This window comes from Fistularia commersonii, chromosome 2, assembly GCF_037954325.1.
Source record: "Fistularia commersonii isolate RoL2024-O1a breed Wild chromosome 2, RoL_Fcom_v1.0, whole genome shotgun sequence".
NCBI classification, from domain to species: Eukaryota; Metazoa; Chordata; class Actinopteri; order Syngnathiformes; family Fistulariidae; genus Fistularia; species Fistularia commersonii.
Window position 1 is genome coordinate 1,472,746 of NC_141285.1, and position 129,035 is coordinate 1,601,780.

The following is a 129,035-nucleotide window of genomic DNA, read 5'->3' on the forward strand; positions in this document are numbered from 1 at the left end:
ACGGTTTTTGTAAATGACTTCTCGCTGTAGTTTATCCATAGCGTTCAACTTAAAAGCTGCATCACATGAGTTTTTCCACCAAAAACTAGCGTTATTTTCTGTTTTATTGACCTCTTGCACCCTTGTCTCGTTTTTTGCGCCCCCTGATGGCCGTTAGCGAAGAAAAATCCATAGTTGAGCCGCAGGGATCGCCGCGTGGGGGAAAAATAGCGACTTACATTCCGGAAAATACAACGTATCGTGAACAATTGGGGAAAAATCAATTGAACGTGACTCAAAAAAAAAACAACTAAAAATCGAGTCAACAAAGATCAATACCCGGCTTGAAACCTCAAGAAATTACCCAGAGGTTAATATTGTTCTAAAAACTATGGAAATCAAACCAGGACCAAAAATAATGAATCATCCTGGCGAGACACTTTTATTAGGTTTACCTTTCTGACAATCTTCTCTTCTCAACCAGAAATAAAAAAACAGGGGTTTTTGAATGTCAGGATACTCAATATTTGACAAAGTTGCCCATTCCGAGCTCTGCACGCACACAGACATACTAAAAAAAACAAAGAAAAATTCAAAAATAACCTTTTGTAAAATCTCACTGCTGTTGATTTCACCTTCACATGGAGCCAACTTCTCCTAAAAGTCGAGGCTTTTCAAAAGCAGATTTCATTGGTCGTCATGGTGACTCACGGCGCAGATCTTCTCGAAGATCACCGATGCCAGTCGGGTAGATTTTTGAGAAACCAAAATGGATCCACGTCGGTCACTTTCGAAGCAAAACAGACGGTTCGCGGAGACGAAGCAGAAACGGCAGGCGATTCACAACCGGCACGATTAGCATGAGGACCGGGAAGCTTTTCCTGTTGTCAAGGATTCACAGTTCCAACTCCAACTCCACCCCCGATCGATGAATGCAACATGATTTTTGAAGGTTGGGTGAATATTAATGTTTGCAGTCACGCGTGAAGAGCATGAATATTATGGAAATGTGACAAACAGGAGCTCGAAAGTCGAATCCGAACGAATGCTAACGGTTTCCGGATCGGGAAGGGGATGTGTCCGGGTCGCCGAGACGGCGGACGGTTTCCGAAAAAACAAAACCGTGATGATATTTTCAAGGAAATGTAGCATTAGCCGTTAGCACGGGACTGGAAGAGTGTCTTCACTGAATGACGGGGGGACACAAATATTCAAAATGTCCAAACATTTTATGGGTTTTCATCTTACAGTCTCTCGGCTGATTTTTAGAAACATTTTTCGGAGTCCTTTTTTGGTTTCTGTTCATTCGCTTGTAGATTTTTGGGGCGTCACTGTGAGCGGGCGCGCAGCTCGGCGCTCAGCTCCTGCAGCTCGCCGACCAGCCGCTCCAGGGCTTCCACGCCGTCCTGCAGCTCGGCGTGGACGTCACCCGTGGCCACGTCGGTGTGCATTTGCTGGGGAGACGGAAATCCGCCGACAGATGGTTTAGAAGCCGAACCTTTAGCATTTGTTGACAGATCATTAGCATACAACTCTGGAATTCATGTTATTGTGACTACAAACGGCGGCAGCTTTAACCTAGCTATGCTAAAGTTTACTAAAAAGAGGAGATAGAAGAAACAATAACATCATATCCATATATAATGCTCAAAAAAATAAAGGGAACACTTGAACAACACAATGTAACTCCAAGTCAATCCCACTTGTGTGAAATCATAGTGTCCACTCAGGAAGCAACACAGATTCATTTGGACTTGTTTTAAGGACATTACATTAAAAGTTGGATCAGCCTGGAGTTTGTTTTTACACTTTCATTTTGAGTGTGATTCCTAATCCAGACCTCCATGGGTTGATACAATTGATTTCCATTGATCATTTTGGTGTGATTTTGTTGTCAGCACATTCAACTGTGTAAAGAGCAAAGTATTTCAGCAGAATATTTCATTCATTTAGATCTAGGATGTGTTTTTTAAGTGTTCCCTTTATTTTTTGGAGCAGTGTATAAAGATATCAAGAACAAGTAAATAGACACTGTGTACTTAAATATATGAAAATATGACCAATATAACTGTATCGCGCCTCATGCAAAACAGTTTTGCCCCGATTGATCATTTAGATGCAAATAATTAAAAATCGCGCATTCAAGCTAACTAACAGATTTTTAATCCAGAATGATGGACACGAAACCACCAGGTAGGTAATCCACTCAGAGGATTATCTTCATGCGGGATCGCAAATAATAACTCAATGAAAATTTAAAAAGGGAGGAACGGGCCCGACGTCGCCGCTATCGGCCGCGAGGTCCCACCTTGGCTTTGGCGGCCAAAGCCCTGAGGCTGAGGCGGCTGGACGAGAGCAGCTGCAGGGCCTCGCTGGCGTTGCTCTTCTTGCGGCTGCAGCCGACGCTCACTGGGAAACGAGAGTCACAACAATCAACGAAGGGGAGCCGTCGATTTCCGGCTCACCTTCAAACCACCTTGGAAACGTATGGATTACAAGCCGGTCGGCCGGCGCGGGTGTGCGTTGACTTCACTTCGGACTACGACTCCGCCCAACCCCCGATCAATAAATCCACCGTGATTTTTAAAAAGGTGTTTCTGAAGGTTGCGTGAATATTAAGTTTCGCAGTCACGCGTGAAGAGAATTAATATGACGCGGATGTGACAAAGAACGATTGTCCGTCAGTGGGACCAACGCACAGGAACGACGACATGGCGGTGAAGTTTTCAAAGAAATGTCGCGCGAGCTGGACGGTAAGAAACTGGTACGAGTGACCAGAACACTTTACATTGTTTCTGAATTGACCGACGGTGAAGCAAACGTTCGAAATGGCCAAATATTTTACGGCTCAGCTCGGCAATTGTATTTCAGCGTGACTTTTAGAAACAGGATGAAGAGTCTTTTTGTAGAGACGGACAACCGTTCCGTTGGGCAAAAGAACCGAAGAACCCACTGCATTTTGTTGTTTTGCAGAACCAGAGAACCCGAAGGAAACCTGTGCTAACTCCAGAGAGAAAGGCCGACATCTTCTCCCATGACTGGACGAGTCTAGATCATGGAAGGGGTGATCGGGTTGGTTTTCTTAACTTTGGTTTTCTTAAACGGAAGATGTCTTTTGAAAGAATCCCGTTTTTTGGACACGGACACAAAGTTCGTTAGCTTCCCGGCGCTAAATGATCCGTAAATGGAAAGGAAGGGTCGGGGCTCCAGAGGAGATCGATTCGGATGTGATCGGTGCCCTCTGGGGCTCCCGATCCCTTCCGCCGTCAGCGACTGGAAAGGTCAACCGGCAGTGATTTATGAAGCCGCGTCCTGCTTGGATTTCTCTGTCATTTGCTTTCCTTTCTGGCCTCTGCGTGGAGGTGAGGGTGTCAGGAGAACGTGCTCTTCTTCTTCTTCTTCTGCTTCTTCTTCTTTGCAGCTGCCGCCTTCATTGGTCGCCACGGGAAATCACCTTCCTCCGTCGAACACCGTTTTCCGCACCCTCTTCTCTCCAAACCAACTACCTTCATGTCCACCTTTCACTCCATCCAGAAACCTTCTCTCTGGTCTTCCTCTAGTCCTCCTGGTAGAACGTCCACCTCTGTCCACGTCCAAACCGTCTCAGTCTGAGCTTCCCCTGATTGCCCCTCGGGGACAAATAGTTTTTTTCTGATCCTGACTAGAACATGTAACAAGTGCTGTGCCTCTTTTGATTCCCAAAGAGGACATCAATATCTTCTTCTCTGACCACTTTTCCAAGGCCAGATCCTAATTGTACGGTAGTTTTACGCAACGGCTTTTGACGATCAGACCCTTAATTTTTGCAGTGTCCTATCATCACTGCAACGCTTCCCGCAGAAGACGCACTCATCGCGCTCAACACAGGAGTCCAAGTACTTCCCAGGCAAACTGTAGCTGCTTTTGGATGGACATGTACCCTATTCCTGTGTACCGGGGATAATAACCTCGGACCAGAAAAAGGGTCGAAATGTTTTTATTTGAAATGAAAAACCCCAGTGTTAGCAAAATCCGTAAGGCCTCTTCATCGGCCCGTTTCTCGCCGGTCGTGTCCATTTAGTTGCGAGCAAACAAACGAGTGACCGTGCTGCTTTTTTTTTTCCCAAAAACGGCCCATCGCGGTATGCAAGATATATCCGGTAATGGCCGTGGCTTATGAGTTCCACCAATCACAAAGCACCTGGGTATGATGGAACTGTAAAAAGACCACGATTCTAAGAGCTCAAGTCGCTGTTCCCTGCTTCCTGAAAAGGTTCAGGGATCTGCAAAAAGTTCCTACGATCCGAAAGGGGCTTACAAGACTTGGAGTCTTGTCTTGGAAGGGTTTAGTCCACTCTGGCCGGTGGCTTTGGAAAACTGTAATAAAGAGGTGTAGGATGGGAAAGCGTCTCAAGGAGACAAAAAAAAAAAAAAAGCGGATGCAGACCAAGAAAGCAGGTCCCTTTTTTTTTCCGCTAATGTCACTGAAACTGTTTAACTAATTTGGTCATGAAATATGACGTGGACCTTTGTGGAAAAAGATAAGTGTGTCTCTATTTCCAGACATGCTAATGGTCTTTACGGAGGCTGCGCTCGGTGCCAGATGTGCACAAGCGCTTGAAAACTCCATCCTTTTCAAAGCTAATCTCTGTGCGTGTCTTTTCTTTCGAGCTATCTTTGGTATACGAAGACAACCGTGCTTTGAAAGGGAGCATAAATAGTAAATACTCCCCCCGACTTCAGGATATTTAGATTCTGCTTCGTGATGTTCCGGCACACTAGACGGTTGACTAGCATAAATCTTGCAAAGACAGGCGTTCCTTGGATTCTTTGGGGTTACTCAGATTGACCTTTCTGGAGAAAATGTGATCCACGTAGTCAATGAGCGCATGTTGAGGATGTGCTTCTGGCTTCCGCCGCCTCCTGCTTATGTAACCAGGCTTTCACTTCAAGTTAAAGGGCCTTTCACAATTACAAGCATGGCTTTTGAGGACATCGACTAGACTTTTAACTAAGGACGTCACGTTTAAGGATTCACAAGAACGCCGCCGTGGACGCATACAGTTCCCTCAGTACTCGAGAGCACTCGGCGCACACATTATGAGAAGGAGAAGGTGAAGGTCCAGCACATTAGCAACAAACGGCATTGCTATTCACTCCATGTTAGCTCTCTAATGTTTAATTCAGGGGCGGTTTTGTTACTGGAGACCGGCTGCACCCAGCTGGCGTGGCTGATTCTTTATTAATATGGGCTTCCTCGGCTCCGTCTCAAAATAGCTTCGTCGATCTCGACACGTATGAAATCCCGGTTGGGAACTTTCTACCTGATCAATGATGCTTGATTAAACGCATCTTTGTCAAGACACAGTGGACCGTGACCTCCTGTGTCCACAACCTTTATGTGCGTGAGCGGTTTTAAAGCAGCAACGGGTCGCGTTTTATCACCCGAGCTGAAATTAAAGATAGACGCAAGGTCGAGCTGAGGCTCCAATCGCCGATCACCTCTTCAAAACCACTTCGAAAAAAACCCTTGGGCAGAAACAGCTGGTGTGTCTGTTTGTGTGCATATATTAGCAAGATTGAATTGTTCTCATTTGAGCTCATTCAATTGTTCTGCTTTTAGATAATAAATAAAAGCCATAAAAATTGGCTTTTCATAACAAACACGAGGAGAACATCCCGGACTCTATTGTTATCCCCATCTGGATCGGATGACCCCCGAATCATACAATTCGTTAGATACTCTGAGTCTGTCTGAATCGGATGCTGCCAAACTACCCGGCCAAAACCAATGGAAGAATCGTAAAAATCAATAAGCTCTGGGTTTGTTTTTTTTTTTTTGACTCCATTGGCTGCTGGACGCCCTGGGCTCCCCGTGACACTTGCAGGGCTACAACTCCACCCAGAAATACCAGAAAATCAGCACGAAAAAAAACCCCAATATGCACCGCGGACGAGGAGAGCGCGCCAAGCGAGCCGTCCGTCATCTGTTTGCGATCAACAGATCCCGTTTTGACACTGTTATCACATTCTGGAACGCCGGCGGGAGTCGGTGTCGTGCAGGGGCTCCGATGGAACAACCGAAGTCCGAGCAACTGGAGCGGCATTTAGAAACTTTCTGGAGCAAAACAAGAAAAAAGGTAAACTCCGTAAAAGCCTTCGAGTCCTTTGAAAAAGGCCAACGGGAGGGAGTTGGGGGTCGGTGCCTTCCTGAGGACGCTTCGGCATGCAGGCAGGAGGAGTCCGGAATTGTACCAACAAGCTTCCGATTTGGGGGAACCACTGGAGGATCTACCAACGGAGCTACAGTCGCCCCAAGTACTGAAGACGCTCTTACAATTATGTCCTTCCAATGGGGACAAACTGTGAGCATCAGGCTGCCGTCCACCAGTCTTGCTCAACAACCCTTGGACACACCAACTGTAAACTGCTACTTATGTCCACATACTTTGAACGCCGCGGCTTAAATAATGATTTATGCATTTTTGGGGGGGCTAACGAGCTTCACGCCTCCAAATCATTTAGCATCGTCACATCCGACCAATGAAATTCTGAGAAATCCCGACACCGAAGAAAACGACGATAGTGGTTTTAGCGTGCGGGAGGAAGACCAAGATAGCGGTTAGCTAGCGAAGCAGGGATAGAAAATGAATGGAAAAAAAGCATTTGTTGTTACAGAACTAAATATGCTCAAAACGGCAACCAATCTGGGCCCGTTTGTCCAATGAAATTTAAAATGAATTAACAAGGCATATTTTTTTTTTGTGCCTTAATGCGACGTATAAACAAAATGGGTCACTTTTTTTTTTTTTTTAAATCAAATCGGAGAAAACAAAAATGATATTTCTGCACGCAACAAAATATTTTGAACTCTGGGAAAAAAAACAAAAACACTGGGTTGAAGGTTAGTTTTAAGCAAAATATTCAACTTCTAATGGAATTTCAATGGAAAAAAAAAGCCGAACTTAAATCATCTAATGCCAGTGAACCAAAAATGGCGCCTTCTCTGCGTGCAGTCGTTACAAGATCGCCATCATCTTCAACTTTTGAATTACATTTTCAAAATGAACAGACTAAAATTAAATACACCAATTAAATATTCGTCGATTATTTTCGAACGCCGCATCAGAAGGATCAAAACGCCGCGGGTTGTTGAGCCGCATTTTGTAATAACAGTGCATTTTGTGATAAACGTCCAAAATGTAATAACTTTCTCATTTCATTTTGTAATAAAGCCGCATTTTTTAATAAACTGGCGCATTTTGTAATAAACTGACGCATTTTGTAATAAATTTTGCCGCATTATGTAATAAGTTATTACATTTTGAGAAGATTATTACAAAATGCACTTGCAACTTTTTTAGTCTACGAGAAATGTAATAACATGGTGCATTATGTAATCACAATTCTAAAGCATAGTTTATTTATTTTTTTAATTGTATTTTATTTTACTTTAAAGTATTTGTAAAAGCTAGGCCTATTATTAGCATCACTGTATTAGCCTAGTAGCAGTACTTAGCAATTACTATCAGTACACTATTCAAAGGTTGCATTGACAGAGAATATTCTATAAATTCCATGTTATTACATTTCCTAGAGAATAAAAAAGTTGCAAGTGCATTTTGTAATAATCCTCTCAAAATGTAATAACTATGACGGCAAAATTTATTACAAAATGCGTTGGGGCAGTTTATTACAAAATGAAATGAAAAAGTTATTACATTTTGGACGTTTATTACAAAATGCGTCTGAACAGAGTTGCCGACCCCTGAGAGAGAATTTAGCAGAAAAATCCAGAAAAATTCAGCGGCACAACGCCTGAAATTAGCATTTTCGAAATAATCAACGGGGACTGTGTCGTCTTTGTCCAAAAAGACGACGTTAGAAAATATCATTGTAAAGGTCTGTTGAGCCGCATTTTGCAATAACGGTGCATTTTGTAATAAACGCCCAAAATGTTATGACTTTTTCATTTCATTTTGTAATAAACTGCCGCATTTTGTAATAAACTGCCCCAACGCATTTTGTAATAAATTTTGCCGCATTATGTAATAAATTATTACATTTTGAAAAGATTATTACAAAATGCACTTGCAACTTTTTTATTCTCTAGGAAATGTAATAACATGGAATTTATAGAACCTTTGAATAGTGTACTGATAGTAATTGCTAAGTACTGCTACTAGGCTAATACAGTGATGCTAATAATAGGCCTAGCTTTTACAAATACTTTAAAGTAAAATAAAATACAATTAACAAACTTATGCTTTCGAATTGTTATTACATAATGCACCATGTTATTACATTTCCTAGAAAATAAAAAAATTGCAAGTGCATTTTGTAATAATCTTCTCAATATGTAATAACTTGTTACATAATGCGGCAACATTTATTACAAAATGCGTCGGGGCAGTTTATTACAAAATGCGGCTTTATTACGCAATGAAATGAAAAAGTGATTACATTTTGGACGTTTATTACAAAATGCACCGTTATTACAAAATGCGTCTCAACAAGGTCCGACAATTCTCCGAGCGCTTCGGAGCGGCGGCGCTCTGACCTTCAGCCATGTGAAGAGCTCTGCTGATCACCTCCCTGAAGAGGCCCGGTTCCTTCTCCCAGCCTCCGGCCTGGACCTCGCAGCGGTGCGCCTTGGACAGGAACTGCAGGGCCTGAAAACACCGGCGGCCCGTCGGACGGAGGTCGGGAGTCACTTAATCGTCGGGAAAGCGATAGGGGTTCAAATCTGCTTTCATTTAAAGGGATTAAGAGGATTAACAGCCGACGCCTGCCAATGTTTCGAGTCAATTTACCGGGAGTCGACACCGGTGATCAGTCTATTCAAGAAGGAGGGGGAAGCGAGCCAGAAGAACATCCGTCCACGTAGGAGTGGACGCTAAGAGTGGGTTTGGAGACGCACCTTGTCGTTGTCCTCTGCGCTGTCGGCGCGCCCCGAGCCGTAAAGCAGGGCGTACTGGCGCCAGATTTCGGCGTCGGCGCTGTGGCGTGAGCTGACCCGACCCAGGAGCTCCTTCAGCTTGGAGCGCAGAGCCTCCGCCTGCTGACCCCGGGCGTCGGACAGGTTCTCGGTGACGGCTCGGACCAGGATCTGGATGATCTGGGAAAGCGAAAGGCGCGGATTTTTAGTTAAATGGTGACAACTGGACTGTCGACGGAGGTCATGCGAGCATCAACTCGACTTAAAATCCACGACGAACAGACTCGATTCGATAGAAATACAGGGAAAAATAAGGATTCATTTGTTGGGTTTTTCAAGTGTGGGCCGATGCCGGTACCTTCACCAGTGTCTACGGAGGTTCTCAGTCATCAGGTCATGGTTAAACTCGAATTTAGGTCCTGTTGCCGCGAAACGATGGACAAGAATGACTTTTCCCGATGCATTTCTGATGCCGCAGGAAAAATCCCCGACGTGTAACAAGAGAAAGTCTTACGGCCGGTCTCATGTTGAACGAGGCAGAGAAAATAAAGGCTTTGGCAAAGGAATGCGGATCTGTCACTCGACAGCTTCCAATGTTACCTGGAGCGGCAGGGAAAATAAGACGTTTGATTGATTGTATTGAAAAGCGAAACCTCGGCCTGATCGTGTGGCGAGGGCTTTGGAGTGAAGCGGCAACCGGCACGTTGGCGGATTCCATGTTTTAATTGCATTCGCCGCAATGTTTTTTTTTCTTCAAAGAAGCCCGGCCGGAGGGGTCAAGTGTCTTGGGTCGCCTCGCTGAGATGAATACGGCTCTCCTGGAATCTCTTGCCTTTCTTTTTCTTCTTTTCTCTGGTTTGTGCAGTGGATTTCCAGACACAACCATATGTAAATAAATGAATTACAAAAAATCCCACATTTATACCAATTTGGGTTTGTAGCCTGTCTACCGAATGCCGGAAAGGATCGGATAAAGTTGCCGTTTGGACTCGGCAAATCTACCCACGTGATCGGGGCTTTAAGGCAAAATCAATTAGATCAATAAAACAAAAAATCATGGCTTGTGGTGAAATTTAAGGAACAAGGTATGTTTTGTTTCCTACATCACAATAAATGGGTAATTTAGCAAAAAAGGTTTGGGGAATGTCTTTTCAAGCTCGTTCATGGGATTCAATCCGAAACCCTGGCGAGTCCAGCACTTCCATTCTATCAATAACATCTTCTCTTCATCCTACGTACCGCAAGAAGCAACGACAAACCCTTCTCTTTGGCATAAACTGGACTGGTCACACAACACCGATGCAATCTACAAGAAGGGTCAGAGCAGCATGTTCTTCCTGAGGAGGTCATTTGGCATCTGTAGCTCCTCAACACCTTCTACCAGTCTATGGTGGTCTACATAGTAGTCTACATAGTAGTTTACCATAGTAGTCTACATAGTAGTCTACATGGTAGTCTACCATAGCAGTTTACATAGTAGTGTACATAGTAGTCTACCATAGTAGTCTACATAGTAGTCTACCATAGTAGTCTACATAGTAGTCTACCATAGTAGTCTACCATAGTAATCTACATAGTAGTCTACATGGTAGTCTACATGGTAGTCTACCATAGTAGTCTACATAGTAGTCTACATAGTAGTCTACCATAGTAGTCTACATAGTAGTCTACATAGTAGTCTACCATAGTAATCTACATGGTAGTCTACATGGTAGTCTACCATAGTAGTCTACATAGTAGTCTACATAGTAGTCTACCATAGTAGTCTACATAGTAGTCTTCCATAGTAGTCTATATAGTAGTCTACCATAGTAGTATACATAGTAGTCTACCAGTCTAGTCTATCTTCTTGGGTACGGTGTGCTGGTGGGGTGGCACCGGGACCGCTGAGGTCGACATGCTCAACAAGATGGTGAGGAAAGCCCGCTCACTATGGTGGTGGGACTGAACCCAGTCCATCTCCAATGGCTGGCAATGTGGAGGGTGAAAGACAAACCGGGAGCAACCCTGGACAATCCTTCTAAGCCGTGGCCGACGGGCAACTCCTTCATCCCACCTCGGTACCGAACCCGCCGTTTCGGACATTGCTTTGTGCCCACGGCCGTCAGGCTGTAGAACACACAACTCTGACCGTCCGGAGATGCAACCGGGCTTCCACAACCTCAACCATTCACACGTCATGCTCTAACTCTGCTGACTATCTTGTCCTTGTTGGTCCCAGCATGCACAATGCAAAGCAATTTGGTAGCATCAATGTGCACAATATATATAGTATTATTTATTTTTTTCGCTTTCTTTTTTTAAAACTTTACTCTTGATGTTCACATTTTTACAACTTTGATGCTGCTACCCCCAAAAACGTTTTTCTGTCTGTCCGTCTGTCCTGCCTTTTTTTGTTTATTTTATTCTTGTCAGTCACTATTTATATTGTCGTTTAGTTCTGGTTGTGTATTTTTCACCCTTACTGTTCCTTTAAGTTGACCATTATTATCCCCGATGTTGCTGCTGTTGTTCTCCGAGCTATTTATTCGTGGGTGTCTTGCTATCTTCTGTCTTCTAATATATTTATATTCATATTTATTTAATTTTTTCTAATTTTTTGACATTATAACTGCTACACTGCTGTGACAAAGGAAAATCTCCTTTGGGGATCAATAAAGTTCACCTTATCTTCTATCCGTCTGAAACGACCTCACTTTAAACAACTACGATCACAATGAGACCCGATTAAATACCTCGATCCTTAATTTGGAAATTCAGCTCCGATCACAAACATCTAGAAAGCTCCTACGTAAAAAGCAAATCCTCATTTGACGTTCCCCGACGGCGGCCAGCATTGCACCCTGAAGCATCTGGAGGATCATTTGGTCTGCTGCCGCCGTAAACAACCCCGCTGACCTTGCTGATTCGGTCTGGCGATGGTGACCTTCGCCCGATTTTTTAAGCAACGCCTGCCCGCGGAGGTCGAAGGAGGTCTTTGACTTTTAAAGAGGAGATCTTTGTGTGTTTTGGAAGAAACGCCAAGAACTTCCATCAAATCCCAGCTCGCGTGGCGGTAAAAAGACAAGACGGGCGGAGCTTTAATGTCTCGGGGAGTAAAGCAGCATCTGTAGGATGTGATTGCGGACTCCCAAATATGTCATAATAAAGATTGAAAGCTTCTTTCCAAAAATAAACAAAAAAAAAGGAGTATCAGTGTTGCTGCGAAGCATCTGGATTTTTTTTTTTTGGGACGCCTTTCGGCCCAAAACTTTAAAAGCGTCGATCAGGATTGAGGCCCGAGCGCCTCCAGATGTGAAACGCTCTTATAAAACGGAACAGGAGTGCATCTTTTACTGGAGCGCCCGAATCAAAGTCCAGGTTTTACGGTTTACAGCCCGTCTGTTTAAAATACGTCCTCTCGGAGCCGAGATAGCCGGCGTTAAATTGTCGGTTCCCTCCCGTGTTATGGCTGGATGAGATGAGTAAACACAGCAGCCGGGGGAGGGTCCTCCTGCGGGCGACTCAATTCTGTATCTTTGAGTTTATGCTTTAAAAGGAATCCGATAAAGGTTTCAATCATCGGGTTTTGTCGCAGGGAGGGTTATCGCTCCCCCCCGAGGCACCGCTGAGGCGATTCAAAACCTGCAAATGTCGTTTCGTGCTATTGATTTATCTGTTGTTGTTTTTTTTTTGGTAATAATAGCGTACATTTTTATTTGAGAAACACGTGTTGGTGGTGACGTCCGATCGGCGCTGCAACAACGCAAGGCATCAAAATGCCGAGCGCAAACCTCCATCTTTGAATCTGGGCTTTTATTTTTCCCCGAAACAGAGTCCTTCATTTTCAGAGGTAATTGAACATTTGGTGGCAAAGATGTTTCGTTGCAAATAAAACAATTAAGAAGAAAAAAAAATCTGCAAAAAAAAAAAAATGAAATAATAATAAATAAAAAAAATGAATAAAAATTTAAAAAATAAAAAAGGTGGATCAAGTTTTGATATTCTCTTAAATATGAGGAATGAACCGGCTCATAAAAAAAAAGAAAAAAAAAAACTCGGCCCAAAAAATAAAAATAAATAATAAATAAAGAATTTAAAAAAAAATTAAAAACAAAAAAGGTAGACCGAGTTTTGATATTCTCTTAAATATGTGGAATGAACTGGCTCATAAAAAAAAAGAAAAAAAAAAAAAAAAAAACTCGGCCAAAAAAATAAAAATAAATAATGAATGAAAAATTTTTAAAGATTTCAAAAATAAAAAAGGTTCACCAAGTTTTGATATTTTCTTAAATATGTGGAATGAGCTGGCTCATAAAAAAAAAAAAAAATGCAAAAAAAAAAAAAAAAAAACTCGGCCAAAAAAATAAAGATAAATAATAAATAAAAAAATTCAAAAAATAAATAAAAAATAAAAAAGGTAGACCAAGTTTTGATATTCTCTTAAATATGTGGAATGAACTGGCTCATTAAAAAAAAAAAAATAATAATAATGCAAAAAAAAAAAAAAACACCTGAATACAATTGAATGCAATTCGAGCGGATGATGAAGAATTCCTTCCTCGTCACAACATCGAGCCGAGCCAAGGAGCTCCGGAGGAGGCAGAGGTATCATTGCTGAAGTCTCTGATCAAAAGACGCCTTGAGGAATGTAAATCCAGAGTTTACGGCGAGTTCAAACCGGAGGTGACATTCAGGAACGGGGAAAGATTAGACTCCTAACGGAAAAATACCGGGAGGCTCCTCCGTTTCTTTGCGCCGATGAAATCGAGATGAACCTGTCCTGAGAAGATGGGAAGCCGGGGAAGAAAAAGAAGGTAGAAGAAAAGAAGGGGGGTCTTATTACCGTCGGAGGGTGCGGGGCGACCTTGGGCCGCGAGATCAAGTTTCACTCCCGGATAGCGTTGTTAAAAACACGTCGGTCTTACCGGAACCCCGATGGCGTTTTTAAACTAGCGGCAATTACTAACCGCTGAACGGCAAGTTAACCGATCCGACCCGTGTCATCTAGTCTCGGACCAAAAAGCATGAAATGTTACGACTTCTCTTCTTTGACGTACAGAAGGGAAGGCCGCGGACGAACCGCCACGTCAAAAAATCGGCTTCGTTCACGATGTTCTTTAAAGGTCGAGGTCAAATTTACGGGAATGATTGGCGACAAAGAAATGAAATCGTATTCTACGATGCCGGTACGTCTTATCTTGCTGCAAATCTTTGGTCTAAACTGAGCTTCGAGCCTCCAGCGGACCAGGATGGATCTAATCAAGTTTGACGTTTGCTAACTGCTAACGGACAATATCCGGACAGAGAGCGTCCTTCTCGGCTTCGGCTCCAGAAACTCCCTCCTATGACCTTTTTATTTTAGCATTGGTTTTAGGGAGGAAGACGACACGGACACAACGGAGTGCCAAGTTGCGAGGATAATGACCAAAAACTATCAGATGGGTTGACGTGTTTCTATTTTCTCCATGTGAGGAACCCTGCCGTTAGCTAGCTAGCTCTGAAAATGTTACGTCCCCTTGCAGCCCTGGAAACTCCTCCGCAGGGAAGCCGGCAGAAGAGCTCGGATGGTTCATTTCTGTCGCAAGAAAACATCTGAGCGGCGTCCGTAATCGTTTTTAAAGATGTCGCTCCACGGGAAGTCTCTGGAAACGAGCATGGCCTATGAGTTCGACCGATCACCTAGCGTCATAGGAGTTCCTATGGAACTGGAGTAAACTGAGGTCCACCAAGAAACTAGCTCGGTCCTGAAAGGGCTTTAGGAAGTGCAAAAAGTTCCTTCGGTGCAAAACGGGCTGAAGATGCGGTCGTCCATGCTGCCTCAGGGAAGAAACAGAAAAGGCCAACCAAGTCCTTTAAATTGGTGACTTTATGTTTCTGAACCAAGGAGAAGCTACCCGGAAGAAGCCGTGGTAGCTGAAGGAAGCTGTAGGACCTTAACACTGTTCCGGGGTGAAGCAGAGCCTTCTAGCACTGCATTTCTGTTGGTCGGTTCTTAAAAACCGTCTGGAGATGTCGGACATCGTGAGATGGACGCGGGAAGTATCCGACCCGGTTGGACTTCCACGTGAATCCTCACTTCAACGTCACACGATCGCCATCTCCCGCGGTTTTGGAGACCAAAAGACACAGCGGCGTCCCGCGATCTTTTGTCCGAAGCCGACCGAAATGAAACGGCGCGGCTTCACACGAGGGTTGATTATTGCTGTTCGTCCGGCGCTGGGATAATAATTAATACAGCTTTGATGTTTCCCCGCGGCGTCGCTCTCCGTAATGAAAAAAAAAGCTCTCCGAAAAGCGAAGCAGCTGAATGAACAAATCCCGTATCAGCCGGGGGGGAAAGTTAATAAGCCTTCTGTTGTGAACATGACTGGCAGATTTCAATGGAGCTCATTTTAACGTATCTTTCAAGATCGGATCTGTGGGAAAGAACAAACGCTCTCGTTTCCTCGCGGGATTTGGCGAATGGTTTTCGTGAGAGGATGCGTGTCATCGTAAGGATCCCGTGTCTCCGGTTTAACCCCGAGAGGCATCAAAGCTTTGAAATATATCGCTCATCCCATTAAAGAGGGGGATCGTCGCTGGTTCCTCGCCGTTTTCCAGCCAAGTCTCAAAACAACCGAGGCCAAAGAGAAGCAGGATCGGAGCTTCTGACCGGAGTCAAAGGTGTCGGTAAAAATAAAGCGTAAAAGTGGAACATTTGTAAGGACGGCGCGGGATGGGATAAAAACTGTAAGACGTCTAACTCAAGGGCCTTTTGAGACGCATTTTGTAATAAACGTCCAAAATGTAATAACTTTTTCATTTCATTTTGTAATAAACTGCCGCATTTTGTAATAAAATTTGCCGCGTTATGTAATAAGTTATTACATCATGAGAAGATTATTACAAAATACACTTACAACTTTTTTTTTTCTCTAGGAAATGTAATAACATGGAATTTATAGAATATTCTTTGTTAATGCGACCTTTGAATAGTGTACTGATAGTAATGGCTAAGTACTGCTACTAGGCTAATACAGTGATGCTAATAATAGGCCTAGCTTTTACAAATACTTTAAAGTAAAATAAAATACAATGCACAAACAAATAAACTATGCTTTAGAATTGTTATGACATAATAATAACATGGAATTTATAGAATATTCTCTGTTAATGCAACCTTTGAATAGTTTACTGATAGTAATTGCTAAGTACTGCTACTAGGCTAATACAGTGATGCTAATAATAGGCCTAGCTTTTACAAATACTTTAAAGTAAAATAAAGTACGATGCACAAACAAATAAACTATGCTTTAGAATTGCTATTACATAATGCACCATGTTATTACATTTCCTAGAGAATAAAAAAGTTGCAAGTGTATTTTTTAATAATCCTCTCAATATGTAATAACATAACATAATTCGGAAATTTATTACAACATGCATTGGGGCAGTTTATTACAAAATGCGGCTTTATTACAAAATGAAATGAAAAACTTATAACACTTTGGACGTTTATTACAAAATGCACTGTTATTACAAAATGCGGCTCAACAGGGCCACATGTAATGCTAACAGTGTAAACAGAACGAAATGTAATGTAAAATAAATGTAACTACTCCTTAATGTTAAATAATTCTGGATTTACAAATCCAAAATGCTACATATCCATTAGCGTAGATGTTAAAAAAAAAGATGTTTACTAGTTGCTGTGTTCCAAAGCTAGCTTTCACCACTGCGGTGTTTTGGTGAACACATTCTGCTGCCGTCGTCGATAAGCTTTTAATTCTTGGACAATTTGTTGTTTTTCCGAAAGGCTAACTTTAGCATACTTAGCTCCGTGTTTGTTGTCAAAATGCCGACGTAGATTGTACTATTTGACGACCGACGCTGCCTCATAACACAAAAGACAAACCGCTTTTTCTCCTTGAAGCACAAACATGTTTTCATCTTTCTTGAAACAGCAACTTTTCTCTTTCTGGACATTTAGGGATCATTTTTATTTCTCAATTGATGTGGATTCACTGCGATCTAATGGCGGGACGCCGTCACTTTGAGGGTAACATGATCGGCGTGAATTGTGGGAAATACAGTTTATGATGAATGCGTGCGTTTGACTTGTTGATTTTAAGACAATTGGACCTTTTAAGACGTTCTCGCGGGCCACAGAAGATGACTTGGCGGGCCACGTTTGGCCCGCGAGCCTTGAGTTTGACACGTGCGTTGTCACAAAATGTAAAAAAAAGGATATAAAAACCAAAACACCGACCTTGACATTTTTTTTTACAGAAAAAGGAGGGGAGTCACATGGAAACCCCTGCTCTTTATTCGAAGGCGGACGCAGTTTTTGACGTCTTCATTGTGAAAAATCAATCCGAATCAGAAATACTTCATTGATCCCGGAGGAAATTGGACAATCACAGATGCTCCATCCAGAAAGAAATAAAAATAAATGAAACAACAAGAGATGAAGAGTAATAAATAGATAAAGATAATAAAGCCAGAGAGTAACATAAATAAGTAACCAGAGCAAAACGCAGCCAGATGGATGGTGAGATGAGATATCGAGATGTTATTACCAGAGTTTAACAGTCGATCAATATGTTTTTATGACGGTCGGGCAGATTTGCCGTATTTCCCCCCCGAATGTAAACGTTTTGGATACGCATTAACATGAATCCATGATTCGGGTGGATAAATAACGTTTATTAATATTATATAAATATTATATAAAGTAAACTGCGTTATAGCGAGGGATCACTGTATACAGGAAAATACAGATTTAAAAGAAACAATGAAAATAAAAAGAATAAAAGTGACAAAGTGGTGAAAAAAAATGGCAAAAATTTATATAATTTAGATAAATATAATTTATCTAAATTATATTGCGGTCTCGCTACTTCCTGGATTTGCATGGTGCATCGTGTTCTGCATTCTGATTGGCTAAAAAGTCACTCCGCTTCTTCTCTACCTGTGCGTCAATAACGTTGCAGTTTAATATGTACACGTACGTAAAACAGCTTGACAAATTTACATGACGTACGTGCAAATTCTCTCGCAATTTTGAGTTTCTCTAAAACCCATAATGTTGACAAAACGCTCTGGAGCGACAAAAGCACCTTGCAGGGCCCAAAAGGCAGCGGAAGATGCTATCTATGGCAGATAGAGTTAAACTTCTGGACATGCTAAGGGATGCTAACATGCTAAAAGCTATGCGGCTGTAGGTCGGCATTACGGAATGAATGAATCTTCCGTTCGTTCCATAAAGAAGGAAGAAAAAAACATAAGGACGACAGCAGCGATAAGTTTTAATAAGGATGCAAAAAGGGTTGCAACTGTCCGCAATTTTTTTCATAATCATTTTTAATTTTCTCCCGTTTAATCCAATTACTCGGGTCGGGGCGGGCGGAGCTAATCTCCGCCATTTGAAGCCTTCTGTTCACATTGATGATTAAAATTATTATTTGACAGTACAAAAGTTATTTGTTGAAAAACACGTTTCTAAAGTGCAGTACTTTTATTTGTGAAACAAATGATTGAGCCTGTAAAATGGTTTGTTCTTTCTTTTCAATGTATAATAGAGTATTTAATTGTATAATAATTGTAAAAAAAAAAATAAAGGTTTCTACTTCACGGATTTTGCCGATCACGGGTTCTTTTTGGAACGTAAACCCACGAAAAACAAGGGTTTACTGTATGTCTTTAAGGTGTCCTTGAGTAGCGCCTTAAATAAAATGTAGTATTAGTATAGCACAGCTATTGACATAGCATAGACTTAGCACAGACTTAGCAGTATTGACTTAGCGCTGAGAGGCAGGGCTTTGACGGATGCTTCTAGAAAACTCTGCAGTCAGGTATTCTGCACAGACGTGGACTGGAATTGTCAACGCAACGCAGAACCCTGTATGTCCGCATTAAAATGCAACGGAACTGCGAGGGTTGGACAAAAACGCGGGGAAATAAGACGAGCCAAATTCAATTTCCCAGGCGCAAGGCCGGCCGCTGACCTTCTAACTCGGCCGCTTTTACATACGGCGAGCTTATTGAGAGGCGCCACGGTGACACGGCCGGAATAAACAAACGCCCGGGGCGGGAAAACTTATGTGGAAAAACAAAAGCGGGGCGACGACGAGGAGAAGATCGACTTCAAAGTGTTTGAAATAAGAATCCAAAGATTCGTGTTGAGACGCATTTTGTAATAACGGTGCATTTTGTCATAAACCTCCAAAATGTAATAACTTTTTCATTTCATTTTGTAATAAAGCCGCATTTTGTAATAAACTGCCCCAACGCATTTTGTAATAAATTTTGCCGCATTATGTAATAAGTTATTACATTTTGAGATGATTATTACAAAATGCACTTGCAACTTTTTTTATTCTCTAGGAAATGTAATAACATGGAATTTATAGAATATTCTGTTAATGCAATAGGCCTTTTACAAATACTTTAAAGTAAAATAAAATACAATGAACAAACAAACAAACTATGCTTTAGAATTGTTATTACATAATAATAACATGGAATTTATAGAATATTCTCTGTTAATGCAACCTTTGAATAGTGTACTGATAGTAATTGCTAAATACTGCTACTAGGCTAATCCAGTGATGCTAATAATGGGCCTAGCTTTTACAAATATTTTAAAGTAAAATAAAATACAATGAACAAACAAATAAACTATGCTTTAGAATTGCTATTACATAATGCACCATGTTATTACATTTCCTAGAGAATAAAAAAGTTGCAAGTGCATTTTGTATTTTGTAATGCGGCAAAATTTATTACAAAATGCATTTGGGCAGTTTATTACAAAATGCGGCAGTTTATAACAAAATGAAATGAAAAAGTTATTACATTTTTGGAGGTTTATGCTCTGTTATTCCAAAATGCGGCTCAACATGCGTCTCGGGGTTGAATTCTCAAAACAAAGACACATTTTGGGAGTCTGATACTTGCAATTAGCACGTTTGAAATAGCAGCGCGCAGAATATGTAGCGCTCTGAGGCTACACAGCGGCCCACCGGTGCGCTAACAACAATTCCAAGACATCAGCGAATGCCTCTGCAGAGGACGACCCGCATGTAATTAGCTGCAAACCCCCGGCGCACGCCATTCTCCCGCCGTCCAAACATCTCATCAGCTAAATGAGCGCCTGTTTGGAAATCATTCCACGTAGGTCAGTGGATAAACGGCCAAAAATTTGCGTCGACCGGCTGGCGCGATGGCGCGATTCCACGATTCGTTTCCCGTTGGTTCAAATCTTGGGATTCATTTGTCTCAATCTCACACGGCTGAGCGTGACCTCATCACATGACTGATACTTGAATCGTGGATTTTATCATTTTCATAAAAAGCAGACACTGCGAAGATCTACATAGAATACTGTGAAATTTCCGATTATAGAGTTTGATGAGGCTCTTTCATTTGATATTTGGTGCACAAAGAAAGAACCTTGTACCGCCACTCCATTCTTCTCTCAACTTGCTGTCACCGGTGTAAAGCAACTAGAGCGCATTTTGACAATTCATGATTTGAGTTAATTGCTTTCCCCGAGGAGACGCCGCCCCTCGAAATGTGAGGAAATAAACTACACGTGGAAAAAACAAGATATTTCACGCAAGCTGTTGGTTTCAGACTGGACTACTGGCCTCGCCCACTGGGTACCGTCACGTTGTCGGATCACTTTGGGCACTTCCTAGAACCTTCGTCCCCATTCTTTCGCGCATGTGGATCAGGTACCTCGATTCCAATGTAGCTCCCGCTCCGATGCAAGGTCTTCTTGCGGTTCCACAGCAAGTCACGTGACGTTGGTGCTTGGTAGAACTCATGTGCCATACCCGTTTCTAGATGTTTCTTGGGCAGTGCAGAGCGCATTTGTCCAAATTCAGGGGTCCAAACAGGGGTTCCCAGCACGACATCAACTTTTAGGCTAAAATAAGTAGGGCGATAGCTAACGATAGGGTTTTCCTCAACGCCGAACAGTGGACAGAACCAGCAAGAACCGGTCCGACCAAGAGGTCCGAGCATTTCCAGGGCTCGCGGAGGAACGTCATCACTTTGTCCAAAACAAGTTTGGAGGTTTCAAACTGGAAAGCAGTGCAGGGGGAAGATAAAAAATACTTGAACCCATGTGAGAGTCGATGGATTCCAACATGTTTTCCACGGTGCAGAACACGAATGCTCTACATGTAGTCCCTGTCAGCTTCCTCTTCCTTGTCCTGCTTTTTGAGTGAGGCACTGAAGAGGTACACTACCGTCCCTCACTATCTGTCAGAATGCAAAACGAAAAAAAGTACCCTAGAAGAAGGGGAGTTCCTCCAATGGCATTCCAGCTGGACAGCTCTTGGAACTTCTTGGAGCGTAGCCCTCGGGTACCGGCTTACGTTTCTGCTCAAAGCTAACTAGGAGGCGAAGTCCACCTCCGAAATTGTTTTTTTGGAGCTGCCCAAACCCTGCTGTGATCCGTCGCTGGAGCCGAAACACCCGAGTGTGTCGTTTACGCATCGTCGTCACGGTCAAAGCTCAAAGACGGACCCCCTACCTCCACGTCCTTGTAGTTTTCCCGGAGGTCCATCAGACGGTGGTAGGCCTTGATCGCTTCGGCAAAGTCCCCGACGTCGATGCTCACCACAATAAAGTTCTCCCAGATCTGCCAGTGTTCGTAGTTGCACCTCAGGGCTTCCCGCAGGGTACGGAAGGCTTTGTCTCTGTGAAAGACAGATGCTTAAAAACTACAGATTTGGTGGAAAATAAATAAATCCACTGACGTTTAATGCGATTCAATCTAGCATTTGTATTCAACAGTGAGACAAAAATAAGGCTGACTAAGTATTATGGCTTTCAATTTCAGGCCCGAGAGCACAGGAGGCTGATGCAAACTAAGACTTCAGAGTCTGCCGGGAACAGGCAGCGCGGAAATCCAGTGTGTTGTTGTTATTGTTGTTTTCTTAAACGCAGTAAACAAATCAAAATTCAGTGCAAAGCGATCCATACAATGAAACAATGGTACGTGCGCAGTGGAGATCACGCTTGCTGTGACCAATGGATTCTAGCGCAATGCTTTCCATTAGCAGTGTGAAGAAAGATTGTAAAAAATAAAATAAAAAAATAAAAATAATAATAATAAAAAATAATAATAATAATAAAAATATATAGATACATATATTTTTTTATTTTTTATCTATTAATAAAATAAAATCATAATAAATTATAATATAATTATAATTATATTTAATAATAATTAAATAATAATAATATAATTATAATTTTAAAAAATATATCCATATATATATATATATATAAAAAGATATAATTTTTTATTTTTTTTTTATTATTATTTAATTATATATATATATATATATATACACAAATAACAGTGAATTCACAATAATTTTGCATTAAATGTTGGTCATTTTATGCATATGAAGGGTGAACGACAGAGCAGCGTATGGACCGCATGAAAAGCTTCAAAAAATCAAATCCAAAGTTGGATTCTGCAGCCGTGAGACTTACTTCTCATTAGAAATGTCATTTTTCTTACGCATGAAATTAAAAAAAAAATGGATAAACTACATAGGATGTGATCCACAATTCAATTTTCATTCCGGTCACACTTCTATATGTGCTTTTCTGCAGCGTGTCCATGTTGACCACCGATTTCTGACATTCCCTTGTATTTTACGCTGACTTGTGATTCGTGGCAGTTCCTTGCTAATGATTGCAATATTTTTACCGGGCTCTTGGGGAAGTGGTTAGAGGAAAAAAAAAAAAAAAAAGAAACGGTCATAATGGCTGCACGTGATGCTGAGCGGAGCGGGAAAGCAGCTGCGACAACTCCGGGGTTGAAGCCGGTGAGCAAGTCGTCCGTAGCCGGGAAGTGTTTGCGCATCCAGCTCATCGATTATTTAGCCAGGGCTAATTACCGAATGTTCTCCGGAGTTTGCTTTATTAATGCGCCTGCGTGATCTTTTTTTGAAAATGGTTGAGTCGACAGGAAGCCCGTCCGCGGCGTTCAGCGGCAGCACGAAAACAGAAGCTTCTCCTGCTTCTGCTCGCTGAACCTGCTTGTCTGCCATCAAGGTGATCATCATCGGTCTATTGTTTGTGTAGACGATGACAAAAAAACAAAACATGACTAATCACGTACTTTTAATTATGCAAGTGGAAGAATGTGGCAGCCTTTTTGGACCGGAATATAAAAGATTATTGTTACTTCTTTTCTTTTCAGGGGTCTCCACAGCCAATCATGTTCTTCCTCTCCTCTCACACCAGCTAACTCCAGCTAACTATCCTCAGCTAACTCCAGCTAACTATCCTCAGCTAACTCCAGCTAACTATCCTCAGCTAACTCACTTTAGCTAACTATCCTCAGCTAACTCCAGCGAACTATCCTTAGCCAGCTCCAGCTAACTATCCTCAGCTAACTCCAGTTAACTATCCTCAGCTAACTCCAGCTAACTATCCTCAGCTAACTCACTTTAGCTAACTATCCTCAGCTAACTCCAGCTAACTATCCTTAGCCAGCTCCAGCTAACTATCCTCAGCTAACTCCAACTAACTATCCTCAGCTAACTCACTTTATCTAACTATCCTCAGCTAACTCCAGCTAACTATCCTCAGCTAACTCCAGCTAACTATCCTCAGCTATCTTCAGCTAACTATCCTCAGCTAACTTCAGCTAACTATCCTCAGCTAACTTCAGCTAACTATCCTCAGCTAACTCCAGCTAACTATCCTCAGCTATCTTCAGCTAACTATCCTCAGCTAACTCCATCCTCTTCCTCGGCATCCTTCCACCCAGACCTTCACCAATCTCTCCAACCATCTACCACGCCTGTTCCTCTGATGGACTCATTCCTCCTCACGAGAACCTCCAGCTCTGGTCTCACCACCGTCTTCTACACCTTTCCGTTATAATGTACCTGTACAAAATCTAAAATGTACTAGATAACGGTCTTAAAAGTGTGGAGGGGCTAAATTATTAATATCTACCTGCTATTAAACACTATGACAACTTTTTATGTGGACACCGGACATGCGGATATTGGATTTTGCACTCCATGAAAGATACCTCACTGTTCACAATGTCATCTGCGAACATCATGGTCCATGGAGATTCCTGTCTAACCTCATCTGTCAGCCTGTCCATCAACACTGCAAACAAGAAGGGACTCAGAGCTGAAACCTGATGAAGTCCCGTGGCCAACTTGAGCTTCTCCGCCACAACAGCAGCACACCACAGCATTGTCTCACAGCTGGCATACATGTCCTGCACCAGTCTAATGCTCTTCTCTGTCACTCCACACTTCCTCATACAGGATCATACAGGCTGGCTACTACCGTAGCTTCTGTCGCAACTTCTCAGACATAGTTTTGCCACTGACTCATCAAAAATTTGTGCGGTCTACTGTTTGTGAGTCTGCTTTTCAGAACACTGAGGCTTTGCTGTGCAGCTCACCGGTACTTCGACCAGCCCTTCAAACTGGAGGTTTGCAAGCGCAACAGGTGCTGGTGCTGTCCCCCTTCAGGTGGGATCAGATGGGCTTGATCACCCTCTCAATTACTTTTCCAAAAAGTTTCTGAAACATCAAATATACTATATAACCATCGAGAAGGAAGCCCTGACCCTGTTGTTAGCTTTGCAACTCTTCCAAGTGTACATCCGTCTCTGTGTTCACTAACCACAATTCTCATCTAAGATGAAGAACGCCAACCAGCACATTATGCGTTTTTACAAGACAGTGATAATATTTTTAATAAATACACACTATATTTCCGTAACTTGTGTCCGTATACCGTAATTTCCGGACGATAAGCAGCGACTTTTTTTCACATAAACAACGATGCGGCTAATATATGGACTTTTTTTTGGGTGGGGGACGCTAACAAGCTTCACGCCGCTAAAATCCTCGTCACATCGGACTGAAGAAATGAACGGGAAATTCTGAGTCTGTTGAACTGACATCGAAGAAGACGACTGACGGTTTTAGCGCGCAGGAGGAAGCCCGAGATAGCGATCGGCTAGCCGGCGCGGCTTATACTGAGGTGCGCTCAATAGTCCAGAAATTACGGTACTTATGTTCCCAACCTTTTGTTTGGTCTCACATCAATAGAAGGGGACGTAAAAGCTCCTCCTATCACCCGACACTTTTCTCCATCTGTTTCTTCTCCACCCTCTGAATTGTTGACCCTCACAAGGCCTTAAAATCCTCCACCTTCTTCATCTCCGCTCCCTGTAGCCTCAGCACTACACTCGGGCTCCTGTAATGCGAACAGCTATTCTGTTTCGCGCTAGCTAACCTTCAGTCCCCTTTTCAAGAGCATACAGCACCTCCACCTCTCTAGAGAGATGATTATGTAAAATAATAAAAAAAAATTAAAAAAGTTTAATGCGTGCTTATGAAAGTTTTGTGTTTTTCTATATTAGCTACAATACACGCTCTCATAAAGACCTGAAATGCTAATAACCGCTAGCGGGAAACGGAACGGTTCGAGCGGAGGCCCAAACAATGGCGTCGTAAAAGCGGTTTGTGCAAAACGCTCGGCGCTCACTTTTTCTGCATGCGAATGAATGCGGTGGAGAGGTTGTTCCAGGCCTCGGCGTTCTGTGGGGAGGAAGAAGAGGAGAAGGAGGTCACGAGAGTAAGGAAGTGCCTGAAATGATGCGTCGGGAGGGGTCGCGTCAGCCGAGGTACTTACATCCGGCTCTAAACGGACGCACGTCTGGAAAGCCTTGGCTGCTCCTTCGTAGCCCTCCAGAGCCAAGTAGGCGCAACCCAGGGAGAACCAGACACCAAGCTGAGAACACGAAGCACAGGAAGATGCTTTGCATGCAAACTGGAATGACGCTCGTTCTTTGGTACCTCGATTTAACTATCGGAATTATGGAATTGAACTCCGATGCCACCTCAGGTTGAGCGAAACGTGCCCGGCGAGCGCTCGGACACCGGCCGTTCGGATATTTTGGGCTGTGTGACTTCATGAAGTCGAATTCGAGGCGGCAACGAGAGAGGACTTATTTCCGGCGGACGGCGGGTTTCTTTTCTTTAACATTCTTTAACTATTTTATGACCGAAAATCATTCCCAGCCGTTCAAAATGGGCGTAACACGATGTAATTAAAATGCAATATAACTTAGCTTCTATATATAATAACTCATGCCCTATTGGTCTTGCCACACTTCCGAAGTTACTACCTGGCAGCACAACTTGGAACATTGGTCTCATGGATCAAACTAGATATGGACACAAGATGGGTGCATATAGAGCAAAGTTCAGTTAAAAATGTGTCGCTTTCAACTCTCCCCTTTCTAAACTCAAAAGCAAGACGTGGACTTAAGATACAAAATGAATATGTCAACCGTACGCTTAAGGTTTGGGAAAAGACAAGACGATTCCTGAATCGACCTCCGTCTCTATCGAGGGCAGCAAAAATAACAGCAGCGGGTGATTTTCTGCCTGCAAAGATGGACGGTGGTTTCATTAGATGGGCAGGGAAAGGTTTAATCACAATAAATCAATTATTTGAAGGGAAGAACTCTGAGGGCTTTTTCACAACTTCAGGCAAAATACGACATTGACTCTAAGGATTTATTTCGATATTTTCAAATTCGACATGATTTGATGACACACAAAGAATGGGACAATAATAAAGAAGCTTCGACTAATTTTGAACAATATTGGATTGCGATAGTTGAGAACAAAATGAACATTAAAAATACAATATCAGATATATATGGCAGGATACGTATGGACACTTTAGTGGACACACTGGATGTGAAAGCGAAGTGGGAACTGGAATCTAATGCCGTGATTGCTGATGGAGCGGAGGGAGTTCAGCCGGAAGTTAAGAATAAGGTATTTTAAAACTCCCTTGATAATAGCTTCTTATGATAATAACTGTCTCCCCTGTGTTGGAGGGGCTGTGGCATAACGGGGGACTTTTCCCACATTTTTTGGGACTGCCCTAAACTGATGAAATTCTGGGAAGAGGTAAAAAAAACAAATAAGTGAGATTTTAAAATTAAACAGACCAATTGATCCACAGCAATTTATTATGGGTGCAGCATCAACAAGCGATTTAAGGAAAAAACAGGTGTTTTCGTTTAGAGTTCTTCTATTAATTGCACATAAAATGATCCCAGTAAACTGGCTCGAACCCCACAAACCTACTGGACCAGCGGCGTCAGAGGCTTCAGGATGGAAACTGCATGGACTTCAGACAAACCTGTATCTTGACAAATGGGCATCCATCAAAAAATATTTGGAGAGTTGAAGTTATTATCTCTATTTGACTGAGTTAGATGTTTTTTTTTTTTGTTTTGTTTTTGTGTTTTTTTTATTTTATTTTATTTTTCGCTTGCTAGTGAGGAAATAAGTGACCTATAAAAAATATTGTATCGTGTATCTTGTTATGAGGTTTTGTAAGAATGTGTGTGACTCTGTTAAGGAACCTGTTCTAATAAATGTTCAAAAAAAAAACAAAAAAAAACTCATGCCCTGGTAGATTATATATGATGAACTTCCCTGCATTCCCAAATAAATTCTTAAATATTGCAAAGATAGTCAGATAAAGGGACATTAAGCTGCTTTGATGAAATATGAACAACATAGTTTTGGTGATAAACAACCAAATTGGACTCCTTCATTTGCGAACGCTGACATTTTAACCATTCCTGCAATTTATCCCATAATCTGTTTTACGGTATTTGACAATTAATACGAAAATGGAGAAAGGTATGATTTATTGCATTCTTGCTCTTTTACTGAAAATGTTAGCGGTAATTCAATTCATTTTGTAACAAGATATTGGTCGAGGCAGATGGACGCCCAGCGTGACTTCTGTTCATTATATTTTCATTATATTCATTAAATTTTATTTCTTTGTCGCTATATAATAGAATTGATTTGCACATTTCTGGGAAATAAATAAGCGACTGACAGCAGAGAAAAAAGATTTAAAAAAAAAAAAAACATCGTAAAATCGAACATTTTAGATCCGCTTCATGTAATAATTTGCAAAAAACAAACAAATAAAAAATTAAAAAGAAATAAATAAATGGAAAAAAAAAACAAGATGTCGTTTGGGTTGAAACAGGAACAGCCTGGAGATAAATGTGTCGCTGGATTGTCACATGATAAAGGCATCTTTTACATCAAATCTCGAGCTGAAAGGAGAGTCCCGTAATTTCCAGACAATCAGGTGTAATTTTTTGGAATTGGAACCCTGCGGCGTAAACACTGATGCGGCTAATTGATGGATTTTTACAGACTAACGAGCTTCACGCCACCAAAATATTAAGCCTCGTCACATCGGGCCAATTAAATTACAGACAGGAAAAAGATAAAGATGAGTTTTCCTGGTAGGCGACTATATATTTTTTATTTATTTTTTTTTTAAATTAAAAGTTAAATATCACATATAACAAATAGACACTTGCAGCTTACAGACAAGTGTGGCCTGTATATGTATTTTTTTTTTCTTTTCAAATTTAGCGGGTGCGCCTTATATTCAGGTGCGCCTAATAGTCCGAAACTTATGATAGATCTCGAAAACAGTGGCGTTTCGCCCCACGATGTGACGGCTCCTTTCTCTCCACCCTGGCATTAGAGGCGCATTTTTACACAAAATTGACGGAGGTAAATAATAAAAGGCCGATGTCGAAACCAAAGAATGTTTCGATTCGATGCTTTCCTGCTCCGACTTCCGATCGAGCTTTCAACTTTGTGCGACTCCAGATATTTGGGGGGCTCCGAACTCATCGGTAGAAAAGTGTCGCACCCTTTTTTTCCGCGATCTTTCTAAAAAAAATCGCGTCGATTTAGCCGGAAATATGGCTATTTTGGCCTTTTTCGGACGTGAAAACGGCAGCGTTAAGCTGCACGCCGAGAAATAAGGAGTTGATTTTCGGACATACCTGTCAGTATAATTGGACAGAAGAAGCTTTGGACAAAGGTTTGCTCTCCACCTTCGCGCCCACCAAACTATCCCCCGCACCCGAACGTCCGGCCTCGGCTGTTACCTGCATGCAGTTGACTTTGACCGACTTCTCGAAGCAGTCGACGCACTCCTGGAGCTCCTTGTTCTGGAGGTGCAGCAGCGCCTTGGAGCGCATGGCTCTGGAGCTGCGCTGGCCGGAAAGCTCCCAGGCGCGGTCGTAATACTGGTGATCCCTCAGGATGTCGCCCAGAAGGCAGTACAGGCCGGCCGTCTCGGTCTTCTCCAGCTCCCGACGGACGATCTCCTCCGCCTGAGGACCAAAACAAAGGCGTCCTCACTTCTCTTTACGTTTCTCGGAGAACTTGACCTCCAGCCAGGAGGCTCACAAAACCGGCCGGAGCTTCGAGATGGAGCCGATATATCGCGGAATCCTTGGCCGTTATTCCTTAGTTATTCGGCCTCTCGAGACTTTTAAGACAAAGAAATACCAAGTACGCGTTGGATTTTCTGCACGGATAGATTATAACGCTTTTTACCCGTTATAAGTTGATTGGAGGCAGATGATTGGCCGCCCCTGAAGGCAGCAGCCGAAAGAAGAAGATGAAGACGACGTAAAACAATCATGAAATGAAATAATACAAGCTCGTTAAAAGGGTTAAATTGCGCCGCATTGGAAATATGGCACCAACTCATGTTTCTGAACATCTGGCAACACTTGGTCTTTAATTCACGTGCGCGGAGTCGGAGCTACATCGATTGCGGGTTCAGCAAAAGCGCAGGTCTCAATTTTGATAGAAATCGGAGTTTGTGTCGCAGGAACTCTCGGGCCGACGGCGGGTGAACCTTTCAGGACGGACGTCCGACCGTGTGGCCGGTAAAAACCAATTCCATTTGACTTGGAAATGAAGAAAAATGAAATAAGGGACGGGATAATGTGGTTTGACAAAAATGACGAAGCCTCTCGGCAGGAAACTCTTGAAAGACAAGCAGTGTGGCTGCCGCAACATGTTACACGTTTGCTTTCCTTATATTTGTCTTGTGCGCTTTCCATTTTATTTTCGGCATGAAGTCCATCGGTCTGATGTTCAATAATCCTTTATCGAGATATCGAGTCTCGCCTACATTTGACGGAGATGAACCAATGCACGTTTGCGATAGATGACGTGACAAACTCAAGGCCGGCGGGCCGAATGTGGCCTGCCGGGTCAGTTTTTGTGGCCCGCGAGAACGTCTTAAAAAGTCTAACCGTCTTAAAATAAATTCCTAGATTCCTGAATGTCCAGAGAGAGAAAAGTGGATGCAGATGGAAGGCTGATCCGAGAAAGAAGGGAAAACGTGTTTGGGCTTCAAGGAGACAAAGCGGTTTGTCTTTTCGGTCTTTTCTGAGTCAGTTTTGCTTGTCAAAGAGTACAATCTACATTTTGGCACCAAACACGGAGCTAAGTATGCTAAAGCTAGCCTTGCAAAGAAAACAACAAATCGTCCAAGAATTAAAAGACAAACTACGACGGCAGAAGAACGTATTCACCCAAAACACTGCAGCGCAGAAAGCTAGCTTTGGAACAGAGCAACTAGTAAACGCATTTCAAGACCGCGCTCGGTTTATTCAAAATCGAATCACGTGGAAAATCTAAGCAGCGGTCGCTCGCGTACGGTGAGGCTACATGGAGCGGTAATGAAGAAGGCTGAGGGTTTTAAAAACATCGGGTACCGAGGAAAAGACAGGAAGCGGAGCTGGAGGTGGAAGCGATGAAGATGTTGAGGTTCTCTTGGGGAGTGAGGAGGACGGATGTTAGATGTCGTGGAGGTTTATGGATGGAGGGAAAGGAAGACAGGAAGTTAGAGGATTAGATGGAGAGGTGGACTAGCTGTTGCAAAGTCATTAGACCTTTTGCTCATTTTTATAACTTCCTTCAATTGGAAATCAGCGAAATCCATTGCCAGTTCAGGCACGTCCTCGTCTGAGATCCACCGGTTTTAAGGACCGACCGCCAGAGCGAGGTTTCACGTTTTTTTTTTTTCTCTCCAAATATCTTATTCCTAATTATACCTCCGCCTTTCTTTTTATCTCCCCTTTAACCACCGCCGGTTCGGATGGGAGAACCGGGAGCGAATCGTCACGAGTCTCTTATCCTTGAAACGATCTTTAAACGCAATTATAACTTTAACCGGCTCCAAATTCGACAGCGGGATCTCGGCAAAATTCATTAAGAAAGTCCATTTCGAGAATCTCCACATCGGTGACCTGCAATATTAATACCTCAAGATACTCATCTCTATTAGCTTTAGCCCCCCTCCGCCCCCCCAGGTGGACTATGTGCTAGGAATGTATTCTTATGTAACCAACAAAGTAACGTCCTCGCTGACGGATCTCCCTCCTGCGTTTTGGACGTCAGAACGTTGCGTCGTGCAGTTCTGTCTTCAAATTACCTCCAAAACATGTGTTTTCGCCTCACGGGAGACCAAACTCCCGCAGACAAATGGATCGGCTTATTATTTCGGACCCCGTTGACAGCGGGACACGGTCCATTAGCCTGGACATCCAGGGCTTGCGGTTCAGGGAAAGAGGGAACTCAATCGCGAGGGTCCGAGCTGAAGGTGAGGACCGGCCGAGGAGACGATCGGCGATCTGGACGGACCAAGATAGAAACGTCTGTCCACTCCTACAAGAAGGAAGCCTCTTTCACACTGGAGGAACTTTTCCCTGTTCTTAAAAGCTCTTCAGGAAGGGACCCAAGACAGCAGAGGAACCAGGGACCGTGGATTTCGGTTCCTAGAACTGGTTTAGGTTCGACCCCCGGGCAGGGTCTTTAAAGAGTTCCATGGGAACTCGTGACATCGGTGCTTGGTGGAACTCATAAGCCGCGCCCATTACACTACAAGATTGTGCTGACTGGAGCGTCATTTCTTTTGGAAATAATACTGTGGTCACTGGTCAGCAGATTTCTTGCGATAAAATGGACAGCAGTGAGAAATTCTTGTCGTAGCAACTGGTCTTCAAGACGTTCAGTTCGAATGATCTCTGGGGAGTTTCCCAAAATAACTGCTAGGGTTTTGCGCGGGTCTAGGTTATGGTGGATTGCTAAGTACGTGGAGGAGTTGATGGGCGGAAACCAGGTCTAAGGGGGTTGTTATGCTAAAGGGGGTGTCCTTCGTTAGGACAAAAGAACAACTTTTCTGGGGCTACCCGGACTGGAATGTGAAAAGTTGAAGCTAAACAAGGGAGTGAAACTTGTTGGATCACATAAACCGAGGCTCATGTGGACGTTACCGGGGGCTGCTTCTGGTGGCGGGTCTTTCCTGGTTGCTTGGAGGGTGCAGAAGGTCCTGGTCCATCTTGGTTAATGCCAAGACGGATTTGCACTGACGGTTACTTTCAAATGAGTCTCAGTTCGTGTGATCCAACAGGCTTCCCTCCTTTGTTTAGCTTCACCTTTTCACACTCCAGTCCAGGTAGCCCCAGAAAAGTTGTTCCTCTGTCCCCAACAAAAGGCACCTTCATTGGCACAAGAACACCCTTAGACCTACTTCCTGCCCATCAACTCTAGAACCTCTACAGACAAGTGGTGAGAAACAGGCCGATGAAGAGTTCCTCGCTCTTGTCGAAGGGTCGCCAGGGCTGGCGGCAGACACATTTTGCCGAAATAAGTACAAAGTTAGCTGGCAAGAGTTAGCGCAGGGAGAAAATAAACACACTTAAACCCAATGGATTGTCCATGGCTAGAGGTACAAGTCGCAGATGCTTGCGTGACACCATTCCCAAAACTTGGTTCCCCTCCGCTAGCGCAAATGCAAAACTAAAAGGCGGGAAGTTCCTGGAACCAAATTTGAGCTGCACAGTTCTGAGCACTGCGTTGGAGATTCATTGAGCGCTCTAGTTGTAGTTCAGACCAAGCAAATAACGTGACCAGCAATTTGTCTGCAATGATGGGGAATTAAAGGGGCCAAATTGTTATGACTTTCAAACCAACCCAGTGCTTCCTGTGGACTGCTGGGCACCATTTCTTAAAAAAAAAAACCAATCGAGGTAACTGGTCAGAATTTGATTGCGACCTGTGAAAAAATGGACCAAATCAGCAAATAATGAACCGGCGACCGGCTCAGGGTGAACCTCGCATCTTGTACGATTTCAGATGGGATCAGCTCAGGATCAGCCGCAGAAGATGGATGGATGGATGGATGGATGGATGGAAGGATGGATGGATGGATGGATGGATGGATGGATGGATGGATGGAAGGAAGGAAGGAAGGAAGGAAGGAAGGAAGGAAGGAAGGAAGGAAGGATGGAGGAAGGAAGGAAGGATGGATGGATGGATGGATGGAAGGAAGGAAGGAAGGAAGGAAGGAAGGAAGGAAGGAAGGATGGATGGATGGATGGATGGATGGATGGATGGATGGATGGATGGATGGATGGATGGATGGATGGATGGATGGATGGAAGGAAGGAAGGAAGGAAGGAAGGAAGGAAGGAAGGAAGGAAGGAAGGAAGGAAGGATGGATGGATGGATGGATGGATGGATGGATGGATGGATGGATGGATGGATGGATGGATGGAAGGAAGGAAGGAAGGAAGGAAGGAAGGAAGGAAGGAAGGAAGGATGGATGGATGGATGGATGGATGGATGGATGGATGGATGGATGGATGGATGGAAGGAAGGAAGGAAGGAAGGATGGAAGGAAGGAAGGAAGGAAGGAAGGAAGGAAGGAAGGATGGATGGATGGATGGATGGATGGATGGAAGGATCAACAAAGGGCACAATAGTCCAAACAGTATCAAAAAGGTGTTTTGCTGATTAATTCATCTGTAATTTGACATGAAACCAGGTCGGACGCACTTCGGTGTCGAATTTCCCTCAAAACAAACCTCCTTCTCTTTGCTGATCGAAATCTCTTTTTCCCCCAAAAAACACGTTGGAGAAGGTGAGGTTTGCGAATAACAAACTGGCTGTTTTGTTCAGCCGGAGGTCACGTATGTTTGTGAGGGTTTGCACTCAGTCAGCAAGAACGCTCAGCTGCTCCTCAGCAGCCCCACAGCGAGCTATTAAAACCACCTCCAGCGGTAGTTACTGGTTGGGAAACACACACACACACACACACACACACACACACACACACACACACACACAGACACACACTCAGACAGACATAGGTGGTTATTATTGCAAACGTAAAGAGAAGCACTATTTGTTACGACGATGTTATTTTGCTGTCGATTTCATTTTCAGACTCCGCATACGACGATAAACAATTTGAATCTTGAAAAGTTAACGACAGAGTTTTCTGCCTTCAACCATCGCCGGATGAGTGTCGGACAAAAAAAAACATTAAAACTTGGTGACTTTCAAATATATTTAGTGATAAACATAAGGAAGGCGGGTTCGAGATAAAAGCGTGTTTGTATAACAAGGCCTTGATAACTTGATGAAAACTTTTGAAAATGTAATTGCCGAAGGCGTGAGGAATGTTTAAATAAAAGCAGCGGATTCTCTTGTTACCATCTCCAGTTTTTTTTGTTGTTTTCTTTTTTTATTTTTGTTTTTTCTGAGAAGGGAGTTGGAAATGTTTAATGAAACGTCAGGCGTCACAATAACACGACAGCAGGTGACGTTCGGCAACAATATCGTTTCATGTAAAAATAAAGGAGGCTAGCGCGGTGCAGCGGCACCATTTTATTATTATATATTATATATCTATATATATTTTCATATTTAAATTTATTTTTATATATTTATATTCTATATAATTACATTTAATATATTTTTAAATAATATATTTTGATAGTATATAATATATTTTATATATTTATATTTATTTATTTTTTTTATAATATATTTTGATAGTATATATTTTATATATTTATATTTATTTATATATTTTATATAATTATATTTATTTTCTTATTTTTTTAATAATATATTTTGATCGTATATAATATATTTTATATATTTATATTTAATATAATTATATTTATTTATTTATTTATTTTACAATATGTTTTGATAGTATATAATAAATTTTATAAATTTATATTTATTTATATGATAGTATATGATATATTTTGTATTTTTATATTTTTGTACATATTTATATTTATTTTTATATATATATATAAAATTTCACAAGAATTTCCTTTGGGATAAATACAGTTGTTCTTATTCTTATTTTTCATTTTGTGGGCGCTGGATGTTTCTCGTGAAAGGACGGGTGAATGAATGACCTCTACGGCGCGGAAAAGCAAAGAAGCGATTTTCGACAGCGATGTCGGTCTTCGCACCAAAACATGATGGAGAGTTTTTGATAAATTCAAAAAGGGAGAGATTTATCTTCCCGCCCTCCGACTGCGTCCCCTTCTCACCGAGCCTCAACGCGATGCGTGAAAAGGAAAACACACCAATTCTTCGGATATTGGCTTAAGTTAATAAGAAAAAGCAGCTGATGTTGGCTGAAAATCTATGTGACACCTGGGGGCCGAAAAAAAAAGTGTCTAGCCGAGACCCCGAGATTGCAGCTCGGCTTTTTCTTTTCTTTTTTTGCTGATGTCTCTGGGACTTAGTTGACCCGTGGCCTTCGGCTAAGAAGACTCCAAGTCATCTCGGCTCGGTGCGAAACACTTTTTATGAGTCGGCGGTCATAAAAATTCGGACACGGGTCGAGTTTGCCGGCCGCCCCGAGTTGGGTGTCTGTTTTATTCTACCGCGGTAATGATTAGATGAACTGATGTCGGAGCTGATCTATCTTCGGGTTCTGCTTTGCGCAAAAAAAAAAAAAAAGTCTCCTTTGCAAGGTGGTCGGGTTCACCTGCAGAGATGTAATGAAATTTGATTGGAACTGCTGGGCTTTAGTAGTAAAAGGTCCCGGTCGAGGCAGCTGTGCATCTGATGAGGATCCCTGCTGGACGATCCCTTTTTATGGCTTTTCCAAAAGCAGGGTTGGGCAGTCGGGCAACCGTAATATAATTACTTTCCCCCGGTTTCATGTAAGGGATTACAATCCCCCGAAGGGAGCTGTCAATCCGAGTAATGCTTCTGGCTGCGGTTCCAAGAAAGAGATCCTATTTTTTTTTTTTTTTTTTTTGCTTTTGTTTGTTTTGTTTTGTTTTGCGTTAATCCCGGGGACTTTACGGTGCATCGCGCAGCGTGAAGGAGCAGGTCCAGGAAGCATCCAGCCGAAAAGACAAATGATCGACAAGGAGATGGAAGGTCTGGACACGAACAGCTGGAAGTACCATTGGTGTTTGGAGCCAAGTTAAAGACGCATGGAAGAGGGTTACGTCATGAGCTTTGTGTGGGCTTCTAACCCGTCCAAAAAATAAAAACATCTAGTTTATTGAAGAGCCTCATTTGGCAGCACAGACGCGGGAACAGCAGTCGAACGACAATAAATAAATAAAATTTAAAAATCAATGCCAAATCCATTGTATGTTACTTTTTCCTAGAGGAGAAAATGAGCCTGGGGAATATTAATGTTGGATATATTGCGGAAATGCAATATAGCATTAGCATAGCGGTACAGTTGACTTTACAAACGCTGAATGAAACGGTTGATGATCTTTCTTGTGACGGTGTGGAAGAACGAAAAGTGCAACGTCAGCGACGGTGAGGTTCACGGCTGGTGAGGCACTGACTTGCATGAGGCAGGAGAACTGCCTGCCTCACCTAGGAGGCTCTCCGCAGCCGTTTTATGATCACACAGCACAAGAAACTCGTTACACACACACAGTCGTTGACTAATTAGACATGTAGTTCATATAGCAAAAGTGCTAAAACATTTTAATAGCGACAAACAAAGATAGCAATACGGTCTTGAGTGCAGAGCACGCCAGCAGTCAGACGTCATTGTGCGATCTATGTTGAGGCTCAACAGTCCGCAGCCTCACCCCACGTCTTTTCTCAGTATTTGAACACTAACTGTGAAAATCCAGCCATTTTGAATGAAAAAACAATCTAAAACTGATGAAGTTAAATGAAAAATGCCTTTATGGTGCAAATAACTCATAAATATAAACCTTCAATTCTTCTTTGATTTGACTTTTTTTTTTTTCCAAGATTGGCAAGTGAGGCACGGCCTCTCCTGCCTCCCCTGAGTGCACGTCGCCGTAAAAACTAAATCTTTAAACAGGACTTATTGATGGGACTGTCATTCAGGAGGGGTGAAGCCAAAAGTGTTGAGAAGTCCGTGACTTCAACCCAACCTCTGCGGCGGCCATGATGACGAACCGTGGACGAATCCATCCAGCACGCACGGTAATATCGCCATTTATCGTCATTTATCGTTACCGCGAACGGGACGAACGGCCGATCCCGGCTTACAACCGTGTCCAGGGACACTGTTTAACCCCGAACCGATCGCCTCGCAATCCCGGCGGCCACGTGCACGGGCGCCGGCTTCCACGTGCACACCTTCACACAGCTCAGTTAAACCTCTGCATGGCGGCGACCTCGGCTTTATTTACTCCTTATTATACACGAGCGAGACGACCGAACCGCAAGGACGCTACAAATCAAGGCGTGGACTTGTGGGTGTGTGAGTGTGTGTGAGTGTGTGTGAGTGTGTGTGAGTGTGTGTGAGAGCGCGGAGCGATTTCTTGATTAATGCCAAGATTATCGCATATTCCCAATGAATTTAAAAACAGCCTCGCTCCCCTCTGCGGTTTCACTGTTGAGCCGCATTTTGTAATAACAGTGCATTTTGTAATAAACGTCGAAAATGTAAAAACTTTTTCATTTCAATTTGTAATAAAGACGCATTTTGTAATAAACTGCTGCATTTTGTAATAAACTGCCCCAACGCATTTTGCAGTAAATTTTGCCGCATTATGTAATAAGTTATTACATTTTGAGAAGATTATTACAAAATGCACTTGCAACTTTTTTTTATTCTTTAGGAAATGTAATAACATGGTGCATTATGTAATAACAATTCGAAAGCATAGTTTATTTGTTTGTTAATTAGATTTTATTTTACTTTAAAGTATTTGTAAAAGCTAGGCCTATTATTAGTATCAGTGTATTAGCCTAGTAGCAGTACTTAGCAATTACTATCAGTACACTATTCAAAGGTTCTATAAATTCCATGTTATTACATTTCCTAGAGAATAAAAAAGTTGCAAGTGCATTTTGTAATAATCCTCTCAAAATGTGACAACTTATTACAGCAAAATTTATTACAAAACGCGTTGGGGCAGTTTATTACAAAATGCGGCTATATTACAAAATGAAATGAAAAAGTTATTACATTTTACAAATGTAATAAAATGGAACTAATAGAATATTCTCTGTTAATGCAACCTTTGAATAGTGTACTGATCGTAATTGCTAAGTACTGCTACTAGGCTAATACACTGATACTAATAATAGGCCTAGCTTTTACAAATACTTTAAAGTAAAATAAAATCCAATTAACAAACAAATAAACAATGCTTTCGAATTGTTATTACAAAATGCACTATGTTATTACATTTCCAAGAGAATAAAAAAGTTGCAAGTGCATTTTGTAATAATCTTCTCAATATGTAATATCTTATTACATAATGCGGCAAAATTTACTACAAAATGCGTCAGTTTATTACAAAATGCGGCTTTATTACAAAACGAATTGAAAAAGTGATTACATTTTGGACGTTTATTACAAAATGCACCGTTATTACAAAATGCGGCTCAACATTCCCTCTCTTGTCAATCCATGCCGAGGGAGTGTTGAAAACACACCTAAAATCCTTAAATTTTCTCCAAAATTGGCCTTCAGCATGAATCCTTGTTGTGCCGACTGACCTCCAACCAGTTTTATGGGATGCAGCGCTCAAAAAATATGTCCATTTTTAGTGCGACGTCGTCTTAAAGTCGCCCTTTGGTTGATTACGGGTTCCGACGTTAGACAAAGTTAGAAGACTGATGTTGTCGTGCTGCTTGTTCAAACCTCATGCTAACTTCAGGCGTCCGCTATCGCCGGCAGCCATAAACCAATCAGAGAACAGCAGCACCCTTGCCTTTGGTACGTACAGAATATCACTGCACATTTGTACGTATGTGGATCCCCAAAAATGGCACCTTTACGAAGCAGAATTCAAGCTGTAATAACTGACAGCTCTGTTTTTAGCGACTTTATTTTCTCAACAGTGTTGCTCACTATGTTATCATCAGCGAAAACTGCTTTCAAATTTAAATTTAATTCATTTTCTATATGTTTCTCATTCGGCGCTCCAGGTGGGTTCGAGGGCGAGTCCATCCCTCGCTCTGGATCAACTAAGCCAACAACTACAGTAGCTTCTAGCTGGTTAAAGTTAACGATTAAAACGACAGTGTGCACAATGGAACTGAAAAACACAAATAAATTAAACAAAGAATTCAACAGTGATTTTCTATTGAACACGACTGCTCTTTACTGGGTGAAGAAAGACATGATCCCAACGGCGTATCTATGCCGAATAGGAACCCAATCGAGCTACCAGTCGCGTAAAGAAGTTAAGAAGGCCAAACAAGAGTTTCCGAGGGAACAAAGCGAGACGAATGAAGTTCGACTAAACTGACCGTTTTGTTTGGATTTTATACTTTTATCACGCTCCTTATAACCCGGTGCGCCTTACAATGCGATGCGCCTCGCGGCCCGCTAGTACGGTACCTTGCCGTGTTGCCCCAGCCGTTCGTAGCAGATGACCACGTCCTCCCACATCTCCAGCCTTTCGTACATGAGCAGGGCGGAGCTGGTGCAGCCCAGGTCCATCAGGAGGCTGGCCAGTTGTTTCTGCACGGGAACAAAGAGCAGGACCTTATTTCCAACCGCTAGTATCACGTAACCAACCGGTTCCTTGTGTGTACAGTATACCCTTGTTCCAAAAAGAACTCGTGAAGGAGAAACCTTTACTTTTTTTTACAATTATTATACAGTTAAATACTCTATTATACATTGAAAAGAAAGAACAAACCATTTTACAGGCTCAGTTATTTGTTTCACAAATAAAAGTACTGTACTTTAGAAAGGTTTTTTTCAACAAATAACTTCTGTACTGTACTGTCAAATAATAATTTTAATCATCAATGTGAACGGAAGGCTTCAAATGGCGGAGATTAGCTCCGCCCACCGCGACCCGAGTCATTGCATTAAACGGGATAAAATTAAAAATGATTATGAAAAAAAGTGCGGACAGTTGCAACCCTTTTTGCATCCTTATTAAAACTTATCGCTGCTGTCGTCCTTATGTTTTTTTCTTCCTTCTTTACCGAACGAACGGAAGATTCATTCATTCCGTAACGCCGACCTACAGCCGCATAGCTTTTAGCTTCCCTTAGCATGTCCAGAAGTTTAACTTTATCTGCCATAGATAGCATCTTCCGCTGCCTTTTGGGCCCTGCAAGGTGCTTTTGTGGCTCCAGAGCATTTTGTCAACATTATGGTTTTAGAGAAACTCAAAATTGCGAGAGAATTTGCACGTGCGTAATATAAATTTGGCAAACTGTTTTAGGTACGTGCACATATTAAACTGCAACGTTATTGACGCACAGGTAGAGGAAAAGCGGAGTGACTTTTTAGCCAATCAGAATGCAGAACACAATGCACCATGCAAATCCGTGAAGTAGCGAAACCGTGAAAAGTAAACCGTGTTATAGCAGGGGCGCTAACTGGTATCCCGATCTGGCCGCCAATATCAGTTCCTCTCAGGTAAAGAGGTCTAAAGAGGTCTATCACGACCACTTGCATTCGTAGCTTATGCAAAGTTCACGGGTTAAAAAAAACAGCAAGAAAGGGTTGATCCCTAAACTATCTGGGCAGTTTCTCCAAATTAAACAAAAGCGGTAACCCTTTCATATAATTTTCGCGTGCTTTTAAGCAGTCCTATCCCGAACGTGCTAAGACGCTAACGGAAACGTAGCATCCACAAATCCAAGCTTGCATCAAATGACCTTCTTACTCGTAAAGCAGGGAGGCAGAAGGGGATGATCTCTAAATTAAAGCTGCGACGGGTAAAATAAACCAACCTTATATTTGATCATAATGGAATACACGTTGATTCTTCCGGGAACCTGAAGATACACCTTGAGACGCCAAAACAAAGCGACACGTACACACATCTCACCCTCCCCCGGCAGTAAAAATGCCCCGAGTGTTTTGTTTCCTGGTTCTCCGGTGTGGTTGGAAGGCATCGCCGCCGCTGGAGCAAATCCACCGCCTCAACCTCCTTTCTCATCCCCAGGCGGCAATATGGACTCTTCAATTCCAGCTTTATTGCTGTTATCAGTTATTACATGCCGCCTGGGTGACGCTCCCCCAACACACACACACACACACACACACACACCTGATCTCGTCCTCCCACGACACGTTCTCCCACCTTCTCAGACAAGACTCAATCCATCCATTACTGCTAATTTTACTTGCCGCTGCTTCCAATATTTCCGTCGACTTATCTTTGGCTTCGCTTAAGAGTCTAATGTTTTGTCTTCTTTGGTGCTTGGCGCCTCTGCAAATTCGTCACGAATATCTGTTTTGCAGTTTTTCCGCAGCTAAGAGCTCCGTGCTTCATATTTTCCTTCAGAACAATGATACTTCAAACGCTCCTCTGGCCTCCGAGGGCCGGATAAATCGGTATCCTTAATCAAAGTGCGTCGGAGGGAAGCGACCGAACCCGACTACAAACGCTGCCGTTGGTCTTTGAATTTTATAAAACCCCACCCGGATTGCGTGACATTGCTGCGAGAGCCCCGCGTCCAACCGTCTCCACAAAAATACTTTAAAATGGTCTTCAGTTGACAAATCCTTTTCGTGGTTGTGTACGGTTCGCTAGCTTAGGAGTTGCCCGACCTTTCTTGACTATGTCCAGCTTTTCTTCAAAACTCCATCTAGAAAATGGCTTTAACAATATAATAGCAACTAAATCCGTTTCTTCTCCTCCTGCAGCCATTGTGGGTCGACGAAACCGAAATTAAACAAACAACTATATTTCTGTTCGCAGCTCGCTAGTAAGCTTCTCCTCACTAGTACGCTTGTTCACTCTCTGACTATCCAATCAGAGGGTGTGCATACGCTAGCGTTGCTGAAGCCTGCATGAAGGCTTTGATAAGATAAGATAAGAACAACTTTATTTATCCCGAAGGAAATTGTCGTGCCAGAGTTTAAAGCAAAAACATAACAATAATAGATAATAGTAGGAAGGAGGGAGAATAAGAAATACAATAAAATATAAATTGTTAAGGTTAAGGCTATCAAGTGTCTTAAGGTCTTCAGTACAACGATTTGAAGATTCCCTGCGGCTGAGGGGAGAGGAATTAAAAAGTCGTCAACTTGATGTCGCCAACTCAAAATCTGATTGGTTGAAGCAACGTCATCAACACTTATTTTTTGCATAAAGGGCTTGCAGAACCGATTGTGCAGGCCCCCCCACCCCAAGGCAGAGTTCTTTGACTTTGACCCTGCCTGGCAACAGATGATGGCTAAAATGTGATTGGTTAAATGCTTTAATATGAAAATACATGTCTGGAAGCGGCACAGCCGGGGGAAAAGCTATGAAAGGAAGTGAACAGACTATTTGGAATTATTTAATAAGTATTTATGGACAAAATATTATTAACATCTGTGATCCAGATATTTTTTAGGCCAGCAGAGAAGGCCTTGCAGGCCCTAACGGCCCACCACTGGGAGCGGTGTGGACTAAACCGCCTGCAACTCAACAGTACAAAGACACAAGAGCTGGTGGTGGACTTCAGGAAATGGAGGACGGGTCCAAACCCAATCCACATCAGCGGGACAGTACCTGGGCGTCCACGTAGACAATAAAGTAGACTGGACTAAAAACAGATGCCGTAAACAAGAAAGGTCATCTTCTGCATGCTGGGGCGGTAAACTGAAGGCAGCTCACGGCAATAAACTCAACCGGAAGGCCGGTTCCATCCCGGGAGCTGAACTGGACTCGCTCGTGGAGGTGTCTGAGAGGAGGACGCCGAAGAAGCCGCTCGGTATCAATGACAACGCCTCTCGGACTGAAGTCCTACCGGACCAACCACCGAAAAGCACCTTGGAACGCCACAGAAGGTCTTTCTTACCTGTGGTCATTAAATCACAGAACTCCTCCCCTTCCTGCAAGAAGGAAACCTGACAGCAATAAAAGCAATATCATGTCGCAGTGAATTTCCTTCGGGTTTAATAAAGTTCTATTCTATTTTGCACTGTAAGAACTTTTTGGGGCCATATTTCATGCGTTTGGACGGCATCGGGACCTCAGGTCCTAAAACCGTTTTAGCTCCAAAACCCAGACAGGGTTTTTTTCGTTTGACGTTCCCATTGGAACCATTGGAAGGTGTTTGAGGTTCTCAGTCATCCAGGTTATTGGTCAATACTTGTCAAAATCTTCTCATCCCAACTGGACTTCATTGGACGTTTCACTTCTCGTCCAGAGGCTTCTTCAGATCGGTGGAACTCGGAGGCCAAGCCCATCACCAGATACTTCTTGCGGTCTGCACTTTTAAAATCGATCGCGGTCCCCGGATTTTTTTGCCACTTGCGCCGAAATGTACAGAATGGTCCGACGAAGCGTTTCCGGGGCTTATTTTCTCTTCTGGCCCTCCAGATCGCAGGGGGGCTTCCAGGGCTCGGAGCGGGACGTCAACATTTCGGCCAAAATAAGCACAAATTTAGCTAACGGGAGATTTTTTTTTTTATTTTTTCAGAGGAAGAGCTCCGAGCATTTCCACGGCTCCGAAAGGAACGTCACCGTTTCGGCCAAAACGAGTCCAGAATTAGCCGACGGCAAAGCGACAACGGAAACGTTTCAACCCATCGGATGGAACATGAACGCTGTGAGCTTTGCTCTCCGTGTCGATCGTGTCGTCTTCCTCTTCTTCAAGGCGGTTTGTTATTTGGCGCTTCATGTGCACGTTGCAGACGCTTGCATCACACCGGTCCCTCCCGTCATCCCTCGCCGTCTGTGGGAATGCAAAGCTAAAAGGTTTCCCAGGAGGAGGGTGGAACCTCGGGGTAAAATCGGGGTAGTTCTTAGAACCGATCCGTGTTGAACCGTGAGCTTTGCTACCATCTTAATGGCTGGAGTGCCGGAGATTGTGTACCTTTTTGACTCGTGGAGGAGCAGATTGGAAACATGTTGACCCGATCTTCATCTTTTGTTGGGGTCAGGTTTTCCCCACAGAGAGGCTTAAAGGTCGGTGACGCCGCTTTACGGCAGAAGTCATACAGTAAACCAATCATTCGGGGCAACTGGAACGGATTTTAGGTTAACGGGACCATCGAGGCGAGAAAGAAACTCAAGAGACTCTTTTTCTGGTTCCGCCTGAGGAAAGACCGGCTATCGAAGTGATAGCCGGTCGCTGATTCCTACCGTCGTTTCGGCGTCAGTCAACAACAGACTCTCGATTTGACCGTCTAAAATAATCCTCTTTGTTCCTCTTGAACTTGATCCTGTAGTTGCAGCTGTTCCAGCTCCAGATACAGGAAATCTTTGCCACAATAACTCAAATCACTTACTCCACTTTGTTCATTATTTATTACTGTATATTGGTAAATATGGAGACTTATTTTTCTTTTGAGATGAGATGTACTTCAACGACACCACGCTTGGGAAACTGTTTCGCAGCGGCAGCAGGACATACAAGGACAAGAGCTCTGAAGTGTAAAGGTGTAATTAAAAAGAAAAAGTATATTTACAAATATACAGGAACACATTTTTATTTTTTATAATTTATTATAAATTTTATTTAATTTTATTTATATTTTTCATTTCATTTTATTTTATTTTTTATTTTCTATTTTTTTATTTATTTTTTATAATCTATTATAACTTTTATTTTAATTTAGTGTAAAAGTGTAATTAAAAAGAAAAAGTATATTTACAAATATACAGGAACAAATTTTTATTTTTCATAATTTATTATAAATTTTATTTTATTTTATTTATATTTTTTATTTTATTTTTGTATTTATTTTTTCTATTTTTTATAATCTATTATAACTTTTATTTTAATTTATTTTTTATTTATATTTTTTATTGTATTTTATTTATTTATTGATTTATTTATTAGTTTTAAATTTATAATTTTTTAACTTGTATTTTTAGCTAGCTTGTCACTGCTTTGTCCTTGTATGTCTTGCTGCTGCTTCCCAAGCATGGGATCATTAAATCTTACCTCATCCAGCGACGGCACAACTGTTTGTTGTCAGGTTTTTCTTTTTTTTTTTTTTTTTCCCAAAAGCAAAACCCAGCTTACCTGGACGGTCCATCTGGTGGGAGCGGCGCTGCAGTAGAACACCTTGAGGCGCTCCGTCACGGGACAGTTCTTGTCTTCAAAGTGGTCCACTATCGCCTGAAAGGAAGGGGAAAAACATCCCTGAAGGTTTGGCGACGCCTTGAGAAAAACTACGGCCGAAACTCCGGTTTTATGGGTTTTATCGACTCATTTCCCCGGGATGTGTCTCCGCGGTTGACCTGCGCCGCGACGGGGTCGTTGGGCGCCAAACGGCGGGCGACGCGAGACGTACGATGCAACAACGCGCAAAAGAAGCGCCGTGTCAAATGGCGACGGCGCGCGTCTTCCTTCCTCCCGACAAAAAATACCCTCGGTGAAAACCGACAGCTTGGAAACCGACGGTTCATTTCCTTCCCGCCGCCGCCATCCGCGCAGCAGGTTAACACCTTTCCGCGCCGTCGACCGCCAAAAATCAGGAGGGAGAAAAAAAGCTCTCCGGCGCTCGACGGCTAAACGCTTCCTTGGCGGTTCTTCGCACCCTTCAAGTAAATTGGATGTGTCAATCACACACACCGGTAACTGCCAGTCTTGGACGTGGAACACGGTTTGATAGTAAAAACCGAGACGCCCCGCGAACCCGGGCTTAGCCGCTCCATGGCTGACGGCTGAAGGAGATAAAGAAAAAAAAAATAAAAGCAAAGAAATCACACGGGAGGGGGGGGACAATGAGGATTACATGTGGGGATTAGCATGTATCTTAGCACGGCAGGCGTCTTATCACAACAAAATTTTCATATAACATGATGTGCCATTTAAGGGATTTAGTTAAAACTGAAAGCAAACGCATTGAGACCTCGCAGGTACGGCGATGGAAAACGACCACGAGGGAAGCGGACGTGGTTAAAAGATGTTTATCTTCTGTAATGCAATTACAAAAACATAAATGTCCTAAATTCTGGATTCATTACAAATCAACTGAAATATTGCAAGCCTTTTATGATTTTAATATTGCTGATTATGGCTTACATCTGAAGAAAACTCAAAAATCCTATTTCAAAATATTAGAACACCATGAAAAAGTAATTTTTGTTTTTTTAATTGCATTACAGAAGATAAAGAACTTTATCACAATATTCTAATTTTCTGAGACAGTCCTGTATATGGTGGCGATCAATAGAACTGCGCTTTATGATGCAAAAAATAAGAAAAAATTAAAAAAAAAATTTGTACTATATTTTTGAAATTACTGCCCCCAATTTTTTTTTTTTTGGTAGAAATTTCAAAAATTTCCATAAAAAATTTCAAAATTGCGTAGCTTTTTTTTTTACCAAAAAAAAAAAAAAAAAAATTGGCCTCGGGCGACAACTGATGGATGGAGAGCTAGATTACAAAGATGGATGACTATTAATCCCGAGGGAAGGATTAAACTGTCAAAGCAGGCAGGTACATCAAAAAAAAAACAACTGAAGGTGGAAAATAAAAGAGTACTTTGTTCATTCATTCAATTTGTTATGAACCTTTCCTTTCCGATATCCTCCAAATCTCGGTGTTCTGTCTTCCGAGAATGTTCTGGAGAACATCCAGAGCCGTGCACAATTCATGGTTTACGTTTGTGCTCGGGCTTGTTTTTCTTTTTTTTTTTTGGGACGGAGGACGGGAGGGAAGTTACTCAATAATTTAGTATAATCTTTGCAGCGCAACGACGTCAAATGTGCCCGCAATATGGATTGTGATACACGCTGGATGAAGTCGTATATATTTATATTCAGATTTATACATTCTCCAGGACGCCTTGCTTAATTCAATTTTACTACCTGTAACATTGTGCCTGATTGAGGGGAAATAGTTTACGGCACGCGTCAAACTCAAGGCCCGCGGGCCAAAAGTGGCCCACGAGAACGTCTTAAAAGGTCTGATTATCTTAAGATAAAGAAATCAATTGACCATGAGGAATAAATTCAGAGTTAATTAACATTAAGGAGTAGTTACATTTATTCTTCATGACATTTGGTAGCGTTTATACCGTTAGCGACCCTCGGTGAAAATGAGTGTGACGCCCCGGGTTTATTAAAAGTAAATTAATGCAGTTTGAGTTATGATTGGACGGCTGTACATCAACACATAGCAAACTAACCCCGCTGACCGAACACCCCGTCATCAAGTGCACCCCGAGTTAGACCGACAGACGCATATTCCTTTAGCCTAGCGGCTAAGATAAATTAGCGCGGCGTCTTTAAGACACTGATCATTCCAACACACGTGTAATGATGAGTTATAAGAACAACCGGCTCAAAGTCACTGGATGCAACACCGTTGAAATTGAAAATAACAGGGCGTAGGAGTCGGCAGATTCGTCTGGCGCTCACATAAAACATAAAATAAGAGCGGCTCAGGCCTTACCTGGGTTTGCATCATGGCTCTCTCCACGCAGCGGGAGCTCCCTCTTTCCAGTTTGGACCGGAGGCAAAGTGCCGCGACTTCCACGGCCCAGAACTTGGGCTGAGACAGTAAACACTGCAGACAGAGGGGCGGGGAGGAGAGGGCGTACATCAACTCCACGTTGTTTCGGGATTTTGGAAAAGGTTTTGCGCGACGGTTTACGTAAATCCCGTCGAAGTTCGTCGTCGCGTGATCACGCAGGCGGATTCGTCGATCTCTAGGATCGATTACTCGTTGATTAGTAAACTAAAACCCACAAAACCTGAATGAGTTGGTTGGTTCGGACACGGTTTTGCCGTTTCAGTGACGCAAACCGTCCATTATCGTTGTGTTGCTGCTGAAAACGAAACACCAAATAAGAAACGCGCCGTTGGTTTGGCGCCCGAGTGTCAACGCTGGATCTCAAATTAGTTTTGCGGCATGGAAGACGTTATTCCTCGCGTCCTCTTAGGAAGCGACTCTTCCATTCCCTGTATCTGACGCGCAGCGAGAGGCGTTAAGGTAAGACGACATTGCGTTGGATGACGTAGCTTAGGCATTTGCACACTGCTAGCGTCAAAAAATGGCCGTCAATTAAAAATAACAACGGTTAGCCAACACGAGCAACATCGGTTGGATTATCAATATATCAAAATATTAGTAAAAATGGCGCCGTTGCGGCAGGGAAACACAAATTTCCCCTTGAGGATCAATAAAGTATTCATTCCTTCAAGCAGCAATTGCAGTCAGGTGGAGGATAAATGCTGGAAAATGTATTCTTGCAGTGTGTGACTTTTACAGTAGAGGTTGTTTTTTTTGTTTCGATAATGAGGTTAAAAACAAGAATGGACGTCCTGGACCGCCGGTGTGACGTTCGCGAGATCGTCCTCCGCCGTCCGTCACGATGGATCCGAGACGTCCGCCGGCGGAAACCTAATTATTAAAACCTATTACGGCGCTGCCGCGGCGATAATCTGCTGTATAATAGCGGCGACGGCTTAGCGGCGCCGCTCAGATGAGCCGATTAGAGAAACAGAGGTAAAATTCTAAAAGGACGGCGCTGAACTTTAATCCGGCATCGGCTTTGTCTTGAATTCAGAGCCGTTATGCAACGACGACTTTGTACGTTCCGACGTTTCCTGCAAGAACGGCTTTCGCCGTTTGCCGATGGCGAGCGAGGCGCTAATCGCTAAACGTTTAAAATTCCTTTTTCTTCCAAAACATGGAAAAGTTTAATCGAAATCAAATCACGGCGCGCGGACGGGATTTCTAACGTGACGGAACACAAGTCAGGTTTTTTGCGCGGCGGTTCGCTAGCGAGGATTATTCCGATAAAATTGATTCCTCCTTTTGTCGTGGGAAAATAAAAAAGGGTCATTGAAAAATCCAAGTAAACCCAAGATGGACACGCCGCACTCAATGTGAGGCGGAATTTTAAACTCAAGTGCAACGAGGATTCCTTCCATCTTTCTCTGAAAAACACAGAAAAGAAAAAAGCCCGGCTAAAACTCCCGGGACAAGAATAGTATTTATGATTATTGTTTACTTCCACTGTAACTGCGAACCACTTGGACTTTTGCCCTTTTTCCCGGCACTCCAGATGAGGGCTTGTGTCGGCGCTCGGGACGCGAGCGGAATACCGACTTAATTATAGATGTGTTTTCTCGATCCAAAGACACGACTAAGGTCAATGAAATGACCGGCGAGGATGTATCGGCCCTCCCATCAGGCGTGTCGAGAGGCCGCAGGATTAGGAGGATTTGTAAGTTACTTTTCTTGGCCGTAGAACAGAATGGGTGGACTGCGGTATCGAGATGACCCCCGGTCCTTTAATTTGGCGTCCTGGTGAAGACGTGCTACGATAAACGGAGGCGCCGCACGTAGCCGTGTTTACGGCCTCTTAAAATGCAGGCTGGGCGACGCATGTTCTGCATTTCTGCAGGAGTCTAATGGGAACACTTTATCAAACCACACCTGGATGTTGGGGGGCAAAAAACAAAAACAAAAAAAAAAAAAAAAAAATTGTTAATAATAATGATATTATTGTCACTAATATCATTAATCATACATATATTGAAAAAAATTAATAAAACATATGAAAAGTATACATAAATATATGTAAATACGATACAAATGCATGTGTATATTTATATACATGTTATTTATATATTTATATTTATATATTTATACATTTATATACATAATTTTTTTTTAATAATAATGATATTATTGTCACTAATATCATTAATCATACATATATTGAAAAAAATTAATAAAACATATGAAAAGTATACATAAATATATGTAAATACGATATAAATGCATGTGTATATTTATATACATGTTATTTATATATTTATATTTATACATTTATGCATTTATATACATAAAAAAATTGTTAATAATAATGATATTATTGTCATTACTATTATTAATTATACATATATTGAACAAAAATAATAAAACATATGAAAAGTGTACATAAATATATGTAAATACTATATAAATGCATGTGTATATTTATATGCATATATACATTTTTACATATATATGCATATATACACCCATATATGACAAATTTTATCAAAGCAAAATCCCTTTTTTTTTTTCTTTTTTTTAGGTTGCATCTCTGATAATCAATGTACTCATTCTGCTTGACTGCTTACAGGCCATCATATACAAAAAAAAATAAAATAAAAACACCATTCACTGTCAATCACACATTTGTGGAATTTAAGGTTTCTAATAAAGGAGGTTTTGCTGGAGGAAACCGGAGACTGCAAACTCCAGACAGAATTGTGTGAGGGGGGGGGGAACAAAAAAATTAAGAAAATAAAAGAAAGGCCCACTTCCTGTCGGGTTTGAACACCTTCCGCCGACCTCCGTCCGACAAATTGCACTCCTCGATACAAAGTTCTCTGACTTTTCTCGGCGCCTGAGGATCCGTAACCTCGTGAAATCCACTCGCCGAAGCTCTGCCTGCACAGAGAATCGTGGCGTATTTATCTCGCGAACCAACCCTTCGGAAATACAAGTCAATACCTGTTATTTTTTAAAGCACGCTTTTGATATTAGCGGCGATGTTTCTGCAAAAAAGGTCAAGACGCCACTCGATATTTGAGTGTCGTTCTTTGAGAAGCCGCCGTCTTAAACCACCTTAAGAAGGAATGCAGACGGCGCTTTCAATCGAGTGACTAATTTCGGATGGACGAGAACGCTCTCGATCCCCGCGGCTCCTCTCTTCGCTTGAACGAGACTCAATTTGAGCAGAGATTGTATTGTTTGGTGGGAGAATCGACTTTGTGCTCTCGATGGAGGCGCTGGGCGTGGTGATCAAAAACCCGAGCCGACGTGACGGGAATCCGCATCCGACGCCGTGGAAAACGCTTTGTGAAGCGCTCGGCGGGCGCCGCTCCGGCGGGCACGGCGGCCCGCGGAGCCACGGCGCGCTGCTGCTCGCTTTTTAGCAGCATAAAGGCCGGAGAGAGTACAATGAATTCTTTTATTTTTTGAGATTAAATTCAAAACACAGGCCATTCCCAAAAGGGTCTGAATCAGGGGGGGCAAACGTACGGCCCGCGGGCCGGAGCTGGACCGCCAGGGGGTCCAATCCAGGCCGTGGAATTAATCTACAATTTGAAAAAAAAAAAAAAAGGTATTATGAAATAAAAATGCAGTTTCTATATTGTCTGCTGGGGCGACAGTGTTTTAGTCAGTGTTAGCAACACGACACAACACCATGTGACTTTAGCAATGTGGCTTCCGGCTCTGTAAATATCATTTTAGCTTATTGTTAAAAATGTACCTGCTTTTCCGTCGGACCCGACGCCCTCATCGGCAAGACGTCGTCGTCAAAAAAGAGAAAAGCGGACACGGAGTGAAGGGTTTTCCGAGAAAAATGGACCACTTCTGATTGGTTTGTTGAGGTTAATAAGAAACCTGTGCGCTCGCAGTGGAGGCGGCAAGTTCGGGTGCCACGATGAGACTCGCCATGGCGAAAAATAAAACTTTCTTCATGGATCTCAGGTTATTCGTCATGTATTTTCTAAAGGAACAGTTCATTACATGTAAAGATTTTTACCCGTTCTCTTTTACACTAAAACAAAGGAAAAATCTGGACTTAGTGTTACTTCTAGGTAATTACGCTAAGATTTCACTGGTCCAGCCACCTTTGGGCCCCCGGACCAAAATGACTTTGACACCCCTCGTCTGAAAAGACAAGACATTTGAGCAGTTTCAAGCAAAAAATTAAAAAAAATCAACACAAAATATTTCTTCTGCTCTCTGTCCTGGTAAGTGCTGCTCTTGTTATTCATTCATTCATTCATTCTCTGCCGTTTATCCGTTTACAATGGAGCATCTTGACGTTCTCTCACTTGTGGGCGATTTTTCCAATTTCGTGTCGATTGCGGTGGGAAAGTGAAGAACATGCAAACTCCACACGGAATCCAAACCCGAGGTCGTCCTCGTAGCGCTAACCGCCGCACCGCTGAGCTAATGTTACGCGACCTTGACCCGTTGGGACGGAGTAAGGTCACATGGTGTCGAATAGGAACTGGTGGTCTGTTGTGCCGAGGTTCTTTTCTTTCCAGGAAAACCACCTTTACTGCTAAATACAGAAGCGCTGGAGTGAAACCCTGAAGATGTACGTACAGTAAAGAGATTAGTTTGACGTGCGTGTTTAATGACCCTGGAGTTGCAGCCGCGGCTACAATTTAAGCGTAAGTGAGTGAGTGCACGCTAGCAACGGACAACATGGAGTGCATTTTTTGTTTTTTTTTCCCTCGGTACGAACATGCTAGACAGTGAGCGCAATAACAAACTTGCGTTACACGTCCGGCAGCCGCTCTTATTACGCTGATGAGTCATACCAGCCCTCGACTTCCATGACTAAGCCCTCCGCCTCCTGCTGGCGTTGTGTTTCGCGCCAAGACGTAATCCTTCCGGCAACACTCGGAAATGATCCAATCGATCGGCGACCCTGATAAAACGCCGCCGCTACCGAGGAACCGCGACTTGAACGGCTCCCCGGAGAGACAAGATGCCGGCTGGGTGTCGACGACCACGGCCAGACATGTGACAACCATCTAACCAGCCTGCAGATTCCTGGATCTACATGTAGGCTGGGAAGATGCCTGCTCACAGAGCCGGCAGCCACCCGGAGCCCCTTCCGCCCCTCGGAGGTCGGGCCGGACCCACGGATCACGCCGAGAATTCGGTTGATCTATTTCTGTAAGAACGAGAGACTCCAAGTGTTGGATTGAATTCTTCTTCTTTCGGCTTTCCCTTCAGGTGTCGCCACAGCGAGTCAACTTTCTCCATCTAACCCTATTCTCTGGATCCTCCTCTTTCACACCAACTACCTTCATATCTTCTCTCACTACGTCCATAAATCTTTTCTTTGGTCTTCCTCGAGTATCAGTGTCTCACAGCAAGCATACATGTCCTGCACCAACATACTTTGCCACTCCAGAGCTCTCTTGGCACCCTGTCATATGCTTTTTTTAGGTCGACAAAAACACAATGCAACTCCCTCTGACCTTCTCTGTACTTTTCTATGTCTTCTAAGTGTTGGATTGAATAGCGGTGTTTCATCGAAAGGTACCGAATACACCGAAGTGACGACGCTCCAAACAGAAAAGACTTTTATTAAACTATTTTCGACAACAGCCCGGATCATTTTTCCCACGAGGTCTGCTTGCGTCGCAAGACAATTTTTTATTTTATTTTTATTTATTTTACCCGTCGCAGCTTTAATTTAGAGATCATCCCCTTCTGCCTCCCTGCTTTACGAGTAAGAAGGTCATTTGATGCAAGCTTGGATTTGTGGATGCTACGTTTCCGTTAGCGTCTAAGCACGTTCGGGATAGGATTGCTTAAAAGCACGCAAAAATCATATTAAAGGGTTACCGCTTTTGTTTAATTTGGAGAAACTGCCCAGATAGTTTAGGGATCAACCCTTTCTTGCTGGTTTTTAACCCGTGAACTTTGTATAAGCTACGAATGCAAGTGGTCGTGATAGACCTCTTTAGACCTCTTTACCTGAGAGGAACTGATATTGGCGGCCAGATCGGGATACCAGTTAGCGCCCCTGCGCTAATGGTTCTATATCTCGACGTGGTCCTGTGATCGATTCACCTCTCGGCCAATGACAGCTGGGAAAGGCTCCAGCCCCAGAAGGAACACATCGATCCCTCGCTATAACACTGTTTACTTTTCACGGTTTCGCTACTTCACGGATTTGCATGGTGCATTGTGTTCTGCATTCTGATTGGCTAAAAAGTCACTCCGCTTCTTCTCTACCTGTGCGTCAATAACGTCGCAGTTTAATATGTACACGTACGTAAAACAGCTTGACAAATTTACATGACGTACGTGCAAATTCTATCGCAATTTCCAGTTTCTCTAAAACCCATAATGTTGACAAAACGCTCTGGAGCGACAAAAGGGCCCAAAGGACAGCGGAAGATGCTATCTATGGCAGATAAAGTTAAACTTCTGGACATGCTAAGGGAAGCTAAAAGCTATGCGGCTGTAGGTCGGCATTACGGAATGAATGAATCTTCCGTTCGTTCCATAAAGAAGGAAGAAAAAAACATAAGGACGACAGCAGCCATAAGTTTTAATAAGGATGCAAAAAGGGTTGCAACTGTCCGCAATTTTTTTCATAATCATTTTCAATTTTATCCTGTTTAATCCAATGACTCGGGTCGCGGTGGGCGGAGCTAATCTCTGCACTTTGAAGCCTTCCGTTCACATTGATGATTAAAATTATTATTTGACAGTACAGTACAGAAGTTATTTGTTGAAAAAAACCTTTCTAAAGTACAGTACTTTTATTTGTGAAACAAATGATTGAGCCTGTAAAATGGTTTGTTCTTTCTTTTCAATGTATAATAGAGTATTTAATTGTATAATAATTGTAAAAAGAAATAAAGGTTTCTACTTCACGGATTTTGCCGATCACGGGTTCTTTTTGGAACGTAACCCCTAAGAAAAAACAAGGGTTTACTTTAAAACAATGTTTAAGGATGGCGGTCCAGTTAATCACACGTCTTCAAAATACACACATCTAACCTGAGAGGTCAAACACAAAATAAATTCGGCGTTAGTCAGGCGACATTTGGTCCAACAATAATACCAACTATAGCCACGTTAATCAAAAGCCTATGGAAACGGCATTTTTGTACTTTCACGCCGAGCCTCGACGTGCATTGACAAACGTCTGCTCGTCAAAGTCACCTTGCGGGGAACATCGTGACATCATGAACGAGGGCGATGCTTCCCAGCAGGACGGAGCCGGGATTAAAAACATTAACTTCAGATTGCCTCCTGCTGGCGAGGGTTATTGGCGCATTTAGCGTCCGCAAAAGAAGCAACTGAGTGTCGTGTTGCAGAAGGAGGACCGATAAGCCACTTTTAATTTAGTTCCCTAATTCCCCTTCACTTCCCCGGTGCTAATTTCCGTTGCGTCTGGCGAGGAATTGGGAGGTAGCCAGGCAAGAAATGGGTAAATATTTGCAAAAAAAAAAAAAAAAAAGCGGTAAAATAGGGAGCATCTGCAAGCGGTAATCGCTTCCTGCCGGAAAGCGAGGAGAGGTCAAAGGTCAGAGGCTCTCATTCCGGGCGACCTCGGGACGGCTGTCGACGCTTGGAAATCTTCAGACGGTGTTCGTTACAAGGTCGAGTGGCAAATAAAGGAATCTGGGGTTTTACGAGGAAACAAAAACGCGCCGTCTTTTTGAAAAAAAAAAAAAAAAAAACAATATTAACTCCCTCTTTGACGAAACTAACGTTCCACAAATTAACGTCGGTAAATATACTGCTCAAAAAAATAAAGGGAACACTTGAACAACACAATGTAACTCCAAGTCAATCCCACTTGTGTGAAATCATAGTGTCCACTCAGGAAGCAACACACATTCATTTGGACTTGTTTTAAGGACATTACATCAAAGTTGGATCAGCCTGGAGTTTGTTTTTACACTTTAATTTGGAGTGTGATTCCTAATCCAGACCTCCATGGGTTGATACAATTGATTTCCATTGATCATTTTTGTGTGATTTTGTTGTCGGCACGTTCAACTGTGTAAAGAGCAAAGTATTTCATAAGAATATTTCATTCATTTAGATCTAGGATGTGTTTTTTTAGTGTTCCCTTTATTTTTTTGAGCAGTGTATATATATATATATATGTGTGTGTGTGTGTGTGTGTGTGTGTGTGTGTATATTTTTTTTTTACATTATATATTTTTATATATATATGTATAAATTATATCACACGCTATTCAAAAAATAAAGGGAACACTAAAATAACATAACGTATAATATTCCCTTTTTCACTTTTTTTTTACTTCTTCAATTTTTAATTTTTTTTTCTACACATTGATGTATTTATTCTTCAAGTTGTTGTTTATATTTTTTATATGTGATACATCTATATATATTTATTAGAATTTTTGGTCTTATAAAAATATATATATATATATATTTTTACATTATACACTGCTCCAAAAAATAAACACCAAAACCACTATAATTTTGAGTGTGATTCCTAATCCAGACCTCCATGGGTTGATACAATTGATTTCCATTGATCATTTTTGTGTGATTTTGTTGTCGGCACGTTCAACTGTGTAAAGAGCAAAGTATTTCATAAGAATATTTCATTCATTTAGATCTAGGATGTGTTTTTTAAATGTTCCCTTTATTTTTTTGAGCAGCGTATAAGACATTGACTATTTGTGCCCCCCGACAACCCGGGTGATTTACGAAATCAGGGGTAATTCAGAGCGTGGATACGGTCCATGCGAATAAATCCGGTCCCAAGGCTGCCTGTCGGCGTGCGCCGTGATTACTGCAGCAGCTGAGGGAAATAAAATGTATAGACATCGCCGGAGCGAAGGATCCGGATAGCAGGCGCTAAATCTCATTCCAGGCGGGGACATGACCAGGCAAAAGCGGCGGGCGTCTTCCGCCGCCGCACAAAGCCGGGGAGGCGACGGCGGCTGGGATTGGAGTGGAAAAAATAAGGAAAAAAAATAAAAATTCAGCTGGTCCAGACGGTATAATATTCTACAGTCTGGACAAATCTACATGTTTTAATCAGAAAACACAACTTGGCAACCGATCGCTTGCTCTTTCGGGGACGAGCAAAGGGTCACTGACTCAAAGAATGTTATCGGTCGGCGTTGATACTCGTGTTATCAGTTAATAATAGTTATCTTTCTCGGTCCGAGGAAACAGCGAGTAGATACGAGCCCGCCGTATCTTCCCGCGGAGACGGCGAGCCCAGAAATGATAACCGACGTCCGGGAAGAGAGTTTGTAAAGCACTACGGCCGGCGAAAACCGGAGAAAAGCCACGAAAAAAAGCGAGAACATGCAAAGACCTCCTGCTCCGAGTCCGACCAGGGACCTTCTCGCTTCGAGGTGCCAATGTGACACGATCAATATCAAGTATTGGGAAGGTTGGTGTTGAAAACAAGATCGCCGTTTGACATTTCACAGGTGATGGGAAGCTTTTGTGAATTTTGAGGTGGTCGATTCACGCTCCCTTCGGCGGGATTTTTTTCTCCGAACCCGACGTTCTGATCCCTCGATGGGCAATAAATGAACCGGCGAATGTACGGTTCCTCCTGCGCGATGGGTTTCGGGCTCCGACCGCGCGATCGGACGCCGTAAAACGGAGCGCTCGGATCGGCCTGTAATTTCGGCGGCGTTAAACAGCTCGTGGACGGGACGCTTCCTGGACGGTAACGGCTGCGGCGCTGCGGACGTTCCCTCGTGGCGGCGGCGTGACCTCATATCCGTATCCGCCCGCGGGCGACGGGTTCATACATGATACCGCAAACTGCGATAAAAACAGTGGATCTACGTCCTTTCGCCGTGTTCTGAGGCAGCTTTCAATCTCATCCGACCGCCGTCTCTTCCCGCTCGGTTTCTTTTCTCCAAACGCTTCTGACTCGCGTCTCCTGGGCAAAGATCGGCGGCGACATCCGGAGTTGACGTCCGAGGCCGGGATAATAATAATAATAATACATACGATTTGTATAACGCTTTTCAAGGTACACAAAGACGCTTTGCAAGTTGACGACAGAAAACATAGAACATAAACAGTTAATGGGAAGAGCTGTAGGTGTTGTAGGTGGTTTGGAAGAGGTGGGTCTTGAGGTTGTGTTTAAAGGAAGTCAATGAGTTTGACTCTGGGACGGCCGGGGGGAGGGAGTTCCAGAGGGCGGCGATGGCGAAGGCTCTGCCTCCCAGGGTGCCGTACTTGGACTTACAGATTGGAGTGAGGAGGTTTGCATCCGAGGAGCGAAGACGACGCGCCGGAGAGTGGCGACGTAGGAGGTCGGTGAGATATGGGGGGGGCGCGAGGTTGTTGAGGGCTTTGTTGGTGGTGAGGAGGATCTTGAAGTGGATGCGTTGTTTGATGGGCAGCCAGTGAAGTTGACGGAGGATGGGGGTGATGTGTTCTCTGGAAGGGGAGCGGGGAAGTAGTCGGGCAGCGGAGTTTTGGACGTATTGCAGTTTTTGAAGGGCCTTAGAGGGGAGGCCGTATAGGACACTATTGCAGTAGTCGAGTGTGGAGGTGATAAATGCACGGATTAGTGTTTCAGCAGCAGAGGGTGAAAGAGTGGGTCGGAGGCGTGCCATGTTTCGGAGGTGGAGAAAAGATGTTTTGGTGATGTGGTTTATGTGTGGCCTAAAAGAGAGTGCAGGGTCCATGTAGATTCCAAGATTTCTTCCCGGGGGTGAGGGGGTAACAGAGTGACCATCAATGGAGAGTGCGAGATTGTGACAGGAATTGGACAAGGATTTTGGGCCGAATATGATCATTTCTGTTTTGTTGCTGTTGAGTTTGAGGAAATTTTGGCTCATCCAGGTTTTTATGTCTGCGATGCAGTCGGTGAGGGTGGGATGTGTTTTGTGCGTCGTCAAACGACTGATGTCTTGCACGAGCGCCGGGAGACATTAACAGGAAATTTGACAGTAGAATATCCTCCAGTCCGGGGTCGGCCTGGTGCAGAGGGGTGGCTCCTCTGGGGTTCGGGGGCCGAGGCTTCTTCTCTGATTCGCCCCCAATTCAATTTTTCAGCCGTTTTCCCTTCCAGGGCCTGAGAGGGCGACGTTTTGATTCGCGGGCTGCATGGATGCCGTCTATGTTTTGGTTTAACCGAACCCTCCAAAATAAAAGCTGCGCCGCAGTCAGATGTAGATGTCAACTCCCGAAGGGGATCATTGAAGTTTTAGCAAGCGACGCTCAGGGGAAGCATTTTTTTTTGCAGCTCTTCGAAGCTTTCCAGGAAGTAGCTTGTTCTTTCGTGCATTCGGACGACATCGGACGCCGGGACCGAGGAACTCCGGTACCTAGAACCGTTTCTGCCCCTCCTTATGTTGCTTTTACAGCTATGACAAAGGTGCTTCGCTATCGGTGGAACTCATAACCAGGTACTTCTTGCAAACGGCGGAGAGACGTTTTGTTTTTTTGTCTTTTAAAAAATTGCGTTCGCTCAGCTGCTTCCTTGGAACACGGTAAGAACCGGACCGACCAAGAGATCCGAGCTCCGGCGGCCGGCTACGCCAAGACGGCAAACAATTTCGGCAAACTAAGAACAGGGGGAAATAAAAACACTTCGACCCATTCGATAGTCAGCCACCCTGGTACCTCTGCCTGAACCGATGCAACGACAAACTTGTTCCCTTGGAAAAGGGTAGTTCCTGGAACCCTTTCCAGCTGGACGGGTCTCAGAACTGTGTTTTTGGACCTTTTCCGTACAAAAGCGACTGGATTCATTCGGCTCTGTAGTCCTAGTTCACACCAAATAGGTTATTTGAAGTGGGTTTCCCCTAAATTGATGAGGAACTAGTGAAGCCAAATTGTTATGATCTACTTTGAACTCATTTCACGGTCAACACAAAAGTCCGGGAGCCGACGGGGTCGAAAAAGCCGAAGAAAAAAAGTGACTTACCGAAGTGAAGGACAGCAGTTCCTCCTGCGTCAGCTTGTGGACGGGGTTGTTCTTCTGGAAGTCGACGCTGCGGGACAAAGCTCAACGTAAAGACGCCGCGAGCGCGCATTCCAACCCGTCGCCGCCGGACGCAAGTCGGAAAATTCCGCGCCGATCGATCACGGCGAGACGCGGGTGAACGGCCGAACAGTGTTATTTATAAAGCCGTGCCGAGTTCCTTCGGCGCTTGATTATTTATGGACTCGAAGCCCATTCAGATGATGAATTGCTAGTTACAAAAATGATGTACTGTAATTGGATTCAAATGGAGGTTGCTTAAGGCGATCGATACGGCGTCTGTTATGATATTACGCTTCGGACCATTTTTCCGCCGGCCCGTTCGAAGAGTATCGAGACCAAACAAAGACCGGATCGCAATTTTCAAAAGCGAAGCCAGAGGAGCTGGTTTTGGATTTCGGGAAGATTGAAAGCACAAGTTACAGGTGGGGTTTTTGAAAGTCGCTATTGGAAATCTTTGGCGGTTCATTCAATACCGAGTGTTTTAAAACCCCTGACAGGTTTCCTCTTAATCCTGAAGGCAGCCTTCATTGTTCAGACGGAAACAAGAGATCGATGGAAAAAAACTTTTACGACTCCAGGTGTCCGAGAACGGTTTGCTAACCGTTTGGGATTTTCCATTTTTATATGGAAGCGGCAAATTGGAATTATTTCCACCAAATTTCAATAGTAGCCGGACTCATCTCAGATGTGCACGAGTTGGCTTACATCAACGTTACATCACGATTGTGTTTAATGCTGATGCGAATGTACGTTTTCTATTTGCTTTGCCGTGTTTAAGCACCGCTTGAATCGTTCGTCACCCGGACTCGATCCGCTCCGGCTTCCCGGACCGAGATTTAAACCGAGTTGCATCTGTTTCTGTAAAAAAATAACTGTAAAAAAAATAGCTGAAACGTTTCACCGATACATCCGCGAGATACATCCTGGGCTCTGGGGTTCCGAGCTGCTCGGGATCGTCCTCACGCCGCTAAAAAAAATCATTTCGGGAAAAAAAAAAAATGATGAATTATAAACGCTTTTTGATTTTGTGGAATATATTGTTAGGCTTTGCGGTCGTGTGTTCAGGGTTTGCCGGCTCCTTTTATACGAGTCATTTCCAGCTCTTCCCACTGAAAAGGTTCGCCATTTCTTTGCAGAATCTTCTTCTTCTTTCGGCTTTTCCCTTCAGGTGTCGCAACAGCGAGTCAACTTTCTCCATCTAACCCTATTCTCTGGATCCTCCTCTCTCACGCCAACTACCTTCAGCAACCTTCTACCCAGATCTTCACCATGGTTTGGACATGAACACTCCTTTGTTCATGTCCAAAACATCTCAATCATCACTTTGTTTCGGTCATACATGTCCTGCACCCCTGTGACAGACTCTTCTTCTCCTTTGGGCTTTTCCCTTCAGGTGTCGCCACAGCGAGTCAACTTTCTCCATCTAACCCTATTCTCTGGATCCTCCTCTCTCACTCCAACTACCTTCATATCTTCTCTCACTACGTCCATAAATCTTCTCTTTGGTCTTCCTCCAGACCTCTTGCCTGGCAGCTCCAATTCCAGCATCCGTCTACCAATATATTCACTATCCCTCCTCTGTCCATGACCCAACCATCTCAGTCTGGCTTCTCTGACCTTCTCTCCAAAACATCGAACATGTGCCGTTCCTCTGATGGTCTCATTCCTGATCCTCTCCATCCTGGTCACTCCCAAAGAGAACCTCAACATCTTCATCTCTGCAACCTCTAGTTCTGCCTGCTGCCTTTTGGTCATTGGAACAGTTTCGAGTCCATTTCTTTGCAGAATATGAATTCATAACAAATCCATCATTTATCCCAGCTGTCATTGGATGAGAGGGTTCAGTCTGGACTGGACGTCAACCCTTCACCTTCTATTTCATTCGCACGTTTGTGCAGTTTTGTATCCGTTATCGTCCTTTTTTTTTTTGGTGCAAAAGCGCAAACCAATGGACTACTGTGCCTTATAATCACAAAACAGAAAGAAAAATCACAGTTTGAAAAGAAAAAAAAATGGATTGAGGAAGCGGCGAGACAAATTTGCGTCTTACTTTTGATGCAAAACAAAAAAAAATACAAAATTTGAGGATCCTGTCAGGAGGAATAATGCGGTATCTTCAAACAGAGGTGGTTACATTTTGTTTACATCCTGAAACTGTTTAATAAACGCACGGGTTATTTAAACACGGTTTATGAACGTCGCAGGGGAAGTCACCTTGGTGATTAAACGTAATTTCGTGACGCCGTCCATCGAGTAGCTGCAGTGGATCCACACGTTCCTACACAAAGCGCCACTTTGTGTAGGAACGGCGTGGAGATGTAGAGATCTAGCAGGAAACGCCGCCGCCGCCGCCGCCCATCAGTCATCTCCCCGCAATCTCACCGACTGTTTCATTGACCTTTGCATGACTCGTCGGTGGCGGGATTCATCACGGGCGCCGCCGTGAAGGTAACCGCCGCGATTATGTTGAATGTCTCCTTTTCGCCGGTTTTGGGATGAAGCCGCGGCGAAACCGCAGCTATAAATCAGCTAAAAAGCTGCGCGGATGGAGAGGTCGGACCGGAGTCCAAAACAACCAGAGGACGTTAAAAAAAAGGAGAGGTTTTCAAAGTTATAACTTGTACTTTTATGGTCAATTAAGCGGTAAGTAATAATTCATAAAGTAAATGTGCTAGTTTGAGTTAGCGTCCAATGCCGACGGCCACAATGGCTCTTTAATACTAGTTGTAAACACAGTGTGCGTCACTTTGATTGCTTCATGCTTTGAAACGCATAAGTTTGAACCATAAAGTTTCCTCAACTCCGCACGATTACTTAACGCTTCTTGTTTGTTTTGGTTAGCGGTGGTTAGCGGTGGTTAGCGGTGGTTAGCGCTGCCGTCTCACAGCAAGACGATCCCTTGTTGGGTTTCGACGGGGAAGCGTGTGGAGTTCGCGTGTTCTTCCATTCTTTCCAATTCACATTTTGTCATGACATCTGAGTTGTAAACCAAATTCTACATCGCCACGGTGACCTGCTAATGCTTTCACTCGTTTTGGCAGGTTTCTTGTGCGAAAAGTATTGAGTATTGTGTTTAAAAAAGGATTATCGCTGTGCATTTTTGTTTTGTAAAGTGCTCAGATCATGACTGTTTAATTTTAGAGATGAGCTGACTTGGATTAATGTTTTTTGGAGGCTTTACTCGAGTGACCCCGCTTTGCCTTAAATTTAGTTTTAGTGGATAAAGTTCTGCCATCTCCTGCTTTTTGTGCAAACAAATACAGGCGACATACTTTGTGTATTTCAACTCCCCAAATAAGTCATGCAGAACGTCTGATTCGGAGCAGATATTTGTCTTTGGGAAATGCTTATTGTACTGATAGATGTGCCACGATGTAGGTTTCACACGTCCAAGAGATGTTCGGTCGAAAAGCCTGGATCCTACAGAGCTCCCGGTCTGACGCAGAGCCCTGCAGGCCACTCGGGCAAAAACGCAAACTTGACAAATCAAAAATCTGGGGGTGCGTCAGATGGATGCAGCCAAATCCAGGTGTTTCTGTTGTGTACGTCAAAAGTATAAAATAAATAAATAAAAAATAAATAAATAACAAATAAATAAACAGACAAACAAATAAATAAATAATCAATTAAAAATAAATAATCTATTAAAAATAAATAAATAAATAAATGAAATAAAATTAAATGAAACAAAACAAAAAAAAAGCGAATTTTATATACATACATATGTGTATATAAAATAAAAACATAGAAAATGACACGGCGGGCCACGTTTGGCCCGCGGGCCTTGAGTTTGACACGTGTCCGAAAATAACCGCCTTCACCATGGTTTGCTGTGTGGCCACGAGGCACCCGCCGATCAGACAGTGAAATCTGGATTTTGTTTGGATCTAAATAGCCAAGATCGCATTTTGCATGATTTTTTTCCCCCTCTTTTTTTTGACTTTGAATAATAAGAACTTAAATTCCAAACTACAGCGGGCACGTCGAACAGATTTGGGCTTCCATTCTGAAGCGAGCCGGCCATATATTGACAGACAACGTATTTAAGGAAGGAATCTGCAATCAGTCCTGCTATCAAAATAACAAATAAAGGGAAAAGTTGCTCTAAAGGAACTGCAGTTTCCTCCAGTGGAAACACTCGCTGTTTTGTCCTTACTAAGACCATCTCTAAGTATCTTCCCTGAAAAGAACAATATATATAGTGCCCTAAAAAATAAAGGGAACACTTAAACAACACAATCCAACTTAGGAAGCAACACTGATTCATTTGAACTTGTTTTAAGAATATTATATCGACGTCGGATCAGTTTGTAGGCTGTTTTTCCACTTTTATTTTCAGTGTGACTCCAAATCCAGACCTCCATGGGTTCATACATTTGATTTCCACTGATCATTTTGTTGTCAACACATTCCGTAATGTAAAGAACAAAGTATTTCAGAAGAATATTTCATTCCTTCAGATCTACGAGGTGTTATTTTAGTGTTCCCTGTATTTTTTTTGGAGCTGCAGAAGCGAAGCTGGAACGCAGAGCTCACCAGACGCCCAGGATGACGGCCTGCTCCTCGGCGCTGAGGTCGGGCAGCCCAAACTCATCCGGCTCCTCCAGATTGATTTTATCCAACACGGTGTCGTCGTCCAGGTTTCGGTCCTGTTGGGTTTTTGATAAACACGCAAATCATTAAAAAAAAGCATTAAAAACAGTAATAATATTGTTTAGTTCTAGTTGTGTATTTTTTTCCCCATTGACACCTTGATGATGTTGTTGTTGCTTGTTGTCTATTTACTACTTTTTTTTTTTTCTTGCTATATCCTGTCTTCTGCCTTTCTATTTATACTCTTATTTATATTCGTATTTATTTCCTTTTTTTGATTTTTTTTGAGGAGCACCCTGTGCCCTGCAGGCTTTGACTTGGATACTTTTTCCACAATTTACCTTCAAAAAAATATGATGCATCGCTTTTAAGGTTGTTTTCCTGTTGCCATTGTGAGTTGCTATTTCAGATGAATTTAAATTTTCTTGTTTTTGTGAATTTTTTTTCTTTAACCCTAAGATAAAACAAGCAAACACAATCAGTGGCACAATCTTTGACGTCTAAAATATGGTCGATAATCCCATTTCACCTAATATTAACCAATGAAGAAAAAAATCGTGGCTATTAAACAATAATAATGACAATGATAAATATAGTCATAAAGTGGTTTTCAAGGAACTGTATAAACAAGGGGAAAAAAATGAAATCAACAAAAAAAAAACATGAATTCAAACTGATTTCTTGTATTTATTTCATCTCATATTCCGTTGTTTAAGTTTGTTGGTAAAAGCGGGATGAGCGACATCACGATAAAAGCTGCATCCCATAATTATCCACTCCGCTAAAAACGCTGCAGTTACAGGGGATTGACAGAAACGTGAATTCTCCGGATCGCAAAAGAGCGAGGATCTGATTGGACGGGAAGGAACTTTCCTGTTTTCAGAAGCTTCCAGAAGAGGCCAGAATGTTTATAAAAGAGTCATTGATTCAGTTTAGGCACCTTCAGTGATAATCCCATTAATCCGGGAGTCTCTTTACCTACTAGGTTTTATTTAATAGTCGGAAAAAAAACATCTCTCGCGAAAGATTAGAAAAGATCAGGGAAAGTATGAATGTTTCTGCATTAGCGTTATATAAGAGAGCTCGCTAACCAAGCGGGACTAATGTGGTGAAGATGGATGGCGACGTTAAAAGCTCAGAAACATCTCTGGGTTTCTTTTTGTTATTGCTAATCCTCCAGCGTTTCATTCATAACAGCTGGAATTTACTGAGCGCCTTATTTCTGTTTCCTTTTGGTTTCACGGCGTCGACGCGTCAGCGGGTCTTGAAAGCGATCTTTATCCCTTTGATTTGGACTCAAATCTGACCTGTTTTTTTTTTTTTGTCTTGAGTGGAATTCAACAAAATTTTTTATTTTTTTGTTGTTTTCGGCAAGTTTACGCCAGTCCGTTTACGTCTCGGTCAACGAGAAAGGCTGGAAATAACCAAATAACCAGGGATCTTTTTAATTATACATATATTTTTACGTATTTTTGGTCATTTTAGCTTTTCCTTTACCGTTTGTGACGTTAACCTGCTGCGCGACTGATAAACCATCAACTTATGAAGCGATGGAACATAAAGTGCAAGAGATCAGACACTAAATTTGGCGCTTGTTTGTACAACGCCGGGAAAGGTGATCTTGTAACCAAATTTTTTTTCGGAATTACTGATTTTACACCAACACTGACTGGGTTTCATCGGTCGCGGACAAGGACTTCTATCGACAGCAGGTTGGGCCCGATACGTCGATCTACCGCTCGATAACAAATAAGAATAAGAACAACTTTATTTATCCCAAAGGAAATTGTTGTGCCAGAGTTACAGAAAATATAACAGTTATAAATAATAAAAAGAAAAGGCAGAATTAGAAATAAAATAAACTATAAAGTGTCTCAGTGAAACTATAAAGTGTCTTAGTAAACAAGTGATAAAACTATAAGTGTCTTAGTAACAAGTGAGGTAAGGAGTGCACAATAGTATGATAAAGGAAAAATTGTAGTGTAGCTGTTATGAAATGAAATATTGCACAGTTCTGAATATTGCACAGCATAATAACATATAATAAATAATAGTAGGAAATGGTATAAACAGTAAGAATAAAAGGGGGGAGATCAAGAAATACAAATAAAACTATAAAGGTAGCATGTGTAGATGGTATGGCATTAAAAGGTCGTCGTCAGCCGATCGTCCTCACTGGGAAATTTGTCACTTGACTGACAGTCGATCTGTCCAATCGGATCTTTCCGACACGGGCGTCACCGTACGTGTGCACATGACGGCGCGTTCTAGCAAGCTAGCATGTTAGCCTCCAATTTATGTCTTCTAAACTCACGGGTATAAAAATTAGTTGGGGAGTTGGATCGAGTAAAAAGACTAAAACTGACACTTCCATACGGAACGGGATTTTTTTGTTTACTATGTCATTTTCAAAGTGCGTTCGCCTCACCTGCCGGTCTGTCGTCGCTATACGGGAAAAGGGAAACGTCAGTAGCATAGTTGAAGTTAGCTCCCAGCTAACTTCAACTATGCTACTGACTCCAATCAAGTCATTAGAATCAGGTATTTACCCAAAAAGTACGATATTGTGGTGTGACATAAGGGTTCACGCAAGATCCACCAACATTTATTGTGTTAGTCTACTCAGTAGATGTATAAATTAAAAATAAACTCCGCATTTTTAGTGGACCATTTTCACATGGTCATCTGAAAGGTGAAAAAGTTTGCCTTCTGCGTGAGGCTGGTCCACCGCATGCAGGAAGACGGCGGGTCCTGACGAACGCCGGCCTCCAGCCCCCTGGAAGCTCTCCAACAAAGACCCAAGAGATCCACCAACCGTTGGCGTCTTCTGACTTCACCAGACAAGGAAAGCTCTTGAGCACCTCGCGAGACGAGGTCGACCAGACCAGTGCATGACCACATTAATGCAGAAATGACACCGACGTGGCGAGAAAACTAAATGAGGTTAACAAATAACACCGGAGACCAAAGAAGGGAGCAGGAAAGTTGAGCCGCATTTTGTAATAAAGCTGCATTTTGTAATAAACTGCCCCGACGCATTTTGTAATAAATTTTGCCGCATTATGTAATAAGTTATTACATTTTGAGAAGATTATTACAAAATGCACTTGCAACTTTTTTGTTCTCTAGGAAATGTAATAACATGGAATTTATAGAATATTCTCTGTTAATGCAACCTTTGAATAGTGTACTGATAGTAATTGCTAAGTAATGCTACTAGGCTAATACAGTGATGCTAATAATCGGCCTAGCTTTTACAAATACTTTAAAGTAAAATAAAGTACAATTAACAAACAAATAAACTATGCTTTAGAATTGTTATTACATAATGCATCACGTTATTACATTTCCTAGAGAATAAAAAAAGTTGCAAGTGCATTTTGTATTATTCTTCTCAATATGTAATAACTTATTACATAATGCAGCAAAATCTATTACAACATGCGTCGGGGCAGTTTATTACAAAATGCGGCTTTATTACAAAATGAAATGAAAAAGTTATTACATTTTGGACGTTTATTACAAAATGCACTGTTATTACATTACATTACATTGCATTTGGCAGACGCTTTTATCCAAAGCGACTTACAATAGAAGTCGACTTACAATTATTACAAAATGCGGCTCAACAGGGAATGACAAGTATTTTCCAAAACATCGCCAGGGTTATATATATTTTTTTTAAACTTCACCTTGGGTGTCCACACCATCAATCACCAACATGCCCCGGTATCTTTCTCAAGCACTGATGTCCTGTTTTATGCCGAGGAAAAAGCTTGAGGGGAGCAAGATAGCATACAAGTCTAGGACCTTTTAGTTAAACTCGTGCCTGAGGGTCGGGGTCAAAGGGTATCTACGCTAACCTCCGCGCTAACCATCCCGTACGAGATATCTTGTTTTTGATGATGCATAACAATATTCGAAATCCATCTTTTGCCGGAATCAGCGGTACAATTATCCGTTTCGAAGCTTCAAAAAAAAAAAAGGATTTTCAAGCCGCAGACGTGTTCATGCTAATGACGCCCGAGGAAAACAGCAATATGGCTTTTTTTTTTTTCCTGAGACGCGCTTCGTCGGGAAAAGAAATGCCACAGAGAGCTTTTTACCCGCCTGCTGGATGTGAATGCATGGTTTTTAGAGGGGGGTAAAAAGGAGAAAGCAAAAGAAACACTGAAATTAGGTGCACAGCAGGGATGAAGGGGAGAGTTATGAGCTCTGACAGAAGAGAATTAAAGCATCCCAGGACTGCATGTGTGCGGGGAGGCAACACAAAAGAATGGCCATTTTTCTTTTTTTTTTTCTTTTTTGGCACCAATGTTTATGGGTATCTAAAAGTGCGCGGCTACCTTTCCTTCCTGAGGATAAACTTTAGTTTTAGCGTCCGTGTCCAGGAGTTTCTGGGAGGGAAAATGGCGGGGACACTTTGGTCATTCGTCACTTTCTGGGGTGACTTCCAAGAGCGGTTTCAGAATTTGAACTCTGCATTAAGGTAGGAAGAGTAACGGGACACGCGGGATTTATTTGTTGTTGTTTTTTTTTTAGCAGAGGATCTTCTTGTATCATTCAAGACGGGTTGGGTGACAGTAAAATATGGCGTTCTTTGAAGAATGATTGCATAACAGGTGAAGTCGATGGTGAGATTTTTACCCAGGACGTGTTCTCTCTTACGAATGCAAAGTTGAAAACTTATTTAAATACAAGACGTGTTGATACTCCAGCTTTGCTGCTTTAAGTCTGGTACCATTAGTATGCATCATGCTCGCCTCTGCTATGATTATGCTTTCGTTACTGAGGCCGTTCAATGACTTTTCCGCTCTCAATTATATATATTTCAGCCTATTATTAACTCCCACAGGCCACTGTTCAACTAATAGCCATTTTGTTTTGAAATAATACACAGGGAAAAGACCGATTTTGTAATACATAATGAAAAGCATAGCGTTGCGGGAACCGAATAGATATGACATTTCGGGGAACTCTTGAACTCGACGGACTCGCCCTCAGTGGAGGAGCCGGAAGACCCTCGCTAGCTTTTGTCCGTTTTCAAAATAACGGAGAGCTCGTTCCAACGACGGAGGGATCGGAGGGATCACGCCGCTCAGCCTCCCGGGAAAAAGGTCGGACGACGGTTCTGGAAAGGGACTCCGAGAAGAGCGAGGCGGATACCGCCTGGGAACAGTGGACCGGCTCTTCACTTTTGAAAGGATTCTGGAATGTTCACGGGATACAACCTTCCTCTGTAGCCCCAAATCCGTGCATACTTGTATGCTCATGATCGTATTCCCTGGAGTCGGGAGTATGGGGTCAAGACCGGGAGCAGTTCAGTCTCTGTACAATTATTGTAAGAGCTGCGTTTGCATTCTTTGCACGACCTGGAACACCTTTCCAGTCAGTGCCAGGGGCCACCAGGGTTGCCCTTTGTTTTATCATGGATTCCATTGGTGATCGCGGTGGAAAGGACTTGCAGGCGTAGGCGTGGGGAGGAGTGTGTCCCTTACGGAAGCGTCAGGATTACCACGCCGCCGTTTCCAGATCGCGTGGTCCGACGTGGACAAACGACCTCCAGCAGGGAAAGGGGACGGTTCGAGGCAAAGTGCAAAGCGGTTGGGTTGACGGTCAACCCCTCCAAATCATAGGATATGACTAGTGTCCGGGAAACCGGTGGATCGTACCCTGTACCCTTCACAGTGGAATACAAGTGAAGGAGTTAAGGTACCTTGGAGTCTTAGCTACAAGACAAGGTAGAATGGAGAAAGAAGCGGACAGGTGCATCAGTCCGGTGTACATCCTAATGCACTGCATCTGTTGTGAGAACAAAAAATGGCTCAGCCAGAGAGCGAATCTCTCAATTTGCCATTCCATCTGTGTCTCAACGCTCTCCCGTGGTCCTGAACTCTGGGTCGTGACGGAGAGAATCTAGTCCCGGATACAAAAGAACCGAGCCGAAATAAGATCCCGTGTGTCCAACGTGACTGGAGAGAACTTCGGAGATCGAATGAGGAGTCAGCTAAGGTAGTTCAGGCATCTGGTAAAGACCCTTCGGAGCACCGCCCAGCAGAGATGGACGTCCAGCAGGTAGGAATACTCCGGAGGGATCGTTTAACCAATCCGGAGCGAGAGTACTTTTGCTACGGAAAGGATGGTCCGAGTTATTACCCTTCTTAGTTTACTGCCTCCATGGCCAAGTCCACTGAGCGGTTGGACGATGAATGGATGGATGGGTAAACGTGAAGAGGCCAAGGTAAACAACCCGAGTACAAACTTTTCTACCTCGTCACCTCATTTCGCCTTTCGATTTTTAGAGTATTACAGCGAATAAGTGCGTTTGATGCAAACTCGAAGCAGTGTAAACACGTTCGACGACTTAGCATCACGATCTCGGGTACCTTAGGAAGGGCGGCCGGAGGTGTCGGGGTCGGAGTCGCGTCGGGGTCCGACTCATCCTGCTGTCTTTTGACCTCGAGGACGAGCTGAGCCAAGGACTTCTGCTGGTAACGCGTACGTTTGCCGAGCGCACCTGAAGAGACCAGAGCCGATCGTTACTCGCGTCGGACATCCCTTTCACTTATTCATCACAAATTGATCACAAAAAAAAATCCAGGAGTTTTCCAAGAGTTTGTCTTGGAATGGCAGAAGCAGGTTTGACAAAATCAAACCTCTAACCCAAGTTGAGATTGAACTTCAACTTGTGTTGTTTGTGCAAATGCAACCGATCTTAGTTTCATTTCTGGACCCTTTCATACATTGACTTCCGTTTGCTTGGTTGGTGATTGATAAGCCTTTCGGGCGGCGGCAGGGTACGCACCCGTCAGGCCGATCTCCAGCTTCGACAGCTCTTGGGCTTTCTTGATGTGCGTCTTGGCTGCCTGGTACTCGTAGTAGGTTAGATTAGCGTAGACGCACTCCAGGTGGAACTGGATGGCCAGGTTTCTGTGCTCCAACAGGAGAGGCTCACATTCCAGCACTGCCAAGGCGAAGAGGAGAAACAAATACAAGCTTAAGATCTCTGGATTGAAAGAGAGTTTGTTTATTTATTACTTGTATTTTTAGCTAGCGTGTCACCGTCTCGTCCTGGTATGTCTTACTGCTGCTGCTGCTAAACGATTTCCCAAGCGTGGGATCATTCAAGCTTCAGGTCAAACTTCGCTTCCACCGAAGACGGCGTCCCTTCTTGAACGCTTCTCTTGTCAGGAAATATCAGATCCCTTTGGAAAGATCTGTGCTCTTCTATAATAAATCAAAGCGCTGCAAACTACAACTTCCCCCCAAAAAATGACTGTGTGCTTTTGTATGGAGGATATTTGTGTTGCACTTGTATGCTGATATAACTGATGTGCCGTAAATGTACTATATCCTACTTTTACCATCTATTATTGAAAAGTATATCGATGGCTGGAATAAAAAAAACTCCTATCTGAAAAAAAAATAACACTTTTTTCAGGAAATGAAAAAAACATTTCATTTGATCATAATATGGTCTTTGTTAAAGATATTCAAGAATATTCCTTTGTTCACAGACTATATTTCTATGTTATAATTTAAAAATACATAGCATGTATTTTTACAAAAATACATGCTATGTATTTTTACCACCTACAATTCAGATAAGTGTTTTTTTTCCCCTCATTTTTTCTGCTTCATTGTGCACACAGGAGTTTTGTCATGTGACATTTAAGTCGAAAATTTGACATTTCCCATTTCTCATCCTTTAAATGCAAAAACCCAAAATCGAAAAATGTGCAGATAGGAGGTTTTGCATTCCAGCCATGGATATGCATTTCCAAAACCTGGTCAAACAGATATATTTTAGCAACAAATAGGAGTGAAAAAGGGCTTTGACCGGATTGCATGAAAATCCGGACAATTGCACATTTTATGTCCGTGGAAAGCAGATCTTCAGCATTCTGCTGTGCTATCAGAGGGCCAGATGGGAGGACAAGAACATTTCTGGGGCTCATTTTCACCCAAATGTTGACTGGAAATACACCCGGACTGATGGCAGGTCATGTTGTTGGATACGTAGCAGAGTTACTGCTTCTGGCAGATGTATCATTAGAAAACTGATTTCCAAATACAAGAGAAAATCATCCCTGAGCTACAAACATCACGATGTTGTTTAGATCAGTGTTTCCCGACCTTTTTTGAGCCACGGCACATATTTTACATTAGAAAAATCACCACTAAATAAATATGCCAAAACATTTTTTAACAAGTTAGAATGAAACCGTAGTCTCAATTTACTTAGAGTGAAATCTAATATATCTAATATCTATAGATTCGTCAAGTTGCAATGCAAATTTTCTACTGATGTGCGACTTTTCCAGAACACTTTTTTGCAATTTCTGAAGACATGTCATCAATATGTCTGAAATTGGTATTATTTGAGAGAACTGGCTATTTCTTTATCAACGCCAGAGCCGAGCTTTTCTTCTACAATGATTTTTCCGGCAGGTAGTATTAATGTTTTGCTGTTTGGATTTAGAGACGAGTTCAGCAACTTTCTAGCAGCTTTCACTGCTTTCTCACTCGTCTTGGTAGTTGTTTGTTTCCGCAGATACAAGTACCGTCATTTCCGGACGATGAGCCGCGACTTTTTTCACGTAAACAACGATTCGGCTAATATGTGGGCTTTTTTGGGTGGGGGAGCTAACGAGCTTCACGCCGCTAAAACGTTTATCCTCGTCACATCGGACCGATGAAATGACCGGGAAATTCTGAGTCCGTTCACTTCCGACACCGAAGAAGACGACTTTGACGGTTTTAGCGCGCAGGAGGAAGACCGAGATAGCGACCGGCTAGCCGGTGCGGCTAATATTGAGGTGCGCTCAATAGTTCGGAAATGACGGTACTTTTTATTTTAAAAATGTACCACGCAAAGCGTCACTAATCACTCTGACACACAGATGCACAGGTTAATTCACCACCCGTTGCCATGGAATGGACACGCTGCCCACATAGACGTAGGAAGACACATTATTTGCGTTGATTATAATTTTGGGACCAATCGGGTGAAAGTGGGCGTTTTTCCACGGCACACCTGATGATCTCTGACGGCACAGTGGTTGGGAAACACTGGTTTAGAAGATCCGAATATCTTTCGGCGGCTTCATTTCAACTCGCACCAAACGGCATCTCCGTTCCGATGCTGATTTTACGATTAAATACCTCGACTCGGACACGCTGCCACATTCTTGCCGCCCACTTTTTAAGACCTTAAAACACTTGACAGCCTTAACTCTTGTTTGTCTTTCTGGGACCAAGGTGCTTTTCTGACAACTGTTATTGTGGGTGTTTTTGCACCGGCGCAGCGGAAACATGGGTAAACCCACTTGTGCTGCATGATAACTGAGTCCCATTGCTGTGTTGTGTTTTCATCGGACTCCTAATGATGTTCCGAGGACATTGTCCACCTGTCAGGGTCATGGTACTGAAGCACCAGTAACTGTATATCAAAACTGATGCTAAGCTAGCCATGTTTGTCAATGGCAGCACTTTAGACGGTGGTCCCAGGGAATTACTCCTGAACTACAACCAGATCGGAGAATAGCTGAGCCTTAAGTTAGCAATGCTAATGCGAGCATTAGCTAGCCTCATTCTGTGAATGTCAGAAATTAGACTGTATATGAAAAATGATGCTAAGCTAGCCATGTTTGTCAATGGCAACACCTTAGACGGTGGTGCCAGTGTATTACTCCTGAACTATAACCAGATCGGAGAATAGCTGAGCCTTCAGTTAGCAATGCTAATGCTAGCATTAGCTAGCCTCATTCTGTGAATGTCAGAAATTAGACCGTATATCAAAACTAAGCTAAGCTAGCCATGTTTGTCAATGGCAACACTTTAGATGGTGGTGGCAGCCGAAGGGAATATTAAAATCTTTGTACTTTTTAAGACCTTAAAACACTTTATAGCCTTGACTTTGACACTTTATATTTTATTGTATTTCTTATTCTCCTCCCTCCTACTACTGTTATGTCTTACTTGAAACTCTGGCACAACAATTTCCTTCGGGATAAATAAAGTTGTTCTTGTTATGGTCCAGCTAACGCCTGCGTGCTCTTTAGCTTGACACGAATTGTCAACATCGACGCTGGATGTTGCGGTCTTTAATCGAAAGCGGATTATAAGTCCATACGACCATCTGTGGTAAACAAACAGAAGATCGAGCTGCCTTCGTAAAACGGATTAATGGCCTTTTATCCATTTTCATTTAAGTAGATTTAACAAGTTGTAGCATGAAAAAAAAACAAAATAAAATCCAGTCCATCCAGCAATATTTTTAGCCAGTTTGCACTGGATGTACATTAAGAAGCCATATGGGTTTAAACCAGTGGTTCTTAACCCGGGTTCGATCGAACCCCAGGGGTTCGGCGAGTCAGTCTCGGGGGTTCGGCGGAGGTCAAGACACACATTGGTGATGACATCACCGGCCGCAGGTGATCACGCTACATAGCTCGGCCTATCCGTGCTGCGGGGATTTCGGCGCGCTCAGTTGTAGTAACTTGTGACTGTCGTGACGGTACGTCATGTGATTTCTTTCTTGATATTTTAATCCCTTCATACTAATTATGTCGGGCAAAAAAAGAAAGCGGTCGGACGAACACGTACAATACGGATTCGCATGTATGACGGAACGTGATTGGAATCGATGTCCTCACTGCGTGATTTGGAACGACAAGATGAGCAATTCTAGTCCGGCACCGGCAAAACTAAGGGAAGGCTTCCTTCAGCTGCATGGAGATGGGAGCTACAAGAACATAGCGCTTGCTGGATTCAAGGTGAAGGGAGCCAGATTCCATGAAAAGGCTACTCCGCCTGTTCTTTGCACCCATCGACGAACCAATCCTCCATCCAATAAAGAAGGGTTCGGTGAATGCGCATGTAGAACAGGTGGGGTTCAGTACCTCCGACAAGGTGAAGAACCACTGGTTTAAATAAATGCGCTAGCTGAGATCTCGTGCCCTCCAGATGTCCGAGCTCGGGGATGCAGGACCTTGAAACGACACGTTGTGAAGACAAACACGGCGCCGCTGACGGTAAGTAAGGATGACGACTGTTCCTCATCTCTCAATCGGATTGGTGTATTAATCTGGCTGGATTAATAAACCCGTGGACGGAGGAGCCTCCCTGCGCCGCCGCAGGAGCTGTAAGTCACCACCAGAAATGGCGCGTCTTCATTTCCATTGACCGTTAATGAAGCGACCGTGTTGCTGATGGCAACCGAAGCAAGCGGGGAGAGAGAGAAGAGATTTACACGCAACACGCCGCTGTCATATTTATCACCGGCCATTTCTCACCGCGGGAAATGAGTCGGGCGGATGCGGGAGCCGTGGAGAGGAACGGAAGGAGAGCGGAATAACAAACAGCAGAAATGTCGAGAGATTTGAGACCATTCTTACAGATTTGTATTTGGGGTTTCTGGACTTCATTAGCGCTTCACACTGCGCTACAACGTGGGGTGGCTTCATTTTCTGAAGAGGCAGAAGAGGAGTTTCCAGTGAAAGAAGATCTGAAGTTGTGTGTCGATTGCACCGGGAATTTGTAAACCATCACAAGTATGAACATGGAGTCGGATATTGTTGTCCAGTGATCCCTCGCTATAACACGGTTTACTTTTCACAGTTTGGCTACTTCACGGATTTGCATGGTGCACTAAAAAGTCACTCCGCTTCTTCTCTACCTGTGCGTCAATAACATCGCAGTTTAATATGTACACGTACGTAAAACAGCTTGACAAATTTACATGACGTACGTGCAAATTCTCTCGCAATTTCCAGTTTCTCTAAAACCCATAATGTTGACAAAACGCTCTGGAGCGACAAAAGGGCCCAAAAGGCAGCGGAAGATGCTATCTATGGCAGATAAAGTTAAACTTCTGGACATGCTAAGGGAAGCTAAAAGCTATGCGGCTGTAGGTCGGCATTACGGAATGAATGAATCTTCCGTTCGTTCCGTAAAGAAGGAAGAAAAAAACATAAGGACGACAGCAGCGATAAGTTTTAATAAGGATGCAAAAAGGGTTGCAACTGTCCGCAATTTTTTTCATGATCATTTTTAATTTTCTCCCGTTTAATCCAATGACTCGGGTCGCGGTGGGCGGAGCTAATCTCTGCCATTTGAAACCTTCTGTTCACATTGATGATTAAAATTATTATTTGACAGAACAGTACAGAAGTTATTTGTTGAAAAAAACATTTCTAAAGTACAGTTCTTTTATTTGTGAAACAAATGATTGAGCCTGTAAAATGGTTTGTTCTTTCTTTTCAATGTATAACAGAGTATTTAATTGTATAATAATTGTAAAAAGAAATAAAGGTTTCTACTTCACGGATTTTGCCGATCACGGGTTCTTTTTGGAACGTAACCCCTAAGAAAAACAAGGGTTTACTGTAGTTCGATCAAACGCGAATCAAAATTAATCCCGTCGTTCTTCTTTGACGCTGAAAATATTAATAAACCCCGATTACCCTGCAGATTATCGACGGCTGTAAACCAAACAGGTCTCTGTAAATGTCCTGTCCTACAACACATTACATGAATGGACGTTGTGATGCAGCGATCCATCAAGACTGCCACACACACACGCGTCACAAACACCAATCAAAGCGATCACACTTTTCAATCCGCGAGACGCTTCACCTCGGGATGTCCACAAAAGGCGTCTCCAGCAAGAGGAGTTTCTCGGTTCACGATATCTACCCGAAACAGCCGATCGCTGAGGTTTACTGGGTCGACCTTTACGCCCCGACATCGCCTTAAATACACCGGCGGAGTGTTTTCGCTGATCCGCCCACTGAGGTGAGCGTGAGGGTAGAGATGCATCATGCATGCAATCTTACAGGCACGATCCCATCAAACTGCCAAGATCACGTTCGTCTTTTCCTCACACACACACACACACACACCAGCTGTGATTTACAACATTTGCAGCTTACGCTCAGTGGTTTGATCCCGGGATCATGAACATAAAGTTTATGGAAAAAGAAAAAAAAAAAAGCGCTACGCTATTGTTGTTGTCATGGAATTCAGCCGTTAATCCTATTAATGTAGATAATAATCAATATCAACGGCTTAAATGACTTGACAAAATGCCGTACGTGAAGCTGAAAAGTGATATTGTGGATAAACAAAGGCCGCAATACAAATTCATTACAATTAATCTCAAAGATTTTGCACCTTAAGGATGCCATCTGCATTGATGCGCTTCATTAAATGCGCCGCTGTATTTGCCGATTACAAATGACTGAATTATTGTTGGGTATTTATATAAATTCTATTTGCAGTAAAAAAAGGGGCTTGGCCATGACTACATTTATTTGAGTTTTGTGTATTTTTGAAATCCCTGATCACATTTACATTCAGCTTCTTGCAGGCCGTCTCTCCTGCATCTACGCATCTGCAAGCGAAAGCAGGAAGACGGCGCATTCTTCAATAAGCAAAGGTGTCAAGTGATTGTCAAATAGCTTGAAAAAAGAGAAAAAAAAAAAAAAAAAGGAAAAATCCGCTGCTAAGTTGGGGATCAAAAAAGTCGATTGAATTGAGATTTGAAAAAAATTCTGCACAACAAAAGTGCTCCAAAAATAAAAATGTATGTACATAGAATGCAAAATATGTCTTCTCAGATGAACAAACACAGGCTCTTGATATAAGATCTTTATCTGAGGAAGAGCCTATGTTTAAACATCTTGCCAGAATAAGTGTTTTGAAAAATAAATATTTTGAAAATAAAGTCTTTATTTTTGGAGCACTTTTGGTGATTTTCAAACCTCTATTCAGTTAAATGACCGTCGAACAATTTTATAGTTTAAGTTTATTGCTTTTCAGTCTGATTGTATTGCGCTTGTGCACTAAGTACTTTAAAAAATCCTTTTTTTTTTTATAAAGGACGGGAGGGGCGATGGTCAGGAACATAAATAATGTATTTTTTTTTTCATAAAGCAACTTTCTCTTGACAGATTACAGTGTATCTCGTGAAGATCCTAAATGTTTAAATCATATAAAATCTTTCCGCAGCGGAATCTACTTTTTTCCTCCTGTTTGACAAAAAAAAAACAACTCATAAATATCCTATTTCTCTATAATTTTACTAATCATCAAAAAAACATTAAATGATGAAAGGTGCTACAATCCCCAGATATACCAACACGTAAAAACACTAACAGTAAGTTACGGTGACATATGTGGATAAAAAGCTCATAACCGTAGCACTTTTTATAAACACACCATCATCGGAGGATGTTTTATTGTGTTTACATGCAAAAAAAAAAAACAAAACAAAACAACTGATCTCCAGCGGTGCGTCTCATTGGACGCGCTACATCTTTTCTCCAACAATGCCGGCGCAAACAAAAGGCACTCACAAGTGACTCCAAGTCCCAGTAAATTAAAAATGCCACCGTCGGATTCGGTGAATGTCGCCACGGCAACAAAAGACGGCGCCGGGCGCCGGGCGCTCCTCCGACTGCTGATGGTTCATTAAAGCTGCCGGGACATTAATGCGCGGCGGCGGTGAAAAGATTGGGTCGTCCACGCCGCCCTGCTCGCGGGCCGGCTCGCAACCAAACAGATCGAAATCAGCGTTTGTGCGCTTTCACCTCTCTCACGCCACTCGTAAAGGCGGCGTGCGGCCAGCTGCTCGCCTGGAATATGGATCTGCTGTTTTGTGGCGTGCGCATCCTGCTCGCCCTTCACACTCCGTTTACCGTCGCGAGCCAGGACTTTCTCCAACAAGCGCCTGTAAACAGCGTTCCCAAACACGGGGGGCGTGTGTGTGTGTGTGTGTGTGTGTGTGTGTGTGTGTGTGTGTGTGTGTGTGTGGAGGGGGGTAATAATAATTGAACATCTTAAATGTCCTCCGATTACGGCCCTGCTGCTGCCGCCGACGGTCCAAATGTGGAAAAACGGATATTACACAGAGGCACAAAACATCCTTACGGCCGAGCCAACGCTATTATACGATGAAAGTAAACAAAAGCTCCTGAACCAATTCCATTTGCGGTGGCTCGCCGCCCGCCGCCGCAGTTTCGGGGCATCGGCGGAGGAGTCTCGACAAACAAAGCACTAGAACGCCACAAAAGTCTGTGAGACGACTTTAAATGAGATGGGTTATTTGCCGTTTTTATGTTTTCTTGTAAGGTTACAAATGACGAGGACAATTCTTGATTTCGGTGTGGCGTGTCAGCGCGTGAGATCGGCTACAAACCCCAATCTGTAGGAAAGAGGGGCGTCTGAGGAGCTGGATTTCAAAGGCCGTTTCTAACCGGCGTGATGTGAATGTAGAACATCTGCCGGTCAACGGCCTCCGCTTGTAGAGCGCTTTTCATGCTTTTATGCTTTACACGAGATCGTTTTCCAATCGGAAGCGAGGGTTCGGCGTCTTGCTCAAGTACGCGTCGGAACGCGGACAAAATAGATCGGGAATAGAACCGCCGACTCTATTATGAATTCGAAAATGTTGCCGTGGCAGACGTTGATCGTTGTTAGCATCACGATGCTAACAGTAAAAACTAGTCCCACTCTGCGTGTTAGCAAATATTAGCCCATGTTTGCAGTCATGTGCTAGCCAGCTAGCTAGCTAGCTAGACCCGCAGTTGCCTACAGGGTTTGTCGTACAGTTTGCAGCTGTCGTTTGACGCACATATGCAAACTATTTCCCTTCTAGAAGCTGGGGTACCGAGTAAAAAAGGATTTCATTGCTATCGCTACAAAGGATTTCCTTCAGTTAATGCTAACAATATGATTTTGGGAGTCAGGAGTAACACCTATATTACAGGCATCTGCAGGAAAAGTCCACCTTGATCCTGTTTCAGAAATATTGAAAAGACGCTGGAAGTTTACGCAGATTCAATGAAAAGGAAGGAAATAGTCGGATGCAATTATAATCCAAAATTTGCTACGTATGGCAAATAAACCATTTTCTTCAGGATAATGAGTCATTGCATTTGTTTGTAAACGCTTATGAAGCACTTAAAATCAATAAAGAAAAACTGGAGTTGACCAATTACACAGCCGTTCAATTAACGTCAAGGTTTAAAAAGTGTCGCGTTTCCGACTTGCTGAAATTGCACTACAGCTGTAACATTATTGTTATTTCCAAACGCAACCTCTAAAACCAAACGCTGAGGCAAAATACACTCGGGCGTTGTTAACTTTAATGAGCTTGCGGCTTCGTTAAAACTGTGCAAAGCATCTGAAAATGTTTCGGCGGCTCATCATCACCCCGGTTTGTCTGGAAAAAAAACAAAACCTCCGTTCGCGTGCCGCGTTTAACATCGCTCGGGAATTCCGAGGAAGATCGAAAACGCTCGAATCAACGCTAATAAACTTAGCGGATGAGTTAGAATCTAAAAAGCCTATCGTTAGGTTTCAACGCATGTTCGAAAGCCTCGTCACGCTAACTACGATGACGCTCACGTCTCACGATGGCAACAAACGGAGAATCAATTGGCTGAAATGTGTCGGATCACGCCGGCGGCCAAGACGGCGAGGGAGAGACACGGCAAACAGCCGCTCGTTTGTTCTCAAACAAATGAGGTGAGCTTTTAATCAATCTTCTCCTCCTTTCGGCCGACGGTGATCCTGCAAAGCCGGCCGCCGGATTAGCTTTGACGTTTCTGTCCGCGCAACGAGAACCGCCGCTGCAATCTTAAGCTACCCCGTACTTTGGAAGACTTTGTAAAGATTTGAGGAAGACACGTCTAGAGACTACCGTAATTTCCGGACGATAAGCCGCGACTTTTTTTTCCACGTAAACAACGATGCGGCTAATATATGGACTTTTTTGGGTGGGGGGCGCTAACGAGCCTCACGTCGCTAAAACGTTTATCCTCGTCACATCGGACCGATGAAATGACCGGGAAATTGTGAGTCCGTTCAACTCCGACACCGAAGAAGACGACTTTGACGGTTTTAGCGCGCAGGAGGAAGCTAAAGATAGCGATCGGCTAGCCCAGGGGTCGGCAACCCGTAACACCCAAAGAGCCATTTGGACCCGGTTTCCTCGGAAAAGAAAACACTGGGAGCCGCAATTACTTTTTGACGTCTAAAATAAAGGCACCACTGTATATGTTGCTTTTTATTACCTTTACACTTTGTATAAACAAGTGTGTTGCTTCTGGAATTCACAAAGTATTACAGAGAAAATTAAATTTTATTTATGTAATGGACTCATTTTGAGCTTTGGGCTTTCAGAGCGTGTAGCGAGCCTTGACCTGAATTTTAAAAATAAATCGGGAAAAAAATCACTGTGTCAGTAAACAATAAAAAAATAATTATTTGCAAAATATCTTCACAAATATTTGTTTAGCCTGGTTTATGGGACTTCTGCTCCTGAACTTCTGCACACAGCATCTGCAAATCGGAACTTTACCGGCTTCCGCGAGTGTGACGTTATTTTGAGCGGCGAAAAACAATCAATATGATTTTATTTAATATTTCAAGATCACAATAATCTCCCAACTTAGAACTAAAAGTTAAAAAAAGGAATTAACACAAATGAAATACACTTAAATTAAATATTTCTAATTTATTTTCCCAAGACACTCGGAGCCGCAGTGTAAAGAAGCCGCATGTGGCTCCGGAGCCGCAGGTTGCCGACCCCTGGGCGAGCCGGTGCGGCTAATATTGAGGTGCGCTCAATAGTCCGGAAATTACGGTAGTTTTTTATAGTTTTAAGTCCAGTCCGTCCTTTCAGCTATTTTTTCCCGGCGCGCAAAGGTGTCACCGGGGTTTTCGCAGAGCCTCTACGGCTTCGGGTCATCGCTATTCTCTGGCCACTCGGTTGTGATACGTTGGAGGGTTGACTTCGTACGAGCCGGGCGTTTCTGCCCAGACTTGCAATAAAATCAAACTTCAAAATGTTTTCTAAGCCCAAGACCAGGACAAGACTGATCTAACATCGCTCTGATTGACACTTCATACTTAAAGTGCTACAACTCCGGCAAGAGTCCAGTAAAACTCGTGGCAAAGCAAGTCAAAATAATTCTTTTTTTGGTGTTGGCCATCTACTGCGCTGGCAGATGTAAGTGATGAAGCCAATATCTGGAAATCCCAGACCATCGATTGGTCACAAATGTGTGTGTCTGGATGGTTCTTAGTCTGCATTGGACACGGGACAAAAGTCATTTCTAGCCACAGCGTTAAGAAAAGCACAATTTTACTGCCATTTGTCCGGGGTAGACCAAACCGGTGAATACTGCACTTCAGCGATAACGGCAGGATTTTGTCATTGTCTGTTGGATGTACTAACGTAAATAGTCAGTCAGCTTCAGTCTTGTTCCTTGGATACATTCATAAGTACATATTAGGTACCTACAGTGTGTATGGATGAGGATTCATGTTGATGAGCTACATAATGAAGTTATTGGAAAGAGTGGTGGAAACAAGACAGAGCGGAAGTCAGCATTGGTGCTCAGCAGAACAGCTTCATGCCTAGAAAGAGGACTACAGATGCAGTATTTGCTTTGAGAATACTCATCAAAAAGTACACAGAAGGTAAAAAGGAGTTGCATCTGGCCTTTGGAGACCGCGAACAAGCATACAACAGGGTGCGGAGAGAGGAGCTATGGTACTGGATGAGGAAGTCTAAGGTAACATAGCGGTATGCTAAACGGGTGCAGGACATGTATGCCAGCTGTGAGGTGCACAAAGAGTAAGGTTAGATGGAGGAGGTTGATTTACTGTGAGGACCCCTGAAGGGAGCAGCCGAAAGGAGAAGAAGTTTCTCTTCGAGGTAAATAAATGATGGTTGTTTGTAATATATCAAAACTTCAACTCCAAGATGTAGGATTTCATTTTTTTTCCCCGTGACTGCGGCATTAAATAACCATCTGCTCTGACTGGCCGGCTTGAATTCTGACCTTGTTGCATGCTTCTGCGGGCCAGGTTGAAGAGCTGCATCGAACGTTCCTCCAGAATTTGCTGGTGCAGGCTGACGTAACGCAGGGTCCACCAGGGGAGCAGCTGCACACACACACACACACAAACACACACACACACACACACACACACACACACACACACACACACACACACACACACACACACACACACACACACACACACACACACACACACACACACACACACACACACACACACACACACACACACACACACAGAGAGAAATCAGATTAGGATATGGGAGAAGGTGTAAATCACAACTGCAGGAATTAGGAATGAACTCCATATACCAGGGCAGTGATATTAAAATAATGGAAATTAATTTTATCTAAATGCCAAACGCTGCTTCCTAAAGATCATCATTTTTTCAAGTGTCTGGAAAATATTTGTATAATTATTATGGATTAGATGTCATTTTAGTTTAACTTGTCAACCATGAAGAATTGTTTACAATGTTTTTTTCTTGTACATAATTTGTGTTTCATCTTTCGCAAAATGACTTGAATATAAAAAAATGTCTTGATGATTCTTTTGATTATCCCATGAGTTTTATTCTTTAATATTTGGCCACATTATCAGCATTTCAGTCCACTGAGATGTGATTATCCAATATAAGACATATAGTACATTTTATTAGCAGATAAAATTCTTTTTTTTTTTATATTTTTTCATTTTAATATTTTCTGTACTATCCGGAGGCTTCATTTTTCAGTTTTTCATTGGGTTGGTTTTCTCCATTTCTGTAGACCGGAGGAGAGATGATTTATATCAAGCACCTTTCAGCAAAGTCAGTCCAGGATTTATACATCTGTAACACTTTGAATAGTTTTTTGGTTGTTTTTTTTTTAATTTTTTTTTTTTGGTGCAAGAACTTTTCAGTCCACCGGTGCTTCTTTAAGTCAATATTCCAGAGAGTCGACAGAAAAACCAGCGTAGCCTCAGAGTGCAGGGTGTTATTCCAGCAGATATGGAGGTCCTGACAGTATCGGCAGGTGTCAATGAATGTTTAAATCCTTATTAGACAGCTCGACCTTTGACCTCAGCGTTTTCTCCGAAAAAGTCTGCGCGTGTCTTTTTTTTTTTTAGCAGATTCACAAACTATATAACCAGATCAGGACATTTGCAGCCGACACCTGAACGTAATCTGACTTTTCTGCTGAAATATCTTAAAAGCGACTTGCCCGATGAATAAAAAGGCTTGGGGAATCGCATTTGAGGCGAGAATATTTGGTCCGCGCAAAAAGACTGACCGTCGAGCTTTTAATTCTCGGGTGAAAATGTCACGCATCGGTCGCTCCGTTGGCAACAACACAAAGAGGAATTGAAAAAGAACCGAAAAAAAAACATCGGAAGCCACAAAAGATCGTGCTCAAAGGCCCCGCTGTGTTTTTATTCGAGACGAACCTCAACTTTTTGTACGTACGAATGTAAAGCGCGTTTTAATACATTCCAAAAATCAAAAGCAGTAGCAAGCGACCGCACACCTTCTCTCAAAACTTTCATTTTGTCCTTTTTATTCTGTATTTCCCGTCTCCATGCAACCAACCGGCGAGACGTTTTCCTTCCTAAATGCCTGGGGCACGGAAATGGATAAACTGTTTAGGGGTTCAAAAGCTGCTCTAAATGTCTCATGTGGACATTTTTCTTCTTTTTTTTTGATGCAAAAACATTTAGACGGAAAGATATGAACACATGTTTTTTTTTTTTTCAAATCTTTGTACTCTTGTCTCATTCTGTGAATGTCAGAAATTAGACGGTATATCAAAACTGATGCTAAGCTAGCCATGTTTGTCAATGGCAACACTTTAAACGGTGGTCTCCGTGAATTACTCCTGAACTACAACCAGATCGGAGAATAGCTGAGCCTTAAGTTAGCAATGCTAATGCTAGCATTAGCTAGTCTCATTCTGTGAATATCAGAAATTCGACTGTATATCAAAACTGATGCTAAGCTAGCCATGTTTGTCAATGGCAACGCTTTAGACAGTGGTGGCAGCCGAAGGGAATATTCACATCTTTGTACTTTTTAAGACCTTAAAACACTTGATAGCCTTAACCCTGACAATTTATATTTTATTGTATTTCTTATTCCCCCTCCTTCCTACTATTATCTATTATTGTTATGTTTTTGCTTAAAACTCCGGCATAACAATTTCCTTCGGGATAAATAAAGTTGTTCTTATCTTATCTTTTCTTCACGTCAGCGAATGAGAGGCGCCGAACCGAGTGATCGGAACCAGCGGAGATGGAAAGGGTTAACAAAAAAAAAAAAAAGGAAACCAAAAGAAGGATGCTGTGAGGGTGTTTGACGACAACACAAGGTTTTTAAATCAATAATCACGCTCCCGACGTCCGTGCAAAGGTTCAGTTTGTGTATTTGCTGTGCGGCCTGGATATTTTTATGATTTTTTTTGCACCTGAGCAGAACCAAACAGAGCCGGATGCGAACAAGGGAAAGTCTCGTCTTGGTGCAGAAGCCGCATCGGGTCGGGGATGAACGACGGGAAAAAGCTTATTTGTATGTGGAGGCGGACGCCTCCCGCCTCATTGCCGATGCAAATTGACCCGGTCCTGAGCCGCACGGTTACATGGGATTTAATCGTCCGTCTCGCCGCGTCGATATCTTCAAACGCACGCACTCTTGGCATGTTCGCATACGTGTTTGTCATGTCGGAGGACGCGTGTACGACCGACTGCTTCGCTCTTTGGTACGTTCGGCCGGGGGAAAAAGGATGGAGGGGGATATGGATCAACAGAACGGCGAGCGGAGCGAGGAGGCGGGGTAACCTATGAACCTGGATTCCCCCGACGCCTGGTGGAAAACAGTCCGGCTAATTAGATCCCTCAGCCCTCATTAGCATTTAAAGGACAAGTTAACATTAAATCACCTCTGACATCCCGACCAGGGAAGTCAGACCGACCGAACCGACTCACACGGATCGCATTTTTTTTCCCCAACGCTAAAAGACGTGTCCGACTCCAGACTTAGCCAAGAGTTTTAGATAAGACCGGTATCTAAATTTGTCCAATGAACATTACAATATCAATGACAACTGTCTTTGTAAAGATAAGAATTAAACAGAGTTTCAAGTAAAACATAACAATAATAAGATAATAGTAGGAAGGAGGAGAATAAGAAATACAATAAAATATAAAGTGTCAGAGTTAAGGCTATCAAGTGTTTTAAGGTCTTAAAAAGTACAAAGAATTGAAGATTCCCTTCCGAATCATGGTTGCCCTCAAAGGGCCACATGTGACGCAAGCAGTATAATTGTGACCAAATGTGATGTAAAATAAATGTAACTACTCCGTAATGTTAAATAACTCCAAAATGTTAGATATGCATTCCCATCTTTCTTGAAACAGCCTTCCATCTGCATCGACTTTTCTCTTCCTGGACATTTTCCCGGACAATTGGACCTTCTAAGACGTTCTTGCGGGCCACAGAAAACGACATGACGGGCCACATTTGGCCCGCGGGCCTTGAGTTTGACGCGAAAGAGCATTTCTACCTTGCGCTCAGTTGTTTTACAGTCCTGTGCAAACTAATAATTGATGGGAAATGTTCCTTCCGGACCTGAAAATATCATGTCAAAAACTAACACCAAACTTGCATTCATAACTCTGCCTTTCCAGAAGTGGAAGCAACACCAGCCCCCCCCAGACTTTCAATTCATTGTTCACTATTTTATTAATGTTTTGGTTGTGTGTGATTTTATCTCAGCATGGATTATTAGAGGACATTAAGTCAAAGCTACTTGGAATTCCTTGGGGGACCAAATGAAATTCCAGGTATGCCAAAACTAAGGATTATTAAAAAGCTGACTATCCTGTGTCCAGTAAGACATCATGAACACAACTCTTGCAGCAGACGGAAAACATGAAGATGTTAAGGTTGCCTAATTTCTGACATTCACAGAATGAGACTAGCTAATGCTAGCATTAGCATTGCTAACTGAAGGCTCAGCTATTCTCCGATCTGGTTGTAGTTCAGGAGTAATACACTGGCACCACCGTCTAAGGTGTTGCCATTGACAAACATGGCTAGCTTAGCATCAGTTTTGATATACAGTCTAATTTCTGACATTCACAGAATGAGGCTAGCTAATGCTAGCATTAGCATTGCTAACTAAAGGCTCGGCTATTCTCCGATCTGGTTGTAGTTCAGGAGTGATTCACTGGGACCACCGTCTAAAGTGTTGCCATTGACAAACATGGCTAGCTTAGCATCAGTTTTGATATACAGTTACTGGTGCTTCAGTACCATGACCCTGACAGGTGGACAATGTCCTCAGAACATCATTAGGAGTCCGATCAAAACACAACACAGCAATGGGGCTCAGTTATCATGCAGCACAAGTGGGTTTACCCATGTTTCCACTGCGCCGGTGCAAAAACACCCACAATAACAGTTGTCAGAAAAGCACCTTGGTCCCAGAAAGACAAACACGAAAAGGCTGCCAGTGAGGTTGACCTCAGCGTCTTCACGCCCGATTCCTTGACAACGCCAGCCTTCAAAAGCGGTGACAAAATGTAATAAAAAAATTATGGGCACAACGTGTACAGTTAAGTATCGAGTCCAAGTCTCGAAAAGGCTAAACTGACCTCCACTTAATAGATACTACAAGCATTATAAATAGCAAGATGTCTGGTTTGTTTCTCCAATAAAACGCATCCCCATAATTGAATGGTTCTGTCCCTTGTGATTGAGGTAGGTCATCCATCCCTTTATCCTCCTCAGACCGAACTCCCACCTCGGCCCGACGCAACTCTGACAACTCGGCTGCCAGACTTTTATTGGATATTAAGAAAAAGGCTTGTTTCAGCATCATTGCGCTGGCTCTCACTGAACCTTAATTTGAAATTAGACGACTCGCCGCTTGGACTGTCGCAAGGATATATAGGACACATTCCAGACCTCTTAACGTTGTAAGAGCCTGACAGTGATGTCAGGTGACCCAAACAGCAAGTCCAGTTTGGTCTCTAACCAGCGGCGATATATCAGGGATTTCATGTTTCAACCATTTAAAGGTACCAAATCTTGTATCTTCATCTGATTCAATGCATACAACTGTCATCTTTCTCCAAATTGGACTTTTTGGAATGATTGTACATGTTGTGCTGTACAAACAAGGAAAAATAAAGAGTAGGACACAACAAGCAATCAAAAAAAAACAAAAAAACATTCAAATCAGGAATTCATTCATCTATTGGCGAATACGCCGATTCTGTAGTCGGGAGTTTGGTGGAGCAAGAGGTCTCCACTGAATCTACAAATGCTATCTTGTGTATCTTTGTCCCAGTCCGTCTCTGAACCGGTTTAGACGAAAGGCCGCCAGCGCTAAACTTGGATCCGTCCGAAATTTCTACCGGCTAAAAGGTGTCTGTTTTCTTGCGGCTCATTGGGGGAATGTTGGGTTCCTGTCAATGGTCCTAAAGATGTAGCACCAGACCGGCTCCACACAGAACAAGACAACTCTGCTGCGATCTGGTGCCACATCAAGAAAAATCGGACTGAATCCTGCCTTTCAAAGCGCTTTGAATCCACAGGGTGTGGAAGCACTCTGGAAGTCAAGCCCATTAAAAACAGTCTTCTTCTTCTTCTTCTTCCTCTTCTTCTTCTTTCGGCTTTTCCCTTCAGGTGTCGTCACAGCGAGTCAACCTTCTCCATCTAACCCTGTTCTCTGGATCCTCCTCTCTCACACCAACTACCTTCATATCCTCTCTCACGACGTCCATACATCTTCTCTTTGGTCTTCCTCCAGACCTCTTGCCTTGCAGCTCCAATTCCAGCATCCGTCTACCAATGTATTCCCTCTCCCTCCTCTGTCCATGACCCAACCATCTCAGTCTGGCTTCTCTGACCTTCTCTCCAAAACATCTAACATGTGTTGTTCCTCTGATAGATTCATTCCTGATCCTCTCCATCCTGGTCACTCCCAAAGAGAACCTCAACATCTTCATCTCTGCAACCTCTAGTTCTGCCTGCTGTCTTTTGGTCATTGGAACAGTTTCTAGTCCAAACATCATCTCTGGTCTCACCACTGTCTTGTACACCTTTCCTTTTATTCTGCCTGATGTTCTTCTATCTCTTGGTACCCCTGACACTTTTCTCCACCCATCCCAACCTGCTTGAACCCGTTTCTTCACCTCTTCTCCACACTCTCCGTTGCGAGTCAAACATGCGAGTCAACCATAACAATACCATTAAAAACAGCCTAAATCTAGTAATTACCCAAACACATTTCCCAGCATGTATGTCCTGCGGCAACGGTTGTTTTGTCGGCCACTTAATCCCTAAATGCACACAGAATGTAACATACGAGGAAATGATATGTACCTGAAGGCTGTTCATCCTTGTGGATACTTTGGTGAGGATGACCCTGGCCAGCAGGAGGAGGAAAGGCTCGGCCACCAGGCTGTACGTCGACTCCCCGTCCAGGACCAGGCTGGAACCGATGGCCTCCGCCAGACTCTGGTGACATCGGACACACCGGATACGTCAGGACATGAAAAAATAAAATCGGCGGTTTTGATGCCAGACGAGGAGCGGGGGGATACTAGCTATCGCCATTTTAACCTTTCGTATTCGTCTGCTTTTTCCTCGTCGTTGCGTCGGGTCACCAGAAGAAGTGACAAAACGGAACACTTGGTTTTTAGACGACCGCTAACTCGTACAGACGATAGCAAAGATGATGTCACTTTGGGACGATGCAAACCGCACGTTTGTTCAGAACGGAGATTCTCAGACATTTTTTTTTTTTGTTAAATCAGCAGAGCGAGACATCTCAGATCCCTAAACGTAGGTATGTTCACTCGTCCCCTCTACATCAATCAAATAATCATACTTTTTTTTTTTTTTTTTTACAATATTATACATCAGAGCTGGGCATTTTATGGCCCATTTTGTTTTTTTTATCCATCCCGCCACACTGTTTTTTTTTTACTATTTCAAACAGTATTTTCAATCAATATTGAGGTTGGAAACTCCTTATTTTTCCCTTTTTGATTCATTTGTATAATTGGTTACATACAAAATAACGTTGGTACAATTAATGATTTTACAGTTGAAATAAAATGCCAAAAAATGTAAATATTTAAATTGCAATTTTACATTTCGTTCAATTTACATGATACCTCGTTGGATCGCGCATAAAAATGAAATACCGTATTTTCACGACCATAAGGCGCACCGCACTAAAAGGCACAGTCTCAGTTATGTGTGCCATTATTGTATTTAACTCACATATAAGGCGCGCCTGATTATAAGGCGCGGGTTTTATATACAATCCCCGCCCACACTTCCCCCTTTAACGTTCTCATGGTGTCCTCTACTACGTCCGCCTTACAACAACACACACACAAGCATACAAGTTTGCGTATTTAAAAACAGAGCGGAAGCTAAACCGAGTTTGGTATTCACATTTTTTTACCGGTAATCGTCATCAATCGAACCCATCAAAGTCGTCATCCTCTGTTTCTGATTTGAACAGCTGCGCTAAATCTCCATCAACATGCCAGGTTCCCTTTCTAATGGATGCCGGCTTTTGCGAAAGCTCGAACGACCGTGCCGGCAGACACGTTAGCCCGAACGGCTACAATCCATAACAAGCCGTTGTGCGTCTCGCTACCATGCTGGTCCCCTTCTTCTCCACAGTGACCCACTGGGATGTCGGAAGTGAGCGGCACCTCGTCCATGTTAGCACGTAGCTGGGCTGGATGTGTTTGTCGGCGATGTTTTCAGGGTTGTTAAAACAACGATGTCCTGCATAACGCACATACCTGTTCTTTTATATACAATCAACGCCCAACTTCCCCCTTTAACGTTCTCATGGTGTCTCTACTACGTCCGCCTTACAACAACACCACCACCACACAGGGCCACTGCACTATAGGGCGCGCTGCACATTTTGAAGAAAATCTAGGACTTTTATGTGCGCCTTATAGTCGTGAAAATACGGTAACCCAAAATAACCCACCCAAAATGATTGCCCACCCTTGTTGTACACTGTAGCAATCCAGCTTCCCTTTGAATACGGTTTCTGAAGCAGGTTTAGAATGAACGCCACGTGACACCGAGCCATTTCCGCCCCGCCTTCCTCCTACGTTGGACGACCTGCCGGGACGGGACACCGGCTGATAAATCACCGATGTTTGAGGAACTGCTTCGATACAGAAAAGGCTTCTCTCTCTTTCCGGGTACGGCAGCGGTTTGAAAGGCAACGTTCTGCTCGCCAGAGCCAAGAGGAAGCAATCTCCTCAAACCAGTGTAATTAGGACCCCGGAGACGCTTCATTACCGGGCCGCTCTCCCTCACGGAGCCGGCCTATGGCCTCTTTGGCTCGCCGTTTTTTCAAGTCCCGATGCAGAAGCAGTTTGGCGGCGCTGCCGATTTCGGAAGCTCACGGCCTCTGAAACTCCGTCGTGGACGATTGCGGTTTTGCAACTGCCGTTGTGACACATCGTCCCATTTTCAGAGGCTGAATGATAATTGTGTGATGATAGAACGTAAAAGGATTCAGGTGAAAATTCTGTTTATTGTCGTTTGAATTTTATTTTGCCGGCTGTTCACCGGACAAAAGAGCATCCGCGCAGATGAAGGAAGTCATTTTAGCCGACGCCTCGACGGGAACATCAATCGATATTTCTGTCATTGTTCTCAGACGCAAAAACTAGCACTCGTCCGGCTTCCACGAAAACGTTGGGGAACCAGGTCATCGGGCAAAGCTGCTACGGGTGACGTCCAACGGACGGCGACGCCAATGTGAATCGTTCCAAAACAAAACCGACACGAAAGCCCAAAACAAAGCGTGTGCAAAAAAAAAAACAGAGATTCTATTTCATGGGAAATGTATGCGGTCCCGAGCATTATTCATGCATTTCATTCACTCTGTGGTGAAGCGACGTGAAACCTGGCTTTGGTTTCTGTAAAAATTTGAAGCAAACCTCGTGCTGAGAAGACCAGGCTGGAGCGCAGACAGACAAGAGTCCCCTCGATGACCTCGATTTCTGTGCGAGCACATTGTAAAAACTCTCGCGTCCAGATTCCTTTCATTCCTTCCTAATCTAGATGATGTTCTACCAGGCTGTGCCGGCCAGTGGTACGCCGGGGCGGCAGGAAGGAAGGTGGACACCGGACGTCCGGACAGTGACGAGCGCCACCCTCTGCACACCGTCTTCACCAATCAGAGGAGTTTGTTCAGCGACACTTTCCTACCTCTTTGGATTGTTAGTATCCTATTTTTTTTCCCCGCGAAATGAACATTTATGTGTTAGCAAATGTGTGTATCATGCGTATTAAGTGTACGCGACAAGACACCTTCATTTCCTTCAGGATCAGTAAAGTGTATCTACTGTGGAGCTCTTAGGAGTCGGGGCCGTGGGATGTGGAGCAGATCCAAGCTGCCACTGGGCGAGAGGTTGGGTTTCACTCCGAACCACATATACCGTATTTTCCGCACTATGAGGCACCTAAAAGCCTTTTATTTTCTCAAAAACTCAGTGCGCCTTATAAACCGCTGCGCCTTATATATGGATCACATTGGTTAACTATGGCTACCGTAGTGGCAGAGGCGTTTCTGAAGTAGCAGGGGTAAAAAGGGTAAAGAGGAATTCCAGTCCCACCACTTGTGTGTGGATGAAGACTCCAAAACGGCACCTTTCAAGAGCCACGCTTACGACGCAGCGGAGGTAAAACTCAAGGCGATCAGTCACGCGGTAGAACGCGGGAATAGAGCTGCAGCCAGAGAATTCAACACTAGTGAATCACTGGTGCGGAAGTGGAGGAAGCGACAAGATGACCTGCACCGAGTAAAGAAGATGAAATGGAGTTTCTGTGGAAACAAAACGAGATGGCCACAGTTGGAGGACAAACTCGAGCAGTGGGTTGTCGAACTGAGAGCGGAAAGTAGAAGCATCTCTACGGTCACTGTTCCGATGAAGGCAACAGCGCTAGCCAGCAACATGAAAATCAATGAATTTAGAGGCTGTCCCTCTTGGTGCTTTCATTTTATGAAACGCTTTGAACTGTGACAAATGGAGTTGGAAATACATTGTTTTCAATGAAGGCGGCCCAAATACCGGTAAGAGCTACCGGTACGTACGGTACCGTATTGTGAATGCACTAACTTGTTGTGGGAGCGAATGGAGTTGTCAGAACATTGGTTTGTATTCTATCAATAAAGTTTGACTGACTTATCTGACTGTTTTGTTGACATTCCCTTTAGTGCAGCGTCATCTAGCGCATGCATAACGCAACCGTAGCTTCTACTCTATGCGCCTTATAATGCAGCGCGCCTTGTATATGAAAACTGTTTTGAAACAGGCCATTCATTGAAGGTGCGCCTTATAATGCAGCGCGCCTTATATATGAAAACAGTATTAAAACAGGCCATTCATTGAAGGTGCGCCTTATAATGCAGCGCACCTTATATATGAAAACAGTTTTAAAACAGGCCATTCATTGAAGGTGCGCCTCATAATCCGATGTGCCTTATAGTGCGGAAAATACGGTATGTCCACGTATACAGACGTACAACCATTCACTGTCAGTAAGACATTTGGGCAATTCGGGTTCTTCTATGAACTCACAGCTTGCTTTTGGACGATGACAGGAAAACCGGAGGAAACCCATACAATACCGGGGGCGAACGTGGACACCCCACATTTAAATACGCCCTGTCGGGACCTTCTCAACAGAGCGCCGACCACCGAGCCGCCCGGTCCGGATTCCGATTTTTTTTTTTTCTTTGGAGAGTTAAAGTTCGAACGATGTAGTTACTCATCCTGAGCTCATGAGATGTGGCACGCCATCTGTCTGGGAAAAGTCAAGCGTTCTCCGAGGCTGAAGGGAGCGACGTGACTGGACTTCGAGGTTCCCCGAGCGATTACAGATGAGCAGCAGAGCAATGAAGAAGATACCGTACCTGAGATGGGAGCAGGCCAGAGGCCAGCGCGTCGCATACATGGGTGGAGGGCGGAGGGCCGGTCCAGTTGCTCTGGGCGAACGAGTGCAGGCAGGCGACTGCGAGGGCCATCAGGACCAGCTCCCTGGGGCCACGGGGACCAGAGCAGAGATATAAATCCTGAGCTTTTTGTTTGCAGATACAGACTTTTTTCTTTTTTTTTTTTTAAGAAAAGGCAGGCGACAAAGAACGACGTGATTTACGGGCGTTCTGTTAGCCAGAGAGAGTAATGAGGGGCGACAAACAGAAGCAGGCGTGATGAGCGAGGAGGAGGAAAAGCGTGTTTACTCTCGGGCTCTGAGAACCAGAAAGGAGACGTTAAGCTGCCCTTATTAAGAATTAATAATTCATGACAGAAAAGTGGAGGTGGTGAAACGAGAGTGGTGAGAGGGGGGAAAAAAAACAAAAAAAAAAAAACGCACTCCGGAGAAGAGCTTTGTGCTGTGCTCACCAAGTTCCGGCTCCCGAGTCCAACCTCGTCGGGTCAATATGCAGATTTTAATTGGGGAGTGCGGGTGGAGCTCGCGTCGCATCGGCTAGTCAAGATTCGCGTTTATTGGCGGCGGCGTTGTGGTCGGGTGCCGGAAGGCGACCCAGCGAGGGGAAACCATCGGGTTCATGTGCAAAAACAAGACTGTTCGGCACACCGGGCTGACCCACGTCAAAGAAGATTTCACATGATGTGGAAATTGGTACGAAAAAAAACAGATCAGGCTTTTTCCTGTTAATTTTCAATACATATGGATGGGTGAAATTGAAGGGGTTTTTTTTTCTATGCATATATTTTGTACATAAAACATCCAGGATGCCTCTATTTCATGTCAAATACAAGATCTACTTGATTCTACTTGGGGCTGAAACAATTTCTTTAATATGAAAAAGTTAACGTTGATTTTCTTTCTCGGGCTGAAGATGATGTGGACGTTGGAAATGGAGCGACGGGGGGCGTTCTTTCGGAAATTTTGAATTAAATTAATGCGGCAAAGCGGTTGCATTCACGCAGACCGGACGCGAGTCCTCGGGAAATTTGGTTTGTAGAGTTTCCTCGTATCCGTTTAGTGTTGTGCGGTTGTGAAACGGGTGTGCGTTGGATTGCATGGTGCGTTGTACTTTTTAGAATAAAAGGGCTTTTCTAAATAGAAATAAGGATTAAGCCTGCCAAAAATAATGGACTAAAATGTAAAAAAAAAAAAAAAAAAAAATTTGTCCAAGCATCTTTTCCAATTTTTCTCTGTTGTAGGAACTGAACTAAAACCAAACGCAAGCATGGCAAGCTGCATTTATTTATCATAGTAACAATAAAAATCTGAATGGGTGGAGAAAAGTGTCAGGGGTACGAAGAGATAGAAGACTTTCAGCCAGAATAAAAGGAAAGGTGTACAAGACAGTGGTGAGACCAGCGATGATGTTTGGACTAGAAACTGTTCCAATGACCAAAAGACAGCAGGCAGAACTAGAGGTTGCAGAGATGAAGATGTTGAGGTTCTCTTTGGGAGTGACCAGGATGGAGAGGATCAGGAATGAGTCTATCAGAGGAACGGCACATGTTAGATGTTTTGGAGAGAAGGTCAGAGAAGCCAGACTGAGATGGTTGGGTCATGGACAGAGGAGGGATAAAGAATATATTGGTAGACGGATGCTGGAATTGGAGCTGCCAGGCAAGAGGTCTGGAGGAAGACCAAAGAGAAGATTTATGGACGTAGTGAGAGAAGATATGAAGGTAGTTGGTGCGAGAGAGGAGGATCCAGAGAATAGGGTTAGATGGAGAAAGTTGACTCGCTGTGGCGACACCTGAAGGGAAAAGACCAAAGGAAAAGAAGAATTTGTCACTGGGGTGCAGGACATGTATGACCGAGACAAAGTGATGATTGCGATGGTTTGGACATGAACAAAGGAGTGTTCATGGTGAAGATCTGGGTAGAGGGTTGCTGAAGGTGGAGCTGCCAGGCAGGAGGTCTCGAGGAAGACCAAAGAGAAGATTTATGGATGTAGTGAGAGAAGATATGAAGGTAGTTGGTGTGAGAGAGGAGGATCCAGAGAATAGGGTTAGATGGAGAAAGTTGACTCGCTGTGGCGACACCTGAAGGGAAAAGCCGAAAGAAGAAGAAGTAACAATAAAAATCTAATTAATTTGATAATCACTGAAGTATGATTTAAACTTTTTTTTTTTTTTTTTACCATACAATAATAATTTTGAGCCTTACATTTGCCTTGGTAATTATTACTAGCTGGTCTCCATCTGCCCTCCTACCTGTTGGACTGGTCGCAGTGGGAGTGGGCGTCCAGGTACCGCAGCATCCGTCTTTCCAGACGGGCCTCCAGATCCTCCAGATCCTCCAGGTTCTCCAGATCCTCCCCTTCCACGCCGCCGTCTCCGGCCAGCATCTCCGACACCTGCGGGCTCCGCAGCACCGCCTCCAAGTCTCCGGCCATCAGGGACTCCAGCAGGGAACCCGACTCTGCAGGGGGACGACATCGCCGTCTCTTCGCGTTACGTTCAACGGCAGTCGGTTTAAAAAAAAGCTAGCTAAACAAATAAAAAGTTCGTTTTTTCATTTCACTTTACCGGGAGGCCAATTTTTTTGACGGCGTTTCTGCACGTCTTGATATCCTTCGGACAAATCTGCAGCCACCGTGCTGGTTTTAGGATCGGAGTACCGGCGCGGAAATATTCTTGCGAGAAGCTTTCCATGTTAAAGCGGAGAAGAAAATTGTGTCTGTTTCTTTACTAACGGCCAGGGAGTTGTGCGAGCGCCGCTAACAAGGAGACGGAGGGCAAACAAACACTATCTTCCCGTCGAGTGGTAATTAAAAATGTAAATATACCTCTGGCCGAGCCGGAACCCGACCCCCGGGGTTCGGCGTTTAATTACATATTATATTAAATAAACTCTGCGATAATGTCATTTGATGGGGTTCTGGGCGAACGCTACTCTGAGCGCGGACCGAAAGAACGCCGCTTCATGGTTCAGACAGACGGGAGCGGCTCAGCTTCGCCTCAAACCACTCGGCAACTTGACAACCCATCTGCCTGATATTGTTCTGAAACCTTTATTCTTTTTGTTTAAATCTTGCTTCATATTCTCATCGCTAACGCCGCCCGATGGAAGATCTCCCCGGTGACGGGGCCAGAGAAGTTGGAGTTGGCCGGGGGGCAAAGGATGACAAAAAAAGGTTTGGGTTCAACACGGAAAACCAAACACCTTTCATTAACTTTTGTATTTAATGGGGAAAAGTAGCTCATTAGCATTGATTGCTATGAGTTTCCATGTGGAGCACGAAGCGGTAACGCAAAGCCGTCTTTCAGACTCGGCCGTGAAATGACTTGAAGACGGGCGTCGACGTCGGCTACGAGCTCATACGTGGTCAAATCTGAAGATCGGACAATTTCGTAGGAACTTTGGGTCCAAATTTGCACATGATGAGACAAATCAGGTAAATCAGCGCTTTGGCAACAAGTTAATGACATCATTCTGACGGGTAAAAGGCCTCGCGTCTAATCGAAATGTTAATTACGAGGGTGATTTTTTTTTTTTTTTTTTGAAAACGCGTGTCCGCTCACGTCGAACTCGGCTCGATATTTAAGAAAAAAAAAAACCCCGCCTTCATCCTATGCGCCCTGAAACCTGGACCGATCAAGTCTTTAACTCATTTGGGCTGTTCGGTGGGGGAAAGTAAATGTCAAAGAAAATTGGATCACATATTAAAATGGCCATTAACAAGCCGGCTCTGAGGTGCTGCGTCGGCATTATCGCTGACCAACTCCCATCCGTTCTGCGGTGGATTCCAGCGAGGGTAAGTTCATTATTTGACTAAAACAAGGGTTTAATTTCATATTGAATAAAAGCGATGTCCGCCTTGATGCGAGAGCGGTAAGTGTTTGCGGGTTTGCGTCGCGAAGATCACGACAAATAAGCGGCGAGGGGTGATTCCGACACCGCAAGACGAGCCGCCGATGAAGGGAAACCGTTTGTTTTTTGAGGATTTTTATGACTCCTACGAATAATTGAGTTCGAAGGAATGATCGGAAAAAGCACGACCGGGGATGGGCGAACTTTTTGGCTCTGGGGCTGCATTGACTTTTAAAGTTTGGCAGCCGGGCCGGGTCAGCACAAGACACGTATGATACACGATACATCTAAAAAAACAACGCATCTGTTAACAGCACATTTGCTTTGAAAATAAAACCAGCTTGGTTTTGAAGGCTCAGACGTTTGCTTGCAATTCAGGCGCAAACCATTTATTCCCTCGTAGCTTCACGTCCAGCTCATTCAGGCGTGTCGGTACGTCCACACTAAAGGCTAAATCGCAAAGCTAATCTGTGTCATTCAGGTCAGGAAATTCTCAAGTAGCTCCAAAATTGAAATTATCTCATGTTTGAGCTCCCATGTTCATTGATCCGATCCTTCAATCATTCACATTAAATATGAATTCTGTACCGATCTTTGCGGCCGGATTAAAAAGGACCAACGGGCCGGATTTGGCCCGCGGGCCGTAGTTTGCCCGAACCTGGTCTATACTATTCAAACTTTTTGGCTCAGGGGCTGCATTGACTTTTAAAATTTGACAGACCCGGCCCGTCTGTCAGTACAAGATACGGTACATATATAAATAAAAACACATTTGTTAACAGTACATATCAGACTTGTCTGACCTTTGCTTTGAAAGGCTCTGACGTTATCTTGCGTTTCACGCACAAACCAGTTTTTCCCTCGTAGCTTCACGTCCAGCTCATTCAGGTGCGTCGGTACGTCCGCAGTAAAGGCTAAATCGCAAAGCTAATGTGTGTCATTCAGCTCAGGAAAATTCTCAAGTAGCTCCAAAAATGAAATAATCTCATGTTTGAGCTCCCACGTAAAGTATGGATTCTGCACCGATCTTTGGCGGGCCGGATGAAAAAGACCAACGGGCCGGATGTGGCCCGCGGGCCGTAGTTTGCCCGCCCCGGTTTAGACGGAGGTGCTGGCCGTCCTCTGCGGGTCAGGAGGCCTCCCGCATTTAATGAGCAGCATCGTCTCCGGCAACGGATTATAATTCAGCGACGGGGTGTTTAAAGCGCTCAGGGACGTCCCGTCTTCCCAGGACTGGAGGTGGTGGAAGGAGAAGGATGCGGACGAATGCAGGGGTTGAACGCCTTAAAATGTTCCCCGAAACACTACTTTTCTGGTTTCATATTTAGTGTTCATTAGAATGATATATTACCTGCGCGGCCGATACGGCCTGGTCCTAATATGTGGTCCGATTGAGGAGGAAAAAAAGTGAAATACGGCAATGTGATTCATGAGGGTGTTTGTGCGAGCGACGCGCCGCGAGGCCGGCGAGGCTCGGGACGTCCTCGCCGAATAACAATTCTGACGTTTGAAATGTCATCGGGTGCCTCGTTGCGCCGGCTGGCGTTGGAATCTCGCGGCGGCACGGCGTTGCCATGCTGATAACATTTTGGATTTAATTGCCTCGCGCGCACGAAACCCCCCCCCCGCCATTCCCTTCATCGCGCCTTCTCCTTGGATGGCGATGAACTCGCCTTGACACGCGGCGCCCAGGTCGGTCACATGGTCTGCTGAGCGCACCTTTGGCTCTAATAAGCAATTGGGAGTCGGGGAGTCGGGGTGTAGGGGGGGGAAATGGAGGTGCAGAGATTTTCATCTGACTGAGGGCTAATGAAGCCCAGGGGCCGCCATGATAGCGCTGAGAGACGTTGGAGAGGAAGTAGGGGAGGGAGGAGGGGTTCTGGCTTTATGAGGGAGAAAATGAAAGCCGGAGGTTCAGCCAAGACTTTAATGACATTTCAGCTACTCTTCGTGTCTGCCAATGAAATGGCAGCAATTATGGAAAAACAAGGCAGAGGTCCTAAAATTAGTCCATAACTCATAAAAGTTTCAAGCGACGGGCTGCAGGTAATCGGGCGACGGTGGGCGGGAGCGGCTAAAGCTCGAAGCTAAAGATGGACGACGGGCGGCGTTCCGGAAAAAGGCGAAGGTATCTCGTCGACGGCGAGTCACGATCTGGTGGTTCCTTCGTGCGTTTCAAGAAGAACGGGAATCTATCATGGCTTCTCATCTTTGCCTGGTTTCGATAAACCGGGTCTAAACTCTGTTATTTTAATTTTTCTCTCGTTGTTTGTCTTGTACAAAATAAACAAATCCAGGGGGAAACTGTAAAATACCGCTGTTGTCTCGAACGTACATTGACAAGCGCAAACATCTAGAGGAGCGTAAGACGATCCGATGTTGTTCTATTTTATGGAAACGCTGTTTTCTTTTTTAAAAAAAAATTCTGCGGAAGTTTCGAGTTCATGGCTGGTGCCTGGTTAGACACCTCAATTTTTTATTTTTTTTTAAATTAAAAAAGTCTTCGTGCTTAAACTTAAAGGTCAGCATTTTGGTCTCGATTTGACGATGGAAATAGGACGATTTACAAAATGTTTTGCAAAAGGAGGTCTCGCGGCGAAGCCGAGCCGGTCGAGGTCCGACAGTCCGGACGAGCTAAGAATGCAAATCGGGTCAAAACACTCTCTTCCTTTTCACGACTGTGTTTCTGTTTTTTTTTTTTTTTTTGTAAAGCCTGTTTTTTCTTCTGTTGGACGGCGGCCCGGTATGTCCGCGATCCAGGGTCCTGCCGGGCTTTAACCCACTTGCGAAAAAATTAGGGTCAGGTTTCAATTGTCTTGCCGAATTGTGAACAAAGTCATTGTACGTGACAAAAATACCCTGGTAGTCCCTGGAAAAATCATGAAATGGGTAAAAAAGAGAAGAAATAAGTGTGGATTTGTCAACCCTTGGTCTTTTCCCTTCAAGGGAAACACAGTTCTGGCTGCAGCAACATGGAGGGAAGATAAAACCTTGTTCACTTGCAAAAAAAAAAAAAAAAAACTAGCTACACTTTTATGGTAGAAAGATGGCGGTGGTGATGATGGCCATCTTAAATCTATCATTTCCAGATCAGTGACGGAGCGTCCAAGGGTTTAAAAGAAATACACAACAGCGAGTCAAAAGCTTCACAAGTGTTTCATTCGATGGAAGTGGTCACGATGGATATTTGACTTTTAGGCGTTTTAATGTTACCCCATGTGAAACTGGTGCCCAGATGACTATATTTCTTCTTCTAAACAGACGATATTTGAGATCAGGATACCTTTTAACCCAAGTTGCATTAATACTTGTATAAGTGTGTGAAAACTGGGATCAATACTACCAATGGGTGATATGATCGGATCTGAATACGCCAGCTATCTGCAGAGTCCCGTGAGCGGTGTTGTTTTCTCAGCGGTAGCCTTCAACCACATGCCCGTCCGTGTTTACATCATCCCAGACATTTATAATTTATCAAATGCAACATACATCCAAGATTTAGATCGAGGGAGACAAGATAAAACCTTGCTTTCAATAAAGCCAAAAGGAGACGATTGCTTTTTTCTTTTCTTCATTATAATTTTCAAATTGCATTTTACCCTGATGTAAAATATATGTGTATATAGACATATAAAAAAAATGTAAAATATATGTATATATATATACATGTATATATATATATAATTTTTTTTTTTTTTATTTCACACTTGCTGTCTGTTTCTTTACTTAAGGTTATTTAGGAAGTCCTTTATGAACAAAAACAAGCTGGTGATTTCAGGTTGGGTGAGAGGCCGTTGGGGTTGTTTGAGGGATGTTTTTTTGTGATTTACTCCGCCGATATAATAGTCTGCACTTTGTCAAATAATAAACGCCATGTCTAAACCACACATTGGAGAACCACACTGTGGAGAAGACTGTCGTTTTGTGCTGTTATTAAGTGAGAGCTCACTTGAAGAGACGGAGAGGAGTGGTGTTCTCGGAGGGGTGAAATCGCTGGCATTACTCCTGGTGTGATCAACAGCTGTTTTTTTTGAAAAATATATCTATCTTTTTTTGAGTATCATCTGGAGGAATTAAATGGCAAACAGTGCACAACACTGAGGTTCAATCGAAGCACACAGCTCTCAGATGATGCTATGGATGTGTTATTCAAGTCAACAACACATTGTGGTAAGGGTAAAAATGTAAAAATCATAAGGGCTTCTATGACATGCTATACGTGATTAAATGTCATAAGTACTGAGGTTGAATCCATTAATGGTCCAATTTTGGACTCACTAAGTGCAATAGTGTTTTCTGTGCAATAACCCATATCCAAACCCAATGCTAATATAGTGCAATAACCTGGAACTATATATTTTTTTATATTGATCCTTATATTTTATTATCTTGTACCCTTTGAATGGGAGCTGAAATTTCCCCTTAAGGATCAATAACGTAATTCTGATTCTGTATCGTTACAATGTGATTGGTAGCAAAATAGCAAAATAAATAAATGAAAAAAAAAAATCAAATGACGGTATTTCTTTTAAAAAAAAAGAGAGAGATTGATTCTGCAACACGATCATAAATTATTCAACGACACATTCAATTTTTTATATATTTTCTCTCTCCCTCCCTCTCCTCCGCAGTGAGAGGCCGGGAGGCGGTGCCACCTGTGCCCGGCCGGCGCGCCGCCTCGCCCGGCCACTCAGGCGGCGACGCTCCGGTGCCGCTTCCGAGCACCGCAGGTGGGGCGCGGAGACGTAACGTCACAACCCAATTGAATCCCGTTACGGACGCGTAGTTTGCAATTAGACGACCTCATTTCACATGATATACATGTATGACAGCGAATTATATTTTGTGTAGAATTAGGAATAGCGACCAGGCGCCCTCCCTCCCTCCCGTGCCTCCCCCGCGATGGAGCGACACCGCCGGGCTTTCATCCGGACGGACGCGTAACGGCGTCGGAGGAAGTCAAGCTAACGTTAGCCACATTCCAAAAGTTATCAATATCTTTTAACAATAGGAGCATCATTTACGGCGATCGCGCCGAATGAAAGGGACGCCGATGTGCTCGATTAACCGTCCGAACGATTCGCTAAAAAGGCTCCCACGTACGCCCACGACTGATGTGGCGGAATTATTGCATGGAGTCTGGCGTGACTCGACCCACGTTGTGTTACGCGACACGACGGGTGGCACTGGCGGATTGTGTCAAATAAATAAACCAGCACGGATCGAAAATCGCGGAGGAATAAGAGGAAACCCGACGGTCGGGTGCATTAGCATGACAGCAAACACACTGTCATTTGCGGTAATATTTACAGACAGACGCCGGTTAACCGGTCGCTCCGCCGGGGAGAGATTCCACACCGCCCCGGTGAACCGTTCTCCGGCTCCGCGGGCGAAGCAGCGCTCCGGGCGGCGAACCCAGCCCGCCTCGTAAGAACATCCACACCGAAAGGTTTGACGGAATCGGAGGCTCACCGGGGAGGCTGAAGACGTCCTGCTTCCATTCCGCCGCCTCGCTGGGTGTCAGGAAGCCCCGGAGGACGCACATCTCCACGTCGCGCCGCATCTCCGCCGCCGATGCTCCGCCGCCGGCTTGAATCGCGCCGCTGCCGTCCTCCTTTGAGTCGCTCCGCGCCGGGACCCTCCGCGCCTGACGCGCTCTTCTCGTCAATCGAGCGAAAACGGCCTTAAAGGAGCGTCGATGAAATGTTTATTCCCACCCATGTGGAGTGAAGTGGCATCAGTGAGCAGCCATGACAGGAGCTCGGTGCATTGTGGGAAAACGGCTCGGCTCAGCTCGGCTCGACTCGGCTCAACTCGGCTCGACTCGGCTCAACTCGGCTCGGCTCGGCTCCGCAGCCGCATCCGAGCACCGCCGCACTGGCGACTGGAAGATCTATCAATGCTGATAATCCCGTCAAATACTGTATTATTACCAATATAATATTAGTTTTTTATAATATCATCGTTATTAACAAACAACCGCACAAGAACGCTCTTGAATACACGTCTGATATCATTAGAATTTCAATTTTTTTTTCAGCTGAATACCAGTTGTTTATTTATTTACTTCTTGGGTTTTTGTATTTAAGACATTTGTGGGTATCTTGCAAACTTGTACATGTTGCACGTTTTTTTTTTTTCAAGGAAATTTACAGATGTTGGAGTTTACTTCATTCTATTTTTCACTACATGTTCCCTTTTTTAACCCTATATTTTATTGATGTATTTATTTATTTTTTACAGTTCACACAATTTTCTACCATTATTTATTATTGGGATGTTTTTCTTGTAACTCTGGCACAACAATTTCCTTCGGGATAAATAAAGTTGTTCTTATTCTTATTATTTTTATTTATTGTGGATATTTACTTTATTTTTATTTATATATGGATAGATGTTGGATCTGCTGGAGGATGCCATGCTACCCCAAGTGTCCTCCAATTGCCACTTTGGGACCAATAAAGTTTCTGAAGATGTAATGCTTAAATGTAGAAATACACATTACCTCATAAAACCCACTTGAATACATCCTGGACAAAATAAAATGTTCAAAAAGAATTTTTTTTTTTTTTTACCTGAATTTCAGTTGAATTTATTCACCCCTTAGACTGCAGTTGTTTTGTATTTCAGTCATTTGTTAACTATTTCTAGAGGATACCTTGCAAACGTGTATATATATAGTTTTAAAAAGACGTAATTAAAAATCGGAATTAAATTCCAATGAAATAATATAACACAATAATATGCTGATTTTTTATTGTTTTTGTGATTGTTTGTTTTACTTCCTACAGCTTCATTGTACAGGGAACCACGTTTCCAGACTGTACTTATAACAATAAATACTTTGAAACTTGATAATCTGGTCATTTTTAAGGGTTGTTCTTTTTCGTTGTTTTTGTCCGTTTGTTTTCATTATAAGGTGATTTGTTTCGTTTTTCATTTGTCTGGTCTTGAATCTTAATTTGTAATGTCTTGCAGATTTTTTTTTTTTTTGTAATTTTCCAACAATTTATTGCAGCTTTTCATTTAACTGCCATTTTTTTTGAATGGTATTGCTTGTGGGTTTTAGAAAGCTGTGAGTTTTGCTCTCTAGCAATGTGGAGACGCTATTATTGCCCTTTTATTTTGCACATTGAACACGGGACAGCGGCCGAACCCCATTCAACTGGGCGATTACAATGAAACACAAACAAAACCGAACAACCTCTGACACATACGAGCCTTTTTCAAAAAAGTATAACAAATGCTTGTTCTATAAAACACACCCCACAAACCTCGCCTTGTTCACACACCTCAACCCTCGGCCAATGCGGGAGGCGTTTCTGATTTTTTTTTTTTTTTAATAAAGGGAGTTGTTGGGGATTTATTTTCTTTTTCTTACGGCGGTAAACACGTATTCAGACAACAACAACCTAGATTAAAAACCTCTTGTAAATGTGCATAAACAAGAAATATCTGTAGTTTTCTTTTAGCCGTCTGATTTCGAAGTGATTCAATGTGTCGCGTTTGCGTTTTTGGTCAAAAATCACCCGAACACGAGCTCTCTGGACCTGGTTGACTGCAGATAAAGGGGGACGATGTTGGCATCAGATGACCGATCGCAGACGCGTTGGAAGCCGTCGCTGCATAATTCACGCAAGATGGATCAGCGATTTCGCAGTTTCACAAACATGAGAAATATAAATCCACGATATGGACTCAAAGTAAGACAGTAACTGCAGCCAAAGTCAGGACGGAACGATAGCGGGCATAAAAATTTGCAGACGGTGTAACTTTGTCTCTCAACAGATTCATCAATATCGCCGGCTCGTCATTAAGACGCCGCTAAATCTGACTATAATTTCAACTATGTAGTCCATTATATGAATGGCCTTCCAGGATTTACGACATCTAAATCAATATTAGCCGCGACTCTGATGGAGCGAAATCTCTTGGACAAATAAAGACAAAGTCAAAGCGGTAAATACGCTTACTTGCAAATTCACCCGCGTACAAAGCGTCCGTGCTTTAACCAGTAATTGCGTACGGAAAAGGGAAATGGGTATGAAATGAGTTGCGGCCATCGGGGGAAAACTAATCCAGGAAGACGGTCTGGATGGGGGGGCCGGAGGGTTCCCAACACTTGGAGTGTTTCCTCATTTGCGCCCTTGTTTTCGCTAAAAAGAATAGGTTTCGGTGACACCGGCCGAAACCAATCGAGAAGCCGATCCCGCTCGACGATACGCACACATGACTAGTTCTTTCGTTCCCTAAGCAACCGACTTTACTTGGCGACGAGCCGACGTGGCCGATCTGTTTAGCTTCGCTCGGCTGTCCAGATCAGCTGCGTCAAAGAGGAAAAAAAAAAGGCCCAACGATGAGTCAGTACTTTGGATCTTTACACAAAAAAATGTCACGTTTTTCTCACAAAGACCAATACCGTGATCCACATCAAGGAATATACACTGCTCCAAAAAATAAAGGGAACACTTAAAAAACACATCCTAGATCTAAATGAATGAAATATTCTTATGAAATACTTTGCTCACAGTTGAATGTGCTGACAACAAAATCACACAAAAATGATCCATGGAAATCAATTGTATCAACCCATGGAGGTCTGGATTAGGAATCACACGCAAAATTAAAGTGTAAAAACAAACTCCAGGCTGATCCAACTTTGATGTAATGTCCTTAAAACAAGTCCAAATGAATCTGTGTTCCTTCCTGAGTGGACACTATGATTTCACACAAGTGGGATTGACTTGGAGTTACATTGTGTTGTTCAAGTGTTCCCTTTATTTTTTGGAGCGGTATAAAATAAGTGTACCCCATTTACAGCTACGATTAACAAGGGAATTTTAGAACGCATAAACATGCAGGTGAGCGCTTGTTTTTGGGTGCGTCGTGTCTCAAAGATCTCTCAGACCCCCATCATCCAGTCAGATCTTTACTCTCCAACCATGCAGAGCTACCGGTGGTCCAGAAGGTCTTTAAAAACACAAAACTCTGTGAGTTTCTGCAGTGGTGTTGTTTTTTCTTTTATAAATATTAAAGCTATTCTTTTATCCCTTCAGATATCGACATGTACGGTAACTATTAGCGCTATTGCTATTTGTTGCAAGAGTTCTTGTCTTGGCAGGTGGACTTGAGTTTCTTCACTTGAAGATGTTTCACCCTTCATACGGAGTCAAACACAAACGAATAACGCCGTACCGAGACGGACCAGGACCTTCTGCACCCGACCCAGGAAAGCCCACAAGGTTGATCATCATCAAGAAGGGTCAGAGCCGCCTGTTCTTCCTCAGGAGGCTCAGATCTTTCAACGTCTGCAGGACCATGCTGCAGATGTTTGACCACTCGGTGGTGTCCAGCGCCATCTTCTACGCTGTTGTGTGCTGGGCAGCAGGATCAGGACAGCTGATGCTAACAGACTCAACAAGCTCATCAGGAGAGCTGGATCTGTCCTGGGAGTGGAGCTGGAGTCTGTGGTGCAGGTTTCAGAGAGGAGGATGCTGAGGAAGCTCCTCAGCATCATGGGCAACATCCATCACCCCCTGCATGCCACGTTGACGTCCTGTCGGAGCTCTTTCAGTCGTAGACTGATACCACCAAGGAGCTCCACTGAACGCCACAGGAGGTCTTTCCTACCTGAGGCGATCAGACTTTTTAATTCCTCTTCCCTCAGCTGAAGGGAATCTTCAAATCTTTGTAGTTACAGTTAACAGTTAAGACAATTCATATGTCATTATATTTCTTATTCTTCCTCCATTCTACTATTATCTATTACTGTTATGTTTTTTACTTGAAACTCTGGCACAACAATTTCCTTCGGGATTAATAAAGTTGTTCTCATCTCATCTCATCTTTAATTCCAACCAACGGCACCTCCATTAGCATACCATCTTCCTCAGATGTAGTTTCTGCAGATCAACCGTAACCCAGACCCGCCCAAAACCCTGGCACTTGTATTCTTAACTCCCCGCCGCTCATCGGAACTCCAGTAGGCTCTCGTTCGAGGGCCGAAACGTCTCCAAGTGAAGAAACTCAAGTCCAGTCGCGAAGACGAAGATGACCTGGATGACCGAGGACCTCCAGACACATTCGTAGCAAGAGATGGTTTGTGTCTCCATCCGCCCTCTTCGTCCCCCTCGTCGTCTTTCTCCCCCGACTGGTTGAGATAGAAGGTCGCCCACATTGAACTGGGATCCGTCCAACGTTTTCAACCCGTGAAAAGTCGGTGTTTTTCCCTCTGCACCGTCCCCGGCGGGCTCGTTCAGGGGGGAATGCCGGGTTTCTGAAAGTCGTTTTAAAGATGGTCCGGACCCGCTTGACATGGAAAGTATCATCTGTGATGTGATTTGGCGCTATATAAATAAAATCTGACTTGACTTGACATTTATTGAGTAAAACATATGCAGAATCAACTTTCTTTATCAAGGTATGGGAAAATAATCAGCAGAGAATAAAAAAAAAAAAAAAGAAGGCCCGTCAGTTCAGGATATGTAATTTTGTCATTTTGAAGGGGAACATGGCAGGAACGTCCCCCGTCTATTTGTCCTGCTCAAAGAACGGCCTGACGTTCCATCAAACACCGATGGAAATGGTCGATCCAATGCGCGGAGAAATATCCATTCCCGTTCTTCACGAGACCAAATACAAGATAACATTCAAGCAGTCCAAAGAAGCAGCCTCGGACAGTTTAGAGCAGAAAGTAATTACCCCGACGGAGCTAAAACATACATATTAACTTCAAGGTATCATTTTGGTCCGTCTCCCGGAGGCTTACCAAAGGGACCAAACACGGGCGAAACTCGAAACGATGGGAACGTTTGAAAAATAACAGAATAGAAATACCGGAAGCGCCGTTTGTCGTTTATTTCTCTCACGGGAACGCAAGACGGATGAAGCGGCGAGGCATTCGGCGGCCAAACGCAGGGGTCGGCAACCCGCGGCTCTTCCGTCTTTACACTGCGGCTCCGAGTGGCTTGGGAAAATGAATTATAAATATTTAATTGAAGTATATTTCATTTGTGTTCATTCATTTTTTTCAACTTTTAGTTCTAAGTTGGAAGATTATTGCGATCTTTGAAATATTAAATAAAATTATATTGATTGTTTTTCGCCGCTCAAAATAACGTCACACTGGCGGAAGCCGGTAAAGTTCCCATTTGCAGATGCTGAGCGCAGAAGTTCAGGAGCAGAAGTCCCATAAACCAGGTAAAATAGATATTTATGAAGATATTTTGCAAATAATTATTTTTTATTGTTTACTGACACGGTGATTTTTTTCCTGTTTTATTTTTAAAATTCGGTTAATTCAAAGTCAAGGCTCCGCTACACGCTCTGAAAGCCCGAAGCTCAAAATGACTTCATTACATAAATAAAATGTTATTTTCTCTGTAATACTTTGAGAATTTCAGACGCGACACACTTATTTATACAAAGTGTAAAGGTAATAAAAAGCAATATATACAGTGGTGCCTTTATTTTAGACGTCAAAAAGTAATCGCGGCTCCCAGTGTTTTCTTTTCCGAGGAAACCGGGTCCAAATGGCTCTTTGGGTGTTCCGGGTCGCCGACCCCTGGACTGACAGCTCGCCTTCCGTTACCCAGTTCAGCAGGAGACACCGAATTTCCGCCTCTTCCGTCGTGGTCGTCCACATCTTTTGACTCGTCTTCCTACCCGCGCAAACGTTTGGCTCCGAGCGACAAACGGATTCACGTTTATGAGCGGAAATGAGCTTTTTTCGATGCCGTTCTTCAATCTCGCCAACGCAAGAATGGCATCCCTGCGGTATTTTCCCGAGAGGCGTGGCCGCCTCCCCCTCCCGTAATTGCGCCCGCTCAAGTGCTTCCCCCCTTTCTATTTGTCGCCAAACAACTTCTGTTTGGTTCCAGCTCTGAAATAACGGAGCCGGTGGTTTCAGTCGCTTTTCACCGTCTCCGTGTTTCACTTTGTTGGCGACGTTGCGGCCGAGATTCCAAACAAACTAGCGCTCGGTGTCTCCGAGTATCGTTTCAATTTCACACTCTGTGAATTTTGCCGGCCTATTCGTTACCATATCGTAAGAATGAACGAACGGCGGCGGCAATTTATATGGAAATGAGCTAATTAGGGGTGTGTCAACTTCCATTTATGGCTTCTCGGGGGAAGCAGGTATCGGGTTCAAGCATGTGTGAACTATTACACAATGACCGAGAGTTCCAGGCACCTGGACTCGGCCGTAGCTACAGAAACCTCACTGGCATATAGAGAAGCTTGAGGTCCAGAGGTGTATTTTGGGCCTGCAAAGTCTCCTCTGCTGGCCCCCGAAAAATCTGAATCACAGACTGATTTTAATTACAATTGAATCTGAATTCTGTTTTGAATCTAGAATCTGGTTAAATAATTCCAAATGGTCCGTCCGCTTCCTTTCATAGCTTTTTCCCTGACTGTGCTGCTTCCAGACATGTATTTTCATTAAACACAGAGCATTAACCAATCAAATTTCAAACCAGTCAAAGAGGCCTGCAGAATCCGATTCACAGGCGTTCTGGCAAAAAATAAATGTCGATGAAACTGTTACTTCGATCAATCAGATTTTGAGTTGTGACACAAAGGCCTTCTAGAAGGCTACGCTAACATCAGCGTGTCACACGCCTTTTGCAGCGAGCGGGCTGCATGTGTAGCGAGCTGCATCAACACGATTACAGTTTGTGCAAAAAGCTTCCTGGGGGGAAACCAGCTCCACAACAAAAAGGTGAAGAAAAATAGGGAAATCTTAAAAAGACTGACAGTTTTATAGCCACATAACAGTTATTAAGGGGATGACTGGAGCTCTACTGAAGGCCTGGGGGTGAAATGCACAGCCCGCCACAGATTTGGACCAGCGCAGGATGTTCATTCCCAGTTTACAGTTTGGGACCGGCTGAAGGATCATACTGCAAATTCAAAACAAGCTGCCGGCGTTTACAGTAAAAGTGACCCTTGAAAGGAGCGAGCAAGAGCTGGCGGGTTTCATAACGGTGTTTTTCTGAATAAACAGGGGGATAAGTGCACCTCTTGCCTCCGGTGAATTCAGCGCAGCACAAAGAGAGGTCAAATTGCCCCTCGGCTGACTTTCGTAAGCGTTTTTGCTCAGTAATCTGATGGTTGAACTTGTATATTTTTCAATTTGAACCCCGAACCGAACGCGACGGGTGGAAAGCAAGGAATTCCACAAGAGCCGTCGCACTTTGTTGCGCCACCATTTTCATTCCCGTCGAGTTCGCTTCTACCTGAAAGCGTCGCTGATTGAAAAAAATGTCGAACGATGCCGGCGGCGTCAGGATTATTATATGAGACAGCTTTTGCATGACCTTTAAACGAAGCCACTCTGTCGCTTTGCTTCCCGCCGCTCCCTAATGTGAAGTGATGCGTCGGACCCGAGCCGCCGACGAGAATGACGTCTCTGGACGTTGACCCCGGCTGGCGGCTCCACCAACGGCGAGAAAAGAGCTGAAAAGCTGCCAACGAGTGCCAACGTGCGGGACGCATCGGAAAGACCAGAGTTGACTGACCTCGCGCCGCCCGGACGCGTCGGCGCTTCGGATTAATAACCATAAGTGCAACGCTGGCGGGTCGGAGCCTGGACTCTTAACCTCCCCTTACGAACCCCTGCATCTGCATCGTTCCGTCTTGAACGGCGGGTCGAAAAGGAGGCGGACCGAGTTCGTCTCGCTTCGGGACGTTCGGAGTTGAAGAGCGAGATGCAAAACAACCGGCGGTCGCCGGTGGTTTCGTTTTATCTTTCTTTAAGTAGAGCAGGGGTCGGCAACCTGGCTCGGGAGAATAAATTATAAATATTTAATTTCATTCGTGTTGGTTTCTTTTTTTTAATTTTAGTTCTCAGTTGGAAGATTTTTGTAATCTTGAAATGCGAAAATAAAATTATATTAATTTTAATCGATCCCCGATTTGCAGATACCGTGCGTCGAAGTTCAGGTGCAGAAGTCCCATTAACCAGGTAAAATATATATTTATGAATTTTTTTTCAAAATATTTATTTTTTATTGTTTACTGACACAGTAATTTTTTTCCTAATTTATTTTTAAAATTCAGGTCAAGGCTACGCTACACGCTCTGAAAGCCCAAAGCTGAAAATGTTCAAAATGTGTTCATTCCATCAATAAAATGTAATTTTCTCTGTAACACTTTAAGGATTTCATAAGCAACACACCACACGCTTGCTTATACAAAGTGTAAAGGTAATAATTAGCAATATGTACAGCGGTACCTTTATTTTAGACGTCAAAAATTATTTGCGACTCCCAGTGTTCAAATGGCTCTTTGGGTCTTAAAGGTTGCCGAGCCCTGATGTAAACCACAGGTGTCAAACTCTGGCCCGCGGGCCAAATTTGGCCCGCACTGTCATTAAATTTGGCCCGCGAAGCCATACTAGCCAAATGACTCTCAGAACTGGCCCGCCGGGGTAGTCTACAGTTCATGTACCGCTAATTCTACAAATCCCAGAATTTTCTGCTGGTGTTTTGACACGAAAATCACAACAGGACCCATAAACGCCCTCTCCTCTGTGTTTAGATAAGATGTTCCCGGCAGAGAGCTGCGTTCCTCTAATACAAACCTACTAGCAGAACCTTCTGCTCGCTCTAAGCGATCTCAGGCTAAACTGTTCTCAGTTCTACTACCTCAGTGGAGGAACAAACTTCCGGAAGCAACAAGACTAGCATCATCTCTCTCAACCTTCAAGAAACAGGTAAAAACTGTTCTCTTTCAGGACTTTTTACTGCGCTGATGCCCCAGATCAGGTTAGGCAGCAAGTTAGGCTATGCAGTGTGTGTGTGTGTGTACGTTTGTGTATGTCTTGTCAAAAAAAACAAAAAAAAAACTCTCTAACCCAAGCTTACTGTTCTGTATATTTCCTGTGCATCTTGTATTTGCAAGTGTTATTTGCAGTCCTTATGTCCTCTATTGTAAGTCGCTTTGGATAAAAGCGTCTGCCAAATGTAATGTAATGTAATGTAATGTGTACTAGCGACCTTATGCTAATACTAGCACCCTGCTACTTAGCCAGAAAACAGGATTTTGCATGTGTGCGATATTAAGTTATATATTGTATAGTATTAAGCCATGCTTAATATTATACAAGGCTGAACGCGTCCCAAATGCTGCGTTCACATCAGGATGGCGATGTTCATAAAAGTATTGAAAATATCGAAAAGAAAGGAGATCTCGCTTTTCAGAAGATTCAAGATTCAAACCTCCTATTGTCGTCGTGCAGAGTGAAATGAAATGCTCACGTCCGGCGGAATCAAAAACAGACACAATTAGCTTAAAAAGCAGGACGCAACACAGGAATACAACAATAACGCTATCTCTGGGTTACAGATATGAGATGGAAAAATATAAATCACATCTAGAAGAGTAAATAGATACATATGTAGACGGGGAAAAGTTAAAAGTAAAGAAGTCAAAAAGTTAAAAATGGGAAAAAAGGTTTTTTTTGAACAGTACTGGATGTTAGCTTTAAGTGTTACAGTCCCATGACGCTTCAGTTGGTCTGATTTTGATGAGATACCGGGAATATAAAGTATAAAGAGCGATCACATGATGCAGATCACGAGCCTCATCTCTGAACATTCATGTTTCCCTTTGTAGGTAAAGGGTTCGTTCTGCTGGGCGATAAAGATTTATTCCTCCGCGGCGGATCCGCTGCATCATTTGAGAAAATGAACCGCAAAGTCAGATCATCATTTCCTCACATACTAATTTACAGATTTCATTTTCTGTCAAAGAACTGTTGAATATTTCAGCGCGGCATCGTCAAGGTCAACATCGACTCCCGCCACGGGAAATCTAGCGTCCTATTACGAAGTGATTTCAGAAACCGAAGGAAGTACGGTTCCGTTTTATTATAATAATCATTTCCTCCATCATCTTAGCCGACATTACTGCGAGCGGCGGCGGCGGCGTTAAAGGCCCCCCGCAGACACATTCGCTTCTGATTGGAGGCAAGAAGAGGACTTTAACTTCGCAATCGGCGGCAGGCGGAGAATTCAAGGAAGGGAAAATGCACCGTCGTTCATAACGGAAATCGTGCACGAGGGCGGGCGTCATCGTGAGATAGAGTTTAAACAGGACGCCATGAACAGGCGAACACGAAAGGAAAGGTTAGAATACAAAGGAGACGTCCGACGGATGGGAAATGCAAGTTCTGCTCGTCGGATGAAACGAAACGACGAGGACGAGGAAGGCGGCGTTCTAAAGGGATCGGAGGGAAGGAACATGCAGACCCCGCAGAAAACCAAAACAACGACACGGCGAGCGATAGAGCGAGGAAATGATCGCCAATCCGAAGGATCGTGACAAAACCGAATGGCCCAATATAGCGCAATTGGACAAAAGTGGAGTCTGGAACAAATGTCTTGACGCGTTTTAAACTTTCACTCATTCACCATCCGGACCGCCAGTCGTCGCAGGAGGTCGAGGTCGATCGCGGTCGATCGCGGCTGTCATTGGGCGAAGGGTTGGGTTGGCCTTGACCAGGGGTCGCCAACCCGCGGCTCCTTCATCTTTACACCGCGGCTCCGAGTGTCTTGGGAAAATAAATGATGAATATTTGATTGAAGTGTATTTCATTTGTGTTAATTCCCTTTTTTAGTTTTTAGTTCTAAGTTGGAAGATTATTGTGATCTTGAAATATTAAATAAAATTATATTTATAATTTTTCGCCGCTCAAAATAACGTCACACTGGTGGAAGCCGGTATACCCGCCAGCCGGTAAAGTCCCGATTTGCAGATGCTGTGCGCAGAAGTTCAGGAGCAGAAGTCCCATAAACCAGGTAAAATAGATATTTATGAAGATATTTTGCAAATATTTATTTTTTATTGTTTACTGACACAGTGATTTTTTTCCCGATTTATTTTCAAAATTCAGGTCAAAGCTCCGCTACACGCTCTGAAAACCCAAAGCTCAAAATGAGTTCATTACATAAATAAAATGTAATTTTCTCTGTAATACTTTGTGAATTTCAGAAGCAACACACTCCACACTTGTCTATACAAAGTGTAAAGGTAATCAAAATCAATATATACAGTGGTCCCTTTATCTCAGACGTCAAAAAGTAATTGCGGCTCCCCGTGTTTTCTTTTCCGAGGAAACCGGGTCCGAATGGCTCTTTGGGTGTTACGGGTTGCCGAACCCTGATCTTGACCAATCGTCGGCTGATCCCAGGGACTCCCGGTTTGGGAATTTGACGTGTTGACGACGGCTTCAAGGCATCGTTATGGATTTATTACAACCTTCGGGCGAAACACAAACCCGCCATAACGTCTTCAACGTGACTTTTCCCGTCGATGAGCTTCCTTGTTGGACCGAATCCCGTTGAAAAACTTGGTCTTTTCCACGGAGATCCCTTTCAGGAAGGGAAAAGGGAAAAATGACAAAGCATCCAAAAGTGCGCAAACACCCAAAAGCCAAGAGGACGAGTTCATCGAGTCAGATTTAATCCGGTTGGAACTGTGTCGCTGTCTGTTTTTCTTTCGAACTCGGAGGCTTGATGGGATTTAAACAAAACTTTGTCGAATTTGTTTTCATTCAGTATGTCTGTATCTCCTTCGTGTCGCCGCTTCGTCGCGTCCGTTCGGATTCTTTACCTGTTTTGTCGTCCGCTTGTTTTTCCCGGCTTGCTTTATCTGCTGTTTGTTCACCGTCTTCACCTGCCGCTTAATCACTCCTTGTCAGCGCCTCCTGCTCTTTATATTTGTCATCCATCAGTTCCTGTCAGCCGTCACGCCGTCCACCTGCCTCCTGTTGTTTACCGAGTCCACATTCTGTAGAAGTCGGGCCTCGGGTCGAAGTCTCCCTCGTTTCCGGTCCTTCTGTTTACTTCCATCCAGTTCTTGAGTTCAAGATCTCGTATCCGCGCCCCGTTTTTGTTTTGGAGCGACCAAATATCGTCCACTTCCTCGAGTTCCAACCCTCGGTCCGTCGGTCCAGGCGAAGGTCAGATGGTCGTCCCCGTCTCAACCGGTGCTTCTCCAAGGTCCTCGTTGTTTTGCCCCGTTCATTTCCCCTTGGTTGACGTCCCATCGCGATTCCGGGACTCCGGTAAGGAACGCTGCCCCTTCTCAGGGCTCACCGAGCAAACGGACGTCAGCACTACATCAGACTCACTGCCGGCTCTTCTCCCGCCCTTCATGTATGAAAGGTACGAGGCTGCCATTCGGTCGCCATGACAACCGACCTCGACATCCCTCGAGTTCTTCCTGATTGTCCTGATTCTCCTGGACAGTCACCATGTCGATCGGATTGCCCGATACGTCGATCGCAATCGAGCGATAGATCGCGCAGGTAATGTTGGTGGAAGGCCAGCCAATCAAAAGTCTGCAATCCGCTTGTCAGGAAATTGAAATCCACGATCTGACGTCTTGTTTTTTGCACGCAAGCGACTACAAGGTCCGGCGAACTTTACAGCAAGTTCACCTTTTCAAATGATTTCTTCTAAAATCAGGGTAAAACACGAGTGCGTGAGCCGAATCCAGCAAGAAACCCAAAACTTGCCATTTCACAAACCTTTTTTTTTGAGAATCTCATATTCAAAATGCATTTGTTTGGCCTGTCAATCTACCTTCCGGAGAAGGGAAACACGGAGCGGCTCACATAAAGCTTCGATGAGAAATTCACCTCAAAAAGTGACGGAACTAGAATCACAGTTTCTTAACCCGCAGTCATTTTTCTCAGGGCTGCGTTCAAAAGCTCGAGCCACCGGCAGTTAAAGTCCAGGCGACTCCCTGCGATGCAAAAACATACCGTCATGTGCCGTAAGGTTTCATGCGGTTATGCAACGTGCGCAAACAGATATTGTGTTACGTTTGCTCAGTTTGGATTATTATTTTTATGCGGTCATTTGAAAAGTGGCTCACAAGTCTGGGCCACAATGCGCTGCATCATATGTGTCAAACTCAAGGCCTGCGGGCCAAATGTGGCACGCCAAGTTATTTTATGTGGCCCGGAAGAACCTCTTAAAAGGTCTGACTGTCCGAAAATAAAGAAGTCAAACGCGTACATTGACAATAAACTAGATTTCCCGCAATTCATGCCGATCGCATGACCCGCCAAGTGACAAATCAATGTGGAATTGAAAAATACAAAATGATCACTAAATGTCAAGAAAGAGAAAAGTTGCTGTTTCAAGGAAGATGAATCCATGTTTGTGCTTCAAGGACAAAAAGCGGTATGTCTTTTGTGTTATGAGGCAGCGTCGCTTGTCAAAGAGTACAATCTGTGTTTGCATTTTGACACCAAACACGCTAAGTATGCTAAAGTTAGCCTTCCGGAAAAACAACAAATTGTCCAAGAATTAAAAGAATTAAACTACGATGGCAGCAAAAACACAGCGGCAGTGAAAGCTAGCTTTGGAACAGAGCAACTAGTAAACATTTTTTTATCTAACATTAAGGAGGAGTTGCATTGATTTGATGTGAAAACGAGACACGAGAGTGAATAATTGTACACAGTAAACCCTTGTTTTTCACGGGGGTTACGTTCCAAAAAGAACCCGTGATAGGCAAAATCCGTGAAATAGAAACCTTTTTTTTATTTTTTACAATTATTATACAATTAAATACTCTATTATACATTGAAAAGAAAGAACAAACCATTTTACAGGCTCAATCATTTGTTCCACAAATAAAAGTACTGTACTTTAGAAACGCTTTTTTCAACAAATAACTTCTGTGCTGTCAAATAATAATTTTAATCATCAATGTGAACAGAAGGCTTCAAATTGCAGAGATTAGCTCCGCCCACCGCGACCCGAGTCATTGGATTAAACAGGAGAAAATTAAAAATGATTATGAAAAAACAGTTTCAACCCTTTTTGCATCCTTATTAAAACTTCTTGCTGCTGTCGTCCTTATGTTTTTTTCTTCCTTCTTTATGGAACGAACGGAAGATTCATTCATTCCGTAATGCCGACCTACAGCCGCATAGCTTTTAGCTTCCCTTAGCATGTCCAGAAGTTTAACTTTATCTGCCATAGATAGCATCTTTCGCTAACTTTTGGGCCCTTTTGTCGCTCCAGAGCGTTTTGTCAACATTATGGGTTTTAGAGAAACTGGAAATTGCGAGAGAATTTGCACGTACGTCATGTAAATTTGTCAAGCTGTTTTACGTACGTGTACATATTAAACTGCGACGTTATTGACGCACAGGTAGAGAAGAAGCGGAGTGACTTTTCAGCCAATCAGAATGCAGAACACAATGCACCATGCAAATCCAGGAAGTAGCAAAACCGTGAAAAGTAAACCGGGTTCTAGCGAGGGATCGCTGTATCTCAAAAGGTGGATTGACCGTTGGGATTGGATCGGCCCTCCAAGACCCCGAGTGCTACGGGGAACGAATAAATCAATAAAAGTGCAACTAAACCGTCGGTCAAAGAGCCTTTCGGAGTTTTTGTCTCCGACGTAGGTTTTTACGTGGAAATCGCACCGGAAATTGAAGGAAACTGTGATTGGTGGGAGGAGAACCGGACGTCGGAGTCCTTCCGTGATTCACGGCGTCTTTTGACGCTAATCGTCCGTCATGTGACACTCGGGCCGCAGAAATGTGTGTCTCAAACTGTTTTTTTACAAACCGAGAGGCAGAGATGGAGGGCGACGGGGAGGATTTGGTGAGACTGAGTGTCTCAGTTTACTCGCCTTCGGTTCTCGCTCACTTCACAAAAGGCCAGAGGGTTTTTGCACTACGTTTTATACAAAAGAGTTTCCTGCCGCCGTCCAAACGGCGAGCGGCGGCTTCCTTCGAATGGCGGAGAGGAACCTTGTTTCTATCTGTATATGAAGAGTGAATGGTTGTTTATATCTATGTATGATGTGTAAATGAAAGGGTGAACGTTTTTTATCTGTACATATGATGTAAATAAAAGGGTGAATGCTTTTTTATCTATATATGAGGTGTAAATGAATTGGTGAACGTTTTTTTATCTATATATATCGCTTGAATAAAATGGTGAAAGGTTGTTTCTATCAATATATGACGTGTGAATGAGAGGGTGAACGTTTTTATCCATATATATCTTGTGAATAAAATTATGAAAGTTTTTTTTATCTATTTATAACATATGAATTAAATGATGAAAGGTTGTTTCTATCTATATATATATAACATACGAATTTAAGGGTGAATGTTTTTATGTATATATGACATGTGAATGAGAGGGTGAATTTTTTTAATCTCTATATATAATGTGTGAATGAAAGGGTGAACGTTTTTATCTTAATATGATGCGTGAATGAGAGGGTGAAGGTTTTTTTTAAATCAATATATGACCCTTGTTTCTATCTATATATGAAGTGTGAATGAAAGGATGAATGGTTGTTTGTATCGATGTATGACTTGTGAATGAATTGGTGAATGTTTTTTTATCTATATATAACATGTCAATGAAAGGGTGGGTGGTTGTTTTTATTAATATATGACTTGTGAATGAGAGGGTGAATGTTTGTTTTTTTTATTTATATATGACATGTGAATGTTCTTTTTAATCTATACATAATATGTGAATGGTTGTTTGTATCTACATAACATGTGAATGAAAGGGTGAATGTCTTTTATCTATATGTGATGTGCAAATGAATTGGTGAACTTCTTTTAATCTCTATATTTCGTGTGAATAAAATGGTGAAAGGTTGTTTTTATCAATATATGACTTGTGAATGAGAGGGTGAATGTTTTTATCTATATATGAGGCGTGAATGAGAGGGTGAAGGTTTTTTTTTAATCGATATATGACATGTGAATGTTTTCTTTTTAATCTATATATAACATGTGAATGGTTGTTTGTATCTTTATATGAAGTGGAATGAGAGGGTGAACATTTTTTTTAGTTTATATGTATACAAAACATGTAAGTGAGAAGGTGAAGGTTTTTTTTTTATCTATATATAACGTGTGAATGTTTTGTTTTCGATATCACGTGTGAATGGTTGTTTGTATCTTAATAAAACGTGGAATGAGAGGGTGAACAATTTATATATATATATAACATGAATGAGAGGTTGGAGGTTTTTTAATCAATATATGACATGAATGGTAGTTTATATCTTTATATAACATGTGAATGAAAGGGTGAACATTTTCATCTATATGTGACGTGTGAATGAGAGGGTGAAGTTTTTGTTTTTATTTATAGATGACATGTGAATGTTCTTTTTAATCTATACATAACATGTGAATGGTTCTTTGTATCTAAATATAACATGTGAACGAAAGGGTGAATTTTTTTAATCTATATGTGACGTGCAAATGAATTGGTGAACTTTTTTTATCTCGATATTTCGTGTGAATAAAATGGTGAAAGGTTATTTTTATCAATATATGACTTGTGAATGAAAGGGTGAAAGTTTTTTTTTAATGGATATATGACATGTGAATGTTTTCTTTCTAACCTATATATAACGTGTGAATGGTTGTTTGCATCTTTGTATAATGTGGAATGAGAGGGTGAACGATTTTTAAAATTTATATTTAACATGTGATTGAGAGGATGGAGGATTTTTTTAATCTATGTTTGACGTGTGAATGGCTGTTTGTAGCTATACAAAACATGTGACTGAAAGGGCTCACGCTTTTATCTATATATAATCTGTGAATGAAAAAGTGAACTTTTTAATCTCTATATAACATGTGAATGAAAGGGTGAGCGTTTTTTATCTATATTTAATCTGTGAATGAAAAAATGAACCTTTTCATCTCTATGTAACATGTGAATGAAAGGGTGAGTGGTTGTATCTAAATATAACATGTGAATGAGAGAGCGAATGTTTTTTATCTATATGTGACGTGCAAATGAATTGGTGAACTTTTTATATCTCTATATTTTGTGTGAATAAAATGGTGAAAGGTTGTTTTTTATCAATATATGACTTGTGAATGGGAGGGTGAATGTTTTTGTTTTTATTTATATATGACATGTGAATGTTCTTTTTAATCTATACATAATATGTGAATGGTTGTTTGTATCTACATAACATGTGAATGAAAGGGTGAAAGTTTTTTATCTATATGTGACGTGCAAATGAATTGGTGAACTTTTTATATCTCTATATTTTGTGTGAATGAAATGGTGAAAGGTTGTTTTTTATCAATATATGACTTGTGAATGAAAGGGTGAAGGGTTTTCTTATCTATATATAACATGTGAATGTTCTTTTTAACCCGTATATGACATGAATGCTTGTTTGTATCCATACATAACATGTGAATGAGAGGATGAACGGTTGTTTCTATCAATATATGACCTGTGAATGAGAGTTTTCTAAAATGTGAGCTTGAAAAGGCGGCTGGTGTTTGGTGTCCATCTGCGTCCCGTGATGGACGGACCGGCGTCCCGTCCAACCTTGACTGCAGGATCAGCGAAGCCGATGATGAATGAATGAGTGAATAAATGATATCACTGCACTCGGCAGCAAAGCAAAGGACTCCTTCTGGATTCCAGTCATGAGCACTAATTTATGAATACAAATATTCTTCTCCAGCAAGCAAGGACACCCAAAACGTATTTTTTGACTTTTAGTTACAACTCAAAAAGTTGCCGGATCATTTCCGGACGTAATAGTTCCTCCGTCCCGCTGAGGCGAGAACAAAATTCAGCGTTTATATATTTCCTCCATCCAGATGGTGAAAGGAAACTGAAGATCCTTCAAGTTTGCGTTTGACACAAATGACTGAGGGTTTGGCGCTCCAGATGAAATGTTGCTGCGTGAACAAATCGACGCCAAATCTCGGTGAAAACACAAACAGGAGTTCAATTCAGACGCGAAAAAACTCTGGAAAGTTCTGACAAAAGAACGATAGAATAGAATACATTAGAATACAGTATGATAGCGTAGCATAGCATACCATAGAAGAGAATAGAATGGAATAAAATTGAATGGAATTGAATACAAAACAATACATTATGATTGCATAGCATAGCATAGCATAGCATACCAGAGCATAGCATAGCATAGCATAGCATACCAAAGCATAGCATAGCATACCATACCAGAGCATGGCATAGCATACCAAAGCATAGCATAGCATAGCATAGAAGAGAACAGAATTGAATAGAATACAAAACAATACAATATAACAGTGTAGCAAAGCATAGCATAAAATGCAGCCTCAGGGCGGCACTGGCCCGTGCCTCTCCAAGCCTGCCTTGGGGGGACACGGAGCAGTGTCTCCCTGTGCCGGTCCCAAGCCCGGATAAATGCAGAGGGTTGCGTCAGGAAGGGCATCCGGCGTAAAACTTTTGCCAAAACCAAATATGCGAGACAACCAAAACTATACCATACCGGATCGGTCGCGGACCGGGTTAACAACGACCGCCATTGGTACTGATGACCTACAGGGTACTAATGGAAATTGGGCTACTGTGGGTCGAAGAACAAGAACAAGAAGAAGAGGAGGAGTGCGTGTTCGGAAACAGAGAGAGAGGAGGAAAGGAAAGAGTCTGGGACTGAGAGTAGGGACTTTGAATGTTGGGACTATGACAGGAAAAGGTAGAGAGTTGGTGGACATGATGCAGAGAAGGAAGGTGGATATACTGTGTGTCCAGGAGACCAGGTGGAAAGGTAGTAAGGCTAGAAGCTTAGGAGCAGCTTTAAGTTGTACTATTATGGTACTGACAAGAAGAGAAATGGAGTAGGAGTTATCTTGAAGGAGGAGTTTGTTAGGAACGTCCTAGAGGTGAAAAGAATGTCAGATAGACTTATGAGTCTGAAACTGGAAATTGAAGGTGTGATGCTCAATGTTGTTAGCGGCTATGCCCCGCAGGTGGGATGTGAATCTGAAGAGAAGGAGAAGTTCTGGAATGAGTTAGATGAAGTGATGCAGAATATTCCCAGAAATGAGAGAGTGGTCATTGGTGCAGACTTCAATGGACATGTTGGTGAAGGCAATAGAGGGGATGAAGAAGTGATGGGCAGATTTGGTATCCAGGATAGGAATGCCGAGGGACAGATGGTGGTAGATTTTGCAAAAAGGATGGAAATGGCTGTAGTGAACACCTTTTTCCAGAAAAAACAGGAACATAGGGTAACTTATAAGAGCGGAGATAGGAGCACGCAGGTAGACTACATCTTGTATAGACGAGGTAACCTGAAAGAGATCAGTGACTGCAAAGTAGTTGTAGGTGAGAGTGTAGCCAGACAGCATAGGATGGTGGTTTGTAGGATGACTCTGGTGACAAGGAAGATGAAGAGGACAAAGGCAGAGCAGAGGACAAAATGGTGGAAGCTGAAAAGGGAGGAGTGTTGCATGGTTTTCAGGGAGGAGTTGAGAAAGGGTCTGGGTGGTCAGGGTGAGCTTCCAGATGATTGGACAACAACAGCTAGTGTTATCAGGGAGACAGGTAGAAGAGTACTTGGTGTGTCATCTGGAAGGAAAGTAGATAAGGAGACTTGGTGGTGGAATGAGGAAGTGCAGGAGTGTATACAGAGAAAGCGGTTAGCGAAAAAGAAGTGGGATACTGAGAGGGCTGAAGAGAACAGACAGGAGTTCAGGGAGATACGGCGAAAGGTAAAGATAGAGGTAGCAAAGGCAAAACAAAGGGCTTATGATGACTTGTATGCTCGGTTGGATAGTAAGGAGGGTGAGAATGATCTATACAGGTTGGCGAAACAGAGAGATAAAGATGGAAAGGATGTACAACAGGTCCGGGTGATAAAGGACAGAGATGTAAGATGCTAGAAGAGTGATGGGAAGATGGAAAGAGTACTTTGAAGAGCTGATGAATGTGGAAAATGAAAGAGAGGCAAGGGTAGAAGAGGTGACTATTGTAGACCACAAAGTAGCAAAAATTAGTAAAAGTGAAGTGAGGAAGGCATTGAAGAGGATGAAGAGTGGAAAGGCAGTTGGTCCTGATGATATACCTGTGGAGGTGTGGAAGTGTCTGGGAGAGGCAGCGGTAGATTTTCTGACTTGATTGTTCAACGGGATCTTAGAGAGTAAGAAGATGCCTGAAGAATGGGACGAAGTTTGATGGTGCCCATTTTTAAGAATAAAGGGGATGTGCAGAATTGTGGCAACTATAGAGGGATAAAGTTGATGAGCCATACAATGAAGTTATGGGAAAGAGTAGTGGAAACTAGACTGAGAGCAGAAGTCAGCATTTGTGAACACCAGTATGGCTTCAGACCAAGGAAGAGTACTACAGATGCAGTATTTGCGTTGAGAATGCTAATAGAAAAGTACAGAGAAGGCCAGAGGGAGTTACATTGCGTTTTTGTAGACCTAGAAAAAGCATATGACAGGGTGCCAAGAGAGGAGCTCTGGTATTGTATGAGGAAGTCTGGAGTGGCAGAGAAGTATGTTAGACTGGTGCAGGACATGTATGCTAGCTGTGAGACACTGGTATGGTGTGCTGTAGGGGTAACAGAGAAGTTCAAGGTGGAGGTGGGACTCCATCAGGGATCAGCTCTGAGCCCCTTCTTGTTCGCAATGGTGATGGATAGGCTGACAGATGAGGTTAGACAGGAATCCCCATGGACCATGATGTTTGCAGATGACATTGTGATCTATAGTGAGAGCAGACAACAGATAGAGGAAAATCTAGAGAGGTGGAGGTATGCTCTGGAAAGGAGAGGAATGAAAGTTAGTCGCAGCAAGACAGAATATATGTGTGTGAACGAGAGGAACTCGGGTGGAGCGGTGAGGCTACAGGGAATGGAGATCAAGAAGCTGGAGGATTTCAGGTACTTAGGGTCAACAGTCCAGAGCAACGGAGAGAGTGGAAAAGAGGTGAAGAGACGGGTTCAAGCAGGTTGGAATGGGTGGAGAAAAGTGTCAGGGGTACCAAGAGATAGAAGACTATCGGCCAGAATAAAAGGAAAGGTGTACAAGACAGTGGCGAGACCAGCGATGATGTTTGGACTAGAAACTGTTCCAATGACCAAAAGACAGCAGGCAGAACTAGAGGTTGCAGAGATGAAGATGTTGAGGTTCTCTTTGGGAGTGACCAGGATGGAGAGGATCAGGAATGAGTCTATCAGAGGGACGGCACATGTTCGATGTTTTGGAGAGAAGGTCAGAGAAGCCAGACTGAGATGGTTGGGTCATGGACAGAGGAGGGATAGAGAATATATTGGTAGACGGATGCTGGAATTGGAGCTGCCAGGCAGGAGGTCTGGAGGAAGACCAAAGAGAAGATCTATGGATGCAGTGAGAGAAGATATGAAGGTAGTTGGTGTGAGAGAGGAAGATACAGAGAATAGGGTTAGATGGAGAAAGTTGACTCGCTGTGGCGACACCTGAAGGGAAAAGCCGAAAGAAGAAGAAGAAGAAGAAGAAGAAGAAGAAGAAGCAAAGCATAGCATAAAATAGAATAGAAAAGAATATGATTGGATACTGCAGGTATAGCATAGCATTGAGGAGAATAGAATGGAATAGAAGACAGAACAATACAATATAATAGCATAGCATAGCATAGAATATGATTAGATACCATAGCATAGCATAGAAGGGAAGGGAATGGAATGAAATTGAATGAATTGAACACAAAACTATATGATAGCATGGCATAGCATAGCATAGGATAGAATAGAATAGAACATTTTACAATATGGTAGTATAGAATAGAATAGAATAGAATAGAATAGAATAGAATAGAATAGAATAGAATAGAATGTGATTGGATACTATAGCATAGCATAGCATAGCATAGAAGAGAGTAGATTGGAATAAAATGGAATGGAACTGAATACAAAACAATATAATATGATAGCGTAGCATAGCATAGAATGCGATGCAATACAAATAATAATAGAGTAGCATAGACTTTATTGATCTCAAAACTGGTTATTTTAAGCAGTTGATAAGCAGTGAACACAGACACACTTCCATATTCCTTGTTTTGTTCATTTTTTGCGTGCACCAATCAAATTCATTGATTACGATGGACCGCATGCTAAGGGCCCGTTTTCCACTTTAGCTTGGATCTTTTTGAAAATGGACCGCGGTCCATTTGGCAGTGACATGACTTCTAAAACGCTGGTAAACAGAATAAACATCGGAGCTGACCATCCATCATGTGTTGGCCACCGCCAATGCCACAGCTATCGCTATCGCTATCGCTATCACTATCGCTACCGCTACCACTAGCGTGCGTCACTTGGCTTGTCCCCTCCTTGAGAAGGCGGACCTGGTGTGTCCGATTGTCCAACCTGGGCTCCACGAGGAGCAGCGCAATCTTGGTCCGGGTCGGGGAGCAGTGGACCGGCTGCAGCCTCAGCCGACCCTGGCACTGAACTTGTACACTTTTGGACGTTCTTGTTTCGCTTAGTTGGATTCTGTTTTTCTGGTATCCGAGCCGAGCAGAGGACAAGATGGACTCAACCAAGTCAGGGAAACGTGTCCTCACACGAAAATACTCGTGATTCTGTTATTTATGCCTCCCGGCAAGAGGGTCTCTGGTCGGATCCCGGCTTGTTGGCTTGTCCTCCCTGTGTCTTCACAGGGTTACCTCAGGGTCCAAAAACTCACAGTGGGTTCACTGGAGGCCCTAAATTGTCCAGATACGTGAACGGGCGAATGGTTGTATGCCAATGGCAGGTAGATCATCGCCCAATTGTTCAGTTCACCTTTGCTGCTGCAGCAGAAGGACTCATTTTGTGCGACCGATGTTAGCAGAGCCCGATTTAAGGCGGTAAGGTTTCCCCCTTGTAGCCAAAACAGGGATAAAATAACATTTCAATTGGGCGCTGTGACGCCGGACTCATCTTCGGACGACTTCTCACGAAGTTCTCCCGACTCTCTGCGACCGATGAACTGCCGAATCCTCGTCCGTCCGGAGAGCCTGAAAGGCATCGTATTTGTCGACCAGCTGAGGATCTATTGATATGGACCAGAAGGTCTCCGCTTCATCATCTTCAGACGCCTCGACGGCAATGACGAGTCTTTTACCTCCGCGGTTTATTTCCCTCATTTTTTAACTCCAACCTTGACGACGACAGTTTCATCTCAATCCTCGCCTCAGAGATCCGTCCTCGCCGGGAGTGGAAAGTTTGGGAGTCCGTCCAGGCGCAGGAACCGCCTCCCCTGAAGGTCGTAAAGGACATTTTCCCCGAGACGAGCGCGTTCCCCCGCCACTCTCGCCTCATTGCAGCCGGTAACCGTGGCGTCCGAAGCCGGATCGGCTTTTTTTTTTTTTTTTTTTTAATTCCCTCAAAGACCCGATCCGACATCAGTGATCTTCTCACCTTCCTCGCTGTCAGACTGACTGAGCGGCCGGAGGATGCCTGATGGAGGCAGCAGGACAGGAACCTCCAACTTTATGGCTGTAGTTTTTTTAAAGAGTGAACACCAGAAAATATGAGTCACACACACACACACACACACACACACACATCCCATCCTCCTTCGAATCCACTTGATTGACACCAGAGGACATTCCTAACAAATCCACCTACAGGGACATCCATCCATGCACCTTCTCGTTCACACCTACCGATGATGTGGAGACTCTGCTGGACCCGCTGGAGGAAGACGGAGAACTTTGAGGCGCCAGGAGAACGTGGGGAGAATCAAGGAAAGAAAAGATGGAGGGAGAGCAGAAAGGAGAAGATGGAGAACGTGGAGAACATGAGGAGAATCCAGGAAAGAAAAGATGTGAGAACCCAGGCAGAAACAAGGAGAACATGAGAATCCAGCTTGGAGAACATGGAGACAAACCAGGAAGGAGGACCTGGAGACCTGATGTCAGAGCCCATCTTGGTATCGGAGATACTTGTAGCTTTGGATGGAACGCAAACAAAAGAATTGGATTAAAAATCTCAAAGTGAAAATGAACTTTGGGTGTAAAAAGTGCCTCCTGACTGGCTGCCGATTTTTCAGGAAAGTTTTTTTTTTTTTTGACTGAAAGCGAAACCTCGACAACGCCAGAGGTCAAAGGTCACGCTTTCCCAGCAGTCACCGGTCGACGGGACGAAACCGGAGAAGCCCCTCATATCAAAAGCAGGATTGAATCTGAATCCAGAAAAAATACAATCTCACGACGAGTTTTTTTTTTTTTTTTTGATGCAAATATGTCGAAATCTATTTGGATGAAACAACATAACATACATTTTCAGCCATTTTGTTTGTCTCCACAACCGCAAATACACTGCTCAAAAAAATAAAGGGAACACTTAAAAAACACATCCTAGATCTAAATGAATGAAATATTCTTATGAAATACTTTGCTCTTTACACAGTTGAATGTGCCGACAACAAAATCACACAAAAATGATCAATGGAAATCAATTGTATCAACCCATGGAGGTCTGGATTAGGAATCACACTCAAAATGAAAGTGTAAAAACAAACTCCAGGCTGATCCAACTTTGATGTAATGTCCTTAAAACAAGTCCAAATGAATGTGTGTTGCTTCCTGAGTGGACACTATGATTTCACACAAGTGGGATTGACTTGGAGTTACATTGTGTTGTTCAAGTGTTCCCTTTGTTTTTTTCAGCAGTATAGAAGCAGTGAAGAATCCGAATTCAAAATGAAAAAGAAAAGCCTGCAAACTGTTGATGATTGCGAAAATTTAGTATTTTATGTCGCCGGTTCGACCGGTTTTTAATCCCGGCTGATACAAAAAATAATGTCATCATTTATAAGAGTTTGGCTAAAAACAAGGAGCCCGAAAACTAGATGGAAATTCATCATATCAGCTTTTTTTCCCCGAGATTTCTCAGGATTGAAGAAAAACAAAACCGCGACGTCACTAAACTTTGGTTTCTGTCCTGCATCGCTGCTTATCGTGGCAGATTTCTTCTCAAATGAAGTCGGATATTTAATATAATATCAGCCAGATGTTCACAACTTCATGTCAGTTCCTTGATGTTTCATTTAAAACCCTAAAAACCCTTCTTCCGTCCCGAGAAATGACGTTGCATTTTGGATTGTACAGAGGTTGTTAACAAGTGTAGCACAAAAACATTACACATCTATTCTTTACCAGGTTTAAGCATTGTTACCATGGCGACCCTCCCCGACCCGCTGAAACCGAGTCCTGGGATTAGAAGTCGCTCCACTTTACCAGACGAGGGATTTTATTAAGAGGCGCTTCGATCGCAAAATTCAATTCTCAAAATACAGAAATGATTTTTCTGCTCAAGCGCACTGGACGAGTTAAAACACAAACACTCCTAAATGCTTTTTGACTTTCAAACCTAGTTTTATTATTGATCCTTAACTCGCTCTTTATTGTGTGAACATTTCCCCCTTCACCATTAATACTCGTGTAATTGATATTTTACAATATCGCACTTGATTTGCAGTGTTGCTCTTGTTGGCTTTGAGTG

General features: G+C 43.2%; 1 protein-coding gene across 1 annotated transcript; it reads right to left on the reverse strand.

The window, feature by feature from the left end:
• Positions 1-397: 397 nt before the first annotated feature.
• Positions 398-103,453, reverse strand: ttc27 (tetratricopeptide repeat domain 27). The gene is made up of 20 exons (XM_086164040.1): positions 103,218-103,453; positions 96,146-96,353; positions 93,856-93,979; positions 89,271-89,405; positions 82,888-82,990; positions 70,836-70,994; positions 70,417-70,547; positions 63,974-64,086; positions 59,378-59,444; positions 47,386-47,499; positions 45,007-45,102; positions 39,416-39,538; positions 28,881-29,108; positions 25,559-25,657; positions 25,412-25,464; positions 21,402-21,567; positions 8,879-9,076; positions 8,519-8,630; positions 2,288-2,388; positions 398-1,433 (listed from the first exon to the last, which is right to left on the reverse strand). Exons 1-20 carry the CDS (start codon positions 103,306-103,308, stop codon positions 1,308-1,310), a joined length of 2,547 nt encoding a protein of 848 aa, XP_086020166.1. The 5' UTR covers positions 103,309-103,453; the 3' UTR covers positions 398-1,307.
• Positions 103,454-129,035: the final 25,582 nt, after the last annotated feature.

Excerpts from the sequence above, each read along its gene's own strand:
- ttc27 (XM_086164040.1), bottom strand. The coding sequence starts at position 103,308 with ATGCGGCGCGACGTGGAGATGTGCGTCCTCCGGGGCTTCCTGACACCC. Across the intron at positions 82,991-89,270 it reads CAAGGATGAACAGCCTTCAG|CTGCTCCCCTGGTGGACCCT; the intron begins GTACATATCATT and ends GTGTGTGTGCAG. Across the intron at positions 21,568-25,411 it reads TTCATTCGCATGCAGAAAAA|AGACAAAGCCTTCCGTACCC; the intron begins GTGAGCGCCGAG and ends TGTCTTTCACAG.